The following is a 144,179-nucleotide window of genomic DNA, read 5'->3' as shown; positions in this document are numbered from 1 at the left end:
TGAGAAAGGGAAAAAAAGTGAAAATCAAATTGTAAAAATATAAAAAAAAAAAATTAAAAATAATTCAAAAAAATAAAAATATATTGTACCCATAAATAAAAAAAAAAAAACAATAAAAGTACACATATTTGGTATCGCCAAATCCAGAACAACCTGACCTATAAAACTGTCCCACTAGTTAACACCTTTAGTGAACACGGTAAAAAAAAAGAAATAAAAAAATGGAGCAAAAAAACGGTGCTTTATCATCATACCGCCAAACAAAAAATGGAATAAAACGCGATCAAAAATACAACTGTAAATAAAAATGGTACCATTGAAACTGTCATCTTGTCCCGCAAAAAATCAAGCTGCCATACAGCTCTATCAGCCGAAAAATAAAAAAGTTATAGCTCTCAGAATAAAGCGATGTAAAAAAAATAATTTTTTCTATAAAATAGTTTCTATTGTGTAAAAGCGCAAAAACAAAAAAACTATATTAAATGTAGTATCGCTGTAAATGTACTGACACAAAGAATAAAGCTGCCTTATCAATTTTACCACACGCGGAACGGCATAAAAAAAATAAATAAAAATAAAATCCTGAATTATTGTTTTTTGTTTATTCTGCCTCCTAATATTCTGCCTACTGCCTCCTTATTCTGCCTACTACTAAAAAGGTCAACTTGTCCCGCAAAAAACAAGCCCTTACATGACTATTGGCCAAAATATGGAAAAATGATAGCTATCAAAACATGGCGATGCAAAAATTAGTCTTGCAAAAAAAAGCGTCTTTTAGTGTGTGACAGCTGTCAATCATAAAAACCCGATATGAATCTGGTATCGCTGTAATCGCACCGATCCGAAGAATAAAGTCGTCTACATCACTTATACCGCACAAAGAACGGCGTAAAAAATAAACTCTAGGATTACGGTTAGGGTTAGAGTTGTGTTATGGTTGTGTTGGGGTTGGGATTTTTTCAAAAGTAAAGAAAAAAAAATGATGATGATATGGCGACTAGTGTTGAGTGCAAGTGCTCACTACTTGAGTTTGCATTGGGTGCTCGGGTATGCACCAAGTATCGTGGGTGCTCGAGTGACATGTTCGAGTCTCCGCCTCATATGTTTTGCGGCTGTTATGCAGCCAAAAAAAACACGCGGGGATTGCCTGCCATGCACAAGCCAATCCCCACATGTGTTTTTTTGGGGTGTCTAACAACCATGAAACATGCAGGGCGGGGACTCGAGCATGTCATTCGAACACCCACGATACTTAGTGCATACCCGAGTACCCAATGCAAACAAGCACTTGCGCTCAGGACTAATGGCAACATATTCAATATGATGACCTAAAGTTATCAAATTCTGTGTCGCACCTCTGGGTTCAAAATGTTCACTATACCCCTTGATAAAATCCTTGAGGAGTCTAGTTTCCAAAATAGGGTCACTTGTGGGGTGTTTTCACTGTTTGGGAGCATCAGGGGCTCTCTAAACGCAACATGGCGTCTGCTCTCGCTTCCAGACAATTTTGCATTCAAAAAGTCACACAGTGCTCAATTTTTGGGTCGATTTTCTCCTCTTACCCTTGTGAAAATAAAAAATTTGGGGCTAAAAAATCATTTTTGTGGGAAAAGTTTGATTTTTTTTATTTTCTCTATGTTATAAACTTCTGTGAAGCACCGGGGGGTTCAAGGTGCTCACCACACATCTACGTAAGTTCCCTGAGGGGTCTAGCTTGCAAAATGGTGTCACTTGTGGGGGGTTTCCACTGTTTAGGCACATCAGAGGCTCCCCAAAGGCAACATGGCATCCGCTAATTATTCAAGCAAATTTTACGTTCAAAAAGTCAAATGGTGCTCCTCCCCTTCCGAACCCTCCCGTGCGCCCAAACAGTGGTTTTCCCCCACATATGGGGTATCTGCGTGCTCAGGAGAAATTGTAGAACAAATGCTATGATGCAATTTCTACTGTTACCCTTGGAGAAGTGAAAAAAACTTGGGTCTAAAGTAAAAATGTTCTGAAAAAAAGTTGATGTACAATACAAAGTTATATTCTGGTACCATGTTAGGCAGAAAAATTAATGTAAATTCTTTTATGCCCAAAAATGACAAAAGTATTTGACTCGCCCAGGGGGATATGGGGGAAACTCGGTACCCGGGCCTTTACCTTCTTGGGAGGTCACGGCGGTCGGCTCCCGGGCCCGTACTCTGGGGTCACTCTTTAAAAGAGGCTTGTTGCTTGAAGGGATGAATAACAGTTTTGTCTCGTGACGCCACCTGTGGTTCCCGGTAATGGGTACCGGCGCTGCTGCAGACCTCTGGAGCAGATGTTAGGGAAGCTGGGTTGGTGCGGCTCTCCACAGGCAGAGCACAGCTCCAGGGCAGTGGAAGTGCAGATGGTGATGCTGGGCGTTGTAGTGCAGGAGCGATAGCGTGGTAGAAATAACTGACAGAAACAGTGGGGTGCAGTCATCTGAGTTTACTCACAGTTCTTTAGGTTCCTCAGGTGCACTGTACAGGTGTCAGCCTCCCACGTCATGCTGCGTTTGCCAGGCAGGGGTTCAGCACTCCCTCAAGTATATCAGAAGCACTTCTGAAAGTTCCTTTCTTAGCCGACTTCCCGCGCTGGGTCTCCCCTCCCCCCCCCCCCGCCCTGCGCCCCGCCACACAAAGTCCCGATCGGGTACCTTGAGATCCCTCTGGGCAACTTGAATTTCCCGGACCTTTCTTGGTGCCCTTTTCGGTGGCTTAGGTGCGTTTTGTGGCAACTGAAAGTGCAGAAGCCTCCGGTTTTCCAGCCGAGACTTGAAGTAACACGACTAGTCCAGGGACCGGTTCCCTTCTTGCGCCCTGATCCCTCTGACACCTGGCAGATTAGGCCGTACGGGTGCCGTCCCGCACTCACCGTGCCCCCTGGGATCCCTTCAGTTACTGGAGCCTTCCTCCCTAGCTCCCACTCCTCTTTCCTTCTTGGGCATGACAGGCCGAGACTGCCTGCCGAGCAGAGCTCCTGCAGAGCCCCTGCTCCTCTCACTTACTACTCACTCACCTCTAGAGATGAGCAGTGTTCGACTCGAACTGTTCGCCAATCTCAAATTCGAGCTGTTTTGGGCGGTGTTCGAGCCGTTCGACAAACCCGAACGATTTGCAAAAAATCCGGCTGTTCGAGGTTATGTTCGATAACTGTTCGTGCACCAAAATCGTAACTGGATTTTTTCACAGTAATACTGTTAATCAATGTTAATAGACAGTTTCAGTGTAGAGTGGGTGGGGGGAGGGGCAGGGGATGGATCTCTGCAGAAATAATGCCGATCTCCATTTTTTTTTTCTTTCCCGCATTTACAGTGGGGAGGTACAGTCTGTCAGCCTATCAGCAGCGCACACACGCAGCTAAGTGCTTTTTTTCACACAAGCAAGGGCATGTGTCATTGGCTGTGTTGCCACCATTATCTCACTGCTGCAGCTGAGTGTTAGACGGCACCGCTGCTGCTGTGGGCGCTATACTTTGCAACTGTGTGAATTGCAAGCGAATTTGCTCTTAAATAGACAGATAGGTTTAGGGAGTAGGGAGTAGTAGTTGTAATTGCAGCCCTTTTGAAGGCTAGGTTACAGCAGTTCCTAGCACTTTTTGCCAGGCAGGTCTGTGCCAGTGCTGTGCAAGTGTTTTTCACTGCATTTGGCTAACTCTAGCTAAGCCAATCCTTTTGGGCCTCTAGCAGTGTGTGTTAGTCAGTGGAGTAGCCTATCTGTGTTGCAAGCTACACCACCTGTGTATCTAATACCAATTTTTTACTGCACCTAGCCAAGTAAAACCTTTGGGCATAGTAGCAGAGTCTGTTACTCATTGGAGTAGCCCATCTGTACCAAGCTACACCACCTTTGTATTTAATAACAATTTTTTACTGCATCTAGCCAAGTAAAACCTTTTGGGCATAGTAGCAGTGTCTGTTACTCATTGTAGTAGCCCATGTGTACCAAGCTACACCACCTTTCTATTTAATAACAATTTTTTACTGGATCTAGCCAAGTAAAACCTTTTGGGCATAGTAGCAGTGTCTGTTACTCATTATAGTAGCCCATCTGTACCAAGCTACACCACCTTTGTATTAATAACATTTTTTTACTGCATCTAGCCAAGTAAAACCTTTTGGGTATAGTAGCAGTGTCTGTTACTCATTGTAGTAGCCCATCTGTACCAAGCTACACCACCTTTGTATTTAATAACAATTTATTACTGCATCTAGCCCAGTAAATCCTTTTGGGCCTGTAGCAGTGTCTGTTACTCATTATAGTAGCCCATCTGTACCAAGCTACACCACCTTTGTATTTAATAACAATTTTTTACTGCATCTAGCCGAGTAAATACTTTTGGGCCTGTAGCAGGGACTGTTACTCATTGTGGTAGCCCATCTGTACCAAGCTACACCACCTTTGTATTTAATAACAATTTTTTACTGCATCTAGCCAAGTAAAACCTTTTGGGCATAGCAGCAGTGTCTGGTAGTCAGTGGAGTAGCCCATCTGTACCAAGCTACACCACCTGTGTATTTAATAACAATTTTTTACTGCATCTAGCCAAGTAAAACCTTTGGGCATAGTAGCAGAGTCTGTTACTCATTGTAGTAGCCCATCTGTACCAAGCTACACCACCTTTGTATTTAATAACAATTTTTTACTGGATCTAGCCAAGTAAAACCTTTTGGGCATAGTAGCAGTGTCTGGTAGTCAGTGGAGTAGCCCATCTGTACCAAGCTACACCACCTTTGTATTAATAACATTTTTTACTGCATCTAGCCAAGTAAAACCTTTTGGGTATAGTAGCAGTGTCTGTTACCCATCTGTACCAAGCTACACCACCTTTGTATTTAATAACAATTTTTTACTGCATCTAGCCGAGTAAATCCTTTTGGGCCTGTAGCAGTGTCTGTTACTCATTTTAGTAGCCCATCTGTACCAAGCTACACCACCTTTGTATTTAATAACAATTTTTTACTGCATCTAGCCAAGTAAAACCTTTTGGGCCTGTAGCAGTGTCTGTTACTCATTGGAGTAGCCCATCTGTACGGATATGCAGCGATACTAAATAACCAATGGTGCACAAGCTTATGGCCTCCGTATTGGGCAGAACAAGTGCTGACAAAAAAACAGACACTCCTGGAACTCTTCCCAATAGTGGTAGCAATAGAAATATGGGGCGCACGCCTGGCTAACAAAAATATACGCTTCATAACACAAAACACCAGCCTAGCGCACTGCATTAATAAGATGGCATCATCGTCTCTCCCAGTGCTAGGCCTACTACGCCGGCTAGCATTCCTGTGCCTAAAACACAATGTATGGGTCCGCGCTAGCCACGATGCTGAGGGGTCTAACGCTGCTGCTAACGCTTTATCACAATTCAATTGGCAGATTTTCACAGACCTCCTCCCCAACGCCCACCCATCGGGCAACAGTTGCCCACCCTCCCTATGGGATCTAGTGGCGAATAGTTGATGCCATTAATCAGAGCGTCAGTTGCCCCGTCGACGTGGCAAGCATACGGTAAGGCATGGGAAGAGTGGACATGACTAGTAGCAGGCAGACGGGTTGACCAATGTGAACAAGCCAGATTACAAGTCACCATAGAATTTCTCCACCAGCTAATGATGAGGGACATATCAGGGCATCAGCGCAGCGGTGTCTGACCGGAGTAGCATTTCACTTCCAACTACTGAATTGGGGAGATGTGACAAAGAGATTCATCATCAGACAATCCATAAAAGGGTGGAAAAGGGGTCAGCCAAGTCAGGAGTGTAGACGTCCCGTCCCGTGTCACTAAAACTGATTTCTCACATCATATCCCTAACACCATTAACATGACAATCACATTTTGAAGCAACACTACTGTCTACTGCATTTGCGATTGCCTTCTTCGGGGCGCTATGCATAAGCGAATTAGTCCCTCAATCCAAAATTACCACCAGTGGAGGCTTATTACACCAGGACGTAGTCATAGCCAATAATGCAACACGTCTACGCACACGCAAATCGAAAATGGTTCCTGCGGGCAGGGGCACTTGGGTACTTCTACAACCCACAAACGGTACACTGAGTCGGGTAACAATAGTAAAAACATATATAACCATCAGATCACAAAGTAATTTCTTCCTATCACACATTGATGGAACGCCATTATCAAGATACCAGTTCCAAGCTATATTTAATAAATGCATAACATCGGCAGGGAACCACCCCAAAGATTACAGGACAAACTCATTCCGCATAGGCGCGGCCACGGAAGCAGAAAGAGCAGGACTGTCAGAAACGGAAGTTCAGAGGATCGGGAGATGGTGATCCACGTGTTTGGCGAGATACATAAGACCGGACTTGTTATCCTAACGTGGTTTGTTTCTTTTACAGGTGACGCTAAGCCAACAGGGTGGGTGATAGGCCACTCGTATATATATATTGGGCAGAAAAAAGGGCGAAAGTCCACCCAGGCGGGAGGAAATTAGAGTTTCATAACACATATTTCAACTGGAGAGGTATTAGAGGCCTGCAATGGCCACAGGTACTAATGGAGGTAATCAAGGTAGGGAGAGAGGCAAGAGGTCCGGTAATCTTAGTTATACAGGCCGGGGGAAATGACCTAGGTCATCACAAGAGCGCATAACTAATAGCAATAATGAAACTAGACACTGAACGCTTCAGAGAATTTTTCACAAAACTAACTATAGTATGGTCAGAGATTGTGCCGATAGCGGTATGGCAAGGTGCGCGAGACATCACGGCCATCGAACGGACATGGCGGGTAATAAATATTCGGATGGCAAAATTTAGAAGAGACAGAGGCGGTGTAGTGATGCGACACCGACAACTGGAAGGAGATAAAGCAGGCCTCATACGGCCCGACGGTGTTCACTTAATGGATATTGGACTGGACATATTCCTGTCAGGACTCCAGGACGGAGTGGAACAAGCGTTAAGAGTGATGGATGGGGGTCAGGGTCCTGCATACGAGTACGCAGGATCCTCCGTGGCCTGGAAATAGAAAGGACATGTTGGAGAGTTACACTTGTTGGCCAACTTGCCAGTGTGGAGACACAGGGCATGCTGCAAAAAGCTGAATTATTTTAGAAATAAAATGCCTTTCTAATGGAATGAGTATAAAGGGTTAATAAAGCTGTGACCGATCCTCACCCATCCAGTTGTAAGAGTTACATTATTGTATTGTCAAGGAAAGGGGGGTGGTAGGGGGGCTGAGCGTCTGGGTTTGGTTGGGGGTCCCCACAGTCTGCCTAGGCTAGATGCAGTTAAAAATTCTTATTAGATACACAGGCGGTGTAGCTTGCTTCAGAGCTGGGCTACTACGCTGACTAGCAGACACTGAAGCTTTGGAGCAGACCTCTGAGTAAACAGCTCTTCAGACTCAACCATCTGTGTTACCCCAAGCCATAGTGTATGTAGTTTCTTATGGTTAAAAGGGGGGGGGGGAGCGACCCAACCCACCTGGAATTGACGATGCCAACGTCACGTAAAACACAGCAAGGGGACTCCAAAAAGAGTCTCCATTTTGTCCAAAAATTGTGGCACAGACACCACCTAAGTGGCATCAATTGCCCCAGAGTTGCTTAAAACGGTTGGTGAGGTGATTTTACCAAACCCTCAAGCTTTTAGTCTCCCCAGGATGACACAGGGGTAGAAAAGTCCTTGCGGATCCATGATTTGTTCATCTTTATGAACGTGAGTCTGTCTACATTCTCAGTGGACAGCCGCGTGCGCTTATCTGTCAGCACACCACCAGCAGCGCTGAACACACGTTCAGAGAGAACGCTGGCTGCAGGGCAAGACAAGATCTCCAAGGCATGAGTGGCGAGCTCCGGACATTTTTCCAGATTGGAAGCCCAAAATGAGCAAGGGTCCAGTGACACAGTCAAGGCTTTGATGTTCACTTGGAGATACTCCTGTACCATCACCTATAGGCGTTGACTATGTGTCAGACTTCTTGTCTCCTGTGGCCTTGCAAAGGATGGTCTAAAAAGTGGTGAAACGATTCCACAAAATTGCTGTTACCAGCAGATACTGTGTTACTGTTACGGTTTGAGTGATGAAGACTCGACAATCCCACGGTTGGCAAGTTAGAACTGTGAGATTCACTTCGTGCACCACTGGTGTTTTGTGGAAAAGCACATGTAAGATTCTGCAACAGCCTCTGCTGATACTCCTGCATGCGTGAATCCCTTTCTATGGCAGGAATTATTTCGGCAAATTTACTTTTGTCCCGGGGATCTAAGAGTGTGGCAACCCAGTAGTCGGGATTACTTCGAATTCTGACAATCCGAGGGTCATGTTGCAGGTAGTGCAGCAAGAAGGCACTCATGTGTCTTGCGCATCCAGGAGGACCAAGTCCTTGTTGTGTTGGTAGCGAGGTAAGAATCATGCTTCCTTCCTCTGCCCTCTCCCCCCAACCTCGCACAACAGAAATGTGATCAAGGTCTCCCTCATCTGATGAGTCTTCCATGCCCATCGCCAGTTCGTCCTCCACTTCTTCCTCGGCTCCTGCACCTTCCTCAACAGTTTGGCTGCTACCATGCGCCCTGGTTAATCCCTCTCCCCCACCCTCCCATGCCTGCCGCCTTGGTGCTGCCGACCGTCTGGACCTTGGAGATGTTATCCCTTCCGCATACGACTCCTCCTCTACTTCCTCCACCTCCTCTTGTCCCACCACCTGACTCCGAATTCTGTTTAACGTGTGCTCCAGCATGTAAATCAGCTAAATAGTCATGCTGATAATGGCATCGTCAGCACTAAACATCTTCGTCGCCATTTCAAAACTGTGCAGAAGGGTGCATAGGTCCTTGATCTGAGACCACTCCTGCAGCGTGATTTGCCCCACCTCTGGATCTCGTTGGCCCAGGCTATACGTCAGAACGTATTGCACCAGGGCTTGTCGGTGCTGCCACAATCGCTGCAACATGTGCAGAGTTGACTTCCACCGTGTCGGCACATAGCATTTCAGACGGTGAACTGGCAGGCCCAACGACTTCTGTAGAGATGTAAGTCGTTGAGCTGCAGGATGCGAACTGCGGAAGTGAGCACACAGCGACCGTGCCCTCTGCAGAAGGCCATCTAGTCCGGGATAGTGGGCTAAAAATTGCTGGACAACCAGGTTCAACACGTGAGCCATACAAGGCACGTGTGTGACATTGCCCCGGCGAAGGGCCGCACCCAGGTTTGCAGCATTGTCGCACACGGCCTTCCCTGGTTGCAGGTCCAGTGGAGACAACCATTCATGAAACTGGGTCTCCAGAGCTGACCACAACTCCTCAGCTGTGTGACTCACATTTCCCAGACATTTCAAAGTAAACACCGCCTGATGCCGTTGAGCCCTGCTGCCAGCATAGTAAGGAGGTGTGCAGGATTCCTTCTTTGCAGTTAGAAAGCAGGTGGCATTACCAGACAGGCTTTGGGTGCAGGTGGAGGACCGAGAGGAGGTTGAGGAGGCAGAAGCAGTGGAGGAACTTCTAGATAAAGAGGATTGACGCACAACTCGTGGGGATGGCAAGACTTGGACAGCAGCCCCTTGTCCTGCTGTCACCATAGTTACCCAGTGCCCAGTCAGCGACATGTAACGCCCCTGTCCATGCCTACTCGTCCAAGTGTCTGTGGTGAAATGCACCCTGTCACACAAAGAGTTTCTCAAAGAAGCGGTGATGTTGTGTGCGACCTGCTGGTGTAGCGCAGGCACACCTTTCTTTGAGAAGTAGTGCCGACTGGGCATCTGGTACTGGGGCACTGCGACGGACATAAGGTCTCAAAAATCCTTTGTGTCCACCAGGTGGAAAGGCAGCATTTCTGTAGCCAACAGCTTGCAGATGGTCAAATTCAACCTCTTAGCTTTGTCATGGCTAGGAGGAAATGGTCTTTTACTTGTCCACATCTGAGGGACCGAGGGCTGGCTGTTGTGCTTAGACGGGGTTGAGTAGGGTGTCCCCGGCAAACTGCCGGTCTGTGAGGAAGATGCAGGCAGAAAAGTTAGGTTGCCTTGATCCAAAGGTGGTGCTATCGATGTCGGAGAGCACTCAACACCAGCTGGTGTTTCCACTTCCAAATGAAATGATAACCTGCCAATCACACTGGCTGTTGCGGGTAAAGAGGTGGCAGGTCTGCGTCCAAAAACATGTGTGACTGCTGTCCCTCCAGTCACAGAGGATGAAGAGGCCGCGGATGCACAAGATGGGGCAGACGGTGGTTGGCCCGGCCCGCTAGGCCGTATTGTAGCACAGTGAGCTTCCCACTGCAACTTATGCTTCATATCCATGTGACGGTTCATGCATGAAGTACTCAAACTATGGATTTTTTGGCCTCTACTTAGCTTTTGGTGACAAATATTACAGATAACACGAGTTGGGTCATCCTTATCGATCTGAAAAAATGCCCAGGCTATGCAAGGCTTAGAGCCCATGCGACCTGAAGAGCCACCACGACTTGTGGTCAGAGGCAGAGTTGTAGTTGAGGATGCAGTTGTTGACGTGCTTCCAGTACTCCGTCTCTGTCCAGGAAGGCGCAACCTCACCTCGTCGTCAATAGCATCCTCCTCCACCTCCTCTGCTGACCTCATCGAATGGCTGACTGTGGGTTGACAGTAAGTGGGATCTCCAACCTCGTCATCATCACCCTGTGTGTTCTCACACCCGTCGTCCTCAGAGCCAACCTCTTCCTGCCCTGACCGAAAAGTCAAGTTGTCGCTCCAATCAGGTATTTGAGTCTCATCATCGTCTTCATCATTGTCTTCACCAACAGGAGTTACAGTTTGGGAACGAGGGTCTACATTATGCTCAGAACCTTCTTCATCAGGTCCTGGATCCGACTCATAAAGATTCTGGGCATCAGTGCAGATCATTTCCTCATCTGGATTAACAGAAGCTCTGGAGCAGACCTCCGTTTCCAAGGCTATAGTATGAGTAAACAGCTGTGCAGACTCAACCATCTGTGTTACCCCATACTCAGACGGGCAGCTGGAGACTTGGGAGCTGTGAGGAAGCAAGTGCGATTGGGGTGACACCTCTGAGGACTGGAGTATTTGTGATGTTGAAGTTGAGGTGGAGGAGAGCCTACTTGAAGGAGCACTTGATATCCGTTGAAGCACCTGCTGTTTTTGTGCCTCATCTGGAACTTGTAGCGATGGGCGTGTCCATAAGAAAGGGATCATATCACATTGTCCACGAAAAGAAGTAGACATCTTAGTTTGGCTGGAAGATGGTCTTTCTTCTGCAGATGTTACTCCCCCCCCACCGCGGGGGGGCTCGACCCACCAGCGGACAAGCACCAGTATTGGGAGAGGGGGGCTGACCTTCAAGGTCCACCGCGGCTCTGGCACAAACCCGGCAACACGGAGGTCGCACGGGAAGGAACGGACTGGCCATGTCGGCTTCACACTCCAGCGTAGTCCCTCTGCCCGCTCGCGCCCGTAACCTCAAAGGGATGCGCAAGCGGCTTTTCTTCCCAGGGCTGTTCCCCGCCCAGCAGGAATGTGGGGGAGCTTAGGTCGGCCTTCCACTGTACTCCCTTACCTCCCTTGCCCTCTTTGATTCTTCCATTCTTCATCTAACCCCTCGGCTCTGTGGTGTCCGCTCTCCCTCCAGCTCTCTCCTTCTCACAGGTGGACTACCGCGTATATTCACACTGTGGCGAATCTTTTGGGCCCAGGCATAAGAAGTTGTCGAGGTAATGGATAATATGTGCCCCCTTAGAAACGTCCATTACAACCCATTCGAGGAAGCAACTAAACGCCTCAAATAGTGAGCAGGATCTGGACCACCCCATGGGCAAACAGCGATCTATATAGTATGCTCCTTCCCAGAAGCAGCCCAACAGGTGGACACAATTCGGAGGCACAGGTAGTAAGTAACCGGAACGCCGCATCAATGTCTGTTTTGGCCATTAGGGTGACCCTTCCCAACTTCTTGATCCGCCTGATTGCCTTGTCAAAGGATGTACAGTATATACTACTGTACTTGGTTCCGCGTCGATGTTGTCGTTTACTGACCTGCCCCTTGGATATGACAAAAGGTGGATTAGTCCGAATGTATTGGGTTCCGTTTTTGGCACAACTCACAACGGGGACACCACTACGTCTTGTAAGGAAAGTGTTCTGAATGGAACCGTCATTCTACCTAAAGATATTTCTTTTTTTAATTTTCTTGTTACGACGTCTGGGTGTTGGTAGGCTGATTTTAGATTTTTACTCCAGCCTTTCTTGATTTTAGAAGGGCATGACATGCCTATATCTGTGTCTCCCCCTCCTTTTACTCCTCCACCTCTTTTCTTTTCGCATGACTATATGTACTTGTCACTTTTCCATGTGTTAGTTGTGTCTTCTGAGCAGTTTGTCAGCTTTTGGACACCTTTGAAGGTGTTTTCTATGTGTTTCTATGTGTTTTTGTTTGCCTGCCATTGGTTTTAACGGTGTTCGACGAACAGTTCGGCGAACACACCGGTGTTCGACGAACCGAACCCGAACCCGAACACTACGGGGGTGGCTCAACTCTACTCACCTCCCCTACTTCTCCCTACTCTAAAATGGCTTCCATTTATATATACCTCCTATTCAAGTGCTCCCCTGTACTGCGTCCTCCACCCACACCCACTACTGTTTCCCCCTTACTTTTGGTTCCCCCCCACTCCAGCCAGGGACAGGGCAGCGAAAGAAGTGCATAATGCCCTTCCAGCTGGCCTGGAGTAGTGTAGTTGTAATGCACACGCCCGGGCTGAGCGGCGTGTGCGTGTGATTCCACTGGACCGTGCCGGAGAGTGAATGCCTGGAGGGGCGTAACTAGGTATTCACCCGATCTGACCAGGGTCGCACGACGGCATACGACGCCAGTGCACCAAGGACAAGGGGGGTACAGGCAAGCACGGCTAGAGTGCAGACAGGGAGGCACTAGCAGGTAGGAACACAGGCGGGATAGGACCCAGTACACACTGGGACTCAGGAACAGAACCACAGATGTGGCGGACAAACAGGGCAAGATGAGACCGCCTAGAGCGGTGAGCGACAGTAGAGCAGGACGAGACCGCCTAGAGCGGTGAGCGAGAGTAGAGCAGGACGAAACCGCCTGGAGCGGTGAGCAAGAGTAGAGCAGGACGAGACCGCCTGGAGCGGTGAGAAAGAGTAGAGCAGGACGAGACCGCCTGGAGCGGTGAGCAAGAGTAGAGGAGGACGAGACCGCCTGGAGCAGTGAGCAAGAGTAGAGCAGGACGAGACCGCCTGGAGCGGTGAGCAAGAGTAGAGCAGGACGAGACCGCCAGGAGCGGTGAGCAAGAGTAGAGCAGGACGAGACCGCCTGGAGTGGTGAGCAAGAGTAGAGCAGGACGAGACCGCCTGGAGCGGTGAGCAAGAGTAGAGCAGGACGAGACCGCCTGGAGCGGTGAGCAAGAGTAGAGCAGGACGAGACCGCCTGGAGCGGTGAGCAAGAGTAGAGCAGGACGAGGCCGGCTGGAGCGGTGAGCAAGAGCAGAGCAGGACGAGACCGCCTGGAGCGGTGAGCAAGAGCAGAGCAGGACGAGACCGCCTGGAGCGGTGAGCAAGAGCAGAGCAGGACGAGACTGCCTGGAGCGGTGAGCAAGAGCAGAGCAGGACGAGACTGCCTGGAGCGGTGAGCAAGAGCAGAGCAGGACGAGACCGCCTGGAGCGGTGAGCAAGAGCAGAGCAGGCTAGAACCGTCGGAGCAGTGAGCAAAGGCAGAGCAGGCTAGAACCGCCGGAGCGGTGAGCAAAGGCAGAGCAGGCTAGAACCGCCGGAGCGGTGAGCAAAGGCAGAGCAGGCTAGAACCGCCGGAGCGGTGAGCAAAGGCAGAGCAGGCTAGAACCGCCGGAGCGGTGAGCAAAGGCAGAGCAGGCTAGAACCGCCGGAGCGGTGAGCAAAGGCAGAGCAGGCTAGAACCGCTGGAGCGGTGAGCAAAGGCAGAGCAGGCTAGAACCGCCAGAGCGGTGAGCAAAGGCAGAGCAGGCTAGAACCGCCGGAGCGGTGAGCAAAAGGCAGAACAGGCTAGAACCGCCGGAGCGGTGAGCAAAGGCAGAACAGGCTAGAACCGGATATCCACAGGGTACTTGCAGTGAAGTAGCGAGTGGACCACAAACTCACAAACGGAAGTACAGGGACAACGAGCAGGAGTTAGGTACGAGTTCAGACTCTGCAGAAAAAGGAAAGGTACGGACATAGAGAAACACAGGAAACAGGCTAGAAGAATATACAGACAAGAACAGACACAGTAGCAAGATACAGGAGCGGGTCTAGGTAGCAGCCCCTAGAAGGCGGGAGGAACAGGCTAGGAGCGTGTTCAGACAGGACAGACAAGATACAGGAGCGGGTCTAGGTATGCGGCCCCTAGAAGGCGGAACGAACAGGCAAGGAGCGTGTTCAGACAGGACTGGAAATACAGTCTACAAGAAAGGCAAGCAAACACAGAAAGGGACCTGGCACATTCAGAGTGAAAGAACACACTGAATGAAACACAATGCTCAGGCATGGGTTAATTGGAGCAGCTGGTTTAAATACCAGGTGACAGACAGCAATGGGCTGAGGACGCACAAGGGGTGTGCCTGCAGCAGGTACAAAAAGCAGGAAGTGATCGGGCGCCGTTCTTAAGCAGCAGACACAGAGGCAAACAGAAAGCATGGAGGGAAGCCAGAGAGACATTCTGGATTGGAGATCAAGTGCGTGCTCTTGCACAGTGGGAGATGGACCACTAAGCAAGGACGCCGCCAGGTATGTTACAGTAGTGTTGAGTGCAGGTGTTGGGGTCCCGGGCAGTATACCATCCTTACCTGAGAGAAGCAGATGCCACACCTCTGGGTGAGGTGCAGTACCTCTGTGGCGACTGAACCCTCAGGGGCGCCACATATTCTCGGGGTGATACTTTTATTGGCTAACCATAAAAAAATATATATATGCAAGCTTTCAGAGCACAGAGGCTCCTGCTTCAGGCACTATTACAAAAGCATTTGTAATATTGCCTGAAGAAGCAGCCTCTGTGCTCTGAAAGCTTGCATATACAGGCCAGGCCTATTTCATGAGTCAATTTTTTTTTTAAATTCTGTGGAAGCAGGGTTGAAAAGCAATGACTGACTTTCATTTGTTCATTTTCATAGATTTTTAATTTATTATTACTTTTGCAGATTCAAGTTATTTTTGTGACCATTGTGGGTTTTTCTTTCATTAAACCAGGGGTACCAACAATTTTGACCACGTGTGTATATATATTTTTTTCTGGTTAGCCAATAAAGGTATCACTCCGAGAATACTTTTGTCATTTTTGGGCATAAAAGTATTTACAGTGAAAAAAAGTTAAATGTTTATTGTTTTGTTCCACATTCCAAAAATTCCTGTGAATCATCTGAAGGGTTAATAAACTTCTTGAATTTGGTTTTGAGCAGTTTGAGGGGTGCAGTTTTTAGAATGGTGTCACTTTTAGTCATTTTCTGTCATAAATACCCCTCAAAGTCACTTCAAATGTAATGTGGTCCCTAAAAAAATGGTTTCATAAATTTTGTTGCAAAAATGAGAAATCGTTGGTCAACTTTTAACCCTTATAACTTCCTAACAAAAAAATTTTGGTTCCAAAATTGTGCTGATGTAAAGTAGACATGTGGGAAATGTTATTTATTGACTATTTTGTGTGCCATATCTCTCTTATTTAAGGGCATAAAAATTCAAATTTTAATAATTGCAACATTTTAAAAAATTTTGCCAAATTTCCGATTTTTTTCACAAATAAACGCAAGTCATATCGAAGAAATGTTACCACTCTCATGGAGAACAATATGTCACGAAAAAACAATCTCAGAATCAGGGGGATCCGTTGAAGCGTTCCAGAGTTATTACCTCATAAAGTGACAGTGGTCAGAACTGTAAAAATTGGCCGGGTCATTACCGTGCAAACAGCCTTTGCAGGTAAAGGGGTTAAACATGTACGTGAAAAAATGATACTGGTGGCATCTGTATTTATTTATTTTATATATAGCGCCATTAATTCCACAGTGCTTAACGTACAGACATCAGCATTACTGTCCCTTATTGGAGCTCACAATCGTAAATTACCTATTACTATGTATTTGGAGTGTTGTAGGAAACTGGAGCACCTGGAGGAAACCCACGCAAACACAGGGAGACCATACAAACTCCTTGCAGATGTTGTCCTTGGTGGGATTTGAAACCTGGACCCTAGCGCTGCAAGGCTGCAGTGCTAACACTGAGCCACCGTACTGCCATATTGGTGTCATCAGTGTTTTTCTGGTACAGATAAAGAAAGAATTAAATTACAAATCTTCTCCAATACTTTGCAATGTTAATATACATTTTAAATATAGAGCATCTACCAAACCACTTGAACGAACCCTTCATCCATAATTCCAGGTCATGTTTAATTTGCAGGAGCAAGGGAGAAAGTTTAGCTGGTAGACGCTTGAAAGATTTCTCGATAATAAAATGCCATGATATTTGGTGGAATACCTACACCAGGAGAAAGAGAATAGGGATGACAACCCCGGACAGGAGATTCTAGTAGAGAGAAAAAAGGAGGTCATCTGCATAAGCAGCCACTTTACAAATTAGGGGGGATTTCACTTGTATTTTAGTTGTTCTGTAAGTAACACAAAACAGATTTTAGAGTCAAGATAAAGATAAGGGGAGATATGGGGCAACTTTGGCATGTCATGTTTTTAAGAGGGTAAGTGACCATTGGCCCTAACTGAAGTAGAGAGGAAAGAATATAGAGATTTTATCCAGGATTAAATATTCTCCCTGTATTCCGATAATGTGATTTAGAGATTGTTGAATTATTATAAACTTATCTTTGAAGCTGTAATTATGACGCACCCCCTGGGCCTGTGTTGTGCAGGGGAACCCGGAACCAGGCCTGTTGTAGAATGCTTGGGGTTGTAGTCTCCGTGTATTGCCTCAGGGCAGCTAATGTGAGAGATGATGGGAGTGATGGTGTGAGGGTCCCAGTGCTAATGGTGCTGGTGCGGCAAGGAATCACAGAGACTTGAGGTGCAGTTCAGGGTCTTTACTGATGGTACAAGGCAGACCCTCCCGGGAGTACTGGCTAGTATAAGGGGCCTGGTCAGTCTGCGAGCAAGCAGGAGTTCCCCTGGCCAGGTGGAGTTGTAGGCCTCCCCGTTTATCTGCACTCTTCCTGGCTACCTTGCTGTCAGCGGTTACAAGTAGCCCACGTCCCTGAGTATACCGTGTGGTGCTCACCCGTATGGCTGGTGACTTGGGGCCTTCTGTTAGCCTCTGCTCCTGGATGGCGGCGCTGGTCCCTTCTTTGTGACTGAGCCTCCGGGCTTCTATGGCCAGAGGACCTGGAATCCCCTGCCGGCTGGTTTCTGCTGCTGGGTATATATCAGTCCCCACAGCCTCGGACTCCTATGTCTGGTTTTAGTAACTTCAGCCAGGGCGAGCTATATCTCTGCTCACAGCTCCTGGCCTTCTGCCTCTGCTCCTACAGAGCTCCTGATGTATCTTTTCCTGTGTCTGCAGCTTCACTCTAGGCTCTGACTGCTCTGCTTGTTCTGCAGGCTCTGTCTCTGTCTAACCTAATCCCGCCCCAGACCCAGTTTATAAGGGCAGATTCCTCCCCTCCCAGGTCTGGGTGGGCCGTGTTGCATGCTTAGGGCTCCTGACCAGAGAAACCTCCCACTTGCTCTCAGACATAATATCTCTATTACTGTGGCAACCAGACCCCTGGGGTGTCACATTCCCCCCTAGTAAATTTTAGTACTCCGGGACTAAACACATTTTTAAAACATAATAACAGGGTATAAACAATAATACGATAACATATTTACAAGAAGCTTTAGTTCTTTAAAGGTCACGGCGTGTCCGCAACCGGGTGTCCATATCACCCAAGGTGAAGTTTTAAGGGAAGTAGGGGACCTGTCCAAAGCAAACCCCTTGCGTTGTCCTTGGGCGTGGCTGCAAGGCTGGAGCTAGCTACTTTGGGCCACAAGTAGGCCACGCCAGGCAGGTTTTCTCTTCCGCGGCCGTCTTCGCAAGAGGCACCAAGGTGCAACTATCTACAAAACTGTTCCGGTTATCCAGCGTCCATAACCTGTTAGTCCATAAAAATCTGCAGGGTAACTGAGAAGCATAATTAATAACAGGCAACAAACATAAACCATAAACAGTTAACAGATAAATTCACAGTGCATTAGTTTAGATTCTCCAGCGAGCGGGCATCTGACCTCTAGTGACTCTAGTGGACCTACGGAGCGCACTAACTGGTTCTGCACTGCAGGGTGTAGGAGGTGTTATGGGTAAGCTGGGCAGCTGTCTGCGCACTCTTTGGCTCACTAGGGGCACAGCAGGCTCACTACTAGCAGAGGGTTGATCCTCCTGTACTGCTGGTTTGGACTCTTCTGCCTCTTGGGCCGGCTGCTCTTCCAGCTCTACCGATTCCTCTGTAGGCACTTGCGGGGCTGGCTGGAGAAAGGTGAGGACGGGTACCACGACAGCGCCGTTTACTTGTGTCCAAGACCGTGGGAAGTCTCCGAGTACGGTACTGATCATTTCTTCCCTTTCCTCTGCGGGTTGAGGGTTTCCTTGATCTTCTTCAGGGCTTTGCAGCTGCTCGGGAAACTTCTTCAGGTGGTCTCTGGAGACAATGGCTGTGGTTTCTCCTCCATCCTTACTGATTACGCAGATTTTTGGGTTCTCATGGCTTGATGGCAGTACGGTGTACGGGTTCTTCTCCCACTGGTCGTCCAACTTGTGGAGCCGCCTCTTCCTCTTCAAGACCTGCTCTCCAGGTACCAGGGGAACAGCGGGAGCATACTGGTTATAAGCCTTCTCTTGCCTTTCTCTAGCTTGAGACAGACTTCGCTCGACGCTCTCCTGTACTTTCCGATACTGCTGCTGCCGTTCTGTATACCAGTCTGCCTCTGGCGAGGTGTCCTCAGGCGTCAGGACTCCCATATCCAGGTCAATAGGCAGCTTACCAGGTCTTGCTCTCATTAGGTAAGCCAGGGTACAGTTGGTGGAACCTACAGGGATGTGGTTATACAGGTCCACCAGATCGGGCAGTTTCTCAGGCCACAGACTGCGTTCTTCCAGGGGCAATGTTTTTAGCAGATCTATCACCACCTGGTTCATCTTCTCGCAGAGTCCATTGGTTTGAGGGTGATAGGACGTTGTTCTTATCTTCTTGCAGCCATACAGGTTGCAGAACTCCTGGAAGACCTCCGCTTCGAAGGCTGGTCCTTGGTCTGTCAACACTTGGTCCGGGTACCCGTGTGGATGGCAGAAGTGCTGCTGGAAGGCTCTAGCTGCTGTCTGAGCCATTAAGTCCTTGACCGGGACCACCACCAGGAACCGGGAGTAATGATCTACAATTGTGAGGGCGTAGACATACCCAGATCTGCTTGGAGCCAGTTTCACATGGTCCAGGGCTACCAGTTCCAGTGGCTGTCTGGTGATGATGGGCTGCAGGGGAGTCTTCTGGCTGGCTCGGTCTTTTCTTCTCAGGTGGCACGGGCCACAGTCTCTGCACCACCTCTCGATGGCTCCTCTCATGCCTACCCAGTAGAACCGTTCACGCAACAAGAACTCCAGCTTCTTCCATCCTTAATGCCCTGCTCCGTTGTGGTATGCCTCCAGAACCATAGCCGCGTCTCGTCTTGGGACCACTACCTGCCAGGTCAACTCATGTGTTCGAGAGTTAACCATTCTCCGGCACAGCTTCTCCCTGTAGAGAAACAGCTTACTTTTCTCCTTCCACAGTTGCTTGGTCTCCTCCGGAGCATCTGGGTCAAGACGGGCATCGGCGTGGGTCAGCATTTCCTTCACCAAATGGACTGCGGGATCACTGTCTTGCGTCTCCGCCCAGTTGTAGTGGGGCAAGGGATTGAACGTCACGGAGCACCTGTCCTTCACACGGTGGGAATACAGGGTAATCCCATGACGGTGGAACGCAGGGAGCTCAACTTCTTCCAGATCTTCTGGATCTTCCCCTACGTCCGGTAAGTTCGGCATTCTAGACAGGGCATCCGCGTTGGCATTTGAACGTCCAGCCCGGTATTTGATGGTGAATTCAAAGTTGGACAGGCGGGCCATCCATCTCTGTTCCAGGGCACCGAGCCTTGCAGTGTCCAGGTGTGTCAACGGGTTGTTATCCGTGTACACGGTGAATTTGGAGGAGGCAAGGTAATGCTTGAAACGTTCGGTCACTGCCCACACTACTGCCAGGAACTCCAGCTTGAATGAGCTATAATTCTCAGGGTTCCTCTCCGTGGGCCGTAGCTTTCGGCTGGCGTAAGCGATTACCCGTTCTTTCCCTTGCTGGATCTGGGACAGTACGGCTCCTAGCCCGATGTTGCTTGCGTCCGTGTGGAGGATAAAGGGCTGGCTGTAGTCTGGATATGCCAGGATTTCATCCCCCGTGAGGGCCATCTTCAGCTGGCAGAAGGACTCCTCTTCCAGCTTTTCCCACCTAAAGGGCGGCTTCTGGTTTTTGGCTTTCCGAGATTGACCTATCAGGAGGTCCTGCATAGGGGCTGCCATTTTGGTGAAACCGGGAATGAATCTTCGGTAGTAGCCTACCAACCCGAGGAACTGCCGCACTTCCTTTATGCTGGAGGGTCTTGGCCAGTCCTTAATCACGGTGATCTTATCAGGGTCGGGAGCCACTCCGTCAGCACTCACCACGTGTCCCAGGTACTGCACCTTTGGTTTCAGGAGGTGACACTTAGAGGGTTTCACCTTTAGGCCGTAGTTTGCCAGAGCTTCGAACACTTCTGCCAGGTGTTTCAGGTGGTCCTCGTAGGTCTTGGAATAGACGATGACATCGTCCAGGTATAACAGGACCGTCTCGAAGTTCCGGTGTCCCAGACAGCATTCCATCAACCGTTGGAAGGTTCCTGGTGCGTTGCAGAGCCCGAACGGCATACAGTTAAATTCGCTGAGACCCATCGGGGTGGTGAATGCGGTCTTCTCCCGGTCCGCCTCTGCTACAGGAACCTGCCAGTACCCGCTAGTGAGATCCAAAGTAGAGAAGAAGTTAGCAGATTTTAATGCAGCTAAGGACTCTTCTATCCTTGGTAACGGGTACGCATCTTTGTGTGTGATACGGTTGAACTTCCTGTAGTCTACACACATTCTCATGGTGTTGTCTTTCTTTTTCACTAAGACTAGTGGAGCTGCCCAGGGGCTACAGCTGTCCCTGATTACCCCAGCCTCCTTCATGTCTCTAAGCATCCCCTTGGCGTGTTGGTAGTGTGCCGGGGGTACGGGTCGGTATCTCTCCTTTATGGGAGGATGGTCTCTCGTGGGGATGTGGTGTTCTACCCCCTTTACTCGCCCGAAGTCTAGCGGGTGTTTACTAAACACTCTCTCATACTCTCGAACCACCCGATAGACTCCATGTTTCTGGTGTGAGGGAGTGGAGTCAGTACCCAAATGCAGTTGCTGACACCAGTCCTCCATTAGTTTCTTAGAGCCGTTACCTTCCTCTGGTTGAGATGGAGGCAAGGGTTCCACGGCCTGTACAGAGTTCTGGTTGATGGTGAACAATTTGGCTAGAGTGGCATACCAGGGCAGGTGTACTTCTCTCTCCCCGATATTTATGATGCGGACGGGCACCCTCCCATGGCGTACATCGACCACCCCCCGTGCTGTCAAAATGGTGGGCCTACTGTCTGAGTACACGGGTTCTACCATTGCTTGGTAGTCTCTACCTCTTAGACCAATAGCTGCCCGGCACCAAATCATCATCTCACTTTTTGGGGGCATGGCAATAGGGAACGGGTCACACATTCTCACGCTACCTATCTCACCACTAGATAGTGCCACCTGTTGCTGCTTCATCAGTGCCCGGATCTCTTTTTGGAGCACACGCTGCTGGCCGGAACTGGCGATCTTGGCAACCTGATGTAAAATGAGAATCACCTCTGCAAGACAATTTTCAATCACATTAGTTCCCAAGGTTATTCTAGGGTGACTCTCATGACGGTCTATGTCCACTATAATCAGTCCTTGTGCCGCCTGTTCGACTTTACCGATCTTAATGGTCACCTCTTTGAATCCCACCTGCGGCACGGGCTGACCATTGCTGGCGATGATACTCAGGTCGTCATCTGGGTAGCGGGTTATGTCCGAGTCATTCCAGTACTGTTTAAAGAGCACGTACGGGATGGTGGTCACCTGTGACCCAGTGTCTAGTAGGGCACTCATAGGAATGCCATCCAGTACCACAGGCAAGATTGGATGTCCCCCTACGTATTTATCACGCCAGTTTGATGGGCCTGATAGTCTTATGCCTTGGGGTTGGCCCTCTACCCCAGGTTGTGCCCGTTTAAATGACAGTACCTTGCCACATGTCTGGGTTGATTGCAGCGGCGGCAGATGGGTCGTCCGTACGCGTTGTATCTGTCGCTGGGTCTTCCTCTGGCCGGTGGGGTCCTCCTCAGTCGGCGCCACGGGACGTCCTCCGGTCCGGATGCCAGCTGGATCTTTCCTGGAGAAGAGACCTGTAAAGACTGCACAGTTCTGGTTAGCGCGGCAACGCTCTTAGTCAGCTCTTGGACCTGATGGTGCAGGTCTGTAGCCGGGTCACTATTTAAAGCCTGCGCATCAGCTGGTGGTAAGTGATAGCAGGGCGCCTGTGGGTCACAATGCCACCTGGTGCCGGTTCTCGGAGCACCCGGATGGCTCTGTCCTTGAACTGTGCAAAGTCCAGGTCAGGGTCCTGTAAGGCCATTGCCCGCAACTGGGTTCGGTGGGCATTGCACAGTAGACCCTCAATAAATTGTTCAGTCAACAGCTTATCTTCATTTCCCACGCTGTCAGGGTCTGCCTGCTTAATGGCTCTCAGGGCCTCTTGTAGGTTTAGAGCATAGTCTCTTATATTCTCATGTGCCCGCTGTTTACATCCGTAAAATCTGAGCTTTATTTCGGCTGAGGTGCGGGTATCAAATGTGTCTTTCAGCCGGGCTAGTATTTCTCTGACAGTCCTCTTCCTCCCAGGTGGCCAGGACTTTACCTCCCTTTGGGCTGCCCCGATTAATTGGGCCACCAGGATGCTCACTTTTTGCTCTTCTGTGAGGGGGTACACCTGGAAGAGGCTATCCAGTCTTTCTCTAAAGTCATTTAGAGTATGTGACTCCCCTTAGTACTGGGGTAGCCAGGTTGCCCCCGGGATATAGGGCATGGTGAATGGCATGACTGCTGTGGCAGTGGAGCTCCCCTCGGTATCCGGCATCCTCCTCCCCCCTAGTGGACCGTGGCCTACCTTGCGATGCTCTTCTTCCGTAGGCCGCGGCTCCGCAGTCGATCGTCGGGGTTGAGGACCTGGCGTCGCGCTCCGATGATGTCAGCGTCGCTCTTCCTCCCTTCCAGGACCTTGCGCAGCGTCAGAGCGTGGGTTGCAGCGTGGGGTGGAGCTTCGGATCTCGCGCGCTTTCGGCGTCCACGCCCCTCTTCTTCCCGTGCGGCGTCCTGAAGATGGCGTCCGAAGGCGGGAAGCAGCTGCGGATGGCGGGAAGAAGGCAGAAGACGGCGGGAAACGGTCCAAGATGGCGTCTGATGGCGGGAATCGGCTCCGGACGGCGGGAAACTTCACCACAGGTAAGTATAAAAGTCTCTTTTTCAGGCACGCAGTACCCGGTGGTTGCGGGCACGAAATCCTGCCGACTATGCCAAAGTTGACGCGCCCCCTGGGCCTGTGTTGTGCAGGGGAACCCGGAACCGGGCCTGTTGTAGAATGCTGGGGGTTGTAGTCTCCGTGTGGCGGTGACCCGGTCCGTGCCCAGGGTGGTCAAACCAGTGGCAGTCTTAATGTATAGCAAATGTCCGACTACGCCACCCGTGGATTGCGGTCAGTTTGGACCGCCGCTGCGCTGCCGACCGCTGAGGCTGATGTTGTTTGCGCAGCCGAGTAAGGGATAACTCCCCACGGGAGAAGTATTGCCTCAGGGCAGCTAATGTGAGAGATGATGGGAGTGATGGTGTGAGGGTCCCAGTGCTAATGGTGCTGGTGCGGCAAGGAATCACAGAGACGTGAGGTGCAGTTCAGGGTCTTTACTGATGGTACAAGGCAGACCCTCCCGGGAGTAATGGCTAGTTTAAGGGGCCTGGTCAGTCTGCGAGCAAGCAGGAGTTCCCCTGGCCAGGTGGAGTTGTAGGCCTCCCCGTTTATCTGCACTCTTCCTGGCTACCTTGCTGTCAGCGGTTACAAGTATCCCACGTCCCTGAGTATACCGTGTGGTGCTCACCCGTATGGCTGGTGACTTGGGGCCTTCTGTTAGCCTCCGCTCCTGGATGGCGGCGCTGGTCCCTTCTTTGTGACTGAGCCTCCGGGCTTCTATGGCCAGAGGACCTGGAATCCCCTGCCGGCTGGTTTCTGCTGCTGGGTATATATCAGTCCCCACAGCCTCGGACTCCTGTGTCCGGTTTTAGTAACTTCAGCCAGGGCGAGCTATATCTCTGCTCACAGCCCCTGGCCTTCTGCCTCTGCTCCTACAGAGCTCCTGATGTATCTTTTCCTGTGTCTGCAGCTTCACTCTAGGCTCTGACTGCTCTGCTTGTTCTGCAGGCTCTGTCTCTGTCTAACCTAATCCCGCCCCAGACCCAGTTTATAAGGGCAGATTCCTCCTCTCCCAGGTCTGGGTGGGCCGTGTTGCATGCTTAGGGCTCCTGACCAGAGAAACCTCCCACTTGCTCTCAGACATAATATCTCTATTACTGTGGCAACCAGACCCCTGGGGTGTCACAATTATATGAACATTGACATTTTCTGTCAGTAAATGTGTAGCTCACTGATGAAGCCGGGGATGTACACCCAGCTTCATTGCTCATTCCCAGGGAGGGTAGAAAACATCCCAAGTATGAGCAATATTTACAATGCCCACAGTAGTATGCTTACATTATTAAAGTGAGGATTAGTCTGGGGTAATCAACACCCCCCACGACTAGTCAACCACTAATTTGCATAGCACGAGCACAGCTGCATAGTTAATTTTATATTAATTCACAAATCACTAAGCCACATAAAGGAGCTTGTTAGAATGCAGGGAAAGGTTGGAATTTACATACAAGGTGGTGGAAGCTTGAGCAGCTATCAGGTTCACTTTAATTGCAAAAAATAAACTATTCCGCATTCATAGCAGCACACCCCTTCCCCTGCTAAGCTGGCACTGGATGTCGGAGTCAGACTGACACCTGTGCAGGAGAGGTGCCACTGACACTAAGGCCACGTTCACATGGTCAGTATTAGGTCATTATTTTACAGTATTTGTAAGCCAAAATCAGGAGTGGAACAATCAGAGGAAAAGTATAATAAAAACACGTCACCACTTCTGTATTTTTTACCCACTTCTGAGGAGGGAGGCTTGGCTGTATATGTTATGTGGTGAGGAGGGGGACTTGGCTATATATGCTATGTGTGGAGGAGGGGTTTTGGCTCTATACACTATGCCAAAAAGAAAAGAAAATTGTAATACCACAATTACAATTTTTTGCCCACCACAGTTCCCCCCAACAATTCAATAAAAAGCAATCAAAATGTCAGATGTAACCCAAAATGATATCAATAAAAATGCCAGCAGTCTGCAGCAGTTGATCTGTGGCAATGTCAGTGACAAAATCGTCACCAATGCGACCACTGATTGGCTACAAACCCTGTGAGAGTTGTCCCCTTCCACTCTGGGAACTACACATCCAAAACATTCACTGACATCTGTAGACCTTTAGGACTTTCTGGGAGTTGTATTCCCTCACCGCATACTGCAGTGCTATTAGGACGAAGTGATGGTTTAGTTACAGGACCTGTGCCTGCACTGTCACTTGCTGACGCTTTGCCCTCAGATGCCACAGTCAGTCTTGGCCATGTCACCTTGATATATTAAAAATACGATGTTACATTTTTAGTGCACGTCCATTCACAAGAGTAAATCTTTACATTATATGTTCCACAAAAATGGTGCTAACTTACTATTACATCAAGGTGATGGTGAAGATGTGGCACCCTGCTGCGCACAGGTACCACAGGACCCAGGGTGCATGGACGGACTTCTCCACAAGAGGACCTCATTACATACAAACACCTCCACCCTTCCACCTCACACCACCAGAGGGAGCCCATTAGGGATATATATATGGAGGGTGGAGACAGGCAGCTCAGTTAAGTTTGTAGTTCAGACAGAGTCAGAGAGTCTGAGAGCGTGCTGACGCTGAGAGCAGCGGAGACACAGCACGTCTGCTGCTGAGTTCTGAGGGCCCTGAGTGTGGCCGACAGCAAGGAGGAGAGGAGAGAGGAGTAAAGGGGTCAGAGGAACATCATAGGCTCACCCCAGAATACGAACCGGATACCGGGTCCACGCCTACAGGGTCCTTTATACCCAGTAGGGATCACCGGCATTCCAGGAGGACTACAAGTCCCTGGCAGACCTGAAGCTAGACCCATTACAGGACCAGGAACCACAAAGGCCCCAGCGTTACCAGGGATAGTGGTCACCAGCAGAAGGTCCTACTACCGAGCGACAGGTGAAGGAACAGCACGACACATATGCTAGGCCCAGTTGCAGGCTGGCCAGGAGCATACAGAGAGGCAGACACGGACCAGGAGGCCTTATACCCGCTCACTGGGGAGAAGTCCTGAAGTGCACCCATCCTACTGAGTACCCTGGACTGTACCTGACATCTGCACCAGTAAAGGTATTGAAGCGAATCCCCAGTCTCTGTCAGTTACTCCTGCTTCGCCATCCGCCTGCACTACAAGTCCCAGCATCACCACCATCAAACTCCACACTGCCCCGCGGGCCCGCTCCGCCTGTGGGGAGCAGAAACATTCCAGCGGCCATCCCATCACCCCCCGGAGGTGGGTGGGTAATCCTTACCAGGTACCACAGGTGGCGTCACAAACTATTTATTTTATTTCTATCTCTATCCAAGTTCCAATCCCCTTTTTGGTTGAGCGCCCTGGGCCACGGACTGAGCCAGCCACTGTGACATACCCCCCCCCCCCCCAGCATCCATAGGCCCGGCTGCCGAGTACCCCATTGCCCTCGGGGCGCGTCACAGATACTGCCATTATGTTCACAGAATCAACAGCAGGAGGATGATGGCGGTAATAAACATCTGCACTCCTGCTGCAACTGCCGAGATCGGAGAAAATTCTGATCCAGACACTGGTGGACACACAGAAAAGGGCCCCTGTGCAATAACAGTGTATGGGCCCCTTGCAGTCCAATAGCTCCTCACCTGTTTTGGAGGTGGAAATGAGGCCCCCTTACCTCTTGGGCCCCTCTGCGACTGCATAGGTTGCATCAATGATATGTCCACCCCTGGATCCAGGCAGAACCTCTTGTAGACATGATCACCAGCCTCAGCAACATTACTGGGACTGGCGTCACTATACAAATGGCATGAGACCAAATAAAAGGCTCTGGCCTGTCCCTTGAAAAAGTCTTTTAGAGTAAATCATTAGTACTGGTAGGTGTGGCAGGTGTCCAACGTACATGTGCATGAGGCTGGAGTATGAATAGGTAAAATAATTGTCTATGCATAGTGGCAGTAGGGTGGGCCCTGTGGAACCAACACACTCCAGTCCGACACTGATTGGACACCTTTGGAAACAGAAACATGTTAGTTGTATATATTTAGATTTGAATAGTTTGCCAATGCCTGGAAAGCTATTGGAAATGTAAAATACTAATATAAAAAGGAGAGTACATTTTCAGCTCCTATTAAGCACATTAAACCGTACATGTATATATCATCTACACGACAAAAATGCAAGGATCTTTTTTCTTTCTTCAATTATCGTTTGCAATCATTAATATATGTGCACATTATATAAAGTCAAACCCGTACACGTTAATTTGCACATCTTCAGCACTGTGAAAACTAAAGACGACAATGTAAATGATTCATAATCTGCCAGTAAAATAAACGTGAGGAAATCCGAGGCAGGGGAGGCCATTCTCAGATGTCACCCATTCATGAGTCTTGTTCCTGCCACATGACATTCTCTGCTGAGTCTCCCAGCAACACAGACAGCATGACACAGGAGCCGAGTCTGCTGCCCGAGGTAAGGCTGGGTGTACATGGGTTCCAGATATACTTGATATATTGGATGCAATATGGCTACCTCTTCATGGACTGCCCAGCTGAAGGCTCAGAGTACATGATGTATTGAGAGATAAGGAAGTCACTGTACAAACACCAATATTATGTCTTTCTGTCTCAGACAGCTGAGCAAACAAGCTAGTGAGATGAGGATTTACTTAAGAGCATATGCTGAGAAACCCCAAGGTGTCGGCAGTTTTTGTGAAAATAATTATCACCTAGTAATGTAAATATTACCTTATAATGCATGATGTTATAATAATATATGTGTAGATGTAAACAGCGGACCCAAATTGATTAACCCTTTCAGGACCCGGACACTTTTTTTTTTCCTCGCCCTTTGTTACAAGAGCCATAACTTTTTTTTATCTTTCCATAGCCATATGAGGGCTTGTTTTTAGTGAACGAGGTGTAGTATTGAAGGACACTTTTCATTTTATCTTATAATGTACTGGAAACCGGGGAAAAATCCATGTGGACAATGATGGCGTGATACCAAATCTATAAAAATTTTTAATACATTTTAGTGGTTAAATAAATTCAGAACCTTGTTAAAAAAATAATGTGTCGTCATTGTCTGAGACCCGTCAGAAACTTATAAGGACCTGTGTGAGGGCTTGTTGCATTTTGAGGCACATAATGCAAAATGGTCTATATAACTAATGCAATAATATTAATAACCTGTTGTATTCTGAACATTTTTACAATGACTTATTTCTTTTCAGATTCACAATGTGTGAAACTCAAGTCTCTTTGTCCACAGATGCTCGACTTGATCATCTTGCTTGTCCCAAGGTGAATTGCCTAAAATATCGAGACAGGTCAGTACATTCAAAGTGATTTTCAAAGAATTAAAGAGGACTTTTCACAAAATTTTCAACGTTGAACTTGTCACACAATGTAATAGTGGCTGCAGAGCAAAATAAAACGTTTTTTTTTTTTAATTTTGTCTCTCTATGGCGGAGATATGAGCATTCAATGTATTTGGCACCTAATGAGTCCAAGTGGGTGTTATCATAATATTTTTAACTGTACCTCTCCCTATATAAGCTGCACAATCATCAGCAGGCAGAAAGTGAAGACGCCCGCACCATAGCTTAGGTTTCTTAGTGTTTGGGCGCAGTCAGACGGCCGTAAAAATTAGACTTAGATCGGCCTGCAGTGCACAGACTGGCCGTGGCTCTCTCGAACCAAGCGTGACAGATGCATAGAAATATATGACGCTGTCACGCTTGGGTCAGAAGAGCAGCCGGCCAGTCCGTGCATTGCGATTCGATCTTAGTTCAATTTTTACGGCTGTCTGACTGCGCCCTCTGAGGAATAATGATACTGTCTCTTCTCTGGGCATTGGCTTCACGTGCTACTGCACAGGTGCTGACGAGTCACCGGTACTTCCGCTCACAGCATTCTCCGGCGTGCAGAAACCCTTAATAAAAACCTTTATTTCAAATATTCTAGCATACTTATCAGTAATAAAAGTAGTTCTAAAATCTTGCAGTGTTGATGTTGACCACTGAGCCTCAGTAGAGTAAGTCCCAAAATTACAGGCAGAATTACAATAAAAGCTCAGGCCTCTATGATAAAGTTGGTGGCAGATAACATGGGGTCTACTACCATTAATAGGTGGTGGTTATAGGTCACCTCCTCATTCTTCCTGTCAGTGACTTCTGCACATCAACCATGCCAACAATATTCTTCCATAGAAATCAATGAGTCTTCTCCAGTTTCCTTTATATATTGTTGAAATTATAGGTTTAAGCAAAACCTATCATGTCCCCAAACACTATTAACCTGCATATATGGGGTTAATCTGCAAGTTAAAAGTGTTCCAAAGCTGTGCGGCCACCGTATTGAAAGCCTGGCTAAGGGAGAAAATAAACTTTATTCCTCTCGGAGGTTGCCAGCTTTCAGTCATAGAGGCAGTACATAGAGAGCGGCAGCTGTTTGCACGCCCCTGCACTCTGACTGACAGCCATCTCTGTGATGAATACTAAATACACGGAGTCCCAGTCCACTAAAAGTTCAAAAAGTTTTATTCAACAATCCACAATACAACAAGGCATACATATATATATAACTCAATAATCATGTATCAATACAAAGTCAATTAGAACAGAGACACAGGTACTAAAGCATGTGTATCACACACACATTGCTAGGTCAGGGGGAGTATATAATTCAATCCATAATTATGTAAAGTGCAAATGCATATAGAATTCTCATAATCAATCGTATGATAGGATGCAAAAGGACCATCTATGTTGCCACCAGTTATGCAAATAGTAAGTGTATACTTTGATTATGTATTCCCTGTAATTACCGCACTAATAGCACAAAGAAAAATCCCGCATTCATACACACTAATATAAAACACTCTTACCCATAGTTTCTCCATGTGTGGTAAGATGCTGACAGGCACAACGCGCGTTTTGCATTGGCTTCCTCAGGAGGCTATAGTCTATTGTGTGTCCACGCTAACCTTTATAAAGTCCCCACCACAGGTGTATGTAATTCCGGAATTAGATACGGCGCATGTGTACTGATGTATGAGCCGGAAATTGCATCACTTTCGGCAGCCCCTCTGACGATGCGGGTCATGGGAAATTTCCCAGTGACATCATTGTCATCACATTCAGGATTGCAATGACAGATAACACTGTTATGCACAGTTTATAACACAGGATCTATTATTCCCAATAGGTGATGTCACAGCTCAACCTGCTTACCTTCCATTCACAATGACCTCTGTGTATGCTCATTAAATACTGCAATGCAAAAAATATGGGGACCGATACATCAAGACTGGCGTAGCGCATGCTCGCACAATGCCCGTCTTGTTGGAGTACAAGCCACTTAATGAATTAGCTACTCTTCTGAGTGGCATGCCCTCCATGTGCCATGGCAAAAATGCTACTCCAGTCAGTGACTGGAGTAGCATTTCTAGCGTACAAAACGCCTGCACTTTTGATGAATGTGACAGCTGGGTATGGACATGCCCCTTCCCACCCGGCTTTTACGCTGCCTCGCCTATTTTGATGAAGATGATTCAAACTGGCCAGAAAATGCCAAAAGTTGCAGCATTTTTACACATCTCCCAGTTAAGCAAACATTTTGTGATTTTTCAAAATTTTTATGCCAGTTTTCTGGAGTAAAAGATTTGATGAATCGGCCCCAGGGCCTTTGTCTATTGCGGCTAATGTATATGTGGCTTTTCTAAAAGAACAGCAAGTATGAGTCTAAAATAGCCCAAGTGGCCAATATGAAAATTGCTGAATTTCTAATTTTTTTTTTTTAACACCGGTTATGAAGAAACATTGCAAACATTTTAGTAAAATACATTTAAACAGTAGATAATTTTCTAGTGAAGCTTCCCTTCTACAGACCGAAACTGCAGCTCATTGGCAATAGACTGCCCCATGATCATTTACAGAAAATGGAATCAAATCATCTACAATAAGAAAATAAACCACAGACTAAGAATGACAAATATGCTTCAATATTTGGTTTAAAGGGATCCTGCCAGAAACTGTTAACCACCTACCCCCAAGTTATTTACATGACTGTTTAGCCCTTGAAGATATAAGCCAGTTGATTCCTTTATTATGTCAAAGTGCTGCTCCCCCAGCAAGAAATTGTGTTTTGAAGCTGTGTCTAGAAGTGCATAGGTGCGTGATGATGCACTTTTAGCTTCGTGGTCTCATGCAGTTTTTCCTACCTAGCAGCACACTCTCCTGGCTGATTGACAGGTCAGGGGCCATGTACCAGAGCACATAACCTGTATATCAGTCAGAGGAGGTTGCTGCTAGGTAGGAAATACTGTGTGAGGCAGAGAAGCTACAGTAAAAGTGCATCATCATGCACCTATGCACTTCCAGATACATATATATAGAACTTAAAAAAAGTGATTTCTTGCTGCTGGAGCAGTGCTTTGAGATCATAAAGAAATCTACTAGTTCATCTCTTAAACAGCTGTACAATCATATTAATGGTTTTGGGGGTAAAGGTTTCTGACAAATTCCCTTTATAATAATTTAGTAATATAGGTGATATATTCTCCTTAAACTGTCTGAGACATTTTGTATGTTACTGTAATGTTTATACTCAAATTTATCATTATGATCTTAAATTATTTGGTTCCCTTAGGAAATCCTCTCTATTTTCAACCTCAATTGTTGCAGAATTGTTCCTCGCACCATTCAGCACTAATCACATTTAAGACCTGCGCTGATAAATATAAATACCAGCCACTGGATTGACAATAGCACTTATTTTTTGTTACTGGGTAGTTATTATTTCTTATTATTGTGCATTTAATTACATGCTATTAGTGTCACATCTCTTATAGAGCACAATGAGACTGTAATTACAGGTGACCCTAGCTAACAAGCATTCTAAATGCCAGAATGTTTGGAAATCCATTAATTAGTGTGTTAGTCTCTTATGTCTATGACTACCCTCACGTGACTTGCAACAAACACAGGAAGTCTCAAATTGCTCTCAGCGCTCTCCAGGAATATCTTTTTAATTGATAATGACCTTGCAATAATACAAATACAGCATCAAGTTACTTTTAAGGCGATGAAAGATCTCATTTATGGTTGGTGTATGCAGCCCTGTATTATCCATGGCTCTATACTGTGCTGCGTATGCCTCTAACTTTGCTTTCTACAAATCATTGCAAATCAATCCATCCCTTATTAACACATATACAGCCTGCTGGTCACCCTGAAAGTTCACTATGCTTTTTATTACCATTAGGCTATATTCACACAATCCAAGTGCTGTTAGTCAAAACACTGACAGCACTCTGACCAATGTTATGCAATAGTGATGACCGCTTTTTCACACGTATCAAATGTGTGAATGAAAAAAAAATGGAACATGCACTAGTCACTTCCGTATTTCGGATGAGACTTGACTATTTAAGGCTATGTGCCCACGAAGCAGAAATGCGGCTGATTTTTTCTGCATCTCCCTGGCAGGAAAAATGCATGTGGATTTTACATGCGTTTTTCCTGCCAGGTAGAAGCGTTTGTCAAGCGTTTTTGCATGCATTTCTGCATGCGGGTTATCAAGCGCTTTTCCAAGCGATTTTAACATCACTTGGAAAGTGCTTGACAACTTGGTCACACTATATAAATCCATGCAACTGGCATGGATTTATATACTGTGACCAACTTAGTTAAAAAAAAGAATAAAAATGGTAAAAAATAAAAAAAAAACATTATACTTACCTTCTGATGGCCGCTGGTCTCCTTCTCCGGTCTCCCCAGCGGCTCGCGACGGTCTAAAAGGACCTTCCATGACGTCATTTAGTCATGTGACAGGTCACGCGACCGCCGATGTCAGCGGTCGCGTGACCCGTCACATGACTAAATGACGTCATGGAAGGTCCTTTTAGACCATCGCGAGCCGCCGGGGAGCCAGGACGCATCACTAAGGAGACCGGGGGCCATCAGAAGGTGAGTATAATGTTTTTTTCAATTTTAAATTCTTTTTTTTTACAGGTACTATGGTTCCCCGGTCTGGAGGAGAGTCTCCTCTTCTCCAGACCCGGGTACCATCCGCACATTGAATCGCTTAATATCCGCATGTGCACATGTAGTCATGTGGATATTAAGCGATTCAATGCAAGTCAATGGCGGTAATTACGCTGCGTGTCCGCAAAATTAATGGACATGCTGCGTATTTTTCCGCAATGATAATCCGTAGCGGAAATTTCCGCAGCATGTGCACAGCACATGCGGATTATCATTGGGGACCATGGGGCACGTAATATCAAGCGTTTTTAAGCATTTTCGCTGCGGAAATTCCGCTGCAAAAACGCTTGAAAAATGCATAGTGGGCACGCAGCCTAAGTCTATGGGAGTGCAAAAAAAAAAAATCGGATCCCATACAGATCAACTGCATGGCATTCGTTTTTACAAATACATTGCAATTCTTAGCATAGGAAACTGTATTTACTTTTGTAAATGTTAATAACTGCTGATGTATAAAAGCAAATGGCATATGGATTGCATACAGATGAAAACAGATAAAAATCAGATGATTTTTTTTATACGCTCGTGTGAACTTAGGCTTATGTCCAGAATATTCATGTATACGTGGAATGAATGTTTCTATATAATGTGTTGCAGGCCATCTGTATACTGGCAGGACAAGACAGACATACATTCTACTTGTAGTAAGTTCCTACACAATAACCCTTGTATTCCGAAAATGTATGTTTCAAACAAGATTACAAGGCCTTGACATTTTTGTTTGGGGAATTTCTCAGAATGGTCTTACTAGGAATTCATCTTCATAAATGGGTATTATTAGATAGTGCTTGTAAATACGAGCAATTGCGGAATTTGAAGATTATTAAAATTTTCAGCCGTTCTTGAGAGATTAATTTAACACTTTTTTTATTTAATGCTCGTTGCCTTGGAAACCAACCACTGCTGCTAGACAGCAGAACTGTTAGAACCCTCCTGTTTGTTTTTTCCATCTTGTGTTTTGCGGTCACGTGACCATCTGCCTTTATATTCCAGCTCCACCCTCCTGGCTGTGCTGGACTTCAGTGTTGTTTTGACTGTTTCTCTAGCCAGGTGCTTCGGTGCCTTTCTCTGTCAGTTTGCTTGGTCCTTCTGGGACCTCTAGTACCTTTTTGTCAGTTTGTCTTTTTGTGTTCTGCAACAACTTCTCTGTTTAGGAGGTGTCCCATTTTTGTTCCAGTCCTTAGTTCTTTTAGGGACCCCTCCCCTTAGGCTATAGGTCTTCGTTCAGAGTAGCCGAGGACTAAGGCGGGTCTGTTCGCTAGGAACAGGCAGCCCGCTACATCATAGGGATTCAGCTTAGTCTTACTGTAGGGACAGCTTTCCCCTTCTTTCCTTAGTACATGTTGCAGATCATAACAGTAAGTCCAGCCCAAAAAATTAAAAGGAAAGAAATTCGGGGATCAGTATGGTTTCCGTCCAGGATTTGCCTCAACGCTTGCAGGGATTGTCTCTGGAGGTGGCCGAGCTCCAGCAACACGTGAGTAGCTGTTCTGGAGCGCATTTTGTGGAACCCAAGGTAGGACTGCCTGATGTTTTTTATGGCAAACAGCAAGATTTTTTTTCCTTTAAAAATGCTTGTTTGTTATATTTTCCTTTGAGACCAAGGTCCTCTGGGAATGAATCACAGTGCATTGGTTTTATTATGTCACTTTTGCGCAATGAACCACAGGGGTGGGCCTTTTCTCTCCAATCTAATGATTCATGCTTAAGGTCTGTAGAAGAATTTTTTTCTGCTATGGGGCTATTATATGATAATCCTGATCGAATCTCATCAGCTGAGGCAGAACTCAGGCGTTTGAATCAGGGGTCAGGTGATGTTGAAAATTATTGCACACACTTCAGAAGATGGGCTTCAGAAGTCAAATGGAATGATCCTGCTTTGAAATGTTTATTTCTTGCTGGTCTGAGTGAAAGGGTTAAGGATTTGCTAATTGCATTCCCCGCACCTGAGACTCTGCAGGATGACATGCAATTAGCTGTTCATGTGGACAGGAGGCTGAGGTCCAGGCTTAATGAGGTAAAGACTCCTGTAATGTCAGGTCCTAGTCCCCAGAAAATCTGCTCAGATGTCAGAGAACCGATGGAGGTTGGGGCGATGTCACTTCGCTCTCAGGAAAGAGACCGGAGGTTTACTGAGGGATTGTGTCTTTATTGTGGTAAAGCTGACCATTTGATTAAGTATTGTGAGCTTCGTTTAAGTAAAGAGAAAAAAAAGGTCTGGTACGCCTGTATAGCTTGTTTACGCTCTGCAGGAGTATTTCTTTCAGGGAGTACTACTTTGCAGGAAGATTTGATTGAATTTCAGGTATTTGTGGATTGTGGTTCAACACTTAATGTGATTGATAAAGGGTTTTTGGAAAAACTTAAATTGAAATCCAAACCTTTGTCATCACCTATTTCTGTGATTGCAATTGATAACGCTCCCTTGAAATGTATTACTCACAAGGTTGCTGCATTTCCCCTCACTATCAATGGAGTTCACCAAGAAATTTTGGACTTGGTTGTATTGGATAATTTACCCTCTCCGGTTTTTCTAGGATTGCCTTGGTTAAAACTGCACAATCCTGTATTGGACTGGTGTACTAATGTGATTAAGTCTTGGAGTCCGAAGTGCTATGATAAATGTTGTAATGGTCGCATTGCGGCTGTGGAAAAAGGGGAATTACCGGTACCTATTCAAGATTTTTGGAGGGTTTTTTCGGGTGAAGAGTCGCAAGTTTTACCTCCTCATAGGGATTAGGATTGCACCATTGAGTTTGTTCCGGGAGCTACTCTTCCCAAGAGTCGCTTGTTTAATCTGACTATCCCTGAAAGAAAGGCCTTAGAGGAATACATACTGACTAGCCTGGCTGCTGGTCACATTAGACCTTCTAAGTCGCCTGTGGCAGTTGGATTTTTCTTTGTTAAAAAAAAGGGCGGGGGTTTACGTCCATGTCTGGATTTTCGTGAAATTAATAAGAAAACTGTACGCAATTCCTACCCATTGCCGTTAATTCCTGACTTGTTTAACCAGTTAGTGGGGGCCAAGTGGTTCTCTAAAATTGATCTCCGGGGGGCATACAATTTGTTACGAGTGAAGGAGGGTGATGAATGGAAAACTGCTTTTAACACTCCGGTAGGTCATTTTGAGAATCTGGTGATGCCTTTTGGTCTTACCAATGCACCTGCATTTTTTCAGAACCTTATTAGTGACATCCTGAGACCTTTGATTGGTAAGAAAGTGGTTGTGTATTTGAATGACATTTTGATTTATTCACCAGATTTAGAGTCCCATTGGCAGGGTGTACGTGAAGTTTTGCAGTTATTGAGTGATAATTCACTCTTTGCTAAGCTGGAGAAATGTGAGTTCGCTGTGCAGAAAATTAGTTTTTTGGGCTACATTGTCTCCAGCGAGGGCTTTGAGATGGACCCTGTGAAGGTTCAGGCTGTGCAGGAATGGCCTAGGCCTATTGGTTTGAAATCTATACAGAGATTTTTGGGTTTTGCCAATTATTACAGGAAATTCATTAAGAATTTTTATTTTTCTGTAATTGTTAAGCCTTTAACCAATCTCACCAGGAAAGGTGCGAATACTGTCCAGTGGACTACTGAGGCCATTGAAGCGTTTAAGTATCTCAAAGAGAGGTTCAGTTCTGCCCCTATCCTTATGCAGCCTGATGAGACCAAGCCTTTTTTGGTTGAGGTCGATGCTTCATCGGTGGGGGTCAGAGCAGTTTTGTCTCAGGAGAACAGGGATAGAGTACATCCTTGTGCCTTCTTTTCGGAAAAAAATTCGGAAACCGAACTGAATTATGTTGTTGGAAATCGGGAGTTGCTGGCTATTAAACTCGCATTTGAACATTGGCGTCATTTTTTGGAAGGCGCTAGATTTCCTATTCAGGTTTTCACAGATCATAAGAATTTGATCTATCTGGATGCTGCCAAGCGCTTGAATGCCCGTCAAGCTAGGTGGGCACTTTTTTTTTTCTCGGTTTCATTTTTCTGTTACCGATATCCCTGGTACTAAGAATGTTAAAGCCGATGCTTTATCTCGCAGCTTTTCTCCTACGGTCGGTGCCGAGGAGGAGAGCATTTTACAGAAAGGAGTTGTGGTGGCGGCATTGGACTCCGTTTTGGAGAATGGGATTCTGAAAGCTCAAGGAGATGCCCCATCTAACACTCCCCATTGGAGGTTGTTCGTGCCTAGAACTTTTAGGAGAGATTTGTTTGTGGAGTGTCATGAGTCTCAGTTGGCAGGTCATCCAGGAATTTCGGAGACTAAGAGACTTATCATTCGCAGTTTTTGGTGGCCTGGATGGCAGAAAGAAGTCATCAAGTGTACTGTGTGTGCTAGGTCAAAGGCTTCACATACTCCTGCTGCGGGGTTGCTTTGCCCTCTGGAGGTTCCTATTGCGCCTTGGACGCATCTCACAATGGATTTTATTACTGATCTTCCTGTGTCCGTGGGTTTTACTGTCATCTGGGTGGTCGTGGACCGTTTTAGTAAGATGTGTCATTTGGTTCCATTGATTAAGTTGCCCTGCGCCAAGACACTCGCTAAGGCGTTTGTTAAGGAGATTGTGAAGCTTCATGGCGTTCCCACGGATATTGTTTCTGATAGAGGACCTCAGTTTGTGGCTCGCTTTTGGCGTGATTTTTGTGACAGGTTGGGAGTCCATTTGTCATTTTCGTCTGGGTATCATCCTGAGTCTAGTGGACAGACTGAAAGAAAGAACCAGGATGTTGAACGGTTTTGCGTTGTTTTGTGGCGGACAATCATTAGGTGTGGTGTGAGTTTTTGCCTCTCGCAGAATTTTCTCTTAACAATTACACATCCTCCTCTGCTGGGTGTTCTCCTTTTTTTTGTTGTACTGGGAGACATCCGTCTTTTGGTTCGTTCTCCAAATTGGGATCGGCGGTGCCGGAGGAGGAGAATTTTTCCGGTGATTTGGAGAGAGTTTGAAGTAATGTACGTTGCAACCTTCAAGAGGCTAACAAGAAGTCCAAGAAGTATTTTGACAGGAAACGTAAGGAGGTTTTGTTTACTGTGGGTGACATGGTTTGATTGTCTTCAAAGAACCTGGGGTTGAGGATTCCCTCTAAAAAACTGGGTCCTAAGTTTGTGGGTCCATTTAAAGTGCTTCAGGTTGTTAACCCGTCTGGATGTCCCTACTTCCTGGAAGATTAATCCTGTGTTTCATGTTTCCTTGTTGAAAAAGGCTGATGTATCAGATAGGGATGCCACTGTCACAATTCCTCCTGTGGTGGAAGACGGCGAATATGAAATTTCTCGTATGTTGAATTCTAGATGGCATAGAGGGAGATTACAATATCTTGTCTCCTGGAAGGGTTTCGGTCCCGAAGATAACTCCTGGGTAAAGACGGATGATGTCTCTGCTCCTAGGCTTGTTAAAGCTTTCCACAAGAGGTTTCTGGATAGGCCTGGGCCTGGAGGATCCGGAAGATCCTCATAAAAGAGGGGGTATTGTTAGAACCCTCCTGTTTGTTTTTTTCCATCTTGTGTTTTGCGGTCACATGACCATCTGCCTTTATATTCCAGCTCCGCCCTCCTGGCTGTGCTGGACTTCAGTGTTGTTTTGACTGTTTCTCTAGCCAGGTGCTTCGGTGCCTTTCTCTGTCAGTTCGCTTGGTCCTTCTGGGACCTCTAGTTCCTTTTTGTCAGTTTGTCTTTTTGTGTTCTGCAACAACTTCTCTGTTTAGGAGGTGTCCCATTTTTGTTCCAGTCCTTAGTTCTTTTAGGGACCCCTCCCCTTATGCTATAGGTCTTCGTTCAGATTAGCCGAAGACTAAGGCGGGTCTGTTCGCTAGGAACAGGCAGCCCGCTAAATCATAGGGATTCAGCTTAGTCTTACTGTAGGGACAGCTTTCCCCTTCTTTCCTTAGTTCATGTTTCAGATCATAACAAGAACATGCTCAGCGCTTACAAGCTCTTTTCTATTGAGCATGTAGCACTATTTTAAATCTGGCCAGGATCTCTGGAGTGCACTCTTAGCAGGCAGCTTCAGCGTAGTGCTTACAAGCTAGACAGCATCGGTTGGCTGTCTCCTAGGTAACAAGCTGTAAAGAAAAGTGTTAACCTCTTATTAAAATTTGCTGCTGTTCATGAGATATTGTGACGACACAGCATTTAATCTTAATTATCCAGATGAAAATTCAGAAGGCCAGGAGACAAACGCTATTATCTTTATGTTGACTTTTGAATTTATGTGTTTCTCTTTGGTTGGTCAAGAAACAGACTATTATTTGTATAAGCCTGAATGTTGACACTTGAGTTGCTATTAACTGCAACGTATTGTCTGCTAACTTTGCTAGACAGGGACGCAGGGTCATTGAACAATGGATGCTTGCTAAATATGTCAATTGACCATTGTGTGGGCCCTGTGGCTTGTTGCCCCACAAAACAGAGAAGGACGAACTATGCAGATTGATTAAATGCTCAAATATTGAGAGTTAAACTCATCCCACCTCTCCTCTGTCCTGTGTATCATGACCTGAGCCACAGATGTGGAAATAAAAAGGGATTTCTTTCGTTCTACAAGAAGAATCAGTGTGAATTGCCAGAGCAACAGCTAGGACAACATGGCTCCATCAAGAGAGACACAGATGTGACTCTACAGGATGTCAGCTTAGGGGACTATGGCCCCAGCTGGAAGAATAAAGATCTGCTCCATTGAATATCATTGAACCCATGGATTCGTTTGCGGAAGCTAGGATTGTGACCCTCCGGTCACCTGGTCCCATGGAGGTGTTTGGAGTAGCCAGGTTGGGACCCTCTGGTCACCTGAAACTCATGGATAGGTTTGGGGTAGCCAGGTTCAGACCCTCCTGTCACCTGACCCCATGGATATGTTCAGAGAAGCCAGGTTTGGATCCTCCGGTCACCTGGTCATGTACCTCAATGGACCGTCAGCTTCCTAAGCTTGTCATTTCCTCCTCCCTGTGGGTGCCTGCCAAAAGCGGGGTGCCACTGGTGGGGGTAGTTGGCCCTGGAAGCCCTGGAGTCGCAGCTGCTCTATTTCCAGTGAGTCAGCGGAAGGATGAGACTGTAATTTTGCACCATCTTGGGTATTTGCTGGACTGTTCTATATGTTTTATTGTCTGTTGATAGTTCAATAAAGTATTGCCACACTGTTTTACCCTCACTCTGTGTTGTCTGAGTAGAATTAAACCCACGGAAAAGGAGAACGGGCGTTCAGTGGAATGAGCCTTGGTCCATGCAATCTCGGGCCAAGTGGAAAAACACACTACAGGCTGATCCAACTTTGAGGTAATGTCCTTAAAACAAATCAAATTGAGGCTCAGTATTGTGTGTGGCCTCCACGTGCCTGTATGACCTCCCTACAACGCCTGGGCATGCTCCTGATGAGGTTGCGGATGGTCTCCTGTGGGATCTCCTCCCAGACCTGGACTAAAGCATCCGCCAACTCCTGAACAGTCTGTGGTGCAACGTGACGTTGGTGGATGGAGCGAGACATGATGTCCCAGATGTGCTCAATCGGATTCAGGTCTGGGGAATGAGCGGGCCAGTCCATAGCTTCAATGCCTTCATCTTGCAGGAACTGCTGACACACTCCAGCCACATGAGGTCTGGCATTGTCCTGCATTAGGAGGAACCCAGGGCCAACAGCACCAGCATTTGGTCTCTCAAGGGGTCTGAGGATCTCATCTCGGTACCTAATGGCAGTCAGGCTACGTCTGGCGAGCACATGGAGGGCTGTGCGGCCCTCCAAAGAAATGCCACCCCACACCATTACTGACCCACTGCCAAACCGGTCATGCTGAAGGATGTTGCAGGCAGCAGATTGCTCTCCAAGGCGTCTCCAGACTCTGTCACGTCTGTCACATGTGCTCAGTGTGAACCTGCTTTCATCTGTGAAGAGCACAGGGCGCCAGTGGCGACTTTGCCAATCCTGGTGTTCTGTGACAAATGCCAAGCGTCCTGCACGGTGTTGGGCTGTAAGCACAACCCCCATCTGTGGACATCGGGCCCTCATACCACCCTCATGGAGTCAGTTTCTAACCGTTTGTGCAGACACATGCATATTTGTGGCCTGCTGGAGGTTATTTTGCAGGGCTCTGGCAGTGCTCCTCCTGTTCCTCCTTGCACAAAGGCGGAGGTAGCGGTCCTGCTGCTGGGTTATTGCCCTCCTATGGCCCCCTCCACGTCTCCTGGTGTACTGGCCTGTCTCCTGGTAGCGCCTCCAGCCTCTGGACACTACGCTGACAGACACAGCAAGCCTTCTTGCCACAGCTCACATTGATGTGCCATCCTGGATGAGCTGCACTACCTGAGCAACTTCTGTGGGTTGTAGAGTCCGTCTCATGCTAGCACGAGTGTGAAAGCACAACCAACATTCAAAAGTGACCAAAACATCAGCCAGAAAGCATTGGTACTGAGATATGGTCTGTGGTCCCCACCTGCAGAACCGCTCCTTTATTGAGTGTGTCTTGATAATTGCCAATAATTTCCATCTATTGTCTATTCCATTTGCACAACAGCATGTGAAATTGATTGTCAATCAGTGTTGCTTCCTAAATGGACAGTTTGATTTCACAGAAGTTTGATTTACTTGGCGTTATATTCTGTTGTTTAAGTGTTCCCTTTATTTTTTTGAGCAGTGTATACACTATATACACAGTTGTGCTCAAAAGTTTACATACCCTTGCAGAATTTTTGCTTTCTTGGCCTTGTTTCAGAGAATATGAATGATAACAAAAAAACTTTTTCTCCTCTCATGGTTATTGGTTGGGTGAAGCCATTTATTGTCAAAATACTGTGTGATCTCTTTTTAAATCTTAATGACAACCAAAAACATCCAAATGACACTGATCAAAAGTTCACATAATCCAGTTCTGAATACCGTGTATTGCCCCCTCTAACATAAATGACAGCTTGAAGTCTTTTGTGGTAGTTGTGGATGAGTTCTTTATTTTCTCAGATGGTAAAGCTGCCCATTCTTTTTGGCAAAAAGCCTCCAGTTCCTGTAAATCCCTGGGTTGTCTAGCATGAACTGCGCGCTTGAGATCTCCCCAGAGTGGCTCAATGATATTGAGGTCAGGAGAGTGAGATGGCCACTCAAGAAACTTCACTTTGTTCTGCTGTAGCCTATGACAGGTCGACTTGGCCTTGGGTTTTGGACCGTTGTCATGTTGGAACGTCCAAGTATGTCCCATGCTCAGGTTCCGGGCTGATGAGTGCAAATTTTCCTCCAGTACTTGATGATAACGTGTTGCATTCATCTTTCCTTCAACTTTTACCAAGTTTCCTGTGCCTTTGTAGCTCACACATCCCAAAACATCAGAGATCTACCTTCGTGCTTTACAGTAGGAATGGTGTTCCTTTCATCATAGGCCTTGTTGACCTCTCTCCAAATGTAACATTTATGGTTGTGAACAAAAAAAATTCAATTTTGGTCTCATCACTCCAAATTACCTTGTTCCAGAAGTTTTGAGGCTTGTCTCTGTGCTGTTTGGCGTATTGTAGGCGAGACACTTTGCGGCATTTGTGCAGTAATGGCTTTCTTCTGGCGACTCGACCATGCAGCCCATTTTTCTTCAAGTGCCTCCTTATTGTGCATCTTGAAACAACCACACCATTAGTTTTCAGAGAGTCCTGAATTTCAGCTGGTGTTATATCTGGGTTTTTCTTTGGATCTTGAACAATTTCCCTGGCAGTTGTGGCTGAAATTTTTGTTGGTCTACCTGACCATGGTTTGGTTTTTACAGAGCCCCTGATTTTCCATTCGTTAATCACAATTTAAACGCTGCTGACTGGCATTATCAATTCCTTGGATATCTTTTTGTATCTCTTTCCTGTGCTATACAGTTCAATTACCTTTTCCTGTAGATCCATTGAGAATTCTTTTGCTTTCCCCATGACTCACAATCCAGAAACATCAGTGGCTGGATGAAAGATGCAAGAGTCTGTCTGGATCCCAGAAACTCACTTAGCTTTTATGCACATGCACTGATTACAAGTGAACAGGTCACAGGTGAGGATGTTACCTTTAGTAGAGGTTAAAACCCATTTGTGTCAAAATCTGTGCATGTTATCAGGCCAAAATCACCAGGGTATGTGAACTTTTGATCAGGGTCATTTGGATGTTTTTAGTTGTCATTAAGATTTAAAAAGAGAAAACCCAGTAGTTTGACAATAAATGGCTTCACCCAAACAATAACCACCCAACAAGGCCAAGAAAGCGAAAATTCTACCGGGGTATGTAAACTTTTGAGCACAACTGTGTATATGTATGTATATATATATATATATATATATATATATATATATATATAATATATAAAATTTATATATATTTATATATAATAGTGATTGGTGTTGGAAAAGTACCATATTTTTCAGACCATAAGACACACCTAGGTTTTAGAGGAGGAAAATAGAAAAAAAAATTAAGCAAAAAATGTGGTCATGATGCCCTATTAAGGGGGAGGGGGACTGCTGCTGACACTGTTATAGGAGTAATGCCCCCCAATTCTGTATCTATATCTCCCATCCTGGTATATATGGCCCCCTCCTTCCTGTTATACGTGGCCCCCATCCCCATCCTGGTATGTATGGCACCCTTCATACCTCATCCTCGTATGTATGGCCCCTTTCATCCCTCATCCTGGTATGTACAGCACCCCTCATCCCTCTTCCTGGTATGTATGGCACCCTTCATCCCTTTTCCTGCTATGTATGGCACCATTCATCCCTCATCCTGGTATGCTTGGCACCCCTCATCCTGGTATGCTTAGCACCCCTTATCCTGGTATGCTTGGCACCCTCCGATCCCCATCAGGCTGCACAAAAAAATAAACAATCATACTCACCTCCTCTCTCCTCCACTGCTGCGTCTCGCTCTGCTGCTGACTGGGATCTCACTGTGTGAGCCAAGCATGGCGTAACTGCCATGCACCCTCACACTGTGAGATGCTGTGTCAGAATAGTCATTGCTCCCCACGCCGGGACTGTGTGCATAGGGAGCAGTGACCTTTCACTCACCTTAATAGCATGCACACTGTACCGGCAGCGCGGCTCCTGCTGCCACTCTGCAGTCTGTGTGCCCGCTATTAAAGTCCATGAATATTCACTACAATCCACTCCCATGGGCTGTAGTGAATATTCATGGACTTTAATAGCTGGCACACAGACCGGAGAGCGGCAGCAGGAGCCGAGCTGCCGGAACAGTGTGCGCGCTATTAAGAAGAGTGAATGGTCACTGCTCCCCACGCACACAGTCCCGGCGTGGGGAGCAGTGACTATTCCGGCGCAGTATCTCACAGTGTGAGGGCGCATGGCAGTTACGCCATGCACGGCTCACATAGTGAGTTCCCTGTCGGCAGCAGAGCAGGACGCAGCGCTGGAGGAGAGAGGAGGTGAGTATGATTGTTCATTTTTTTTGTGTGCAGCATGATGGGGATCAGGGGGTGCCAAGCATACCAGGATGAGGGGTGAAAAACATACTAGGAAGAGGGATGAGGGGGGCCATACATATCAGGATGAGGGATGCTATACATACCGGGATGAAAGGTTGCCATACTTACCAGTAGCCACGCTGCAGGTACACTGTGCCCGCTATTAAGGAAAATGAATATTCACTGCTCCCCACGCCCATGTGAATATTCATTTTCTTTAGTAGCGGGCACAGTGTAGGCTGCAGCAGTTGGCTGCTGCCTCCTGCGCCCCGCTCCTCCGCCGCTGCCACTCCCACCACACCCCTCACCACCCACAGCCAAAGTATAAACATATATATCGGACTATAAGACGCACCCCCCGATTTCCTCCAAAATTTTCGAGGAAAAAAATGCGTGTTATAGTCCAAAAAATACGGTAAATATGTGATTTATGAAAAATACAATATGCCAATCTCTGCATTCACTTTCCTCAAACAGGTCTGACTGCAAGGCAAAATGAGTTGGCACAGCACAAAAATGTGAACAAGATGTATAAGGAAGACAGGTGACTACTATTACTACCAATGGAACAGGAAGAGACAGGAGATCACATTTTAGGCAAATACAAAACATATTTTTTTTGTAATTTTATCTAATTATCTGCTTATAGACCCTCTCCAATTTGGCAAGTCAAATCAAGTGCTCTACAGGCAATCCCATCCCCTCGCTTGGAGAAACTCGCACAGGCAAAAAGTATTAGCCAAGAATGGATGGAAGACCGACCTGTATACTCTATGGTACACTGATATTATTCTAACATCTTAGAAAAACAACAGATAATGTTACACAGATGCAAATATTGCATTGTATCTTCAATTCATTGCAGGTGAGTGAAGCAGCCAAAAGTTCATCTGCAAGTCCACGCACTGTGGAGCTAGCCAAACCAAAGGATCGAGCTGACCACTTTATGTCAAGCACAACAAAAAGTCACCAAGAGGAAGGCAATGTGGTAACTCCCACAGCTAGAACTGAGGCTTTAGCAGGTAATGGCAGGTATACACAGTACATAAGAGGTAACAATACTAGCCATGTTACTAAATATCAGACACATTAGCAATCAAATTCTTGGTAAATTTTTAGGAATTCCATAAACCCTGCGAATTATGGGCACTCGCCATTTTACACATTGGAAAATATTGCATCAGCCAGAGTAGTCTCACATGACCTTGGGCAAGGTAGGACAAGTTTCCCAGCAGCCATTTTGTTGTGAATCTGGAAAGTGAGAGAATGTCACAGCTTAATACTTATATGTAGAAGGAAAATGTTGTAGAGCATTTGCGCTTCTGATAAAGGAAGGACAAATCCAAGTGCACACAAGGTTTGCGGTAAATTTGTGTTGTTTGTTGATGTCTACGCGTTTTGAAGACCACTAGCATTGGTTACAACCGTCATTACGAACTTTGACATATCATGTGTCCTTTTTTTGGCTCCATGATCTGAATCCATCTGTATAAATGTGACTGTATCTTGCCAACTTGCATATGTTTTTTGTCCTGAGGAAGTAAGGTACTTGGAAACTCTGTGAAATAAAAGCAATCAATATAAACTGCAAAATCTTGTGTGCATTTGGATTTGTCCTTCCTTTATCAGCAGCGCAGATTCTCCACAACATCTTCCTTCTACGTATATATACATCTGGTCCTAGGACTCGTGGACTTGCAGCAGCTGGAATTACATGCTCTAATATTGTTGTGTGATCACAACATCACCAGGTTAGCATAACTTTTTTACTAATTCATCTTTTATTTGGATCGATGTAAATACTTTTATGCCCAAAAATGGCAAAAGTATTCTCGGAATGATACCTTTATTGGCTAACTAGAAAAAAAAAAAAAAAAAATATATATATATATATATATATATATATTGCATATATATATATATATATATATATATATATTGCATATATATATATATGCAAGCTTTCAGAGCACAGAGGCTCCTTCCTCAGGCAATATTACAAATGAATTGATAAGACAAAAAGGCACAACATTTAAGAGATGTTACAGCAAGACATTTGTTCATGAGGTGTAAGGGGTGATGCCTCCTAATTAGTGTTGAGCGAGCACTAAAATGCTCTAGTGCTCGAAGCTCGGGCCGAGCTCACCGTGATACTCGGGTGCTCGACCCGAGCAACGAGCCCAATGTTAGTCTATGGGAGACCCGAGCATTTTTGCGGCGGCACCCCCGGCAGTCTGTAGAAAGCCTAAAAAGTGCCCAAAACGATAGTGACAGTGCTCAAAAGACATGGGGGCAGCATGGGGATCGCCCCAGGAAGCATTTCTGACCCCCAGGTCACTGCTGTCAACAACGTGGTCAGAGGTATTAAGCCACTTTTACGGGCTCACAGTAAAACGTTCAAAAACTAAACTGAAACGGTTTTCCTGTGAAATATGTTAAGGAATTTCCTTTCCAGGGTAAAGACTTGTGTATAAGGTAAAATAAATAGCCAAAAACAAAAATACTCCTCCACACCTTGGGCTATGTTCACAAGTAGCATTTTTCATGCGTTTTTGCACTTTTGTATTGCTTTCAACCGTGACAAATGCATTCACCGGGAAATGTCATTTTAACATTTTACAACCTTATCTGGCCATGTGCTGTGTGACACATGCATACAGTGCTGGGGAAGACCCCTGGAAGCATCTCTGACTCCCAGGTCACTGCCTAAAAGTGTGCCCATCAGAAGTGATCCTTGCCGCATCAGAAGATGCAGACTTGCAACTATCCCCGTGCAAGTCCTTGTCCCAGGGCAGTGTTCAATTGTACCTCCCCCATTCCTTGCAATGCAAGCGCAAATATGCAGCCAACCACCCACCCACCCGCAGGCTGCAATATCATACTGCTAGCTTTCACTTGAAATGGGGCCTTTTAGTTTGGAGGAGGCCGAAGCTGGCCACTACCTCATGGCTACTTCGGCAGCGAGGTATCCATACTCAGTTCCCAGCCGCCCGGCGACCGGGTGTCCACACTCGGGGTCCCAGCCTCCATGGGGCGGCCGGGTGTCCATACTCGGTCCCCAACCGCCCCATGGCCTGGTGTCCACACACGGTCCCCAGCCGCCTGGAGGCGGCCGGGTGTCCATAAACGGTCCCCAGCCGCCCCTATTTCTCCTGTCATCTTCCCCCACACTTTTCTTAGCCTAGCCTGCTTTAGGGCAGCATTGGACGAGCCCACCAGAGAACCAGACTCCTCCGGTGGGCCCTGGCTTCTCCATCAGGGGAGTTGAGAGTGCCAAGGTGAGGAGCATGATGATGATGATAGAAGTTAGCATCTGCTTTGTTTTCTTGGAATGCAAGCGTAAGTGTGCAGCCTGCCACCCACCCACCCCCAGGCTACAATGCCATACTTCTAGCTTGCACTTGAAATGGGGCCTTTTAGTTTGGAGGAGGAGGAGGCCGAAGCTGGCCACTACCTTATGGCTGCTTCGGCAGCGAGGTATCCATATTCGGTCCCCAGCCGCCCCTATTTGTCCCTGTGCGCCTTATACATAAGATTAAGCGCGCATACCAAAACATTACCTGTGCCCTCCCCAGTGCATTTAGGGCAAAGGACAGCCTATTCCGCTGTAGTGTGTGCATGCAAACCCCCTGTTCATGGCACATGCGAAGATGCCTCCCACCCTGCACCTGTCGTTGCAGACTTGCAACTATCCCCGTTCAAGTCCTTGTCCCAGGGCAGTGTTCAATTGTACCTTTCCCATTCCTTGCAATGCAAGCGCAAGTATGCATCCTGCCACCCACCCACCCCCAGGCTGCAATACCATACTGCTTGCTTGCTTGCTTGCACTTTAAATTGGGCATTTTAGGCATGTGGAGGCGGAATCTGGCCACCACGTCATGGCTGCGTCGGCGGCCTGGTATCCATACTCAGTCCCCAGCCGCCCGGCTGCCAGGTGTCCACACTCGGTCCCCAGCCGCCAGGGGGCGGCCGGGTGTCCATACCCGGTCCCCAGCCGCCCCGCGGCCGGGTGTCCATACACGGTCCCCAGCCGCCTGGGGGGCGGCCGGGTGTCCATAAACGGTCCCCAGCCGCCCCTATTTCTCCTGTCACCTTCCCACACACTTTTCTTAGCCTGGTCTGCTTTAGGGCAGCATTGGACGAGCCCACCAGAGAACCAGACTCCTCCGGTGGGCCCTGGCTTCTCCATCAGGGGAGTTGAGAGTGCCAAGGTGAGGAGCATGATGATGATGATGATAGAAGTTAGCATCTGCTTTGTTTTCTTGGAATGCAAGCGCATGTATGTAGTAGCGTCTAGGCCTGAGGTGGTCAGCGTTTTGGCGCATATCCTACCTCCTCCGAGGATTGCTGGATGTTTTCCTGCTACTATCCCAGTTCTATGACTGCCGTTAAAACAAAGCTTCAGGTGATAAATGATGGATGAGGTGGTGGCAAAGGAGAAAGAGCAGGAGGAACAGGGACCATTCACATCAATATCAGGCCAGTCAACCACACATGTCTTGTAGGATATGTTTCTGTAACAAAAAGAGCGGTTCGGCTACACAGTTATAGGGCATACAGTGAGTGCAATGCCTACCAAAAATTTCGAGGAACTCCAATGCCCCTTGGAAGTGACATGGAGGTCAGAGGGCCTTAACTAAACAGTTTTTTCCATTTATAGCAACTGGGTCTCATGTACACTGTTGGCCTAAGCAGTGAATGGAAGGCTTTCCAAAAATTATGAGGAACTGCAATGCGCCTTGAAACAGACGTGGATTACAGCGTACTAAAAATCTTCTACCCATTATTGGGTAGTGGGTCTCCCTTAGTTTTCGCCTTTGCATTGAAAAGCAAAAGCTGACTAAAATTAGGAGGAAATGCAATGCCCGTTGGAAGAGTCGTGGAGGTTAGAGGTAATTAAAAACAACATTTCAATGCCCCTTGGAAGAGCTGTGGAGTTCAGAGTGGTTTAAGAAGATGCTTTTAATGCCCCTTTGAAGAGACGTGGAGGTCACAGTAGCTTAACAAGATGGTTTTAATGCCCCTTGGAAAAGTGGTGGAGGTCACAGTAGCTTAACAAGATGGTTTGAATGCCCCTTGGAAAAGTGGTGGAGGTCGCAGTAGCTTAACAAGACAGTTTTAATGCCCCTTACAAGAGCCATGCAGTACAGCATATTACAAACATTATTCCCATTATTGGGGAGTGGGTCTCCCTTAGTCTTTGCTTATGCCTTCCAAGCAAAAGCTGCCAAAAATTAGGATGGAGGAACTTTCAATGCCCCTTACAAGAGCCATGCAGTACAGCATATTACAAACATTATTCCCATTATTGGGGAGTGGGTCTCCCATAGTCTTTGCTTATGCCTTCCAAGCAAAATCTGCCAAAAATTAGGACGGAGGAACTTGCAATGCCCCTTACAAGAGCCATGCAGTACAGCATATTACAAACATTATTCCCATTATTGGGGAGTGGGTCTCCCATAGTCTTTGCTTATGCTTTCCAAGTAAAAGCTGCCAAAAATTAGGAGGAAATGCAATGCCCGTTCGAAGAGTGGTGGAGGTTAGAGTTAATTAAAAACAACATTTCAATGCCCCTTGGAAGAGCTGTGGAGTTCAGAGTGGTTTAAGAAAACGCTTTTAATGCCCCTTTGAAGAAACGTGGAGGTCACAGTAGCTTAACAAGATGGTTTTAATGCCCCTCGGAAGAGACGTGGAGGTCACAGTAGCTTAACAAGACGGTTTTAATGCCCCTTGAAAAAGTGGTGGAGGTCGCAGTAGCTTAACAAGATGGTTATAATGCCCCTCGGAAGAGACGTGGAGGTCGCAGTAGCTTAACAAGACGGTTTTAATGCCCCTTGGAAAAGTGGTGGAGGTCACAGTAGCTCAACAAGACGGTTTTAATGCCCCTCGGAAGAGACGTGGAGGTCGCAGTAGCTTAACAAGACGGTTTTAATGCCCCTTGGAAAAGTGGTGGAGGTCGCAGTATCTTAATAAGATGGTTTTAATGCCCCTTGGAAGAGACGTGGAGGTCTCAGTAGCTTAACAAGACGCTTTTAATGCCCCTCGGAAGAGACGTGGAGGTCGCAGTAGCTTAAGATGGTTTTAATGCCCCTCGGAAGAGTCGTGGAGGTCGCAGTAGCTTAACAAGATGGTTTTAATGCCCCTTGGAAAAGTGGTAGAGGTCGCAGTAGCTTAACAAGACGGTTTTAATGCACCTTGGAAGAGACGTGGAGGTCCCAGTAGCTTAACAAGACGGTTTTAATGCCCCCCGGAAGAGACGTGGAGGTCGCAGTAGCTTAACAAGACGGTTTTAATGCCCCTTGGAAAAGTGGTGGAGGTCACAGTAGCTTAGCAAGACGGTTTTAATGCCCCTCGGAAGAGACGTGGAGGTCGCAGTAGCTTAACAAGATGCTTTTAATGCCCCTCGGAAGAGACGTGGAGGTCGCAGTAGCTTAACAAGATGCTTTTAATGCCCCTCGGAAGAGACATGGAGGTCGCAGTAGCTTAACAAGACGGTTTTAATGCCCCTCGGAAGAGACGTGGAGGTCGCAGTAGCTTAACAAGACGGCTTTAATGCCCCTTGGAAAAGTGGTGGAAGTCGCAGTAGCTTAACAAGACGGTTTTAATGCCCCTTGGAAAAGTGGTGGAGGTCGCAGTAGTTTAACAAGACGGTTTTAATTCCCCTTGGAAAAGTGGTGGAGGTCGGAGTAGCTTAACAAGACCGTTTTAATGCCCCTCGGAAGAGACGTGGAGGTCGCAGTAGCTTAACAAGACGGTTTTAATGCCCCTTGGAAAAGTGGTGGAGGTCGCAGTAGCTTAACAAGACGGTTTTAATGCCCCTTGGAAAAGTGGTGGAGGTTGCAGTAGCTTAGCAAGACGGTTTTAATGCCCCTCGGAAGAGACGTGGAGGTCGCAGTAGCTTAACAAGATGCTTTTAATGCTCCTCGGAAGAGACATGGAGGTCGCAGTAGCTTAACAAGACGGTTTTAATTCCCCTTGGAAAAGTGGTGGAGGTCGGAGTAGCTTAACAAGACAGTTTTAATGCCCCTCGGAAGAGACGTGGAGGTCGCAGTAGCTTAACAAGACGGTTTTAATGCCCCTTGGAAAAGTGGTGGAGGTCGCAGTAGCTTAACAAGACGGTTTTAATGCCCCTTGGAAAAGTGGTGGAGGTTGCAGTAGCTTAACAAGACTGTTTTAATGCCCCTTGGAAGAGACGTGGAGGTCCGAGTAGCATAACAAGATGGTTTTAATGCCCCTTGGAAGAGACGTGGAGGTCGCAGTAACTTACCAAGACTGTTTTAATGCCCCTTGGAAAAGTGGTGGAGGTTGCAGTAGCTTAACAAGACGGTTTTAATGCCCCTTACAAGAGCCATACAGTGCAGCATCTTAAAAATATTATTCCCATTATTGGGGAGTGGGTCTCCCACAGTCTTTGCTTTTGCCTTCCAAGCAAAAGCTGCCAAAAATAAGGACGGAGGAACTTTCAATAATGGCTACACGGACCACGGTCACCCTGGTGGTATAGTGGTGTTGGAGGCTGAGGATAAGGAGAAGAACATAAAACAGCCTAAATGAGGAAGGGTATACCCATGTGTGAGTGTTAAGCGGTGCATGTGAATTTACCTCCCGAAATAACACAGTGGATTTGACTTTATGTTACTTTGCTGTCATTTGGTGGTGATGAGAAGTCTGGCCCAATCTAGCCCTTGTTCATTTTGATAAGGGTCAGCTTGTCAGCATTGTCAGTTGATAGGCTAGTGTGCTTATCAGTTATAATTCCCCCAGCGGCACTAAAAACACGCTCCAATAACACGCTAGCGGCAGGGCAGGCCAGGACCTCCAAGGCGTGCAGAGTGAGTTCATTCCAAGTGTCCAGCTTGGATACCCAATAATTAAAAGGCACAGAGGAATCACGGAGGACGCTGGTACGGTCGGCAAGGTACTCCCTCACCATCTTTTGAAACTTTCCACTCCTTGTGAGAGTACCCCGCACCTCAGGGTCTGTCCGAAGGGAGGGTCTGAGAAAACTGTCCCAGAACGTTGACAGTGTTCCCCTGCCTCTGCTGGATTGGAGTTGCGTCTCTCTCGCATGTACGCCTTGGCTGGGCAATGAACTGTGACCTCTGCCGCTAGCGTGTTCAGATGGGAATTTTTTAACAGTTCTGCAGCAAGGGCCTTCTGGTACTGCCCCAGTTTTGTAGACCTCTCCACCTCAGGAATAAGAGAGTGAAAGTTCTCCTTGTAGCGGGGGTCTAAAAGTGTCACCAACCAGTAATGACTGTCACCCAACATTTTGACAACACGAGGGTCACGGTTAAGGCAGCGTTACATAGAGTCAGCCATGCGTGCCAGACTGGTAACGGGCAAGACTTCCGTGTCCTCACCAAGATGACGACTGACCATGCTCTCCTCCTCCTCCTCCCCCCGTCCTCAGGCCACCCACGCTGAACCGACGGTATGACAGTTGTACAGGTACTACCGTCTACAGCGCATGATACCAGCTCCTGTTCTTCCTCCTCCTCCTCCTCTCCCTCATTGTGCCCCAATGCACGTTGGGATGAGATGAGGCTGGGCTGTGTGTAATCGACCGCTATGGCTTCTTGATCCATCTCATCATACTCTTGCTGCAATGCCTCCTCTTTAATTCTCTGCAGAGAGCGTTGCAAAAGACAGACAAGTGGAATGCTGACGTTAATGATGGCGTCATCGCCACTCACCATCTTGGTGAACTCCTCAAAGTTTGTCAAGATGGTACATATGTCAGACATCCAGGTCCACTCCTGAGGTCTTATGTGTGGAGTCTGACCTGAATATCGACAGCCTTGTTGCAGCTGGTACTCCACAACTGCTCTCTTCTGCTCACAAATCCTTTGCAACATGTGGAGGGTAGAGTTCCAACGTGTGGGGACATCACACACCAGTCGGTGTGACGGAAGCTGAAAACGCTGCTGCAACACAGCAAGGGCGGCGGAAGCTGTAGCCGACTTGTGAAAATGAGCTGACAGGCGGCGTACTTTGACAAGCAGATCTGGCAACTCGGGGTACGATTTAAGAAACCGCTGAACCACGAGGTTAAGCACATGAGCCAGGCATGGTACGTGTGTGATCTCACTTCGCCTCAGAGCCGCCACCAGGTTACGGCCATTGTCACACACGACCATGCCTGGATGTAGGTTCAGCGGTCTCAGCCACAGATCTGCCTGCTCTTTCACAGCTGTCCACAACTCACAAGCAGTGTGAGGTTTCTCACCTAAGCTTATGAGTTTCAGCACAGCCTGTTGCCGCTTGGCAGAGGCAGTACTGCAGTGCTTCCAGCTTGTAACTGATGTGGTGATTTCTGAGATGGAGGCTGAACATGAGGAGGAGGAGGAGGATGATGCGCAGGAGCTGTACACTGTGGGGGCAACTCTGACTGACATAGGGCCCGCAATTCTCAGTGCGGGGAGGATGTGTTCCGTCCCAAGATCCGACTGGGTCCCGGCTTCCACTAGGTTTACCCAGTGTGCCGTCAGGGAGATGTACCGTCCCTGGCCACAAGCACTTGTCCACGTGTCCGTTGTCAGGTGGACTCTCCCAGTAACTGCATTGTTGAGGGCACGGCAGATGTTTTGGGACACGTGCTTGTGCAGTGCGGGGATGGCACACCGGGCAAAATAGTGTCGACTGGGGACCGAGTACCGAGGGACGGCCTCCGCCATAAGGTTGCGGAAGGACTCCGTCTCTCCAGCCTAAAAGGCAGCATTTCCAACGCAAGCAGTCGTGAAATGTGCGAATTTAGGACTGTGGCCTGTGGGGCGTTGGCTGCGAATTACCGCTTTCGTTCAAAGGTCTGGGATATGGACAATTGAACACTGCGGTGGGACGTGGACGTGGACGTTGATGCTGTTTCTTGAGAAACTGCCATAACAAGTGAAGACTGAGAGGAGGGGGCATCTTTGCATGCAGTTTGGACTGGGGATTGCCTTGCACTCACAACAGCGGAAGAAGCAGTGGTGACACCCGCTGACACTGGTCGTGGACCCTGGGGTTCACCCCACAAAGTCGGGTGCTTTGCTGCCATGTGCCTGATCATGCTGGTGGTGGTCAGGCTGGTAGTTTTGTCACCCCTGCTGATGCTGGCATGGCAGGTGGTACAAATGGCCTTTTTGGGGTTATCAGCAGAGTCTTTAAAAAAATTCCAGACTCTAGAAGACCTACAGGTTGTACTGGCAACGTCCCTCATGTTGGTGTTACGGGGAACTGTTGCCTGCCTTCTGTGTGCGGCCACCACACTGCTTCTTCCTGCCTGTTGGGGTGCTCTGCCTCCCTCACCCTGTGTGCTGCTGGCCTCGCTCTGCATGTCCTCCTGCCACTTTGGGTCAGTTACTAGATCATCCACCACTTCCTCCTCTTCCACTTGCGCACCACGATCCTCCTCCTCACTTCCTGGCAATTGTGTCTCGTCATCGTCCACCTCTTGTGACAAATTGCCATCGTCGACTTCCTGCGGCCGTGGCTGTTCAAATATTTGGACATCGCTACATGGGATCTCCTCTTCCACCACTTCAAGCAGAGCAGGCGAGGGGCACAAATCTGGAAATGGACCAGTGAACAGCTCTTCAGAGTGTCCAACTGTGGGATCAGTTGCTGTCCGACGACACTCGGCATGGTGGGAGGAAGGAGAATCAGGGTGAGGAGGAGTATGCGGTCGAGACTCACGGCTACTAAGATTTGACCGTGAGGAAGACAGACCGGAGGTGGTGTTGCCCAGGTAACTGGAAGTATTATCTGCTCTCCAATTAATAACCTGTTCACACTGATCAGGTCGCAATACTGGTGTTGTACTGTGCTTCCCTAGTAATTCGGTGAAGAACTGGGAGTGAGAAGATGTGGCTGTTGGTTGTGGCACATTTTCACCTTGGCCACGGCCCCATCCTCTGCACGCACCATCACCAGAACGTCCACTTCCACGTCCCTTGCCTCACGCCTTGCCCATTGTAAATGAAGTAAAATAGCTTACACTCGCACTATCAATGGAAAAAGGGTAATAAAAAGGAGATTAGAACCGTGGAAGAGGAAAACCAAAGTTCTATTTCTCTGACCTACACCCGACTCTTTTAAACAATCTGAACAATCAGGGAGAAACTATTACTGTTTTTCTTTACGGAAAAAATACCAAAAGCTGGATAATAGAGATTTTTTACCGTGGAATGGCAAAACCACATATAATTTACTGGTGTATGCCAGACTTTTTTAAATAGATATATTTGCGGCTGAACAGTGAGCGACACACTCAAACTGTTTTTTTTAGGTAAAAATGGCCCAAAAGTGGATAATACAGAGGTTTGAACCGTGGAACTGCAAAACCACACTTCTTTTTCTCTGGCCTACACCAGACTATTTTAAACAGATATATTTGTGTCTGAACAATCAGGAGACACTATTACTGTTTTTCTTTACGGAAAAAAATGCCAAAAGCAGGATAATAGAGATTTTTTTACCGTGGAACGGCAAAACCACAGTTATAATTTACTGGTGTATACCAGACTTTTTTAAATAGATATACCGTATTTTTCGGACTATAAGACACACCAGACCATAAGACGCACCTAGGTTTTAGAGAAGGAAAATAAAAAAATAAAAATTTAAGCAAAAAATGTGGTCATGATGCACTTTTAAGAGGGAGGGGGTCTTCTGCTGACACTGGTATAGGGTATTGTCCCCCAATTCTGACAATATCCCCCATCCTGGTATATATGCCGCCCCCCTTGCTTTTATATGTGGTCCCCATCCCCATCCTGGTATGCCTGGCATCACTCCATCCTGGTATGCATGGCACCCCTCATCCTTATCCTGGTATGCATGGCACCCCTCATACCTATCCTGATATGCATGGCACCCATCATCCCTGTCCTGGTATGCATGGCACCCCTCATCCCTGTCCTGGTATGCATGGCACCCCTCATCCTTATCCTGGTATGCATGGCACCCCTCATACCTATCCTGATATGCATGGCACCCATCATCCCTGTCCTGGTATGCATGGCACCCCTCATCCCCATCCTGGTATGCATGGCACCCCTCATCCCCATCCTGGTATGCATGGCACCCCTCATACCTATCCTGATATGCATGGCACCCCTAATCCCTGTCCTGGTATGCATGGCACCCCTCATCCCTGTCCTGGCATGCATGGCACCCCACATCCCTGTCCTGGTATGCGTGGCACCCCTCATCCCTGTCCTGGTATGCATGGCAGCCCTAATCCATATCCTGGTATGCATGGCACCCTTAATCCCTGTCCTGGTATGCATGGCACCCCTCATCCCAGTCCTGGTATGCAGGCACCCCTAATCCCTATCCTGGTATGCATGGCACCCATCATCCCTATCCTGGTATGCATGGCACCCCTCATCCCTGCCCTGGCATGCATGGCACCCCTCATCCCTGTCCTGGTATGCTTGGCAGCCCTAATCCCTGTCCTGGTATGCATGGCACCCCTAATCCCTGTCCTGGTATTCATGGCACCCCTAATCCCTGTCCTGGTATACATGGCACCCCTAATCCCTGTCCTGGTATGCATGGCACCCCTAATCCCTGTCCTGGTATTCATGGCACCCCTAATCCCTGTCCTGGTATTCAAGGCACCCCTAATCCCTGTCCTGGTATGCATGGCACCCCTAATCCCCATCAGGCTGCACATTAAAAAAAAATAAACACTCATACTCGCCTTTCTTCTCTCCTCCAGCGCTGCGTCCTGTCTGCCCGCACTGATCTCACCATGTGAGCCGCGCATGACGTCACTGCCATGCACGGCTCACAAGGAGAGATCAGCTGCAGGAAGTCACTGCTCCCCACGCCGGGTCTGTGTGCGCGGGGAGCAGTGACTTCACTCTCCTTCATAGCCGGCACACAGCGGAGCCGCGCTGCGGCTGCTGCCGGCTATCTCCTGTGCCCGCTCATTAAAGGGCATGAATATTCACCCCCTCCTCACGCCCATGGGTGTGGAGAGAGGTTGAATATTCATGCCCTTTAACAGCGGGCACAGGAGATAGCCGGCAGCCGCAGCGCGGCTACACTGTATAGCGCTATTAAGGAGCATGAATATTCAGTGCTCCCCACACCCCATGGGCATGGGGAGCAGTGAATATTAATTTTCTTTAGCAGCGGGGACAGTGTAGGCTGCAGCAGGCGGCTGCTGCCTCCTGTGCCCCGCTCCTGCACCGATACCGCTCCCCCCACACCACACATAAATATACACCCCCCCCCAACATTCGGACCATAAGACGCACAGCCTATTTTCCTCCAAAATTTTGGAGGAAAAAAGTGCGTTTTATGGTCCGAAAAATACGGTATTTGCGGCTGAACAGTGAGCGACACACTCAAACTGTTTTTTTTTAGGTAAAAATGGCCCAAAAGTGGATAATACAGAGATTTGACCCGTGGAACTGCGAAACCACACTTCTATTTCTCGAGCCTACACCAGACTCTTTTAAACAGATATATTTGTGTCTGAACTGTCACAGACATACTTTTTTTTTTTTTGGGGGGGGACACCAAAAGGTTAATAAGATGGGTATTTGTACAGTGTGAAGGAGGAAAAAAAAAAAGAGGATTTAGATGAAAAAAAAGGATTTTTCCTGGCCCCCCAGGACCTGGAGCTAAGTCCAGAAATTTCAGCAACAGGAGCACACAGGACTGTAATGTAGTGTTTGCTGGTATAACCACTGCGTCTCCTATACAGCCTGCCTGCCTGCCTGATATCTGGGATGGATATTAGTCCTGAGAAGGACTGTTTGTTTGATCTGGCAGCCTTTACAGACCCTACACTAACTATTTTGCAGTATATATCTCTCCCTAAATCAGCAGCGCTGTCCCTACACAGTCTGATCCCGGCCGTCTGTGTCCAAGATGGCGGCGCCCGGTTTTAAATACTCGAGGTGACGCTGTGCGGCCAGCCAATCAATGTAATGCCCACAACCAACATGGCTGCGGCATTACAGTGACTGGCTGGCAATCCATGCATGATAATTGGCTCTGTAAAGAGCGCCAAACATGCAGGGCGGAGACCCGAGCTCCCACCCGAGTAACCCGGAAATGCTTGGTGCTCGCCGAACATACCAAGTAGCGTAATGCCCGGGCGAGTACCGAGCAGTGTCGAGCATGCTCGCTCAACACTACTCCTAATGATAAGTCAAGGAGATCAAATTAGGGTTTTTAATTGCAAATGTAGAGGCTGTGGGAATGTTTAATTATCTAGAGACCATCTGGTGGAGGTGTGAATTGAATCTATGTAGTGAGTCATAAATCCAGGTGTTAGATTGAGTCCTGTTGTCAAGGAATTGAACATTCTTATCAATTTGAATTCCCAAATTTTCCTCTCTGTCATCCTTAAAATTACCTTTTAGTATTAAGACTTTTAGATCTGTCATACAGTGTCCCGGGTCAGAGAAATGTTTTTCCACAGGCGTGTCCAGTTCATTCCTGATTGTGTATCTGTGTAAATTCATTCTAGTTTGCAGTTTTTGTATAGTTTCTCAAATATAAACACCTTCTGGGCACCTTGTACATTGTGTCATGTACACCACATTGGAGGATGTACATGAAAAGACATCTATGATTTTGTAGTCCTGACTTGTGTTTGGTATGCAGACTGTATTTGATGGTAATATGTGGGTACAAGTTATTCATTTTTTTAGCTGGGAATGTGGCAGTCACTGATGGTGATGAGAGGACACTTCTGACAAGGAGATTCCTTGAGTTAGAGGGCTGCTTGTAGGAGAGAAGTGGTAGTTCTGGGAATATTCCTTTCAGTCTGTGGTCTCTGTGAAATATGGGTTGGAGATCAGCACCAATTTTTCTTAGGATGATCAGGTGGGGGTTGTATGTGACCACAAGAGGCACCCTGTTGTTGTCCTCCCTCTGTCTGTAATCCAGGAGGCTGCTTCTTGGGATTCTTGTAGCTCTGTAGAACTGTTCATCTTTTACCAGTGGATGGTATCCTCGTTGTAGGAATGTATTCCTCAGTGATTGTAGCTGCAGTTTTCTGTCCTTACTGTCTGAACAGATTTGAATGCACCTCAGAGCTGGACTGTAGATGATGGATGATGAAAGCTGTTCCATCTAAGATGTGCCAGATGTCCTGTGGGTTTATGGTAAATTGAGGTTTGTATGGTGAGCATAAAAATGCCTTGAAACATTATAGATAGCGAATGCCCTGTTGCATTTGCAGAGCTCCTGAGGTGCCTAAACAGTGGATACCTCGCACAAGTGACCCCCCCACACACATTTTAGAAACTATACCCCTCAAGGAATTTATTTAGAGCTGTTGTAAGTAGTGATTCGTTGCTCGGGTCGAGCTCATTGGAATACTCGGGTGCTCGACCCGAGCAACGAGCCCAATGTAAGTGTAAGTCTATGGGAAACTCGAGCATTTTTCAGGCTTCTCCCCCTGGCGGTCTGCAGAGGGCCAAAAAATTGCCAAAATCGATGGGAACAGTGCTCAAATTACATGGGAACAGCATGGGGAAGACCCCTGGAAGCATCTCTGACTCCCAGATCACTGCTGTCAACAGCGTTGTCAGAGTATTACGCCACTTTTACGGACTCACAATAAAACATACAAAAAAGAAAACAAAATGGATTTTCCTGGGAAATATGTTAAGGGTAATGACTTGTATATAAGGCAAAATAAATAAACAAAAACAAAAATACTCCTCCACACCTTGGGCTATGTTCACACGTAGCGTTTTTGATGCGTTTTTGCACTTTTGTATTGCTTTCAACCAAGACAAATGAATTCACCAGGAAATGTCATTTTAACATTTTACAACCTTATCTGGCCATGTGGTGTGTGACACATCATCAGACACATGCATACAGTGCTGAAAAGACATGGGAACAGCATGGGGAAGACCTCAGCATCTCTGACTCCCAGGTCACTGCCTAAAAGTGTGCCCATCATAAGTGATCCTTGGCGCATGCGAAGATGCCTCCCGCCATGCAGACTTGCAACAATCACCGTCTATGTCCTTGTCCCAGTGCAGCGTTCAGTTGTCCCTACCCCATTCCTTGGAATGCAAACGCAAGTATGCAGCCAGCAAATTTTTGACAGCTGCTTGCACTTGAAATGTGGCCTTTTAGGCTCGTGGAGGCAGAAGCTTTTCATAATCTCATGCCGGCGGCGGCCGGGTGTCCATACTCGGTCCCCAGCCGCCACTGTTTCTCCCGGTGTCGTCTCCGCCTTCCACAAGCACAGGTGCCACAACATTACCCGTGCCCTCCCCAGTGCACTTACTGGGAAGGACCGCCTAACCACAAACACGTGGATAGGTGAATGTGGCCAGGGACAGTACGGAGCCAGTCCACAGCATTTTTTGCTGAGTTGTATTTCACCACAGCCATATTTTTTAGCTTGGTGAAAAGACTTGGGAAACCCTATCTACCCAGCTGTCATTTCTCCCAGGAAGTCCTCTAAAGCTGCTTTCACTTGAAATGTGGCCTTTTAGGCTCGTGGAGGCGGAAGCTTTTCATAACCTCATGCCGGCGGCGGCGGGGTGTCTATACTCGGTCCCCAGCCGCCACTATTTCTCCCGGTGTCGTCTCCGCCTTCCACAAGCACGGGTCCCACAACATTACCCGTGCCCTCCCCAGTGCACTTACTGGGAAGGACCGCCTAACCACAAACACGTGGACAGGTGAATGTGGCCAGGGACAGTACGGAGCCAGTCCACAGCTTTTCTTGCTGAGTTGTATTTCACCACAGCCATATTCTTTAGCTTGGTGAAAGGACTTGGGAAACCATATCTACCCAGCTGTCATTTCTCCCAGGAAGTCCTATAAAGCTGCTTTCACTTGAAATGTGGCCTTTTAGGCTCGTGGAGGCGGAAGCTTTTCATAACCTCATGCTGGCGGCGGCCGGGTGTCCATACTCGGTCCCCAGCCGCCACTATTTCTCCCGGTGTCGTCTCTGCCTTCCACAAGCACGGGTCCCACAACATTACCTGTGCCCTCCCCAGTGCACTTACTGGGAAGGACCGCCTAACCACAAACACGTGGACAGGTGAATGTGGCCAGGGACGGTATGGAGCCAGTCCACAGCTTTTTTTGCTGAGTTGTATTTCACCACAGCCATATTCTTTAGCTCGGTGAAAGGACTGACATAGAGGGAAACTGTATCTACTCTGGGTGTCATTTCTTCCAGGAAGTCCTCTAAAGCAGCTTTTGCAGAAGCAATGGCAGCCCGTCCAACATCAACTCGCACTTCTCGGTGGTGCTTTGACACACAAACCTTTTTCTTTCCGCATTTAATTTCATGACTACAGAGTTGGGCAATGGCCTGATCTGCAATCCGGTTTGAGAAATAACATGCATAAGCAGGTCCGATCCACATTTAAAAAAACAGCCATAGAGTGTCCGGGAACCTTCCCCCACACTTTTCTTAGCCAGGGTTGCTTCTCGGCAGGGTTGGACGGACCCACCAGAAAACCGGAGACTCCTCCGGTGGGCCCTGGCTTCTCCTTTAGGAGAGTTCATAGTACCGAGGTGAGGCCATGATGATGATAGAGGCCACCATCTGCTTAGTTTTCTGTTACTTGGAATGCAAGCACAAGTATGCAGCCAGCCACCCACCCACCCATAGGCTGCAATACTAAACTGCCAGATTTCTGGGCAGGTGCTTGCACTTGAAATGGGGCCTTTTAGGCTCGTGGAGGTGGAAGCTTTTCACAGCCTCATGCCGGCGGCGGCCGGGTGTCAATACTCAATCCCCAGCCGCCACAATTTCTCAAGGTATCGTCTCCGCCTTCCACAAGCACGGGTTCCACAACATTACCCATGCCCTCCCCAGTGAACTTACTGGGAAGGACCGCCTACCCACAAACACGTGGTCAAGTGAATGTGGCCAGGGACGGTACGGAGCCACTCCACAGCTTTTTTTGCTGAGTTGTATTTCACCACAGCCATATCCTTTAGCTTGGTGAAAGGACTTGGAAAACCATATCTACTCCAGCTGTAATTTCTCCCAGGAAGTCCTCAAAAGCTGCTTTCACTTGAAATGTGGCCTTTTAGGCTCGTGGAGGCGGAAGCTTTTCACAACCTCATGCCTCGTGTCCATACTCGGTCCCCAGCCGCCACTATTTCTCCCGGTGTTGTCTCCGCCTTCTACAAGCGCGGGTCCCTGAACATTACTGCTGGTACTTTTCTGTGGGAATCTGCTTGCCTCCTACCAGCCTGGAATATTTCCAGTAAACTATGGTACGACACCATGGTATTAGCACTTCCCCCAGTACCAGTAGCAAAGCCTTCCCCAATTTCCTTCTCAGGAATTTTATTTGGTAGACTGAGTGGCTGCCCAAATACATTAGTTTCTCATAAAGGAGCTGAAGATAGAGTGGCAGTAGGTGCAAGTTTCTCCAGCCTGTTAGATATCAGAGGGTGAACAGCAGCACATTGGATCAGTAGTTAGCACTGAAGCCTTGCAGTGCTGGGATCCTGGGTTCAAATCCTAGCAAGGACAACTTCTGAAAGGATTTTGTATGTTCTCCCCATGTTTGCGTGGGTTTCCACCTCAGTAAAAAAGGAGCCATAGAGTGTCGGGGAACCTTCCCACACACTTTTCTTAGCCAGGACTGCTTCTCAGCAGGGTTGGACAGTCCCACAAGAGAATCCTCTGGTGTGCCCTGGCTTCTACATCAGGAGAGTTCATGATAGCGCTAACTTTGCAGCTGCTATGGGGCTCTTGAGTGGGGGAGAATGGTGAGCCCTCAGAATCAAATCCTCTGGTGGGCCCAATGTTTTTAAATCTGAAACAGCTTCTCAGTGGGAGTTGTATTTCACCACAGCCATATTCTTTAGCTCAGTGAAAGGACTGGCATAGAGGGAAACCGTATCTACTCTGACTGTCATTTCTCCGTCACCAGGTTCCACCCATTGTCACACACGACCATGCCTGGCTGTATGTTCAGCGGTGAGAGCCACAGATCAAGTTGCTGTGTTACAGCTTTCAACAACTCTGCAGCGCTGGGCAGTTTGTCACCTAAGCATTAGGCATGTTATCTTCAGCACAGCCTGTTGCCGCTTGGCCAAGGCAGTGCTGCAGTGCTTTCAGCTTGTGACTGATGTGGTCGTTTCGGAGATGGAGGAGGAGGTGCAGGAGCTGAACAATGTGATTACATTGAGGTTACATTGGCGACTCTGTTTTTATACTAAAGAAAGGTCCTATTGTTTTTTTTTTTACTGTATTTTTTAAGTCAAATGCATTCACCGGGAAATGTCATTTTAACATTTTACAACTGTTATGATCTGCTACAAGAACTAAAGAAAGAAAGGAAATCTGTCCCTACAATAAGACTAAGCTGATACCCTACATTGCAGCGGGCGACCTGTTCCTTGTGAACAGACCCGCCTTCATCCTCAGCTAGTCTGAACGCAGACCTATAGAATAAAGGGAGGGGTCCCTAAAAGAACTAAGGACCTGGACAAAATTGGACACCTCCTAGCAGATGTTGTAGCGGAGCAAAAAGACAAACAGACAAAAAGTACTTTGAGGTCCAAAGGACCAAACAAACTAGAGAGATAGGTACAAAAGCACCTGGCTAGATATAGAGTCAAATAACACTGAAGTCCAGCAAAGCCAGAAGGGCAGAGCTGGAATAAATAGGCAGCAAGTCACATGACCACAAAATAGAAAAAAACTAACAGGAGAGTTCTAACAACAACCTTATCTGGCAATGTGGTGTGTGACACATCATCAGACACATCCTGTTTTATTGATGATGGAGGGACTCTGAAAGACACATAGAGCAGGGTCACAGTAACGAGTACGACATGTTCCCATTAGAAAGGAGAGAGTCTGCTATACAGTTATAGGGTATGCAGTGAGTCCAACGGCTGACCAAATTTAGGAAAAACCCCACTAAGAAATTAAAGACACATAGAGCAGGGCCACAGTAACGACAAATTCCCATTAGAAAGGAGAGAGTCTCCCATAGTGTTGGCCTATGCAGTGAATGCAAGGGCTGCCAAAAATTTGGAGGCACTTCAATGCCCCTTGGAAGAGACGTGGAGGAGGGCCTCATAAAAAAATGTTCCCATTAGAGAGGAGCGGGCCTCCTATACTTGTAATGCCCATGCACTAAGTGTATGGGCTGACAAACATTTACCCATGGGGGGTATGCATGAACATACTGTATAAAAAAAATTTTTTACGGGCATCATAAACACCCTTTAAAAAAATTATGTGGGTGTTGCATCACGGACCACGGTCACGCTGGTGATATGGTGGTAGAGGATGAGGAGAAGGAGGAGATCAAGAGCATATAGCCAAAGTCAGGAAGCGTATACCCATGTCTGGGTGTGAAAAGGTGCATGGGAATACACCTCCCAAGAAAAGACACTGGATTTGAGTTTATGTTACGCTGCTATCATTCAGTGGTGTTGAGAAGTCTGGCCCAATCCAGCCCTTGTTCATTTTTATAAGAATCAGCCTGTCAGCATTTTCAGTTGACAGGCGGATGCGCTTATCAGTTATAATTCCACCAGCGGCACTAAAAACCCGCTCTGATAAAACGCTGGCGGCAGGGCAGGCCAGGACCTCCAAGGCATAGAGAGCCAGTTCATTCCACGAATCCAGCTTGGATACCCAATAATTATAAGGCACAGAGGAATCACGGAGGACGTTGGTACGGTCGGCAAGGTACTCTATCAGCATCTTCCCAAACTTTGCACTCCTTGTGAGAGTACCCTGCACCTCAGGTCCTGTGCCATGGGAGGGTCTGAGAAAACTGTCCCAGAACTTTGACAGTGTTTCCCTGCCTCTGCTGGATTGTATTTGTGTCTCTCTCGCCTGTACTCCTTGGTTGTCCAATGAAGTGTGCCCTCTGTCGCCAGCGTTTTCAGATGGGAATTTTTTTAATAGTTCCGCAACAAGGGCCTTCTGGTACAGCCCCATTTTTGTAGACCTGTCCGCCTCAGGAATAAGAGATATAAAGTTCTCCTTGTAGCGTGGGTCTAGAAGTGTCACCAACCAGTAATGACTGTCACCCAAAATTTTGAGAACGTGAGGGTCATGTGAAAGGCAGCGTAACATAAACTCAGCCATGCGTGCCAGACTACTAACAGGCAAGGCTTCCATGTCCTCACCAAGAGGATGACTGACTATGCTCTCCTCCTCCTCCTCTCTGTCCTCTGGCCATCCACGCTGAACAGACGGTATGACAGCTGTGCAGGTAGTACCGTCTATAGTGCATTAAACTAGCTCCTGTCCTTCCTCCTCCTCCTCCTCCTCTTCCTCATTTTTCACCCAATCCACATTGGGATGAGATGAGGCTGGGCTGTGTGTAATCACCCTGTATGGTTCCTTGCTCCATCTCATCGTCCTCCGCCTGCAATGCATCCTCTTTTATTGTAAGCAGAGAGCGTTTCAGAAGACAGAGAAGCGGGATGGTGACGCTAATTATGGCGTCATCGCCGCTCACCATCTTGGTGGAGTCCTCAAAGTTTTGGAGGATGGTACATATGTCTGACATCCATGTCCACTCCTGAGGTCTTATGTGTGGAGTCTGAACTGAATACCGACGGACTTGTTGATGCTGGTACTCAACAACTGTCCTCTTCTGCTCACAAATCCTTCCCAACATTTGCAGTGTAGAGTTCCAACGCGTGGGGACATCACACACCAGTCTGTGAGCCGGAAGCTGCAAACGCTGCTGAAACACGGCAAGGGCGGCGGAAGCTGTAGCTGACTTTCTAAAATGGACACACAGGCGGTGTACTTTAACAAGCAGATCTGGCAGCTCCGGGTAGGATTTGAGAAACCGCTGAACCACGAGGTTAAGCACATGGGCCAGGCATGGTACGTGTGTGTTCTTGCCTCACCGCAGAGCCGCCACCAGGTTCCGACCATTGTCACATATGACCATGCCTGGCTGTAGGTTCAGCGGTGTGAGCCACAGATCTGCCTGCTCTTTCAGAGCTTTTCACAACTCTTCAGCATTGTGCGTTTTTTTCACCTAAGCATATTAGCTTCAGCACAGCCTGTTGCCGCTTGGCCGAGGCAACATTTCGAGCGCAATCAGTCGTGAAATGTGAGAATTTAGTAGTGTGGCCTGTGGGGCGTTGGCTGCATATTTGCGCTTGCGTTCCAAGGACTGGGGTATGGACAACTGAACACTGCGCTGGGACAAGGACATGGACGTGCTTCCTGATGCTGCTACTTGAGAGTGCGCAACGACAGGTGCAGGGCAGGAGGCATCTTTGCATGCACCATGGATAGGGGATTTGCTTGCATGCACAACAGCGGAAGAAACAATGGTGCCACCTGCAGATACTGTTCCTGGACCCTGGGGTTCGGCCCACAAAGTCGGGTGCTTTGCTGCCATGTGCCTGATCATGCTGGTGGTGGTCAGGCTGGTCATTTTGCCACCCCTGCTGATGCTGGCCAGGCAGGTGGTGCAAATTGCCTTTTTGGGGTTATCGGCAGAGTCTTTAAAAACAACCAGACTCTGGAAGACCTAACAATTGTACAGGCAACTTCCTTTGTGTTGGTGTTACGGGGAACGGTTGCCTGCCTTCTGTCTGCGGCCACCACACTGCTTCTTCCTGCCTGTTGGGGTGCTCTGCCTCCCTCCCCCATTGTGCTGCTGTCCTCGCTCTGCATGTCCTCCTGCCAGGTTGAGTCAGTTACTATATCATCCACCACCTCGTCTTCCACTTCCGCACCCTGGTCCTCCTCCTGACTTTCTGGCAATTGTGTCTCATCATCGTCCACCTCTTATGACACTTTCCCACCGTCACCTTCGTGTGACCGTGGCTGCTCAAAAATTTGGGCATCGCTACACGCGATCTCCTCTTGCCCCGCTTCAAGTGGACTGGGCGAGAGGCCTGAATCTATAAATGGAAAAGTGAACAGCTCTTCAGAGTGTCCAAGTGTGGGATCAGTTGTCTCCGGGCACTCGGCATGGTGGGAGGAAGGAGGATCAGGGTGAGGAATATGCGGTCCAGACTCACGGCTACTGAGACTTGACCGTGTGGAAGACAGGGTGGTGGTGGTGGCTAAGTGACTGGAAGCATTATCCGCTATCCAACCAACAACCTTTAGACACTGCTCTGGGTTCAATAGTGGTGTGCTGCGGTCCCCTAGGAATTGAGACAGGAATGTCAGGCAAGAAGATGTGGTTGTTAGCTGTGGCATCATTTCAGCTTGCCCACGGCCTTGTCCTCGGCCTCTGCATGCACCATCACCATCACGTCCAGTTCCTCGTCCCTTGCCACGTGCCATTTTAAATGGAGGACAGTATCTTCCACACTCACTGCAAATGACTGAGCTTGGAGCGAACTTATATGTGAGAAAACAGAGTTTTAAATACCTGGCCTGTAGGTGAGTAGTTTGAACAGCAAACTGGTGTGTATTGCTTCACTGACACACTAAAGGAAATTTTTAATGAAGGCCAGAAATGGCAGTATTTTCTGACAACGTATATGTGATCCGTATGACGGAGAAAACATGGTTTTAAATAGCTGGATTTCTAGCGCTGTAATATGGAAAGGACCTGGCTGTATTCTGCAGTGCCAACAAGTAAATGGCGCAGAAAAACGGTGTTCTCTGGATTACTTTTTAAGCAAATAATGAGGATTAAGATCCAAAAAAAAGTATTCCTGGCCCCTGAGACCTGGGCCTTTGTATAGAAATATCTAACAGCAGCAGAAGGCTGAATTGGAATGGAGACTCTTGTGCTATATGCACTGCAGTCTGCTATATACACTGCCTGCCTGCCTATATACCCTGCCTGCCTGATATCTCTGCAGATGGATTAGTTAGTCCTCAAAAGGACAGTTTGTTAAGATGGATATGTCTAATATACGGTTTTCTTCCTACACTACCTAATACACAAGCAAATCTCTCCCTGACGCAGCAGCACCTCTCCCTACTCTGCCTGATTCCGGAGTGACTGTGACGAGCTCAGCGGCGCCAGGTCTGATATAGACCTGATGACTCTGTGCGGCCATCCAATCACTGTAATGCCACAACCACCATGGCTGCGGCATTACAATGAGTGGCAGGCAATCCCTGCTCTAAAGAGCGCCAAACATGCAGGGAGGAGGCAGAGCTCCCGCTCAGCAACCCTGGAAATACTCGGCGAGCGCCGAGCATCTCGAGCAGTGAGATGCTCGGGCGAGCACCGAGCAGTAGCGAGCATGCTCGCTCATCACTAATGGTAAGCACTAGTGATGAGCGAGTATGTTTTGTTAACCCTTTCGCCGAGTATGCTCGGGCCGAGCAGCGAGTAGTTGCAGCTGCTCGGTGATATGTTTGAATCACTCCCGTGTGCATGATTTGCGACGGTTTGACAGCTTTAGTACATGTGAGGAATGTGTAAGAAGCAGACATTCCTCACATGTATCAAAGCTGTCAAAAAGTCACAAATCATTGGCAAAACATACTCGCTCATCACTAGTAAGCACCTTGAACCCACAACAAGGAGCCTTTAAAATGAAACAATACATTTTTCCCACAAAAATGTTGTTTTTTACCCCACATTTTTCAATGTCACAAGAATAACAGGAAAAAATAGACAGTACAATTTGTTGTGCAATTTCTCCTGATTACACTGGTACCCCATATGTAATGGAAAACTGTTTGGGTGCATGGAAGGGTTCGGAAGGGAAGGAACACCATTTGAATTTTGGAGCACCTTTTTGGCTGCAAAAGATTGTGAACACCATGTCACATTTGAAAAGCCTTTGACATGCTAAAACAGCAGAAACCCCCACAAAGTGACCCCATTTTGGAAACTACACCTCTTGAAAAATTAATCTAGGGTGTAGTGAGTATTTTTAAACCTCAAGCAATTCACAGAATTGTATAACATTGGGCTGAGTAAATGGAAAATTAAATTTTTTTCCACTAAAATGTTGCTTTGACCTCAAGTTTTTAATTTTCAGAAGGGGTAATAGGAGAAAAATGAACTTTATAATTTGTTACACAAAATATACCATATGTGGTTGAAAACTACTTTTGAGGTACAGTGCAAAGGTCAGAAGGGAAGGAGCGTCAAATTGGAGTGCAGGTTTTACTGGAATGGTTTGAGGGTTCCATGTCACATTGAGAAAGCCTCTGAGGTGGCAAAAAAAAGCAGACCCCAACATAAGTGACCCCTACTTTACAAACTACACACCTCAATGAATTAATTTAGGGGTGCATATTGACACCACATGTACATCACAGAATTTTATACCATTGGGTGGTGAAGAAAGAATAATTACATTTTTACCTCTAAAATGTTGTTTTCTCAATACGCCTTCCACGACAGCATTGGAGGATGTTGTCCACGCCCTATCGGGGGACAGGAACACAGAGAGATTAAAAGCCCCTCCCCACCATCAATCCCCAGTGTTTTCCTGTCCCCCTTGGGGGCATGGAGAGGTCCTGCAGTGCTGTCGGGCCGGCAGGCAGCATTGTATCAGGCTATACTTGCCGGGCAGTGGTCAGTCGGGACGCTCCCTCCTCCCTCCATGCTGCTCCCATTGGGACCGTTCCGGGCTTCCTGCGCCCCATAGAGGGTAAAGCAAGCGGGGTCGTTTTCATGCCAGGGGCCTGCTCCAGCTCCCCGGCATCTCCTCCTTCCGCCGGAAGTGACATCAGAGCAGGTCCTGTCTCTTCCGGCCTGTGTGTTCCACGCTGGGACGCACTGTGTGGGCGCTCCCAGAGCCGACAGGCGCGGTCTGAGCGCGCGCACACTTGGGTGACGTCACCGCAGGTCCTGCTTCCGGCCTGTGTGCTCCATGCCAGGACGCTGAGATTGAGCGCGTCCCAGGGCCGGCAAGGCCCATATCGAATCGGAGTGGCCCTCAAAGTGACCGGAAGGGGGAGGGGACTAAGGTTCGTTGCTGGGAGGCACGGTTTTTCCCTATAAAAACCCGCCTGAAGACGCCAAAGGTAAGGCTATCTCCACCATGGAAGGTGACAGATCTAGTATCCCTGCATCTGCAGAGCCCAGCACGCCCTTGGCTACAGTGAGTAGTACCTGGGTGGTCACTAAGGGGTTATCTTAGCCTCTCCTTTCGATGACACTAGATCTCCCCTCCTTCTAGTTACATGGGTCCCCTTCTCTTCCCCTTTCTTAGGAAGACAAGGCCCCCGCTTCTAAGAAGGATAAAGACCAGCCCCGTAGATGTGGCATCTGCGCTAAAAAGTTGTCCTCATCTTATAAGAAGAAATTGTGCCGGCCCTGTACAGATAGACAGGAGGTCCAAGCCTCTTTTGCTGCGCTGCCTGTCTACTCCTCCTCCAGGCCATCTCCCCCTAAGAAGAGGAAGATCCAAGAGTTAGACTCAGATGTAGTCTCTATTGATGTTAGTAGCTCTGCCTCTGACGATTTGGATGAAATAGCATCCTTAGGGCCTGCCAAAAAAGTTGAAACCGGAAGATACTGTTATTCCTCGGACAACTTAGAAGAATTGCTGGACGCAGTTAGAGGCACTATGGGGCTGGAGGAAGTCAAGGTCCCCTGTTCCGTTCAAGATTAAATGTTTAGGGGCCTTAGATCAAAAAAGCAGGCTGGGTTTCCTGTTCATGAGTTCATTAGAGATCTCATCCGTAAGGAATGGGAATCCCCAGAAAATCGTCTCACCACCCCTTCAGAATTAAAGCATAGATTTCCGTTGGAAGGTGAGGAATTTGATTGGGACGCCCCTAAGGTGGACATCCAGGTGGCAAGGGTAGTGAGGAAAACCTAACTTCCCTTTGAGGATTCATCCCAATTGAAGGATCCATTAGACCGAAAAATGGAAAGTGTCCTTAAAAAATCATGGGAAACCTCTTCTGCCTCTCTCAAGACGAATATTTCATCGACTTGTGTGGCCAGATCCCTCTTCAAGTGGCTGGCCCAACTAGAGGAACATCTGTCTCAGGGCACCTCCAGGGCAGACTTGCTAGACTCCATCCCTCTCCTTCAAAAAGCCACGGGCTTCTTAGCGGACGCCTCGGCTGAGTCAGTCCAGATCGCGGCTAGAGCAGCTGTCCTATCCAATACTGCCCGCCGTGCGCTATGGTTCAAAACATGGAGTGGGGATGTCACCTCTAAGATTAAACTCTGTTCCATTCCATTTCAAGGGAAATATGTATTCGGGCCAGCACTGGGTGATATCCTGGAGAAGGCCTCTGATAGGAAGAAAACCCTTCCTGAACAGAAACAACCTAAAAAATGTCCCTTTCGACCTTCCCAGAGTCACCCCTCACAATATAGGGGAAATGAAAAGTCTGGGTGCTGGAACTATCCTAAGGGCGGCAGGGGTCGTAACATCCTTGTTCCCCAGCAACAACACCAGCAGCAGGACAAGCAATGACCTGGGCCGTGTAGGGGGGCGTCTCTCGGATTTCTTTCCCCAGTGGCAGGCAATTTCTTCCTGCCAGTGGATCCTCAATACTATCAAGGGGGGTCTTCTATTGGAATTCGAGATTCGCCCCCCTCGGGTCCTGAGGGTCACGTCCCTTCCCTCTTGGGGGGTTTGGGAATTGCTCTCAGTCGGTTTACAAAACCTGCTAAAGTCCGGAGCAGTGTCTCTGGTCCCCCCTGGCCAGGAGGGTATAGGTCACTACTCAAAAATTTTCCTAATAAAGAAACAGTCAGGCATCCCACGCATCATAATCAACTTGAAATCCCTAAACCATCACATCAAATACAGGCGATTCAAGATGGAGTCCATAAGGTCAACTATTCCCCTAATAGGGAAGGATTATGTCATGGCAACCATAGACCTAAAAGATGCATACTTCCACGTGCCGATTCATCCGACCCACAGGAAGTTCCTGCGCTTTGCGATTTCCAGGGACAACATAACCGAACACTACCAGTACAACGTACTGCCCTTCGTCATCTCTTCAGCACCTCGGGTGTTTACAAAGATTATGGCGGAAGTCATTGCACTCATCCGAAAACAAGGGGTCTGCATAATTTCATACCTGGACGACATGCTGATCGTCGCCCCTTCAGTGGGGATTCTCAATCTTCATGTCTACATAACCCTAAAATCCCTCCGCTCATTAGGTTGGGTTTCGAACCTGGGAAAGTCGGAACTCCTTCCTTCGTCGAGGAGGAAGTTCCTTGGTGTCTTACTGGACTCCAACAGACAAATGTCCTTTCTTCCATTGGAGCATCAAACAGCTCTCAGAAACAAGATCTCAAATTTCAGACACCAGAAGAATCCAACATTGAGAACGGCAATGTCTGTATTGGGGTCAATGACGGCCTGTATCCAGTCAGTATCATGGGCTCAGGCCCACTCAAGGTCTCTCCAGGATTATATCCTAAAATCATGGAACAGACAAAGGGACTCATTAAACAAACGGACCAGGACTGTCAATGTCTGTATTGGGGTCAATGACGGCCTGAATCCAGTCAGTATCATGGGCTCAGGCCCACTCAAGGTCTCTCCAGGATCATATCCTAAAATCATGGAACAGACAAAGGGACTCATTAAACAAACGGACCAGGACTCCTGACTGGGTAAAAGCTTCCCTTTCTTGGTGGTTAAGCACCCAAAATCTTCGGAGGGGGATTTCTTGCACCCAGGACCCTCTAATCACAGTGACTACCAATGCCAGCATTAGTGTTGAGCGATACCTTCCGATATCAGGAAATATCGTATCGGATTGGATCGGGCCGATACCCAAAAAGTATCGGATATCGCCGATTCCGATACCGGAAACCAATGCAAGTCAATGGGACACAAATATCGGAATGAAAATAAACCCTTTCTTTCCTTGTAGGTTAATTCTACATGAAGTAAAACAACTAAGAATAATGTAGAATGACATGAAAAGCCGGCAATTCATCAGCGGCATACACCAGTACCCGACAATTTACAACAGAAAGAATAGAGCTTCACACATAGATTAGATAGATAGAAACATGTCAGTCACATATATATGAAGTACTGTGACAGTGTTGCTTACTGTACTTGTCATTTAGTGTAAAGGATTTATTAAAAAAAATATTAGTGTTTTCGTGCACCGTCTCTTTAAAAAAGCCGGCCGGCAATTCAGCAGCGGTACCCGACAATTTATAACAGACAGAATAGAGCTTCACACATAGATTAGATAGATAGAAACATGTCAGCCACATATATAAGAAGTACAGTGACAGTGTTGCTTACTGTACTTGTCATTTAGTGTAAAGGATTTATTTAAAAAAATAATAGTGTTTTCATGCACCGTCTCTTTAAGAAAGCCGGCCGGCAATTCAGCATCTGTACCCGACAATTTAGAATAGAAAGAATAGAGAATCACACATAGATTAGATAGATAGAAACATGTCAGTCACATATATATGAAGTACAGTGACAGTGTTGCTTACTGTACTTGTCATTTAGTGTTAAAATAAAGGATTTATTTAAAAAAAAATTGGCGTGGGGTTCCCCTTAATTTTAGGCTCTAGCGGAGGTTAAGCAGACAGCTGGGGCAAATGTTTGAAGCCTGGGAAGGGGGTAATACCCACGGAGCTTCCCAGGCTACTAATATCAGCCCCCAGCTGAATACCTAGCCTTTACTAGCTATTAAAATGGGGGAACCCCCCCAAAAAAATGACGTGGGGTCCCCCCTAATTTAATAGCTAGCAAAGGCTAGGCAGACAGCTGGGGGCTGATATTAATAGCCCAGGAAGGGAGCCATGAATATTGGCCCCCTCCCAGGCTAGAAACACCAGCCGTCAGCCGCCCCAGAAATGGCGCATCCATAGGATGCGCCAATTCTGGCACTTAGCCTCGCTCTTCCACGCTGCCCTGGTGCGGTGGCAGGGGGTAATAGGGTTGGGGTTGATGTCAGCTTATAATGCCAGCTGACATCAAGCCCAGGTTAGTAATGGAGAGGCGTCTATAAGACACCCCCATTACTAACCCCATAGTCAAAGTTAAAAGAAAACACAAACACCCAGAATAAAGTCCTTTAATTGAAATAAAGACACAATTCTTTATTGTTCTAAATTAAACCATACTTACCATCACGCCCATTCCAGCTGAAGCCAACGATCTCCTGCAATAAAAGTAAAATAATAAAGCAACCTCATCCTTACCTTTCCATGGTTCCCACGACAGCTTCAGCTCTGCTACATCGAGATGACAGGCTGGACCGCAGCAGAACGCTGCCATCCAGCCTGTCATCCCGCAGACACTGAGAAGCGCAGGCATGCTTGCGCTCCTCAGTGTCTCTCTGTGACGTCATCCAGATGAGCCGAGTTCATGTCCAATGAACTCAGCTCACCTCATGCACGTCACTGACAGCGTGGGAAAATTCTCCTGCACTGAGCGCTTCAGCGTGAGAATTCTCCCACGCTGTCAGTGACATACATGAGGTGAGGTCATGTCCAATGAACTCAGCTCACCTCATGCACGTCACTGACAGCGTGGGAAAATTCTCACGCTGAAGTGCTGAGTGCAGGAGAATTTTCCCACGCTGTCAGTGACGTACATGAGGTGAGCTGAGTTCATTGGACATGACCTCGGCTCATCTGGATGCCGTCACAGCCAGACACTGAGGAGTGGAAGTATGCCTGCGCTTCTCAGTGTCTGCGGGATGACAGGATGGATGGCAGCGTTCTGCTGCGGTCCAGCCTGTCATCTCGATGTAGCAGAGCTGAAGCTGTCGTGGGAGCCATGGAAAGGTAAGGATGATGTTGCTTTATTATTTTTCTTTTATTGCAGGAGATCGTTGGCTTCAGCTGGAATGGGCGTGATGGTAAGTATGGTTTAATTTAGAACAATAAAGAATTGTGTGTTTATTTCAATTAAAGGACTTTTTTCTGGGTGTTGTGCTTTTTTAAATACTTTACTAGAAATTCATGGTGGTCATGTCTAATATTGGCGTGACCCCATGAATTTCGGGCTTAGGGCCAGCTGATAATGCCAAGCTGGCCTTAACCCCTTTATTACCCAGTGAGCCACCGCACCAGGGCCCTGGATGAGTTGGGTACAGCGCCAGAAGATGGCGCTTCTATGAACGCGCCATTTTCTGGGGCGGCTGCGGACTGCAATTTGCAGCGGGGGTGGCCCAGAAAGCTTGGGTCTCCCTGCGCTGCGGATTCCAGCCCCCAGTTGCCTAGTTGTATCTGGCTGGGCACAAAAATAGGGCGAAGCCCCACGCATTTTTTTTTAAAATTATTTCATGAAATTCATGGAATAATTAAGAAAAAAAGGGCTTCCCTATATTGTTGTGTCCAACCAGGTACAAATAGGCAGCTGGTGGTTGGGGGCAGCCCATTCCTGCCTGCTGTACCTGGCTGGACACAAATATAGGACGAAGCCCCACGTCAATTTTTTTTAAAATAAATCCTTTATTTTAACACTAAATGACATTTGAGGAGTTAATAAAGATGCAGTCCCTAAATTATTATTTATTTTTTAATTAATTTTTCCCAAAACTTTTGACGTGGGCTTCGCCATATTTTTGTATGCCAGCCAGGTACAGCATCCAGCTTCTATGAACGCGCCATTTTCCGGGGTGGCTGAGGACTGCAATTTTCAGCGGGGGGGGGGGGGGGGCAGAAAGCTTGGGCCTCCCTGCGCTGCAGATTCCATCCCCCAGCTGCCTAGTTGTACCTGGCTGGACACAAAAATAGGGAGAAGCTTCACGTATTTTTTTTTTTTAATTATTTCATGAAATTCATGGAATAATTAAGAAAAAAAGGGCTTCCCTATATTGTTGTGTCCGGCCAGGTACAAATAGGCAGCTGGTGGTTGGGGGCAGCCCGTTCCTGCCTGCTGTACCTGGCTGGACCCAAATATAGTGCAAAGCCCCACGTCAATTTTTTTTAAATTATTTCAGGAAATTCATGAAATAATTAAAAAAAAATTATGTGGGGCTTCGCCCTATATTTGTGTCCAGTCAGGTACAGCAGGCAGGAACGGGCTGCCCCCAACCACCAGCTGCCTATTTGTACCTAGCCGGACACAACAATATAGGGAAGCCCTTTTTTTCTTAATTATTCCATGAATTTCATGAATTTAAAAAAAAAAAAACGTGGAGCTTCGCCCTATTTTTGTGTCCAGCCAGGTACAACAAGGCAGCTGGGGGCTGGAATCCGCAGCGCAGGGAGGCCCAAGCTTTCTGGGCCCCACCCGCTGCAAATTGCAGTCCGCAGCCGCCCCGGAAAATGGCGCGTTCATAGAAGCGCCATCTTCTGGCGCTGTACCCAACTCATCCAGGGCCCTGGTGCGGTGGCTCACTGGGTAATAAAGGGGTTAAGGCCAGCTTGGCATTATCAGCTGGCCCTAAGCCCGAAATTCATGGGGTCACGCCAATATTAGACATGACCACCATGAATTTCTAGTAAAGTATTTAAAAAAAACACAAACACCCAGAAAAAAGTCCTTTAATTGAAATAAACACACAATTCTTTATTGTTCTAAATTAAACCATACTTACCATCACGCCCATTCCAGCTGAAGCCAACGATCTCCTGCAATAAAAGAAAAATAATAAAGCAACCTCATCCTTACCTTTCCATGGCTCCCACGACGGCTCCAGCTCTGCTACATCGAGATGACAGGCTGGACCGCAGCAGAACGCTGCCATCCAGCCTGTCATCCCGCAGACACTGAGAAGCGCAGGCATACTTCCACTCCTCAGTGTCTGGCATAATTTTAGTCTCTAGCGGAGGTTAAGCAGACGGCTGGGGCAGATGTTTGAAGCCTGGGAAGGGGGTAAAACCCACGGAGCTTCCCAGGCTACTAATATCAGCCCCCAGCTGAATACCTAGCCTTTACTAGCTATTAAAATGGGGGACCCCCCCAAAAAAAATGACGTGGGGTCCCCCCTATTTTAATAGCTAGCAAAGGCTAGGCAGACAGCTGGGGGCTGATATTAATAGCCCAGGAAGGGTGCCATGAATATTGGCCCCCTCCCAGGCTAGAAACACCAGTCGTCAGCCGCCCCAGAAATGGCGCATCCATAGGATGCGCCAACTCTGGCACTTAGCCTCGCTCTTCCACGCTGCCCTGGTGCGGTGGCAGGGGGTAATAGTGGTGGGGTTCATGTCAGCGCCAGCTGCCATGAAGCCCAGGTTAGTAATGATGGGCGTCTATAAGACACCCCCATTCCTAACCTACAAAGTGTTAAAAAGAAAAAACACACTACACCCAGAAAAAAATAATTTATTTGAAATAAAACACACAATTTTATTTAATTCTTAGTTTACTAAAAACAATAGTTACCTGTCCACGTTCCTGCGCTGATCTCCCATGCACAGCTGTCACATCTGGAGATGGTGACAGCTGTGCATGGCTGCTGTAAGCTCACGCTGCCGGGAACACGTCCGCTCCCGGCAGCGGGAGCCACTGACTGAGGTCACCGGAGTGAATTCAGGCAGCGCAGCTCCGGAGACCTCGTTTACGGCAGTGCTGTACCGTGGGAATTTCTCACGATACAGCAGGGCCGTAAAGCAGCTAACCGGAGCAGCGCTGCCTGAACTCCGGTGAACCCTTACGGCCCCGTCATTCTAGCGGCGGCAGCGGTTCAGAGCGGTCACATTCTATGTGGCTGCTCTGAACTGGAGATCTTCGTGGGACACTCGTGGACTGCTACGGAGGGGTAAGGATAAGGTTGTGGTTTATTATTTTATATTTTATTACAGGAGATCGATGGCTTCGGGGAATTAGGTGTCTAGGTGAGTATAGGTGTAGTTTTTTATTTTTTACTTTATTTTAGGTGGCGATCGGCGGGGACAGGTAATGTATGAACTAATTTCTTTTAGGTAACCACTGGCCACCAATGACATGTATTTAACATTTATTGGGGACACAGTAGGGCAATTTAAATAGCAGGATCAGTCTGATGGGAACTACTGCTCCCATCGAGCTGATCCTGCTGGCAGGAGTGGACGGGGGACAGACATAGGCCGATGGGAGTAGTAGTGTCACATCGGCCTATGTCTGCCTGCACGCACACACCCGCACACACACCGCACACACCCGCACACATCGCACAGACACCGCGCACACCCGCACACACACCCCGCACACACACCCCGCACACACACTAATCATGACCGGTCTGGGAGGTGAGGCTGACCTGTGCGGTCGTGGGAAAGTTCATGTGAGTTCATGCAGTCAAGCATGAACTCACATGAACCCTCTGAGGGCACCGCGGCTAATTCAAATGAACAGCTGATCGGCATCACCTGATACCTCAGCTGTTCATTTGAAATAACCGGCGGGAAAGCGCAGCACAGAACGGGAAAGCCGGCGGTGAAGTCTTTTCCCCGCTCCTTGGAGCTGTGCTCCCCGCCCGGTCCTAACTTACTATCGGGATGGGAGGTGGCGAGGGGAGCGGAGGATCGGGGTGGGAGGCTGCGGGGAAGCAGTATGGGGCTGTGTGATTGTTTAAAAGCCGGCGGCTTTATACCGCCCGCCGGCTTTTAAACAATCAGGAGAATTCTCCCCCGCTGGGATGGCATTCTGATGACAGGCTGGATCGCGCTGCCATCCAACTTGTCATCCTTCACAGACACTGCAGAGCGCAGGCATTATGGGAACTTACGATTCCGGTATCCGATATTGTAAAAGTATCGGAATTAAGTATCGGAATTCCGATACCGCGAATATCGGCCGATACCCGATATTACAGTATCGGAATGCTCAACACTAGCCAGCATATGAGGATGGGGTGCCATGGTGGCCCAGACTCCTTTTCAAGGCAGATAGAGTCCCGAGATCAGTGCCAGATCCTCCAACTTCAGGGAGCTGAAGGCAGTAGAAAAAACGCTCAGAGCAGCAATCAACCTAATCCAGGGTTCTCACATCAAGATACTCTCAGACAATGTGACTACAGTCGCCTTCCTTCGTCATCAGGGAGGTACGAGGGAAGACAGCCTGAAACAAATCGCAAGTCGAATATTTTCCTGGGCAGAACAACATCTCCTGTCAATTTCAGCAATTCACCTGAAAGGCTCAAACAACATTCAAGCAGACTTTCTAAGCAGGGAAGACATTCAGCCAGGAGAGTGGAGCTTGAATCCTCAAATATTCCAGTCACTGGTAGCAAAATGGGGTCTCCCCAAAGTAGATATCTTTGCCAGTCGCCTAAACACAAAACTTCCCTTCTTCTTTTCATTGGACAGAAGAGACAATGCCATGAATCTAGATGCAATAGCCCATCCCTGGCATTTCAAACTGGTCTATGCGTTTCCTCCAATTCCACTGATGGCAAGAACTATCCAGAAAGTCAGGTTAGAGAGGGTGGCAACAATTCTAGTGGCCCCTCTGTGGCGCAAAAGACCTTGGTTCGGCGCCATCATGGAACTTTGCCTGGACGGTCCCGTGATACTTCCACCGGTCAACAACCTTCTCTCACAAGGTCCCCTATTTTACCCAAATCCTCAGTGGCTAAACCTTGCAGCCTGGTTACTGAAGCCGAGATCTTAAAATCCAAAGGTCTCTCGGAAAAGGTTATAGGAACTCTCCAACAAAGTAGGAAACCAGTAACCAATGCTATATACGGCAAAATATGGAAAAAATTCCTATCATGGTATGCCCCGGATATTCCTCACACCTCACACCCCAACATTGCTTGGATCCTTGATTTTTTACAGAACGAATTGGAGTTGGGTCTCAAACCTAGTACACTCAAGGTGCAGATTTCAGCCCTAAGTTCCATATTCGAACAAGATTTGGCCTCTCACAGATGGATCAAAAGATTCACAACTTCGGCACTCAGACTTCACCCAAAAAATCGATCCCATGTCCCATCCTGGGATCTTAATGTGGTGCTCCGGGGTCTAACCCTCTCTCCCTTCGAGCCTCTATCCTCCAGCACAATACAGACTCTCTCTCATAAGACTGCCTTTTTAGTAGCCATCACTTCAGCACGAAGAGTAGGAGAACTGCAAGCTCTCTCCATCAGAGAACCTTACATGACTGTGACTGAAGATAGAATTACTCTTCGTTTGGACCCTTCCTTTCTCCCAAAGGTTGCTACAGATTTCCATCGTTCCCAGGAGGTCATCCTTCCCTCCTTCTGCCAGAAGCCTTCTAATTCAAAGGAAGCAGAGTTCCATCTCTTAGATGTCCGCAGAGTTGTTCTTTATTATCTGCAACAGACTGAGTCTTGGAGATTGGATGAAAATCTATTCATACAACACTCAGGGCATAACAGGGGAAGGAAGGCAGCTAAATCCACTATAGCAAACTGGATTAAAAAAGCGATTGAGGAAGCCTACGTCAATCAACAGTTGGATCCACCGATCGCCTTAAAAGCTCACTCTACCAGATCCACATCAACTTCTTGGGATGAAAGAGCGGGCGCTTCTACGGAACAGATTTGCAGGGCAGCTACATGGTCTTCCCTTCACACATTTTCTAAACATTATAGATTAGACTTATCGTCCATTAGGGATTTAGCCTTTGGTAGGAAAGTCCTACAAGCTATTGTCCCTCCCTAATAAAATATCGTTGGTATTCCTCCAATGCTGTCGTGGAAGGCGTATTGAGAAAATAGAATTAGTCCTTTCCGGTAATTCGGTTTCTAGAAGCCTTCCACGACAGCACAAATTTCCCTCCCTATGGATTCCATATAACTGTCAGGTAACCATTTTTTGCAGGTGATCTTGGTAAACACTGGGGATTGATGGTGGGGAGGGGCTTTTAACATCTCTGTGTTCCTGTCCCCCGATAGGGCGTGGACAACATCCTCCAATGCTGTCGTGGAAGGCTTCTAGAAACCGAATTACCGGTAACGACTAATTCTATTTTATCCCCAAGTTTTTAATATTTATAAGGGATAATGGGTAAAAAGGGAATTAGACCTACCAGTAATTCTGTTTCCAGGTAGTCCCTCAGGACAGCACAGTAGGAGGTAGTCCTTCCATGACCTATAACGGGACAGGATCAGATAGGTTAAAAGGCCCCTTCCACCTCCACCCTCCAGTGTTTTTCCAATTACCACCTGTGACAGAGTCACTGGTATGATATATGAGGGGAGGTATGTGTCGCACAGGTTGCTAGCCTGTGTGAACTGAAACCAATGGACTTTCTGCCAGCATGTTATATGCTGGTGGGTTAACTCACTTAAAGGGCGTGGTTTCAGGGGAATGACAGTGATGGGAGGGACGTCATTCCCCATACCTCCACCTCAGGGTGTGGCTGAGCATCGTTTAAATGTTCAGTCCTTTCTTTTTTTTTCTCTCTGAGTTGTGTTTGGAGAGGCAAGGTCTCCAGACTGGACAGCCATAGCTCAGGAGGGAGCTAAGGGCTGGACATAACCTGTGTGAGCGACCCGCACACACATATATGGACTGTGATATAGTTTATCTTTTGTTTTATTGTTTAGCCAAGTAAGGCTGTATTTATTTTGCTGGAGTGCAGAGCTTTATGCTGTTAATAAAGCCTGCAAAGAAAACCCGGGTTCCTGAGTCTACTTCCAGAAGTGGCCGAGAGGGTCGTCCTACCACACACCGAAGGATGGATGCAAATGGTCTATACGAGCCACTAGAAACTCATATGTAAGAACCACTTTAACAGCTTCAGCTCGGCCTCGAGCAAGAACTACCCGGTGGCCAGAGTGACAGTCGGAACAGACTGTGGCGCCCAATCCCAAGAGGTCGGGGTAGTCAGGGACCTGATACATCCCATCATTTTGGGGCGCGATTTTCACTTGTTCTGGGACTTGTGGGGGAAGGGATCCAGACCGAGTCCCGTGAAAAAAAGCCAGGACCCTAGAGAAATACCCCGGTCGACATCGGAAGTGGATGAGTTCCCACTATGTGTCCTTGTCGGCGACGAGGACGAGACTGTGTCTGAGGTGGTCGACCTCCCTGAATTAGAGGTGCCTGGAGAGAACTTTGGGTCAGCTCAGGTTCGGGACTTGACCTTGAAAGGGGTGTGGGATAATGTTACTGTTTGTAATGGTGTTGCTCAAGAGCTGGGGGCGGACGCCAGGTACCCACACTTTGCAGTTCAGGGGAGCTATTATACCGGGTGACCAAACTAAAAAGTGAAGAGGTAGTGGAACAGCTGTTAGTTCCAGGTTCATACCGTCAGAAGATATTAAACATGGCACACTCACATATTTTGGGGGGACACCTAGGGGTTGAGAAAACCCAGGAGAGAATAATAAGGAGGTTTTATTGGCCAGGATGTTATCGGGAAATCTTAAACTATTGTAGGTCCTGCCCCACCTGCCAGATAACCGCGCCCACCTCCCACTTTCATAGTCCCTAAAGCCCCCGTCTCACATAGCGATATCGCTAGCGAGATCGCTGCTGAGTCAAGGTTTTGGTGACGCAACAGCGACCTCACCAGCGATGTCGCTATGTGTGACACTTTGCAACGATCAGGCCCCTGCTGTGAGGTTGCTGATCGCTGCAAAGTGTCCTGGACCATTTTTTGGTCGTTGGCCTCCTGCTGGCCGGCACACATCGCTGTGTGTGACCAGCGGGACCAACGTTCAGGCTGGTATCCATGGTAAACATCGGGTTACTAGGGGCACGCGCGCACTTAGTAACCCGCTGTTTACCATGGATACCACTCTGCTACGGTGCGCGGGAGGTTACCGCTCACCTTAGCAGAGTCATATCCATAATAAACATCGGGTTACTAAGTGCGCGTATGCCCCTAGTAACCCGATGTTTATCATGGATACGACTCTGCTAAGGTGAACGGTAACCTCCCGCGCACGGTAGCAGAGTGGTATCCATGGTAAACAGCGGGTTACTAGGGGCACACGCGCACTTAGTAACCCAATGTTTATCATGGTTACGAGCCTGCTCCTGCTTCTGCAGCAGGCTGGTAACCGGGAGCAGGACATCGTGGAACGGTTCTTTCCACGATATCGCTGCTCCCCTGATCGCTGGTGAGCCTGCCTGTTTGACAGCTCACCAGCGATGTATTAGCGACGCAGCAACGATCCCTGACAGGTCATATCGTTGTCGGGATCGCTGCTGAATCGCTTAGTGTGACGGGGCCTTTAGTTCCACTACCTGTCATAGAGGTTCCCTTTGAGAGGATTGCCATGGACCTCGTGGGTCCCTTAGTTAAATCGGCCCGGGGCCACCAATACATCCTGGTGGTCATGGACTATGTAACCCGGTACCTCGAAGCGGTACCCCTAAGGAACTCATCCAGTAAAAGTATAGCCCGAGAGCTAGTTCATAATTTTGCTCGGACAGGTCTGCCAAAAGAGATTTTGACAGACCAAGGAACCCCCTTCATGAGCAAGGTGATGAAGGAGCTATGCAAAGTCCTTCAGATTGCCCAGATTCGGACCTCAGTTTATCTTCCGCAGACAGACGGCTTAGTGGAACGCTTCAATAAAACCTTAAAGGCGATGCTCAGGAAGGTCATTGAAAAGGATGGGCGAGACTGGGACTACCTGCTCCCATTTCTGATTTTCTCCGTCAGAGAAGTTCCTCAAGCCTCCACTTGCTTCTCTTCATTTGAGCTCCTGTATGGACGGGCGTGGTTTCAGGGGAATGACAGTGATGGGAGGGACGTCATTCCCCATACTTCCACCTCCGGGTGTGGCTGAGCATCGTTTAAATGTTCAGTCCCTTTTTTTTTTTATCTCCGAGTTGTGTTTGGAGAGGCAAGGTCTCCAGACTGGACAGCCATAGCTCAGGAGGGAGCTGAAGGCTGGACATAACCTGTGTGAGCGACCCGCACACACATATATGGACTGTGCTATAGTTTATCTTTTATTTTATTGTTTAGCCAAGTAATGCTGTATTTATTTTGCTGGAGTGCAGAGCTTTATGCTGTTAATAAAGCCTGCAAAGAAAACCCGGGTTCCTGAGTCTACTTCCAGAAGTGGCCGAGAGGGTCGTCCTACCACACACCGAAGGATGGATGCAAATGGTCTATACGAGCCACTAGAAACTCATATGTAAGAACCACTTTAACAGCTTCAGCTCGGCCTCGAGCAATGGTGACCAGACGAACGAACGACCCGCGGAAAGACCGATCCCATGCAAGCCCAAAGATAAAAATAAGGGAGGGAAGTAATGGTGCTGTCCTGAGGGACTACCTGGAAACAAAATTACTGGTAGGTCTAATTTCCTTTTTCCAGTATGTCCCTCAGGACAGCACGATAGGAGAAATACCAAATAAATAGCACCAGGGTGGGTACAGAAGCCTCAAGGGACCAAAGTCCTGGGCAGGAACCAGGCTAGATATAGAAAAGATCTGTGGCGACCAACTCTGACTCGCCCCCAGGGCCGTGGGGTACTCGGCAGCCGGGCCTTATGGCTGCTTTTTGGGGGGAGATCACGGTGGCTGGCCCGGTCCGTGACCCAGTGCGGTCAGTGCAAAAAGGGGAATATTTATAGGGGGATTTGTCGTGACGCCACCTGTGGTGTCTGGTGAGGATCACCAGCGCTGCGACAGTCCTCTGAGGCAGGTGTTAGGGCAGCTTGAGATGGAGCGGCTCCCCACAGGTGGAGCAGGCCTCAGGGCAGTGTAAATAAATGGAGGTGCGCTGGGCGTTGTAGTGCGGGGAGGGAAATGGCACCGGCGAAAGAAAGGAACGGAGGCAGCTCAGTGCAGTCATCCAAGATTTACTCACAGTTCTTAGACAGTCCACAGGTGCACTGTACAGGTGCAGGCCTCCCGCGTCGCACTGCGTTCACCGGGCAGGGGTTCAGTCCTTCCTCAGGCAGCTCGGGTGTACCTGGCAGAACCCCACTTTCTTATGTACCTCTCTAGACCGACTTCACGCTGGGTCTTACTCCCTCCTGTCCTGCGCTTCCCACTGTGAATCCTGTTCGGGTGCTGCGAGGTCCCCCCTGTCCGTCGGAGTTGCACAGACCTGCTTGACCTTACTAGGATTGGAGCGGGAGTTTGGCTTCTGGCTATAGAAGTCAGAAGCCTCCGGTTTTTCCAGCCGAGGCTTGAAGCTGCACGACTGGGCCAGGGGCCGGTCCCCTTCTTGCGGCCTAGATCCTCCTGACACTTGGCAGGTTAAGGTGTACGGGTGCCGCCTGCACTCGCCGTACTCCCCTAGGATCCCTTCTGTAGAACGGAGCTTACTCCCTGCTCCCCTCCTGGGCCTCAGTCCTGGGCCCTTGCAGTGGAGCAGAGCTCCTTCAGAGACTCTGCTCCCAGACTGTTCCTCTGAACTACACTCTCCTCTCCTTAAGATGTCTACCTTTTATATATCTACTGTATGAGTGCTCCCATTAACTACTTCCTCCACCCACACCCACTACTGGTTCCCCCTACCTTTGGGTTCCCCCCACCCCAGCCAGGGACAGGGCTCAGCAGAAAACTACATTGCGTCTTGCCCCTCCTGCTGGCCTGGGGTAGTGTAGTGTTGGATGTAGGTGTTGGGGTCCCGAGCAGCACTCCCTCCTTACCTGAGAGAAGGGAGACACCACACCTCTGGGTGAGGTGCAGTACCTCTGTGGCGACCGAACCCTCAGGGGCGCCACAGATCTCTATGATCAGAAGAAATATAGACAACTAAAGAGATCTGCAAAGATAAATCACTATAATGAATGTCTGATATATTCAGTATAAATGTGACAAATTATGCAGCAGAAACAGAACAAAGAAACAGAGGACCAGGCTATAAGCCGCTTCCACTCAGATGCATTGAGGATCCAGAGGTATACATGGATTTGAGATTTTTAATTTTCAAAACCTAACAAAAGGTTTCTAGATTTAATATGACAAATTTATAAAAACGTAATAAAACATAACACGAGTTTCGGCTGACTAGCCTTCATCAGGCGATACACCTCTGTCCCCTGTTTCTTTGTTCTACCTCCCACATTGAAACTATTCCCAGGAATCATCCACGGCAACCACGCTGGCAGCAAACCACCATCAGGGATCCATATTGAAGACTGGTTCTTTTTAGAGTTGTGCTTGTGACGCACCCCCTGGGCCATGTTCAGGGGATACCCGGAGCCGGATCTGAATAGGAGTAGTAGTCCTCGTGGCGGTGACCCGGTCCGTGCCCAGGGTGTCAAACTAGGAGGCAGTGTTTGGCAGATGATACTGTATTGTTCGACTACGCCACCCGTTGAATGCAGCTATGGAGCTGCCGCTGCAGGGCAGACCGCTGAGGCCGGTGGTAGGATTGTGCAGCGTGGATGGTATAACCCCCAACGGGAGGGGTATGGCCTCAGGGCAGCTATTGTGAGTTGGATGAGGGGAGTGATGGTGCGGGTGTCCCAGTACTGAAGGTGCAGGTGTGACCACGAAACACGGAGGCTTGAAGTGCAGTTTCAAAAGCTTTACTCACTGTTCTTTACCCGGTCGCTTGTGCACAGTAAGGACCACCCGAGTCATGCTGCGTCCACCAGGTCAGGGACTCGGCCAACTCCCAGGTAGTTCCAGAGCGTGGTCCAGAGCTCCCCTCTCTTCCTTCCTACTGGCCGTTCTCACCAGGGACCCACCTATGTCCAGCTCCCTCGGGCCTCTTGGTGGTGAAACCTTTCCTGGCTTCCCTGGCCCTATGCGTGGTGTGCCTTCCTGGTGGATGTGGTGAGGGTCGTGCCAAAGCTTGACCACGACCTCCGGTTCCTGGCTGAGGATGTTAGCCTCTACCAGTTTGGGATCCGGTACCCTTCTCTGCCAACCCTTCACCCTTTTCGTTCTCCTGTGGGATCTCAGGGTTCCCTCTCTCCTTGCGTCTCTGGGCCTTTCTGCCTCCTTCTCTCTGCTTCAGGCCTGGCCCTGGAGCTGGGCCCAGCCGGAGCCACAGCTCCCTGTCAGCCCTCTCTGGCTGAACTCCTCTCTGCACCGAACAGACCCTGTCTCCAGATGGTGCCCACCTTATATACTCCCTCTATGTGTGAGCCCAGGTGACTAGCACCCAATGGGCTCCTAGCTATACTCAGAGTACCTCCCCTATCTGCTACTACACTACAGGGATATTCCTCCCCCCCTCCCCACTCCAGCCGGGGACAGACGCTGTCGTACCTGCACATCTTCCTAGTGGGAGTACCGTTGTTCTGTCCCCCGGAAATGGGGTGAGTGTAGTGCATGCAGTTGTCTGAGCTCTGTTCCACACTCCATCCTTACCCGGGAGTGGAATACCACACCTCTGGTTCGAGGTGCAATACCCCTGTAGCAGCCGAGTCCTCGGGGTGCTACATTCCCCCCCGGTAAACCACAGCACGTCCTCGGGCTGGAAAAGAGTAAAAAAAAAAAAAAAAAAGAAACATACAAACATTTTAAAGTGCACTTACTTATAAAATATAAACTGTAAACTCATCCCTTTATGGGAGGTTCTTTTCTTCTTTTTACACTACATGTATTAAACACTAATAAACATTACAATATTTTCTCTACATACATATAAAACACTATAAACTCTGTTAGCAGCATATATAACTTTTCATTATAAAACACTCTTAACCAACACACTATTGATTCCTGGCCACCGTGCCACTTGTGACCAGGTTAAGTGAACCGTCTCTAAAAGCAGTTCCTTTTAAAACCAGTAGGGGGCGCTTTAGGAAGCGCAACTATTTACAGGGATTTGGCCGCTCTCAGTCCTCGGCCAGTGGGGATTAGGAATGGCTGCTCACAGTCCTCAGCCTGGTTAGGGATAGGGACACACAGGTAACAGTTCACTAGTCCCAACGGGGACCATACTCTTAATTCACAACAGTTCTCATACCCCGACGGGTAACTTTGTACAGTCCTGTTCACCTCTTATTGGTGACGATGCCCTCCTGCTCCTTCCTGAGGGTAGTCTTCAAACCCATCCGGGTCCTCTTGATCTCCCTCATACCGCAGCTCTTCCTCCGTCAACCGGTGCACGTGAAGGGCGTACGGTCCTTTGGCGCACTGATGCCGGGTGAAGGTGACCTCGTCACCCGGGTAAAGGTCACGTCCGCGGTGTCCCTCCGGCAGATGGCTCTCGACATCCCTGCGGGTGACAAAGACGTCGCCGGGGGTTCTGTGATCCCGGATAAAGCCCCAACCGTGCTCCAGTTGAAACTTTATTACGGTCCCGGTGGCGCGGGGACCGTGGGCCGCACGGGGGTTTCGTCGGGTCCGGCGTTTCTGCTCCGCGCTTTGAACCTGCGGCCGCTCCTCGCGGACCCGCCTCTCTCGCCGTTCTCTGTTGAAGACCTCCAGTTGTTGTCGGCAGCACTCCGCACGCTGGGCTGCGGCCGCCCGGGTCTCCTGGGTGAACCCCATGAGATTTTCACCGGTGGGGTCCCATGCGAACTGAGCCTCCTCCAACGGGAGCGGAACGATTTTGGCGGGTGCCGGAGCCGGGATCAGGGGCTCACACAGGGGCCGTTCCCTCCGGAGTCGGGGGTTAATGTACTCCGGGGGCCACACAAAGGGCTGCCCATCCGGGCAGGTATGCTGCGCAAACAGATCTTCACCCAGGGGCAGCACTGTGGAGGTCGAGGGCGCGGTGGGGGCATCGGCGCCCGGATTCACCAGGCTTTGCGACCAGACCGGTGGCACTCTGAAGGTGAAGGGCACTTTAGAGATGGCGGCGCCCGGGGGTACTCGGCCCTGCGACCAGGCCGGTGGTATCTCCTGCTTCGCCGCACTCAGAGTCAAGGAGCGTGGCGCGGAAGGGGGCGTGGCTGCGGCTCCTGCCGCTTGAGGCCTAGCTGGGAGCAGTGGCGGTGCAGCAACGGGCGCGGTGAGTAGAACTTCAGGCTCTGCGACGGGGAGCTGGGACAGGCTTACGGCCACGGGGCACGGGGTGGTGACGTCCCCTTTACCTGCTTCCATCTCTGTGGCTCCCTCCACGGCGTCGTCTCCGGCCTTCGTCCCTCCTGCACCATCTTCAGGGGCAGGCATGCTCCTCGTTGCGGGTGGCGTCCTCTGCTGGCGGGTTCCAGCCTGTTGGGCCATCTCCCTGCTCCACTCGGCCAGTGCTTCTTGCTGCACCCGGGCCATCCTCCGGGCCAAGGCCTCCAGCGCGGTCTGTGCATGCTCCCTTTCTCTGGGGAGCTGTGCCAGGATCTCCACCAGGCCTTCTGGGGTGGCAGCCTGCAACAGGCTCCTGACCACGGGGTCGGTGCTGCCTGACTCTCCCTCCATCTCCGGGTGCGATCTCTCCAGACTCCTCCAGGCTGCACCCATCCTCTCTCTTTTGTTCTTGATCCGCCCATACTGAGGGTGGTCCCGGGGCAACTTGGTGATTGTGAGTTCCAGGGGCAGTCCCCCCACGCTGATGGACATTTCTATCATTGCAGTCTCTGCTGGTGGGGGCGGTCTTTGCTTTTGGCGCTCTTCTGGGGCCAGGCCCACGATGGGAGGTCGTCTCTTGCCACCCTCTGGCACGCCCATAATGGCGTCCGCTCTGCCAGGGCGGGAAATCGTCTCAGATGGTGGGAATCGTCTCCTAATGGCGGGAAACTCTGCGGATGGCGGGAAAAGGCTGCAGATGGCGGGCAAACGGCGGGAAACGACCCGAGATGGCGTCCGATGGCGGGGACCCTCTGGAATTGGCGGGAGACTTCTTCTTACGGTACATGTAAACTTTTCTTCAGGCACGCAGTACCCGGTAGTTGCGGGCACGAGATCCTGCCGACTACGCCAAAGTTGACGCACCCCCTGGGCCATGTTCAGGGGATACCCGGAGCCGGATCTGAATAGGAGTAGTAGTCCTCGTGGCGGTGACCCGGTCCGTGCCCAGGGTGTCAAACTAGGAGGCAGTGTTTGGCAGATGATACTGTATTGTTCGACTACGCCACCCGTTGAATGCAGCTATGGAGCTGCCGCTGCAGGGCAGACCGCTGAGGCCGGTGGTAGGATTGTGCAGCGTGGATGGTATAACCCCCAACGGGAGGGGTATGGCCTCAGGGCAGCTATTGTGAGTTGGATGAGGGGAGTGATGGTGCGGGTGTCCCAGTACTGAAGGTGCAGGTGTGACCACGAAACACGGAGGCTTGAAGTGCAGTTTCAAAAGCTTTACTCACTGTTCTTTACCCGGTCGCTTGTGCACAGTAAGGACCACCCGAGTCATGCTGCGTCCACCAGGTCAGGGACTCGGCCAACTCCCAGGTAGTTCCAGAGCGTGGTCCAGAGCTCCCCTCTCTTCCTTCCTACTGGCTGTTCTCACCAGGGACCCACCTATGTCCGGCTCCCTCGGGCCTCTTGGTGGTGAAACCTTTCCTGGCTTCCCTGGCCCTATGCGTGGTGTGCCTTCCTGGTGGATGTGGTGAGGGTCGTGCCAAAGCTTGACCACGACCTCCGGTTCCTGGCTGAGGATGATTAGCCTCTACCAGTTTGGGATCCGGTACCCTTCTCTGCCAACCCTTCACCCTTTTCGTTCTCCTGTGGGATCTCAGGGTTCCCTCTCTCCTTGCGTCTCTGGGCCTTTCTGCCTCCTTCTCTCTGCTTCAGGCCTGGCCCTGGAGCTGGGCCCAGCCGGAGCCACAGCTCCCTGTCAGCCCTCTCTGGCTGAACTCCTCTCTGCACCGAACAGACCCTGTCTCCAGATGGTGCCCACCTTATATACTCCCTCTATGTGTGAGCCCAGGTGACTAGCACCCAATGGGCTCCTAGCTATACCCAGAGTACCTCCCCTATCTGCTCCTACACTACAGGGATATTCCTCCCCCCCTCCCCACTCCAGCCGGGGACAGACGCTGTCGTACCTGCACATCTTCCTAGTGGGAGTACCGTTGTTCTGTCCCCCGGAAATGGGGTGAGTGTAGTGCATGCAGTTGTCTGAGCTCTGTTCCACACTCCATCCTTACCCGGGAGTGGAATACCACACCTCCACCTCTGGTTCGAGGTGCAATACCCCTGTAGCAGCCGAGTCCTCGGGGTGCTACACTTGCTTGCACAACTCCATGAGGTGAGTTTAATCACTCACATTACACTTTGATGTTACACTTTTAATACTACGCTTAGATAGCGCTCCCATTTTTCCCCCCTTTCTCCCCAGGCATTTTTTTAGCAGCAGAAACAGAGGGGGAGAGAGACTCCCATGTTGTACCCCAACACCAATAATGAACCGCTGTGATTGTTAGAAAGATTGTACTTATAACACCGCAGCCATAGAACAGACCTTAAACACCTCTTATTGCCCAGCAAAAGTATGGTGATGGCCTCTGCCACAAACCCAATGAGAACTGTTGTAGACCAACAATAAACTTGCATGTGCTTAATAACACAGGGCTGTTCCTTCACTGATCCTCCTGGGCTCAGACACAACCTTAGTTACAGACCAGCTTACCATAGTATGATGAGTCCTGCATGACAGAGGCCCTGGATTGCTGGAAGATCAAACCAGTAATATTTAGTATATGGATAAATGGGCAGAGCATTGGTATGCCTATACATTACTCATCCAGGAGCCGACGGGCGTCTATTCTGACTCTCTAGATCTCTAGGCTTCAAGTAAGGGACTGGATATTGTTGGAACTAAGGAAATATGCAGGCTGGCAGGTAACATCCCCTGCCATTAACAATGCTGGGTTCATCATCAGACTCCCTGATAGGGAAGGGAAGCATGGATCATCACCCCTGTGGTGCCCATGTTAACACCACAGGGAGTCTCGGCTCTGAAATTAATAAAAATGGCCTAAATAAATGCCCTTACCATTGGTTGTGCCATATATATATATATATATATATATATATATATATATATATATATATATATATATATATATATATGAAAAAAATCAAGAACTAATTTGTCATATTCACAGCTAGCTCATAATACAGGACCTTGGTAAAACTCTGGGGACTGGTAAGAACCCCTTCCCACAATCCTTTAGAAACTGCCTCTATACAAGTAACTAGTCCAGACATCTCATGTAAATGTTTATTTTATATATATCTTATTTATTTTAAATATATCCAGGGCCAGTTATCAAACTTGGGCTCGGCCTGGAGAAAATAAAGGCCTAAAAGGCGATTCCACTACCATGTGCAAAATAAATGAGGGAACACCAGGAGATCTTCTCAGTGATATTTGTCCACCTGGACTGCAACCGTGTGTAGCGTCGGCGTCCCTGCCTCCTGCTAGGCAGAGACGCCGTTCCCCTCACGTCTCTGCTCCGTCCTCGGCGCCCTCTTCCCGCGCTCGCCGCTTCCCGGGCACTGTGCTTAGGGCGCGCGCGCTCCCTCTCTCTTAAAGGGGCAGCGCGCGTCGTCCTAAGGAGTCCCCGGCCAATTGCCGGTGGAGCTCCCATATATAAGGCACCTCCTCCAAAATGGAGGTGCCCGAGCAAAGTTGTTGCAAAGCCTTTCACCTCTGCTTCAGCCCTCAGGTCCCGTTGCCAGTCTGTTTTCCAGCTCTGTCTACCTGCTTGCATTCCCTGCGGTCCGACAGTCTGTCTACCAGCATCCGCCAGTCTGTCTATGGACCAGTCCGCCTGCGGATCAGAAAGCACCTGCCTGATACCTGCCTGATACCTGCCTGAGACCACCTGCCAGCCAGCCGAGAGACTCTTACCCGATCACCTGGGAGCGCTCACCTGCTACCCGCCTGCTAGCCTACCTGGAGGCTCTGCCGTCACTTGCCGTGACCACCTGCCAGCCAGCCGAGAGACTCTTACCCGATCACCTGGGAGCGCTCACCTGCTACCCGCCTGCTAGCCTACCTGGAGGCTTTGCCGTCACTTGCCGTGACCACCTGCCTGTCTAGAGACTCTTACCCTGCTGTCACTTGCCGTGACCACCCGCCTGTCAAGAGACTTTCCCCGTCACTTGCCGTGACCACCTGCCCTTCTACCCAGAGACTGTTCCTGTCACTTGCCGTGTCTACCTGCCCGCCTCCCCTGGGAGCCACCCGCTTCCTTACAAGGACTGCCCCTTTGTATAGTAGCTCAGAGGTTCCACCTCCCAGACCTGTTACACCGTGACAGGGATCCTCCTCTATAGCTAGAGGAAAGAAAGTTTCTTCCCATCACTGAGGGAGATTATCTACTGTGAGGCAGTGGGACTATGGGTTCTTAATGGTAAAAAACCCAGATACAGATTCTTTATTGTAGGTGCCCTGACTGCTGTAAGAGTAGTGAGAGTACGGGGTCCTCTGCCATATGATTCTGTACTGTTGATTCACGACAAAATTACAAAGAAGGTCAAGATACCCTCCTTGATAAATATATTACAAACTTTTGGACTAGAATCCTTTACAGGAGGATGATCAAGGAAACTAGACCGATCGCCGTATGTGGAGTCAGGAAGGATTCTTTCCCCCAACATGATTAGCATCTATCTCATGTTTTTTTTTACTCCCAGAACAGTAGTATGTCATGTTATAGAATGAACTCAATAGACATATGCCTCCCTTCAACCATAAATCTAGTACTTAAAGGCAGTAGCTGAACTTAGACTCCTGTTCCAAAAAGAATACTAGGCCAATCCGAGCATAGTTGTTCCTCTGGCTAAGCCCAGATGCAAAGACTGAGCCAAGGGAAGCTGGATCTGGGTCCAGAAACACGAGAATTCTATAACCAGAATCGAGGCCTGAGATTAAGTGTGAAGAGGTAGGCTGGAGACACAAGGTCCGAGGCACGATGCCAGTGTCCCGAGGCACAGAGCCATAGGCACAAGGCACAGAGCCATAGCCACAAGGCACAGAGCCATAGTGACAGAGCCGAAGGCACAAGGCACAGAGTCATAGCCACAGAGCCATAGGCACAAGGCACAGAGCCACAGGCACCCAGCCATGTGCCTATGGCTGTGTGCCATGTGCCTATGGCTGTGTGCCATGTGCCTAAGCCACACAGCCATAGGTACAAGGCACACAGCCATAGGTACAAGGCCTAGGCACAATGCACAAAGCCATAGGCACAAAGCCAGAAGCACAAGTGGCACATAGGCAACATGAGGCACTATGAAGTACAATGAGGTACTTTAGGTACTAAGGCACTATACGAGTAGTACACCTCAATTGTCAGACTAGCCCTACCTGAAGGAGCCAATTTAATGAGGCACAGCTGGAGGGCAGACTTCATGGAGACAATGTGCTGAATTAACACCATGTGTCCTATGGATAGAGTAGTTAGACTGATACTGGTCTGCAGACAACAGTGAAGCATGTGTTTATTCAACCATACAGAGAGACCAACATGCTTGGCATAAGTTAAACTGTGAAGCCCAATCATGAGGCCCCGTGCAGCCATGGCATGCAACTAACTGAAGTCAAACTTCAGCACACGAGGCCTAGGCCCAGCTTTGGCATAAGGCATGAGGCTAGTAACCGCCCAAAGGCCTAGCGCATCAACACCTGTGCACTTACCTGTGCTGGCTCCACACCCATTAGAACAGGGGGAGCTGGTAATGGCGAGAGCCCATCATGGAGGGAAGCGGCGTCACACCGGGAATGCTGCATTATTGCAGAGGGTGCACAGGCTGGCTGTTGGCTGAGGGAGAGGTGTCAGCCCTGGACTGCTTGACAGAGGGAAGGGAAGGCCGAGACCCCTCCGATCCCCCTGAGTCTGTAGAATGAAGCTCCACCTTGGAACGCATGCGTCACTGGATGTGCATCCAGGCAATGCAGCTTGATGTTGAGAGCCCTCCACCGAGGGAAGCGGCAAGGCCAGGAGCCACTTCCTCTTCACAGAGGGAAGGGAAGAGATCGATCCCCCTGAGCTCCCAGGTAATCTTCGCGCTGATGTGCATTCCTCTCCTGCATCTGTCCTGCAAGGGACAGGAAAAACACTGGAGGGTGGAGGTGGGAGGGGCCTTTTAACCTCTCTGATCCTGTCCCGTTATAGGTCAAGGAAGGACTGCCTCCTATTGTGCTGTCCTGACGGACGTACTGGAAAAATGAATCTCAGTTTGTTGTGCAATTTTTTCCTGAGTGCTCCGATACTAAGAGAGCACGTAGTAAAGTAAAGGGGAAAGACAAAGGCAAACTCAGGTCATGGTCCGAGATCAGAATACCAGGAAGATAGCAGATCAGAGCAAAGGGGCTAAGCAAATGGATGGTCAGAAAAATGTCCAAGGACAGGCAGCAACAGATCAATAAACAGAGCACCGAAATACAAAGTAAACAAGTGAGCAGGGACTGGTAGAGATCTGGACCTGACAGTTCAGCTAAGTAGCTGGTAATCACCTGCAACAGGGAACACCTGTAAGAAGCTCAGCACATCTTAAGGCCCCATCACACATAACGAGATCGCTAGCGAGATCGTTGATGCGTCACGGTTTTTGAGACGCAATAGCGATCTCGCTAGCGATCTCGTTATGTCTGACAGTTAGCAACGATCAGGCCCCTGCTGTGAGATCGCTGATCGTTACAAAGCTTCCTGGACCATTCCTGGGTCGTTGCGCTCCCGCTGGGCAGTGTGCATCGCTGTATTTGACACCTTATCAACGACCTCGTTAGTGATTCAGAACTGAGACACGTAGGCGTGCATAAATTGGACTTTTCCGCACCCCTCGTCCCCGATTGGTGGTCGCTACAGCGTTCTCATTTTCCGCCGTTCATAAAGAAGGCAACAGAATAGCGATTCCATCCTCTTTTTCTGACCTGGTGCTGGATTTCAAATCCTAGCAGAATTCTCCGGGCTGTTGATATTCGACTGAGTCCTGATTTTGCGGAGATGAGGGGGCGCGGAAAAGTAATTTTATACACGCCTTTGTGACACAGTACAGTCCCTATCAAGGTGTGGATCGTTGAAATAGCTGCTGTGTGAAAGCGTCCCAACGACCGCCGAGATCGTTAGTTAGATCGCTGGGGCGGCCGAAATCATTGGGACGTTCTGCATGTTTGACAGCTCCCCAGCGATCACGAAACGACTCTCCAGCGATCCCAAAACCGTGACGTAATAACGATTTCACTAGCGATCTCGTTATGTGTGACGGGGCCTTTAGACTCAGATTTGATGGTTGAGCTGTCAATCAAAACACTGACAGCTCAGCACGCCCCTGCATCAGATTGGATGACTGAACTGTCAATCACCGAGTCCAAGACACACTGAGCGGAGGAATCGTGACTCCTTTGTAGTTTTGCTGCCTGAAGTCTGAGTCTACAATGTGCACATTCCAGTAAGAACAAGGAAAACCATTTCATGAATAGGTGTGTCCAAATTTTTCACTGTTACTGAATATAGCATATTCTGGTTAGGCATACAAGTTTTTGGTGAATCTTTGAAGCTGCGTATTTTCACTGCTCAGAAAATGCAACTTCTTACAATTCTAGCAAAGTGTACCGTATTTGTAGAAATTTCATGACCACTATGCTGTATGGGTTTTTTTTGCTGTATAAACTGACAAGCGGGGCATTTTTGAAATCTGCAGCATGTTGATTTATCCTGTGAATACACTGAGTTTTATATGAGTAGAATTGCATTGGTATGAAAAATCGACATATGCGGTTTTAGTGCGTTTCCGCTGCAGAAATGCACTAACAGTGCATGTAATCAACACATACAGGTGCTTCTCACTAAATTAGAATATCATCAAAAAGTTAATTTATTTCAGTTGTTCAATTCAAAAAGTGAAACTCATATATTATATAGAGTCATTACAAACAGAGTGATCTATTGCAATTGTTTATTTCTGTTAATGTTGATGATTATGGCTTACAGCCAATGAAAACACAAAAGTCATTATCTCAGCAAATTAGAATAATTAACAAAAAACATCTGCAAAAGGCTTCCGATGCATTTAAAAATGTCCTTTAGTCTGTTTCAGTAGGCTCCACAATCATGGGGAAGACTGCTGACTTGACAGATGTCCAGAAGGCAGTCATTGACACACTCCAAAAGGAGAGTAAGCCACAAAAGGTCATTGTAAAAGAAGCTGGCTGTTCACAGAGTGCTGTATCCAAGCATATTAATGGAAAGTTGAGTCGAAAGAAAAAGTGTGGTAGATAAAGGTGCACAAGCAACCGGGATAACCGCAGCCTTGAAAGGATTGTTAACCCCTTTACCCCCGAGGGTGGTTTGCACGTTAATGACCAGGCCAATTTTTACAATTCTGACCACTGTCACCTTATGAGGTAATTACTCTGGAACGCTTCAATGGATCCCCCTGATTCTGAGACTGTTTTTTCGTGACATATTGTACTTCATTATAGTGATAAAATTTCTTCGATATCACTTGCGTTTATTTGTGAAAAAATCAGAAATTTGGCGAAAATTTTGAAAATTTTGCAATTTTCAAAATTTACATTTTTATGCCCTTAAATCAAAGAGATATGTCACACAAAATAGTTAATAAATAACATTTCCCACATGTCTACTTTACATCAGCACAATTTTTGTAACAAAAATTTTTTTTTAGTAGGGAGCTATAAGGGTTAAAAGTTGACCAGCGATTTCTCATTTTAACAACAAAATTTACAAAACCATTTTTTAGAGACCACATCACATTTGACGTGACTTTGAGGGGCCTTTATGACAGAAATACCCAAAAGTGTAACCATTCTAAAAACTGCACCCCTCAAGGTGCTCAAAACCACATTCAAGAAGTTTATTAACCCTTCAGGTGCTTCACAGGAATTTTTGGAACGTGGAAAAAAAAAAAGAACATTTAACTTTTTTCACAAAAATGTTACTTTAGACCCCAATTTTTTTATTTTCGCAGGGGTAACAGGAAAAAATGGACCCCAAAATTTCTTGAGCAATTTCCCCTGAGCACGCAGATACCCCATATGTGAGGAAAAACTACTGTTTGGGCGCACGGCAGGGTTTGGAAGGGAAGGAGCGCCATTTGACTTTTTGAATGTAAAATTTGCTTGAATAATTAGCAAACACCATGCTGCGTTTGGGGAGCCCCTGATGTGCCTAAAGAGTGGAAACCCCCCACAAGTGACACCATTTTGGAAACTAGACCCCTTAGGGTACTTATCTAGATGCATGATGTGCACCTTGAACCCCCAGGTGCTTCACAGAAGTTTATAACATTGAGCCGTAAAAATAAAATTTTCACATTTTTCCAACAAAAATGTTTTTCAGCCCCCAATTTTGCATTTTTATAAGGGTAACAGGAGAAATTGCACCATGCAATTTGTTGTGCAATTTCTCCTGAGTAAGCCGATACCCCATATGTGGGGGAAAACCACTGTTTGGGCGCACGGCAGGGTTCGGAAGGGAAGGTGCGCCATTTGACTTTTTGAATGTAAAATTTGCTTGAATAATTAGCGGATGTGCCCCTGATGTGCCTAAACAGTGGAAACCCCCCACAAGTGACATCATTTTGGAGACTAGACCCCTTAGGGAACTTATCTAGATGTGTGGTGAGCACCCTGAACCCCCAGGTGCTTCACAGAAGTTTATAACATTGAACCGTAAAAATAAAATTTTCACATTTTTTCAACAAAAAAGTTTTTCAGCCCCCAATTTTGCATTTTCACATGGGTAACAGGTTGCGTTTGGGGAGTCCCTGATGTGCCTGGAAACCACCCCACCCTCCCCCCAGTGACTCCATTTTGGAAGCTACACCCCTCCAGGATTTTATCAAGGGGTATAGTGAACATTTTGAACCCAGAGGTACGACACAGAATTTGATAACATTAGGTCATTATATTGAATAAGTTGTCATTAGTCTTGAGTGCAAGTGCTCGCTATTTGAGTTTGCATCAGGTACTAGGGTATGCACCAAGTATCGCGGATGCTCAAGTGACATGCTCGAGTCCCTGCCCCGCATGTTTTTTTTATTAGACACCCCAAAAAAAACATGCGGGGATCGCTCGTGCATGGCAGGCAATCCCCGCAAGGTTTTTTTGGCTGTATAACAGCTGTAAAACATTTGGGGAGGAGATTCGAGCATGTCACTCGAGCACCCGCCATACTCGGTGCATACCCAAGCACCCGATGCAAACTCAAGTAGCGAGTACTTGCTCTCACTAGTTGCCATATTGTCGTCAGTTTTTTTTTCTTTACTTCTGAAAAACTCCCAACCCCAACCCGAATCTTAGCCCAACCCTAACCCTAGCCTAGCCCTAACCTTAACCTAACCCTAACCTTAGCCTAACCCTAGCCCAACCCTAACCCTAGCCCAACCCTAACCCCAACCCTAGCCCAACCCTAACCCCAACCCTAACCCCAACCCTAGCCCAACCCTAACCCTAGCCCAACCCTAACCCTAGCCCAACGTTAACCCAAACCCTAGCACAACCCTAGCACAACCCTAACACAACCCTAACCCTAAAGTTTATTTTTTACGCCGTTCCTCATGTGGTATAAGTGATTAGACGACGTTATTCTTCGGGTTGGTGCAATTACAGCGATGCCAGATTCATATCGGGTTTTTATGATTGACAGCTGTCACACACTAAAAGACGCATTTTTTCGCAAAGACTAGTTTTTGCATCGCCATATTTTGAGAGCTATAATTTTTCCATATTTCGGCCGACAGAGTCATGTGATGGCTTGTTTTTTGCGGGACAAGTTGACATTTTTATCGGTATCATTTTCGGGCAAATGACATTTTTTGATCGCTTTCTATTCAGAATAAACAAAAGCCAACAATTCAGGAATTGTTTTTTGGGGGTTTTTTTTATGCCGTTCTGCGTGTGGTAAAATTGATAAGGTAGCTTTATTCTTCGGGTCAGTACATTTACAGCGGTACTGCATTTTTTTATTTTTTTTACATTTTGGCGCTTTTACACAATAAAAACTATTTTATAGAAAAAAAATTGTTTTTGCATCGCTTTATTCTGAGAGCTATAACTTTTTTATTTTTTTGTTGTTACAGCTGTATTGTGGCTTGTTTTTTGTGGGACAAGATGACATTTTCAGCGGTACCATTTTTATTTACATTTGTCTTTTTGATCGCGTTTTATTCCATTTTTTGTTTGGCGGTAAGATGATAAAACATCGTTTTATGTTTCGTTTTTTTTTTTTTTTTTTTTACCGTGTTCACTGAAGGGGTTAAATAGTGGGACAGTTTTATAGGTCAGGTCGTTCCGGACGCGGCGATACCAAATATGTGTACTTTTATTGGTTTATTTTTTTTTTTTCATAAGATTATTTATTTATGGGTACAATATATATATTTTTATTATTAATATTTTTTTCTAAATATTTTTACAATTTTTTTTTTTTTTTTCACTTTCTTACATTTTTATTTCTTTTACACATTGTCCCACTATGGTACTTTCACTTTTTGCAGCCTGATCGCCTGCATGGCATAGAGAGCAGCAGCTCCCTATGCCATACAGCCTGTCAGCGCTGCACAGGGAGAAGTTACTTTGGTCGTGCACTGCCCATGACCAAAGCAACTTCCTGCCTCCTGGTGACCCGGATGTTGTCATGATGACGTCGGGTCACCATGGCAACATCCGGGACCGGATTCAGACGCCGCTGGACGCCGGCAGAAAAGGTAAGTATAGAGCTTACCCCCTCTTGCCACCGGAATGCTGCGATCGATTTCGATCGTAGCATTTCAGGGATTAATGTGCCGGGAGCGGTGCGGGACCGCTCCCTGCAAATAGCACCGGGTGTCAGCTGTAACAATCAGCTGACACCCGGCGGCGATCTCGCCCGCACCGCTTGTGTGCGGGCGAAATCGCCAGGGCGTATTAATACGTATCAGGCCCATAAGGCCCAGGGCACAGATACGTACTAATATGCCCATGATCAGAAAGGGGTTAAGAAAAGGCCATTCAAAAATTTGGGGGAGATTCACAAGGAGTGGACTGCTGCTGGAGTCATTGCTTCAAGAGCCACCACACTCAGACGTATCCAGGACATGGGTTACAAGTGTTGCATTCCTTGTGTCAAGCCACTCATGACCAATAGACAACGTCAGAAGCGTCTTACCTGGGCCAAGGAGAAAAAGACCTGGACTGTTGCTCAGTGGTCCGAAGTGTTTTTTTCAGATGAAAGTATATTTTACATTTCATTTGGAAATCAAGGTCCCAGAGTCTGGAGGAAGAGTGGAGAGGCACACAATCCAAGCTGCTTGAGGTCTAGTGTGAAGTTTCCACAATCAGTGATGGTTTGGGGAGCCATGTCATCTGCTGGTGTAGGTCCACTGTGTTTTATCAAGACCAAAGTCAGCACAGCCGTCTACCAGGAAATTTTAGAGCACTTCATGCTTCCCTCTGCCGACAAGCTTTTTGGAGATGGAAATTTCATTCTCCAGCAGGACTTGGCACCTGTCCACACTGCCAAAAGTACCAATACCTGGTTTAAAAACAACAGTATTACTGTGCTTGATTGGCCAGCAAACTCGCCTGACCTTAACCCCTTAGAGAATCTATGGGGTACTGTCAAGAGGAAGATGAGAGACACCAGACCCAACAATGCAGACGAGCTGAAGGCTGCTATCAAAGCAACCTGGGCTTCCATAACACCTCAGCAGTGCCACAGGCTGATCGCCTCCATGCCACGCCGCATTGATGCAGTAATTGATGCAAAAGGAGCCCGACCAAGTATTGAGTGCATTTACTGAACATACATTTCAGTAGGCCAACATTTCAGATTTTAAAAACATTTTTCAAGCTGTTGTTATAAAGTATTCTAATTTACTGAGATAATGACTTTTGTGTTTTCATTGGCTGTAAGCCATAATCATCAACATTAACAGAAATAAACACTTGAAATAGATCACTCTGTTTGTAATGACTCTATATAATATATGAGTTTCACTTTTTGTATTGAAGAACTGAAATAAATTAACTTTTTCATGATATTCTAATTTTGTGAGAAATACCTGTATGTATCAAATAAATAAAGTTTTGTCAAAGCTCAATACTAGGATGTATCAAAAGAAAGCAGCTTAATTTAAAACATGAAATACAAACAAGAGGCAAAAACAAGAGCAACAAAAGCTTGATAAAAACGCATGTAAAAAAAATTCACTCAAAGGCTGCGTGCCCACGTAGCGTTTTTCAAGCGTATATGCTGCGGAATTTCCGCAGCGTAAACGCTTGAAAAACGCATGTATATCCGCACCCCATGGTCCCCAATGGCATTCCGCAATGTCAATGCCCATGCTGCGGATTTTTCCGCAGCGTATATGCTGCGGTCAAAAATCCGCAGCATGTTTATTAATTTTGCGGAAGCGCAGCGGAATCAATGTGCGGATGGTACCCAGGTCTGGAGGAGAGGAGACTCTCATCCAGACCTGGGTACCAAAGAAAAAGGAAAAAAAAGAATAAAATAAAGTTTATACTTATCTTCTGATGTTTTCCCTCCGTCGCGCTGTTGTCTGAAGGACCTGCCACGTCATTGAGTCATGTGACCCACCACATGACTCAATGACGTCACCGCAGGTCCTGCACACAACAGCGTGAGCCGCTCAAGACTCCGGACGGGGCAGAGAATGCATCGGAAGGTGAGTATAAAGTTTATTTTTTAAATTTTTACCATTCTGAACAAGTTGTCAAGCACTTTTCCAAGTGATGCTTGGAGAAGTGCTTGAAAACCCGCATGCGGAAATGCATGCAAAGACGCCTCACAAACGCTTCTACCTGGCGGGAAAACCGCATGTAATATCCGCATGCGATTTTCCCGCCAGGGAGAAGCGTAAAAAATATGCTTCAGGTCCGCAACGTGGGCACATAGCCAAAAACTCAATGAGAAAAGTGCAAGCAATCTATTTTAGGTTTTCGGTGCAGAAATGCTGCAGAAAATCTCATTGTGGTAATGTAGCCTTAGACTCCTGTATATGGCAAAGTTTTTCTTGCAATTAAGTATTATAATGTGTCTATAATCTCTATATAAAACTTGGTTTAGGAATAATATTTTGCCAAACTTTTAAAACAAAAAAAAACATCTATTTCTTAAACTAATAGATACAAAAATATTTGTTTTAGTACCTAAAATGGAGCACCACCAGTACCATCATGACCTGGAAGTTCCGCGGCATGTTCCTGCATCTGCTCTCCACACCGAAGCCTCAGACAGAGTCTGCCAGCTGGCAAAGCCTAAAGCCCGAAAGGCTATTTTTGAAGGATTTGACCCATTCCGGATCTCCCCTGCCGCTAAGCATGCAAATGCATCTTCCCGTATTATAGAGCTGTGTACACCACCTGCTCGCAGGCAGCGCTATAAAAAAATCTAGGATGTATCTTTTATGATTGCAACAAACAACTTTGTCTAAATTCAATAAAATATATAATTTTTTTCTTTTGGATCAAATCTGGTTTGTAACCACCAGAACATATACATACCTTTTGCTATTTTCGAAGCATACAGTAGAAAGCTTATTGAAGCACAGCTCATAAAAATTGACTATCATTCACACTAGTATTTCTGGTGTTTCTTAGAAGATATTTTAATTTGATATCAACAGCTAGCCTCTCCACAGACTGATACAGCAACTGTCAGACATCAGATTACATTCAACTGCACAGCAAATAAGTGTAAGTTAGGTTTATGTTCCCTTTAAATCTTATGAACACTCAAGGAGGTTGCACCCATTATTAACACAGTATCTGTATAAAATGAAATAGAATTGATGTATACTATTTCCTTCCATGATGTAACCAAAAGGTTCAGTAATTCTCCATTAGGCCACGTTCAGATGTTCAGTATTTGGTCAGTATTTTACATCAGTATTTGTGTTTCAATAATTTTTATTGAATTTTTAACTATTTACAAATATAGATAGAGGGGAGGAAAATATAGCATGGAGAGAAAAAAAATTGTAGATTAGATGGAAAAAGATGGGGTAAGGGAAGGAGGAAAAGGAGAACTTAAAGTGTAGCTTTTACATATAGTTACATCAAAATTTACATATATAATAAGATGTATTACAATCATGTTATATATAATGCAAAAAGAACACACAACAACATTTTCAGGAATTTTCACGGTCAAGCAAGTGCTAAACTTACAATACTTGCTAATACAGGTATATTTTCCAATACAGTCTTTAAGGAAAGTTGCAATCCACACTTTCCATTTTTTGTGATGTCTTTTGAGTATATTGTTTGCTCTAGCATGTGTATTTTCATAGGTTTTGTGTAGCATAATTTTTTGAATAATGTCTGAAACCGTAGGGACATTAGTTTTTTTCCAAAAAGCAGCGATGGAATTTTTGACCACCATGAAAAGGTGAGTTAAAATATGTTTATGAGTGGGGTTTCCATTTAAATCTCCAAGTGACGTAATTCAGATGAAACCCCCGAGGGATCCATTCACTATAATGAGGCAGCAGGATTACTCTGGACTTCGTCTGGCCTCTGTTTAGTGGTGTCCTTTTTTTCAGAACTTCATAAAACTGTGGCCGCCGGCACTTTCATGCACACCTAGTAAAACGATGGACACCGTGGCAGCACAAGCCAGATGGCATCCACGGTGCCTCCATCTGCCTCATTACAGGGAATCTTCCACCAGATGTTCCGTCTGAATCTCGTATTTCAGAGATTTACATGGAAATCTCAGTGTAAGCGATCAGCGGAGAGCACAGGATAAATGTGAGCCGAGCCTTACTGCAAATTTGGGGAAGCAGAATGAACAAATCAGCAGAAGGTGAAGAAATGGTTTTATTTTTATTTTTTTTATTTATATTACTTATTTTTATCTATTTTTTACTCCATCACGGTATAAGTGATTAATCGGGAAGGAAGGATCCAGCTTTGGAAGTCCATAAAATAACAAGGTTTGTTGAAAAAAATTGATTAAAAAGATAACATAGAACATATGAATCACAGCCCCCAAGGAAAGGGGGAGACTAGGCAGACGCATTTCAGACCCTCCATTGTGTTGACTTGTAAATGTATGTGTATTTCTGTGGCTGGTCAAGAAGGTATACCATTTGTATAACACTGATTGTTGTCTTCTCTTGGTTGTGAACAATGATGTTTGTTACTATGCTAATTGCATATTATACTAAAGCCAGCTGAATGTTGATTTAAAGAGCCCCCTGCTATACTAAACTATGTACATTGATTAGCTCAAACAATGACACCTGAGTGAGCCCTGCACCTTTACCTCTGACCTGTGACTGATGACCTTAGCCACATATGTAAATGTGAAAAAAAGGGGTTTTCTATCCTGCTGTAAAGAGAATTGAAACAGACTTTACAAGGTGAAGCAAAAAACAGACTCTCTCAGGCCATCAGCTTAGAAGCATGGCTTTAACCAGAGACATAGATTTGGATTCTATATGATTCCAGCCTAAGGGTATATGGCCCTGACTGGAAAGATCTGCTCCATCTCTCTATCCTGGCCCCATAATATGTCTCTCTATCCTGGCCCCCATGTTGTGGCTTTTCAGAAAAAAAAAAGTTTCTCCTTACCTGGCAGCAGTTCAGCGGTGTCCTCTTCCTTCTTCATATGCGGCGTGCGACATGCGCACCGATGGCAGCTGCCAGCCTCTGATTGGCTGGCGGCTATTAAGTATTGCAGTGCAGAAAGCCGGTGGCTTTCTGTACCGTAATAGATTGTAACTGAATGTGCATCCGAGGACGCACATTCAGTTGAAAACTGCGGGTCAGGAAATCGGATCGGGGCGCCGCATCGTGCCGATTAGGGGAACCGCCTGCTATTTTAACAACGGTTCCACCAAACTGGGAAGGATCGACTGAATCCCACCTCTGCAATTCAGTTTTAAGGCTTTGTCCTTAGAATTTCAGTTGCTGCTCTACTCATACACATGAATTAGGTAGGGCACCACCATCTAACATGGTTTAAAGCATGGTTTCACTCCCAAGATCCAAATTAAAACTTATAATGGTATTATTTTCTGAGACATTTCTGGCATATAAAATTATATGCCATAAATGCATGATAGGCCATAAAGAGGAACCTGCACGTAAGGGAATAATGGAAGTCCCCTTTACACATAGATAGCACTTAGTAAAAGGGAAGGCAATGCGTAAATGTGGCTCTAATCATGATAAACTTTAATGCCAAAATATGGACATCTGTATCAATCAGGTACATCATTTGAGAGTAAGGGTCCAGTCAGACGGCCGTATAACACGGATGACGATGGCATCACATCACAGTGCTCGGACTGTCCGGCGGCTCTCCTAACCCGAGCGTGACAGCATGCATTTCTTTTCTTATGCAGCTGTCACAATCTGGTCAGGAGAGCTGCCAGCCAGTCCATGTACTGTGATGAGATCGTCATCTGTGTTATACTGCCATCTTTCTGCACCCTAACAAAGAGGGGTCCAGGGATACCATTATTTTTAAATTTAAGGGAGAAACAAATGAATGTGTTCCACCCATTCTGACTGGCAAGTGTCAATGGAGATATTGAAATCACCCATGATGATTGTGAGAATGTCATCAGAGAGTCAGTAAAGAAGCCAGGTGGAGAATTGGTCAATAAAAGTAGTGACCGGGCCTGGAGGTCGGTATATACAAACATGGTCAAAATTGTTGGTACCCCTTAAAATGATGTGACAAAAGGGACATGTTAAATCAAGTTGTGTCCACTAATTAGCATCACAGGTGTCTACAATCTTGTAATCAGTCAGTGGGCCTGTATATAGGGCTACAGATACTCACTGTGTTGTTTGGTGACATGGTGTGTACCACACTCAACATGGACCAGAGGAAGCAAAGGAAAGAGTTGTCTCAGGAGATTAGAAAGAAAATTATAGACAAGCATGTTAAAGGTAAAGGTTATAAGACCATCTCCAAGCAGCTTGATGTTCCTGTGACTACAGTTGCACATATTATTCAGAAATTTAAGATCCATGGGACTGTAGACAACCTCCCTGGTCATGGCTGCAGGAGGGAAATTGATGACAAATCAAAGAGATGGATAATATGAATGGTAACAAAAGAGCTCAGGATAACTTTTAAAGAGATTAAAGGTGAACTTCAAGCTCAAGGAACATCAGTGTCAGATCGCACCATCCATTGTTGTTTGATCCAAAGTGGACTTCATGGGAGACGACCAAGGAGAACACCATTGTTGAAAAAAAATCATAAAAAAGCCAGACAGGAATTTGCCAAACTACATGTTGACAAGCCACAAATCTTCTGGGAGAATGTCCTATGGACAGATGAGACAAAAATGGAAGTTTTTGGCAAGGGACATCAGCTCTATGTTCACAGATGGAAAAATGAAGCATATCAAGAAAAGAACACTGTCCCTACTGTGAAACATGGAGGAGTCTCTGTTATGTTCTTGGGCTGCTTTGCTGCATCTGGCACAGGGTGTCTTGAATCTGTGCAGGGTACAATGAAATCTCAAGACTATCAAGGGATTCTAGAGAGAAATGTGCTGCCCAGTGTCAGAAAGCTTGGTCTCAGTCGCAGGTCATGGGTCTTGCAACAGGATAATGACCCAAAACACACAGCTAAAAACACCCAAGAATGTTTAAGAGGAAAACATTGGACTATTCTTAAGTGGCCTTCTAAGAGCCCTGACCTAAATCCTATTGCGAATCTTTGGAAAGAGCTGAAACATGCCGTCTGGAAAAAGCAACCTTCAAATGCGAGACACCTGGAGCAGTTTGCTCATGAGGAGTGGGCCAAAATACCTGTCGAGAGGTGCAGAAGTCTCATTGACAGTTACAGGAATCGTTTGATTGCAGTGATTGCCTCAAAAGGTTGTTCAACAAAATATTAAGTGAAGAGTACCATCATTTCTGTCCAGGCCTATTTCATGAGTGTAATTTTTTTTAAAATTCTGTGGAAGCAGAGTTGAAAAGCAAAGTCTGACTTTCATTTGTTCATTTTCATAGATTTTTAATTTATTATTACTTTTGTCAGATTCAAGTTATTTCTGTGACCATTGTGGGTTTTTCTTTCATTAAACGAGGGGTACCAACAATTTTGACCATGTGTGTAACAGCCACTTGGAGGTTGGAGGGCGAGTAGATGTGGACAGAGTGGACTTCAAAAGAAGGGAGAATAGGGGAGGGTAGAGGTGGGATAGGGCTAAAGGTGCTGTTGGTAGAAAGGAGAAGACCCACTCCTCCACCATGTCTGTTACCAGGGCGAGGAGTGTGGGAGAAGTGGAGGCCACCGTAACACAGAGCAGCAGGGGAGGCAGTGTCGGAGGGTGTCAACCATGTCTCTGTGATGCCCAGGAAGGAGGGATTACGAGAAGTAAAGAGGTTGTGAATAACATGGAGCTTGTTGCAATCTAACAGGAATGTTTGTAACTTTTTTTTATCTGTCTTTTTCTGAGCTCCGCTGATTTATGGCCACAGAGTATATTAACCCCTTTCTGACGTGAGGTGTAATAATACGTATATGCGCCCTGGGCCTATTGGACCAGATACGTGTTACTATGCCCTGGCGATCACGCCCGCACAGAGGCTGTGCTGGCGCAGTCGCCGCCGGGTGTCAGCTGATTGTCACAGCCGCACCACTCTCTGCACATTAACCCCCGAAATGCTGCGATCTAAGTCCCGCTCTGTCTGTGCCATGACGACATTCGGATCACCAGGCATCAGCCAGCTAGCTAGATCGTGCTCAGTGCAGGGTCTAACTAACTTGTGTGTGCAGGGGCTGCAGCCTGCATAGCATAGAGATGCTACTGCAGCATTTCTATGCTAATCAAGTGATCTGCCTTCAAAAAGTGAAAGTCCAATAGTGGGACAAAGTGTAAAATTAAAAAAAGTGTCAAAAAGTGAAAAAAAAAAAAATTGTAAAAATATAATAAAAAAATAATCCAAAAAAATAAAAATATACTGTACCCATGAATAAATATTATGAAAAAAAAAATCTGGAATTGTTGGTTTTTGTTTATTTTGCCTCCCAAAAATCAGAATAGAAAGTGATCATAAAATGTAATTTGCCTGAAAATGGCATCAATAAAAAACGTCAACTTGTCCCGCAAAAAGCAAGCCCTTACATGACTCTGTCGGCTGAAATATGGAAAAATTATAGCTTTCAAAATACGGCAATGCAAAAACTATTCTTTGCAAAAAAAAGGGTTTTTGAGTGTGTGACAGTTGTCAATCTTAAAAACCCGATATGACTCTGGTATCGCTGTAATCGCACCGACTCGAAAAATAAAGTCATCTAATCACTTAGACCGCACGAGGAAAAGTGTAAAAAATAAACTCTAGGGATAGGGTTGTGCTAGGGTTAGGGTTGTGCTATGTTTAGGGTTGTGCTAGGGTCAGGGTTAGGATTGTGCTAGGGTTGGGGTTAGAGTTGTGTTGGGGTTGGGATTTTTTCAAAAGTAAAGAAAAAATAAATATGGTGACAAGTGTTGAGTACAAGTGCTCGCTACTTGAGGTTGCATTGGGTGCTTGGGTATGCAGGTGCTGGAGTGACATGCTCGAGTCTCCGCCACATATGTTTCGCGGCTGTTGTCCTGTCCAAAAAAGCCTCGCGAGGATTGTCTGCCATGCTTGAGCGATCCCAGCATGTTTTTTTTTTTTTTTGGAGTGTCTTAAAATTGTGAAACATGCGGGGCGGGGACTCGAACATCCGCGATACATGTTGCATACCCGAGTATCCGATGCAAATTCAAATAGCGAGCACTTGCACTCAAGACTAATGACAACTTATTCAATATGATGACCTAATGTTACCAAATTCTCTCTCGTACCTCTGCGTTCAAAATGTTCACTATACCCCTTGATAAAATCCTTGAGGAGTGTAGTTTCCAAAATGGGGTCACTTGTGGGGGGTTTCCACTGTTTAGGCACATCAGAGGCTCTCCAAATGTGACATGGCGTCCGCTCTCGATTCTAGCCAATTTTACATTCAAAAAGTCACACAGTGCTCCTTCCCTTCTGAACCCTGCCGAGTGCCCAAACAGTGTATTTTCCCCACATATGAGGTATCGACGTACTCAGGAGAAATTGCAAAACAGTTTTTGGGGTCCATTTTCTCCTCTTATCCTTGTGAAAATAAAAAAATTGGGGCTAAAAGATCATTTTTGAGGAAAAAGATTGATTTTGTTATTTTCACGGCTCTATGTTATAAACTTCTGTGAAGCACCTGGGGGTTCAGGGTGCTCACCACACATCTAGAGAAGTTCCCTGAGGGGTCTAGTTTCCAAAATGGGGTCAGGTTTGGGCGGTTTCCACTGTTTAGGTGCATCAGGAGCTCTTCAAATGCGACATGGCATCTGCTAATTATTCAAGAAAATTTTACATTCAAAAAGTCAAATGGCGCTCCTTCCCTTCTGAACCCTGTTGTGCACCAAAAGAGTGGTTTTCTCCCACATATGGGGGTATCGACGTACTCAGAAGAAATTGAACAACAAGTTGCATGGTGCAATTTGTCCTGTTAACCTTATGAAAATGCAAAATTGGGGGCTGCAAAACATTTTTGCGGGAAAAGTGTGAAAATTTTATTTTTACGGCTCAATGTTATAAACTTCTGTGAAGCACCTTGGGGTTCAAGGTTCTCACCACACATCTAGATAAGTTCCCTGAGGGGTCTAGTTTCCAAAATGGTGTCACTTGTTGGGGGTTTGCCCTGTTTAGGCACATCAGGGGCTCCACAAATGTGACATGGCGTCTGCTAATTATTCAAGCAAATTTTACATTCAAAAAGTCAAATGGCGCTCCTTCCCTTCTGAGCCCTGCCGTGTGCCCAAACAGTGTTTTTTCCCCACATATAGGGTATCTGCATGCTCAGGAGAAATTGCACAATAAATTTTGGGGTCCATTTTTTCCTGTTACCATGGCGAAAATAAAAAAAATTTTCTTCCACATTCCAAAAATTCCTGTGAAGCACCTGAAGGGTTAATAAACTTCTTAAATGTGGTTTTGAGCACCTTGAGGGGTGCAGTTTTTAGAATGGTGTCACTTTTGGGTATTTTCTGTCATAAAGGGCCAAAAGACACTTCAAATGTGATGTGGTCCCTAAAAAAATGGTTTTGTAAATTTTGTTGGAAAAATGAGAAATCGCTGGTCAACTTTTAACTCTTACAACTTCCCAACAAAAAAAAATTTTGGTTGCAATATTATGCTGATGTAAAGTAGACATGTGGGAAATGTTATTTATTAACTATATTGTGTGACATATGTCTCTGATTTAGGGGCATGAAAATTAAAATTTTTCAAATTGTGAAATTTTCAAAATTTTCGCCAAATTTCTAATTTTTTCACAAATAAACGCAAGTGATATTGAATAAATTTTTACCACTAGCCTGAAGTACAATATCTGACTAAAAAATAATCTCAGAATCAGTGGGATCCGTTGAAGCGTTCCAGAGGTATTACCTTATAAAGTGAAAGTGGTCAGAATTGTAAAAATTGGCCTGGTCATTAATGTGCAAACCATCTTCGGGGCTAAAGGGGTTAAAGGTGAATGTGCAGGAAAACAAAGAGCCCGTAAAAGCCAAACAGTGCCAGTGTTTGTAAAAGCAGAACATGCTTAATGCTGAATTTGCAAATAACATATAAAAAAAATGTAGTTACCTAGGGTGTCAAGAACTTGTTCCACAGCTGGAATATAATACCTCATATTAATGTTTAAAAAGGTAAGCCCAGGATAGAGCTCCTCAAGCAATCACACAAATGTCAGAATTCTCATGCGGTAAAAGTAGTGCCCATGCTAAAAGCAGCAGATAAAAGGTGTAACATGTAGTGGAATGGGTCCAATGGGTTGCCATGGCATATGTTCCCCAGCTAAGAATACCGGCAGCTGTTCTGGGCTATGAGTGGGGCCAATCAGTTCCCTATTTAAACTCCTGTCCTCTGCCATCTATTGAATATTCTTTTACATACCATCTTGTTATTTTGATGGATTGCTAATTCTGTGTTGTGATCTTGCTTTCTTCTTGACCATTCTCTGGATTAACTCCTGGATACCCCCACTGGTTAAATCCTTACCCTTAACTAAGGCTATCTCGTCACGAGTATTTGAAACCGATTCTGTCCTTGATTTTGTGGTTCTTCTGACCCAGGATGACAGGTTAGCAAGTAATCCCTAGATGTAAACTGGGGATTCCTGCAGCAAATCAGACACTTTGAACCCTTTGATTCCCTAGATTATGCTAAGCAGATTGACTAGCGCCAAGTCTGACTATGAAAGGCTTGATATACATACACATTAAATAATGAAAGATTGGGCCAATCTCTGGACACAACTGGTAGTTGCTTATCTCCTGTGAGAGCAAGGGTTTGGCTGTGTTCAAATCTGACATGGCCGATTCATCTAGTCCACGACACCTGCAACAGAGAGGAGTCAAAATATTTCCATTCACATTAAACGGTCATCCATTATGGACGAAATTGGACGGTTTAGTTCAGGGGTCTCAAACTCGGCTGGGTATATGGTCCGCACATGGAAAAAAATTTAATTTGGAGGGCCACATTCTTTGCAGGTCAAAGTGACATTTTTAGTGATACCATTTTTTTGTATACACTGTCTGAACATTTTTGCTGTGTTTATTTTTTTATAGCTTGGGTCGTTACGGATGTGGCGATAATAAACGTGCACTTTTTTGTGTTTACTTTAGTTTATATATAAAACAGCATTTTTAGTGGCAAAATATTTTTTCATGCTTTAATTTGAATTATTTATTTTTTAAAATTTTTACAATTTTGTTTCCTCCAATTGGCCACATACAGTAATATTGTTTTACAATTAGCACCATACAGTAATTCTGGCAAACATCTAGTAATGTGCCCCATCCTGGTGGTCCCCATCATGTAGTAATGTGCCCCATCCTGGTGGTCCCCATCTTGTTGTAATATGCCCCATCCTGATGGTTCCCATCTTGTAGTAATGTGCCCCATCTTGATGGTACCCATCTTGTAGTAATGTTCCCCATCCTGGTGGTCCCCATCTTGTAGTAATATACCCCATCCTGGTGGTCCCCATCTTGCAGTAATGTGCCCCATCCTGGTCCTCATCTTGGAGTAATGTGCCCCATCCTGGTGGTCCCTATCTTGTAGTAATATACCCCATCCTGGTGGTCCCCATCTTGCAGCAATGTGCCCCAATCCTGGTGGTCCCCATCTTGCAGTAATGTGCCCCATCCTGGTGGTCCCCATCTTGCAGTAATGTGCCCCATCCTAGTGATGCCCACCTTGTAGTAATGTGCCCCATTCTGGTGGTCCCCATCTTGCAGTAATGTGCCCCATCCTGGTCCTCGTCTTGGAGTAATGTGCCCCATCCTGGTGGTCCCCATCTTTCAGCAATGTGCCCCATCCTGGTGATCCCCATCTTGCAGTAATGTGCCCCATCCTGGTCCTCGTCTTGTAGTAATGTGCCCCATCCTGGTGGTCCCCATCTTGCAGTAATGTGTCCCATCCTGGTGATCCCCATCTTGCAGTAATGTGCCCCTTCCTGGTCCTCGTCTTGTAGTAATGTGCCCCATCCTGGTGGTCCCCATCTTGCAGTAATATGCCCCATCCTGGTGGTTCTCATCTTGCAGTAATGTGCCCCATCCTGGTTTTCGTCTTGGAGTAATGTTCCCCATCCGATAGTAATGCCCCATCCAGGTCCCCATCTTGTAGAATTGTCCCCTGCGCTGTTCTTCATACACACATAAAAGAGAAAAAAAAAAGATCCTTCTCACCTGTCCTCCGTTCCCTCTGCGTCCTTGCAGCCCACAGGCACAGACCCCTTGACGATCCCGACCTGGTCCAGCAGGAGCCGCCGACAGCAGCACTTCATTGCTGCGCAGAGACCGTCTCCCAGCAAAGCATTTCCAATGCCAGCCGCTGGCCAATCAGAGGCCAGCAGTTGACATCTGCGCAGGGCAGTGACATCATACGCCACTGCGCTGGGAAGCAGATATTAGTTGCTGGCTTCTGATTGGCCGGCGGCTGGCATTGGAAATGCTGTGCAGAGAGCCGGTCTCTGCGCAGCAATGCAGCGCTGCTGTCGGCGGCTCCTACTGGACTAGGTCGGGATCGTCAAGGGGTCTGTGCCTGCGACCCGCAAAAAGAAGCCTCAGGGGCCGCATGTTTGAGCCTCTGGTTTAGTTAGTTATACCATGCATATGTTGTGAAACAAAAAAAAGCCATTTAGTAAAAAACATGTTTTTGCAATGTTATTTAGATAATCAGATTGTACTTGTACAGTGTATCCATTTAGTAACTATTGTTCTCAATGATTTTAGCTGACTGGATGTTTTCAGCATGTTATTCTGATTTAACCTATGATGTTTAACTTAGATGTAGTTTTAGAACTGGAACAGCTCTGTAATACATTATCCCTACGTACATAGGGATTTTTTTCTTTGTCTTTCCTTTTCCTCTCTTCCATCGTTGTGAAAATAGGTTTGTTTTAACCCCTTAAGCCCCGGAGCATTTTTCGTTTTTGCATTTTCGTTTTTGCTCCCCTTGTTCCCAGAGCCATAGCGTTTTTACTTTTTGGTCAATATGGCCATGTGAGGGCTTATTTTTTGCGGGACGAGTTGTACTTTTCAACGCCATTACTAGTTTTATCATATCCTGTACGGGAAAACGGGAAAAAAATTCCAAGTGCGGTAAAATTGCAAAAAAAGTGCAATACCACAGTTGTTTTTTATTTATTTTTTTTACCATGTTCACTGAATGCTAAAACTGACCTGCCCTTCTTATTCTACAGGTCATTACGAGTTCATAGACACCAAACATGTATAGGTTCTTTTATATTTAAGTGGTGAAAAAAAATTCCAAAATTTGGTAAAAAAAAAAATAAAAAAATAGCGCCATTTTCTAAGACCCGTAGCGTCTCCATTTTTCGTGATCTGGGGCTGGTTGATGGCTTATTTTTTGCGTGCCAGGCTGACGTTTTTATTGATAACATTTGGGGTAGATCCGATGTTTTGATCGCCCGTTATTGCATTTTATTGCAATTTTGCAGCGACCAAAAAACGTAATTCTGGCGTTTAGAATTTTTTTCTCGCTACGCCGTTTACCGATCGGAATAATTCTTTTTTTATATTGATAGAACGGGCGATTCTGAACGCAGCGATACCAAATATGTGTATGTGGGGCTTTTTTTTATATATTTTATTTTGAATGGGGCGAAAGGGGGGTGATTTAAACTTTTATATTTTTTTATTTTTTTTTATATTTTTAAAAACTTTTTTTTTTTACTTTTTGCATGCTTCTATAGTCTCCATAGGAGACTAGAAGCAGCAACTATCCGATCGCCTCTGCTACATACAGGGGACGAGCAGGTCCCCTGCATGCAGCAGAAATGGTCCTGTGCTATGAGCGCTGACCACTAGGTGGCGATCATAGCGACAAGATCATGACAACCACAGGCGTCTGCTGCAGACCCTGGGTTGTCATGCACGCCCATCGGCGACCCGCGATCACGTGACGGGGTCGCCGGTGGGCGGGGCTTATGACGCGCTACCCGGAAGCGCGCGTTAAATGCTGCTGTCGGAGATTGACAGCAGAATTTAACTGGTTAACAGCCACGGGTGGATTGCGATTCCACCCGCGGCTGTTGCGGGCACATGTCAGCTGTAAGAATCAGCTGACATGTGCTCCGTTCAGTGAGGGCTCAGCGCAGCAGCCCTCACTGAACGGGGGGTACGCAAATATGCGTACTAATACGTCCCCGGTAAGTAAGGGGTTAAAAACATTGAACATGACATTAAAAGAAATCTGTCACCAGGTTTTTGCTACTCCATCTGAGAGTAGCATGATGTAGTGGCAGATACCCTGATTCCAGTGATGTGTAACTTACTGTACTGCTTGCTGAAGTTTAAATAAAACCCAGTTTTACTCATGCAGATCTGCCAGTTCTCTGACTATTGACCTCTGTATATCGCCATCCACACCACTGATTGGTAGCTGTGTATGACGCGCCCCCTGGGCTATGGGGTACCCGGTGCCGGGCCAATGGATGCTGGGGAATGTCACAGTGGCGTTGACCCGGTCCGTGACCCAGGGCGGTCAATAAAAGGAAGGGGTTATGTATAGGGGATTTATAGAGTTTTTAGGCTATGTGCCCACGATGCAGAAATGAAGCAGAAAATTTCTGCAGCATTTCTGCATCTCCCTGGCAGAAAAAACGCATGCAGATTGTGCATGCGTTTTTCCTGCAGAATACATGCGGATTCACATGCGTTGACACATGTGTTTCCGCATGCGGACTGACAAGCACTTTCCAAGCGATAGCATCACTTGGAAAGTGCATGACAACTAGGTCACACTGTATAAATCCATGCAAAAGGCATGGATTTATATAGTGTGACCGTAAAAATAAAAAAATAAAGCTATACTTACCTCCGATGCCGCCGCGTGAGCTGTCGCGCTCCTTCCTGGTTCCTTCTTGGCTTGCCGGCATCTCGCGAGACAGCCTGCGGTCACATGACCGCGACGTCATCTCAGGTCCTGGAAGGAGAAGCGCTGCTGTGGCCGCCGGACAGGTGAATATAAACTTTATTTATTATTTTATTCTTTTTTTTACAGGTACAATGGTACCCAGGTCTGGATGAGAGTCTTCTCTCCTCCAGACTTGGGTACCATCCGCACATTGAAACGCATATTATCCGCTTGTACAAATGTACAGACACGGATTCTATGCGTCTCAATGCAAGTCAATGGCGGCGCTTCCGCTGCGCTTCCGCAAAATTAATGAACATGTTGCGGATTTATGAGCGCTGCAGAAACGCTGCGGAAAAATCCGCAGCATGTGCATTGACATTGTGGAATGCCATTGGGGACCATGGGGTGCAGATTACCATGCGTTTTTGATCCATTTCCGCTGGGGAAATTCCGCAGCATAAACGCATGAAAAACGCATCGTGTGCACGCAGCCTTAGAGTTCGTGACGCCACCTGTGGAATGCGGCTAAAGGGAGCCGCCGCTGCGGAGCAGTCCTCTGAAGCTGATGTTACTGCAGCAGGGATGGTGTGGCTCTCCACAGGTAGAGCTAGCTCCAGGGCAGTGTAGATGATGTTGCAGGTTGTGCTAGGCGTTGTAGTGCAGGGGTTGATGGCGCAGCAAAAAACACAGAGACAAGATAGTGCAGTCCCAGGGTCTTTACTCACAGTTGTTGCAGTCCAGATTACAGGGATCCATGTAACTGCCCTCGTCGTCCTGTGTTTACTCAGGGAGGGGTTCGGTCTACCCCCAGGTAACTCCGGAGTACTTAGCAGGACCCCCTTCTGTGTCCTCTCTCTGGCCGTTTCCCTGCACCTAACACCTAGTGTCTCCAATCCGGCACCCGCGGGCCTTGGCGGGCGACGTCTGTTCCGTCCCCTGGGTCCTATATGGCTACCTTCTCGGTGAGACTGGCGTGGACTTGTGGCTACAGGACATAAAGTACTGCAGCCTCCGGTTTCTAGCTGAGACTTGCAATCTTCTACTAGTTGAGGGAACGGTTCCCCTTAGATGGCCTGACCCCTCCACCACCGTGCAGATGCGGGCGTACGGGTGGCCTTCTGCACGGCCCGTACCCCTTAGGGTCCTTTCTTCTTTTCCTGGAGCCTTTCTCCTGCTCCCTCTCCTCTCTTCTCTCCTTCCTCTCAGACTTGGGCCTCACTGGCTAGGTCCGCCTCTGGAGTGCTCCTTTTCACTTTCCTCCTCTGACTAATCTGCCACCCTAAGATGGCTTCCCATTTTATACCTCCTTCTCCTGTGCTCCCCTGAGCTACTTCCTCCACCCAGACCCACTACATGGTTCCCCCGCTCTCTGGGTTCCCCCCACTCCAGCCAGGAAAGGGGCTCAGCAAGTACGTGGGAGGTATTTTGCCCCTCCTGCTGGCCTGGAGTGGTGTGTGTTGGATGCAGGTGTTAGGGTCCTGAGCTGTACTCCTTCCTTACCTGAGAGTGAGATGCCACATCCCTGGCTGAGATGCAACACCTCTGTGGCGACCGAACCCTCAGGGGCGCCACATGTATACTGTGCATATGAAGAAAACTGTGAATCAGTGCGGGGGGGGGGGGGAGTTATAAAGAGCTCATGAATATCAAAGACTCCTTTACTGCAGATTTACAAACCCTCTCAGTTTTCTCTCAGTATTCTGCTGACAAAACACTGCAAAACTACAGCAATCAGCCCATAAAAGGTTAATTTATGCTACATAATAATTGTGCAGCCTAAACACACTGTCAATCACCTGACGAATAAGCTAAATGCTTGTGAAATGACGTACAGTTAGGTCCATATATATTTGGACAGAGACAACATTTTTCTAATTTTGGTTCTAGACATTACCACAATGAATTTTAAACAAAACAATTCAGATGCAGTTGAAGTTCAGACTTTCAGTTTTCATTTGAGGGTATCCACATTAAAATTGGATGAAGGGTTTAGGAGTTTCAGCTCCTTAACATGTGCCACCCTGTTTTTAAAGGGACCAAAAGTAATTGGACAATTGACTCCAAGGCTATTTCATGGACAGGTGTGGGCAATCCCTTCATTATGTCATTCTCAATTAAGCAGATAAAAGGCCTGGAGTTGATTTGAGGTGTGGTGCTTGCATTTGGAAGGTTTTGCTGTGAAGTAAACATGAGGTCAAAGGAGCTCTCCATGCAGGTGAAACAAGCCATTCTTAAGCTGCAAAAACAGAAAAAACCCATCCGAGAAATTGCTACAATATTAGGAGTGGCAAAATCTACAGTTTGGTACTTCCTGAGAAAGAAAGAAAGCACTGGTGAACTCATCAATGCAAAAAGACCTGGGCGCCCACGGAAGACCACAGTGGTGGATGATCGCAGAATAATCTCCATGGTGAAGAGAAACCCCTTCACAACAGCCAACCAAGTGAACAACACTCTCCAGGAGGTAGGCGTATCAATATCCAAATCTACCATAAAGAGAAGACTGCATCAAAGTAAATACAGAGGGTTCACTGCACGGTGCAAGCCACTCATAAGCATCAAGAATAAAAAGGCTAGACTGGACTTTGCTAAAAAACATCTAAAAAAGCCAGCACAGTTCTGGAAGAACATTCTTTGGACAGAAGAAACCAAGATCAACCTCTACCAGAATGATGGAAAGAGAAAAGTATGGCGAAGGCGTGGTACAGCTCATGATCCAAAGCATACCACATCATCTGTAAAACACGGCGGAGGCAGTGTGATGGCTTGGGCATGCATGGCTGCCAGTGGCACTGGGTCACTAGTGTTTATTGATGATGTGACACAGGACAGAAGCAGCCGAATGAATTCTGATGTATTCAGAGCCATACTGTGTGCTTAGATCCAGCCAAATGCAGCCAAACTGATTGGTCGTCGTTTCATACTACAGATGGACAATGACCCAAAACATAAAGCCAAAGCAACCCAGGAGTTTATTAAAGCAAAGAAGTGGAATATTCTTGAATGGCCAAGTCAGTCACCTGATCTCAACCCAATTGAGCATGCATTTCACTTGTTAAAGACTAAACTTCAGACAGAAAGACCCACAAGCAAACAGCAACTGAAAACCACCGCAGTGAAGGCCTGGCAGAGCATCAAAAAGGAGGAAACACAGCGTCTGATGATGTCCATGAGTTCAAGACTTCAGGCAGTCATTGCCAACAAAGGGTTTTCAACCAAGTACTAGAAATGAACATTTTATTTACAATTATTTCATCTGTCCAATTACTTTTGGTCCCTTTAAAAACAGGGTGGCACATGTTAAGGAGCTGAAACTCCTAAACCCTTCATCCAATTTTAATGTGGATACCCTCAAATGAAAGCTGAAAGTCTGAACTTCAACTGCATCTGAATTGTTTTGTTTAAAATTCATTGTGGTAATGTCTAGAACCAAAATTAGAAAAATGTTGTCTCTGTCCATGGACCTAACTGTACACTGCCAAAAACAATGGCAGGTTATGTGCAATGAAGGAAGCATCTGAAGCGCGGTCTGCCTGTGTAAAAAGGCTATTAAACGACCGCCAATCAACAAATAATTAACTGATCTTCAATTGTTTAGTGATGCACATTGTGTAATGTAAACAGACCATTGGAATCAAGGTCTCTGCCCTACATTATGCTGCTCTCAGATAAGCTAGCACATATCTGATTACAGAGTCTATTTACAGTAAGTGCCAAAAGCCACTATGCTATGTAGTTGGTGGTCACAGTGGGTGACATGTCTGTACAATATACACTGCTCAAAAAAATAAAGGGAACACTTAAACAACAGAATATTGTTAGAACCCTCCTGTTTCTTTTTCCATCTTGTGTTTTGCGGTCACGTGACCATCTGCCTTTATATTCCAGCTCCGCCCTTTTGGCTGTGCTGGACTTCAGTGTTGTTTGACTGTTTTGCTAGCCAGGTGCTTCGGTGCCTAAACTTGGAATAATTCCAAATACCACTTGCAAATATATAATAACATTCTTTATTGAAAAATAATAATTAAAAATTCATTATTAGATGATCACAAAGTTTAAAAAAAGATTTTTAAGAGGAAAAAGGATGAAGTAAAAAAATCGTCAAGCACATATAGACAATAATGAATTCCAAGTGGACTCTAATTCCTATGGGTAAGTATTTATGGAAAAAGGACTAGGTAGAATAATAATCGTAACATCTCCCATACCAGCTGGTAATATACTAGAGAATGTGGCCATACAGATGAAGTCATAGGTCATGTGCCATATTAATGAAGGCCCTAAAGTTGAATACAATAGTATGGCTCACAAAAAAGATCTATATGGAGAGAATAGCAGAATGATGCTTGCCCTAAGGGCAGCACCAACCCAGGCCATTTAACTTACCCATCAGGAATATCGCTGATGTGATCATCTAATAATGAATTTTAATTATTATTTTTCAATAAAGAATGCTATTATATATTTGCAAGTGGTATTTGGAATTATTCCAAGTTTAGGTGCTATGATTGGGGACCCACTGCATAGCTTTGCCTATGTTGATTAAATGGGGAGATATGATATACTTATCTCTAGCTAATATGTACTATATATGCTTTTGGAGTAGTGTTCTGTCCAGGTGCTTCGGTGCCTATATCTCTGTCAGTTCGCTTGGTCCTTCTGGGACCTCTAGTACCTTTTTGTCAGTTTATCTTTTTGTGTTCTGCAACAACTTTCTCTGTTCAGGAGGTGTCCCATTTTTGTTCCAGTCCTTAGTTCTTTTAGGGACTCCTTCCTTTACTCTATAGGTCTTCGTTTAGACTAGCTGAGGACTAAGGTGGGTCCGTTCGCAAGGAACAGGCAGCCCGCTACATTGTGGGATTCATCTTAGTCTTACTGTAGGGACAGCTTTCCCCTTCTTTCCTTAGTACATGTTGCAGATCATAACAGTAAGTCCAGCCAAAAAAACTAAAAGGAAAGAAATTCGGGGATCAGTATGGTTTCCATCCAGGATTTGGCTCAACGCTTGCAGGGATTGTTTCTGGAGGTGGCCGAGCTCCAGCAACACGTGAGCACATTTTGTGGAACCCAAGGTAGGACTACCTGATGTTTTTTATGGTAAAAAGCAAGATTTATTTTCCTTTAAAAATGCTTGTTTGTTATATTTTCGTTTGAGACCAAGGTCCTCTGGGAATGAATCACAGAGCATTGGTTTTAATATGTCACTTTTGCGGAATGAACTACAGGGGTGGGCCTTTTCTCTCCAACCTAATGATTCATGCTTAAGGTCGGTAGAAGAATTTTTTTCTGCTATGGGGCTATTATATGACGATCCTGATCGAATCTCATCTGCTGAGGCAGAACTCAGGCGTTTGAATCACGGGTCAAGTGATGTTGAAAATTATTGCACACACTTTAGAAGATGGGCTTCTGAAGTTAAATGGAATGATCCTGCTCTGAAATGTCTATTTCTTGCTGGTCTGAGTGAAAGGGTTAAGGCTTTGCTAATTGCTTTTCCCGTACCTGAGACTCTGCAGGATGCCATGCAATTAGCTGTTCATGTGGATAGGACTCTGAGGTCCAGGCAGAATGCGGTAAAGACTCCTGTAATGCCAGGTCCTAGTCCCCAGAAAATCTACTTAGATGGCGGAGAACCGATGGAGGTTGGGACGATGTCACTCCACTCTCAGGAAAGAGACCGGAGGTTCGCCGAGGGATTGTGTCTTTATTGTGGTAAAGCTGACCAGGTACGCTCGTATAGCTTGTTTACGCTCTGCAGGAGTATTTCTTTCAGGGAGTACTACTTTGCAGGAAAATTTGATTGAATTTCAGGCATTTGTGGATTGTGGTTCAACACTTAATGTGATTGATAAAGGGTTTTTGGAAAAACTTAAATTGAAATCCAAACCTTTGTCATCACCTATTTCTGTGATTGCAATTGATAACACTCCCTTGAAATGTATTACAAGGTTGCTGAATTTCCACTCACTATCAATGGACTTTAACCAAGAAATTTTGGACTTGGTTGTATTAAATAATTTACCCTCTCCGGTCGTTCTAGGTTTGCCTTGGTTAAAACTGCACAATCCATTACTGGACAGGTCTACTAATGTGATTAAGTCTTGGAGTCCGAAGTGCTATGATAAATGTTGTAATGGTCGCATTGCGGCTGTGGAAAAAGGGGAATTACCTGTACCTATTCAAGATTTTTGGAGGTTTTTTTCAGAGGAGCAGTCGCAAGTTTTACCTCCTCATAGGGAATATGATTGCGCCATTAAGTTTGTTCCGGGAGCTACTCTTCCCAAGAATCGCTTGTTTAATCTGACTATCCCTGAAATAAAGGCCTTGGAGGAGTACATACAGACTAGCCTGGCTGCTGGTCACATTAGACCTTCTAAGTTGCCTGTGGCAGCTGGATTTTTCTTTGTTAAAAAAAAGGACCGGGGGTTTAGGTCCATGTCTGGATTTTCGTGAAATTAATAAGATTACTGTACGCAATTCCTACCCATTGTCGTTAATTCCTGACTTGTTTAACCAGTTAGTGGGGGCCAAGTGGTTCTCTAAAATTGATCTCCGGGGGGCTTACAATTTGTTCCGAGTGAAGGAGGGTGATGAATGGAAAACTGCTTTTAACACTCCGGTAGGTCATTTTGAGAATCTGGTGATGCCTTTTGGTCTTACCAATGCACCTGCATTTTTTCAGAACTTTATTAATGACATCCTGAGACCTTTGATTGGTAAGAATGTGGTTGTGTATTTGGATGACATTTTGATTTATTCGCCAGATCTAGAGTCCCATTGGCAGAGTGTACATGAAGTTTTGCAGTTATTGAGTGATAATTCACTCTTTGCTAAGCTGGAGAAATGTGAGTTCGTTGTGCAGAAAATTAGTTTTTTGGGCTGCATTGTCTCCAGCGAGGATTTTGAGATGGACCCGGTGAAGGTTCAGGCTGTGCAGGAATGGCCTAGGCCTATTGGTTTGAAATCTATACAGAGATTTTTGGGTTTTGCCAATTATTACAGGAAATTCATTAAGAATTTTTCTGTAATTGTTAAGCCTTTAACCAATCTCACCAGGAAAGGTGCGAATACTGTCCAGTGGACTACTGAGGCCATTGAAGCGTTTAAGTATCTCAAAGAGAGGTTCAGTTCTGCCCCTATTCTTATGCAGCCTGATGAGACCAAGCCTTTTTTGGTCGAGGTCGATGCTTCATCGGTGGGGTCGGAGCAGTTTTGTCTCAGGAGAACAGGGATAGAGTACATCCTTGTGCCTTCTTTTCGAAAAAAAATTCGGAAACCAAATTGAATTCTGATGTTGGAAATCGGGAGTTGCTGGATATTAAACTCGCGTTTGAACATTGGCGTCATTTTTTGGAAGGTGCTAGATTTCCTATATTCAGGTTTTCACAGATCATAAGAATTTGATCTATCTGGATGCTGCCAAGCGCTTGAATGCCCGTCAAGCTAGGTGGGCACTTTTTTTTTCTCGGTTTCATTTTTCTGTGACCTATATCCCTGGTACTAAGAATGTTAAAGCCGATGCTTTATCTCGCAGCTTCTCTCCTGCGGTCGGTGCCGAGGAGGAGGAGAGCATTTTAAAGAAAGGATTTGTGGTGGCGGCATTGGACTCCGTTTTGGAGAATGGGATTCTGAAAGCTCAAGATGATGCTCCATCTAACACTCCCCATGGGAGGTTGTTCGTGCCTAGAACCTTTAGGAGAGATTTGTTTGTGGAGTGTCATGAGTCTTAGTTGGCAGGTCATCCAGGAATTTCTGAGACTAAGAGACTTATAGTTTTTGGTGGCCTGGATGGCAGAAAGAAGTCTTCAAGTGGGTGCGTCAATGTACGGTATGTGCTAGTGTAACACGGGTACTTTAGATGCAGCGACACAGAAACACAGAGCAGCCAATGCAGGGTTAATAAACAAGGGAATTTTATGATAACAGGGTCAATCTCCACGCAGGGAGTAACAGGGGATCATATGGGGGAAAACAAGGGAAGTAGCAAGTAAAAATCTTTAACTGACAGTTCACAGTTTAACTAGATATAGCAGAGTCGAACCGGTTGTAAACGACAGTTTTTACACTTAGCTGACTCTCTTCCTCCACAAGGCAGTTGCCAGCTGATGCCGGTGTTGATTTCTTCATGGTTCCCTGCCCAAACAATACTTCATCTTCTGGCGGCAGCGGGCGGTCTCCGGTTTTACCCGCTGAGCCCCTAGTCCATAACACGACACCTCACGTGCTCGGCTCCACAGACCCTGCGTCTCTTCTCCCTCTAGTCGGCTTGACTCCTCCGGTCTACTGCACTTGCTCTCCTGAGCGGGACTCTGCTCTCCCTTTCCCGCGCAAAAGTCCTCGTCTCTCCCTCTCTCTAGCCACGCCACCAGTTTTCCGGTCACCTGACCTCCCAGCTCTCACTCTGGACATGCCCCCAGCTTCCCAGTCACCTGACTCCTGTGCTGGAAGTCTGTCTTTCCCCTGCAACCAGAGGTACGGCCCCGGCAGTTCCGGATTCCTTGTTCTGAAAGTACTTACATCCCGGTCTTCCCTCTTACACCCCCGCTCTCCTTTAACTCGCCATTCCACGGGCGAGAGTTCCTTCACCAAACGTTCACATTCTTGGACTTCCTGAACGATACAGTACCATATGAATTGATCTTGTTCGTAACGGTGAGGAGGCACTCCTGCTGTTGTTCGTTCTGACTGGCGTAACTCAGTTTGACCGATGGGTGGTGCAGAGTCACTCAGATTCCCAATCTCCACCTGCCCGGTGGCTTCAACCGAGGTTGTTCCCTTGCCGCCTCCACTGGGGACTGCAGGTAATCGAGTGCTGGGGCTCGGAGATAGAACCAACAATTCTTCTTCGTCCACATCGTGGCTTGGGGCAACTGTGACAGGACCCTCTCTAGAAGCAGGTGATTCTTCTTCATCCTCGTCATCTTTAGACAGACAGGGTCGCAGCATACTACGATGAACCACTCTGGTAGGGGCTCCTTCCGCCCCCTCGGGTTCAACTTCATCCACAGGTCCTTCAGCGCCAATCCTGCGCTTCACTCGGTGCGGGGTCTATTCCCACCGCCTACTCAATTTGCCCCACGGCCGCCTGTCCCGAACCAACACCCGCTCCCCGGGCCTTAGAGCTGTCCCTCGAAGAGGCAATGTCTCATGATGTTTGAGCTCCTGAAACTTTTGTTGTACCAACCGTCGGAAGGTCTGCAGTTGATGCCGATGTTTCCGGACCCAGGAAGACATCCCAGTCAGTGGGTAGTCCTCCTCGGGGTCCAGCTCTAACTCGATAATCTCTCGCCCCTTTCACTCAAACAGTAAGGCATAAAGGTATAAGGAGTGAACCCCGTCGTACTATTCACTCGGTTGTTGTAGACCCACACCAGCTTGGCCACAAACTCAGACCATCATACTTCCGATCTTCCTCCAACGTGTGGAGAATTTGGATCAGTGTCCGATTAAAGCGTTCACAGACCCCATTTCTTGAGGGTGGTAAGGAGTAGTCCGTGACTTCTCAATCTTGTACAACCGGTGCAGCTCTTCCATCACCTGGTCTTGGAAGCAGGCGCCTTTATCGGAATGGATCCGCTTTGGGCAGCCGTACACCCGAATGAAGTCTCGGCAGATGGTCTGCGCAGCTGACACGGCGGTCTGGTCTCTGGTCGGGGTCACTACCGCAAACTTTGTGAAGTGGTCTGTCATTACCAGGCAATGTTCATACCCGAGATGCGCCGGTCCAACATCAAATAGTTGATCATCAGCACCTCCAAGGGGGCAGAAGTCACAATGGTTTGTGTAACATTCCTGGCGGCGTGCTTGCATGGTGCACCACCTCCCACCATGCAAGACTGCAATCTTACCGGTCAGTCCATGCTGCACTCTTTGTTTCAGTTCCTGCTGTGTCCATGTCTCTTGTCTGATTGCTTAGGGCGTCGTCGCGGCTTTCTGCTTGTTTCTTATAGCTACTGTGTGCACAGTCCTAATGCGTCCCCAGCCTATTGCTGTGAGTCACAGGATACTTAAACCCCCTCCACCCAGTAGGAGGTGCCTGAGCAACACTTTATCTCAGTTTGTCTTTTGCAACTCAATTGCCAGGTCGTGTCCTGTATCTAGTCTGTTCTGCCACCCTGGGGGCTGAGTACCCAGGCCTGCTACCTGTTCCTGTGACTAGAGATGAGCGGTGTTCGACTTGAACTGTTCGCCAATCTCAAATTCGAGCTGTTTTGGGCGTGTTCGAGCCGTTCGGCGAACACGAACAATTTGAAAAAAATTTGGCTGTTCGAGGTTATGTTCGATAACTGTTCGTGCACCAAAATCATAACTGGATTTTTTCTCAGTAATGTTGAAAATTAATGTTAATACGCAGTTTGAGTGTACAGCGGGGCGGGGGAAGGGGCAGGGGATGGATCTCTGCAGGAATAATAAAGATCTCCATTTTTTTTTCTCTTTCCCGCATTTACAGTGGGGAGGTGCAATCTGTCAGCTTATCAGCAGCGCACACAGGGAGCGAAGTGCTTTTTTTCACACAAGCAAGGGCATGTGTCATTGGCAGTGTATGTCACATGTCCTTGCCCTATAAGACCCAGCCATTTTCCCCGTCGCCACCATTTTCTCACTGCTGCAGCTGCGTGCGCTATACCTTGTTAATTTCAAGCCAATTTTCGCACAAATCTACAGATAGCTTGGGAGTAGGGAAGAGTTGTGATTGCAGTCCTTTTAAGGACTAGGTTACAGCATTTCCTACGACTTTTATCAGGCAGGTCTGTGCTCTTAAATAGATAGGTTGGGAGTAAAGACTAATTGTATTTGCAGTCCTCTTCAGAACTAAGTTAGATCAGTTCCTATCAGTTTTTGCCAGGCAGGTCTGTGCCAGTGCTGTGCAAGTTTTTTTCACAGCATTTGGCTAAATCTAGCAAAGCTAATCCTTTTTGGCCTATTGCAGAGTGTGTTAGTCAGTGGAGTAGCCTATCTGTGTTGCAAGCTACACCACCTGTGTATAGAATACCAATTTTTTTACTGCACCTAGTGAAGTAAAACCTTTTGGGCATAGCATCATTCTATTAGTCCATCTATACTGACCTCCATAAGGTTGCAAATTGAATATAATTTTTTTCTGCATCTACCTCTTAAAAAATATTTGGCCTTCTAGCTGTGTGTGGGACTTGTTCTATTAGTCCATCTATACTGACCTCCATCATGTTGCAAATTGAATATAATTTTTTTCTGCATCTAGCTCTGAAAAAATATTTGGGCTTCTAGCTGTGTGTGGGACTTGTTCTATTAGTCCATCTATACTGACCTCCATCAGGTTGCAAATTGAATATAATATTTCTCTGCATCTAGCTCTGAAAAAATATTTGGCCTTCTAGCAGTGTGTGGGACTTGTTCTATTAGTCCATCTATACTGACCTCCATCAGGTTGCAAATTGAATATAATATTTTTCTGCATCTAGCTCTGAAAAAATATTTGGCCTTCTAGCAGTGTGTGGGACTTGTTCTATTAGTCCATCTATACTGACCTCCATCAGGTTGCAAATTGAATATAATATTTTTCTGCATCTAGCTCTGAAAAAATATTTGGCCTTCTAGCAGTGTGTGGGACTTGTTCTATTAGTCCATCTATACTGACCTCCATCAGGTTGCAAATTGAATATAATTTTTTTCTGCATCTACCTCTAAAAAAATATTTGGCCTTCTAGCAGTGTGTGGGACTTGTTCTATTAGTCCATCTATACTGACCTCCATCAGGTTGCAAATTGAATATAATTTTTTTCTGCATCTAGCTCTGAAAAAATATTTGGCCTTCTAGCAGTGTGTGGGACTTGTTCTATTAGTCCATCTATACTGACCTCCATCAGGTTGCAAATTGAATATAATATTTTTCTGCATCTAGCTCTGAAAAAATATTTGGCCTTCTAGCAGTGTGTGGGACTTGTTCTATTAGTCCATCTATACTGACCTCCATCAGGTTGCAAATTGAATATAATATTTTTCTGCATCTAGCTCTGAAAAAATATTTGGCCTTCTAGCAGTGTGTGGGACTTGTTCTATTAGTCCATCTATACTGACCTCCATCAGGTTGCAAATTGAATATAATATTTTTCTGCATCTAGCTCTGAAAAAATATTTGGCCTTCTAGCTGTGTGTGGGACTTGTTCTATTAGTCCATCTATACTGACCTCCATCAGGTTGCAAACTGAATATAATTTTTTTCTGCATCTAACCCAGACAATAGTTTTGGCCTAAAACCACAGTTTGGCCACTCAGCTCTGCTCAGTTCCCATCCATTGTTTTTTTGTGCAAACAACTCCAGAGTTGTGAATTAGTTAACCACCAAAATGAGTGGAAAAAGGCCTACTGCTGGTGGAAAGGGGAATAGGCCTGTTGGGAAAGGGAAAAAAGGTTGTGTCCGTGGAGTAGGTGTTATAGCAACAGTAACATCTGCAGAAGAAAGACCATCTTCCAGCAAAATTAAAATGTCTACTTCTTTTAGCGGACAATGTGATAAGATCCCTTTCTTACAGCCACGCCAATCGCTACAAATTCCAGATGAGGCACAAAAACAGCAGGTGTTTCAACGGATATCAAGTGCTCCTTTAAGTTGGCTCTCCTCCACATCAACTTCAACATCACAAATACTCCAGTCCTCAGAGGTGTCACCCCAATCGCACTTGCTTCCTCACAGCTCCCAAATCTCCAGCTGCCCGTCTGAGTATGAGGTAGAACAGATGGTTGAGTCTGCAGAGCTGTTTACTCATACTATAGCCTGGGAATCAGAGGTCGGCTCCAGCACTTCTGTGAATCCAGACGAGGAAATGATCTGCACTGATGCCCAGAATCTTTATGAGTCGGATCCAGGACCAGACGCAGAAGGTTCTGACCATAATGTAGACCCTCATTCCCAAACTGTAACTCCTGTTGGTGGAGACAATGAGGAAGACGATGATGAGACTCAAATACCTGATTGGAGCGACAACTTTAGTTTTTTGTCAGGGCAGGAACAGGTTGGCTCTGAGGACGACGGGTGTGATAACACACAGGGTGATGATGATGAGGTTGGAGATCCCACTTACTGTCAACCCACAGTCAGTCAAGAGATGAGGTCAGCAGAGGAGGTGGAGGAGGATGCTAGTGACGACGAGGTCAGGTTGCGCCTTCCTGGACAGAGACGTAGTACTGGAAGCACGTCAACAACTGCATCCTCAAACACAACTCTGCCTCTGACCACAAGTCGTGGTGGCTCTTCAGGTTGCATGGGTGCTAAGCCTTGCATAGCCTGGGCATTTTTTCAGATCGATAAAGATGACCCAACTCGTGTTATCTGTAACATTTGTCAACAAAAGCTAAGTAGAGGCCAAAAAATACATAGTTTGAGTACTTCATGCATGAACCGGCACATGGACATGAAGCATAAGTTGCAGTGGGAAGCTCACTGTGCTACAATGCGGCCTAGCCGGCCGGGCCAACCACCGTCTGCCCCATCTTGTGCATCTGCGGCCTCTTCATCCTCTGTGACTGGGGGGACAGCAGTCACACCTGTTTTGGGACGCAGACCTGCCACCTCTTTACCCGCAACTGCCAGCGTGATTGGCAGGTCATCATTTTCTTTGGAGGTGGTAACACCAGCTGGTGTTGAGCGCTGTCCGACATCGATAGCACCACCTTTGGATCAAGGCAACCTAACATGTCCGCCTGCATCTTCCTCACAGACCGGCAGTTTGCCGGGGACACACTTATCAACCCCGTCTAAGCACAACAGCCAGCCCTCAGTCCCTCAGATGTGGACAAGTAAAAGACCATTTCCTCCTAGCCATGAGAAAGCTAAGAGGTTGAATTTCACCATCTGCAAGCTCTTGGCTACAGAAATGCTGCCTTTCCGCCTGGTGGACACAGAGGATTTTCGAGACCTTATGTCCGTCGCAGTGCCCCAGTACCAGATGCCCAGTCGGCACTACTTCTCAAAGAAAGGTGTGCCTGCGCTCCACCAGCATGTCGCACACAACATCACCGCTTCTTTGAGAAACTCTGTGTGTGACAGGGTGCATTTCACTACAGACACTTGGACGAGTAGGCATGGACAGGGGCGTTACATGTCGCTGACTGGGCACTGGGTAACTATGGTGACAGCAGGACAAGGGGCTGCTGTCCAAGTCTTGCCGTCCCCACGAGTTGTGCGTCAATCCTCTTTATGTCAAAGTTCCTCCACTGCTTCTGCCTCCTCAACCTCCTCTCGGTCCTCCACCTGCACCCAAAGCCTGTCTGGTCATACCACAAGCTTTCTAACTGCGCAGAAGGGATCCTGCACACCTCCTTACTATGCTGGCAGTAGGGCTCAACGTCATCAGGCGGTTTTTACTTTGAAATGTCTGGGAAATGTGAGTCACACAGCTGAGGAGTTGTGGTCAGCTCTGGAGAACCAATTTCATGAATGGTTGTCTCCACTGGACCTGAAACCAGGGAAGGCCGTGTGCGACAATGCTGCAAACCTGGGTGCGGCCCTTCGCCGGGGCAATGTCACACACGTGCCTTGTATAGCTCACGTGTTGAACCTGGTTGTCCAGCAATTTTTAGCCCACTATCCCGGACTAGATGGCCTTCTGCAAAGGGCACGGTCGCTGTGTGCTCACTTCCGCCGTTCGCATCCCACAGCTCAGCGACTTACATCTCTACAGAAGTCATTGGGCCTGCCACTTCACCGGCTAAAATGCGATGTGCCTACCCGGTGGAATTCAACTCTGCACATGTTGCAGCGACTGTGGCAGCACCGACAAGCCCTGGTGCAATACGTTCTGACGTATAGCCTGGGCCAACGGGATCTAGAGGTGGGGCAAATCACACTGGAGGAGTGGTCTCAGATCAGGGACCTATGCACCCTTCTGCTCAGTTTTGAAATGGCGACGAAGATTTTTAGTGGTGACGATGCCATTATCAGCATGACTATTCCGGTGATTTACATGCTGAAGCACATGTTAAACAGAATTCGGAGTCAGGTGGTGGCACAAGAGGAGGTGGAGGAAGTAGAGGAGGAGGAGTTGTATGCGGAAGGGCTAACATCTGCAAGGTCCAGACGGTCGGCAGCACCAAGGCGGCAGGCATGTGAGGGTGGGGGAGATGGTTTTACCAGGGCGCATGGTAGCAGCCAAACTAGTGAGGAAGGTGCAGGAGCCCAGGAAGAAGTGGAGGACGAACTGATGGAAGACTCATCAGATGAGGGAGACCTTGATCACATTTCTGTTGTGCGAGGTTGGGGGGAGAGGACAGAGGAAGGAAGCATGATTGTTACCTCGCCACCAACACAACAGGGACTTGGTGCTCCTGGATGCGCAAGACACATGAGTGCCTTCTTGCTGCACTACCTGCAACATGACCCTCGAATTGGGAGAATTAGAAATAATCCTGACTACTGGGTTGCCACACTGTTAGATCCCCGGTACAAAAGTAAATTTGCAGAAATAATTCCTGCCATAGAAAGGGATGCACGCATGCAGGAGTATCAGCAGAGACTGTTGCAGAATCTTACATGTGCTTTTCCACAAAAAAACAGTGGTGCACGTAGTGAATCTCACAGTTCCAACTTGCCAACCGTGGGACCGTCGAGTGTTCAGCACTCAAACCGTAACAGAAACACAGTATCTGCTGGTAACATCAATTTTGCGGAATCATTTCACCACTTTTTTAGCTCATCCTTTGCAAGGCCACAGGAGACAAGAAGTCTGACACATAGTCAACGCCTAGAGACGATGGTACAGGAGTATCTCCAAGTAAACATTGAAGCCATGACTGAGTCACTGGACCCTTGCTCTTTTTGGGCTTCCAATCTGGATAAATGGCCGGAGCTCGCCACTTACGCCTTGGAGATCTTGTCATGCCCCGCAGCCAGCGTTCTGTCTGAACGTGTGTTCAGCGCTGCTGGTGGTGTGCTGACAGATAAGAGCACGCGGCTCTCCACTGATAATGTAGACAGACTCACGTTCATAAAGATAAACAAATCATGGATCCGAAACGACTTTTCTACCCCTGTGTCATCCTGGGGAGAGTAAAAGCTTGAAGATCGGTTAAAATCACCTCACCAACCGTTTTAAGCTTTCAAATTACTAATCATGTTAATCTGTATCTTGGCTGGAAAATAATTTGGGCTTTGTAGCAGTGTGCAGTACTGATTCTATTAGGCCATCTATACTAAGCTCCACCAGATTTAAAATTAATAATAATTTTTAGCTGCATCTAGCCCGGAAAATAATTTTGGGGCTCCGAGATGCGCAAGACACATAAGTGCCTTCTTGCTGCACTACCTGCAACATGACCCTCAGATTGTCAGAATTCGAAGTAATCCTGACTACTGGGTTACCACACTCTTAGATCCCCCACACTCTTCGATCAACCTTTTCATTTTAATAAAGACCAAAAAAATGGTCATTTTTTAAATTATAAGCATTAGCAGGTTATTAGAAACTGAAATCAAACAGTTTTCAACTCAAAACTTTATTCTAGGTGATGTTACATTTGCACATAGGACCCCTTGTTCGAAAGGAGCTTCTGAACTCTCTCGTCCATTGAATTTGTCAGGTTTTGGATGGTTTCTGCTTCAGTTGTTTTGCATGAGGACAGAATACCCTCCCAGAGCTGTTGCTTAGATGTGAACTGCCTCCCGCCATCATAGACACTCCTTTTGATGATGCTCCAGAGGTTCTGAATGGGGTAGAGGTCAGGGGAGCATGGGGGTTTACACCATAAGTTTGTCCCCTTTTATGCCCATATCAGCCAGAGATGCAGATGTGTTATGTGCAGCATGAGACGGTGCATTATCATGCATGAAAATGATCTTGCTGCGGAATACACGGTTCTTCTTCTTGAACCATGGCAGGAAGTGCTTGTATGAGAAACTCCACATACATTATGGAGTTCATCTTTACCCCTTCAGGGATCCTAAAGGGGCTGACAATCTCTCTCCCCATGATTCCAGCCCAAAACATTACTCCACCTCCTCCTTGTTGGCGCTGTAGCCGTGTTTGCGTGGGGTGTCCATCAACCAGCCATCCTCCACTCCATCCATCTGGACCATCGAGCGTTGCACGGCACTCATCCGTGAACAAAACAGTTTTGAAATCAGTCTTCATGTAATGTTTGGCCCACTGGAGCCGTTTCTGCTTGTGTGCAGTGGATAGAGGAGGTCGACAGGATGGCGTACGCACAGCTGCAAACCTCTGAAGGACCCTGCATCTTGTTGTTCGGGGGACGTTGGAAGCTCCAGCAGCTTCAAAAACTTGTCTGCTGCTATTACAAGGCTTTTTTGCCGCTGCTCTTTTAACCTGACGTAATTGCCTGTAGGAAAGAGTCCTCAATTTGCCCTTATCAGCACGCACACGTGTGTACTGTGAATCAGCTACATACTTCTTGATTGCCAAGACACTTCATCCTGATCATCGCACAATGTTGATTGTAGTCATGCCTTGACCTAAACACTCCACAATTTGTTGCTTCTCAGCAGCCGACACATCCTTTTTCTTTCCCATTTTGGCAGAAAATGTAGGCTGCTTAATAATGTGGGACAGCCTTCTTAAGTAGTCTTGCCGTTCATTGGACACACCTGCCAAACTAATTAGCACAGGTGTCTGCAATTGCTTACAGTGATATAAAGAGCCCTGACACACGTCACCATCAATGAGTTTAACTGACAAACAAACAAATTCTTCCCTTATCACTCCTAAACACTTTTTGCATAATAATTTGGAACACAGTGTACATTTGCTTTTACACAAAACACCAGTGGTTCACGTAGTGAATCTTACAGTTCTAACTTGCCAACCGTGGTCTGTATGGAGTTGTTCAATAAAGGGCCCAAAATTAAGATAACATAGACGGGAGAGGTCTCTATGAATAGGAATTCCTAAGAATTTGATACCCTGTGAGGGCCAGGCAAAGGGAAAGTTGGACTGGATGGAATCCTGTATGGATTTGGGGAGGGAGACATCGAGGGCCTCAGACTTCGCTGTATTGATTTTAAAGTTTGACCATGTAACAAAGTGATCTATTTCAGCCATAATAGCAGGGATGGATATATGTGATTGAGTGATATATACTAGGACATCATCAGCAAATAGAGAGCACTTGTACTCGGTGCCTCCCACCTCAATCCACCTAATATTGGGGTTATGGCGAATTGATGAGAGCAGGTGCTCCGTCACTAGGATGTATAAGAGAGGGGACAGAGGACATCCCTGCCTTGTCCCATTGGTGATTATGAAAGGTGATGAAAATGTTCTGACGCGCCCCCTGGGCCTTGGGACATCCGGAGCCAGACCCTTTTTGGTGGATGCTGGTGGTTGTAGTCTCCGTGGCGGCGACCCGGTTCCGTGGCTCAGGGCGGTCAAACCAGTGGCGGAACTATTTATGTGGTTTTGATGTTTAAATGTCCGACTACGCCACCAGTGGATTGCGGTCCGAGTGAACCGCCGCTGCAGGGCAGACCGCTGAGGCTGGTGTTGTGGGTGCAGCAAAGCGTAGCATAACTCGCCACGGGAGGCGTATAGCCTCAGGGCAGTGTATGCGGAGGATGGGGGTGATGGTGCAGGGCAGCAGGAGTAATGACACGGAGTCAGTGATGCAGTCCAGGGCCTTTACTCACAGTTCTTATTATCCAGACCACTTCTGCAGGTAACGGCTGCCCACGTCATACTGTGCTCACCAGGTGAGGGGCTCAGACAACTCCCAGATAACTTTGGAGTGCTTCACAGGATCCCCTTTGTGTGTCCTTTGTCTGGCCTTTCTTACCAACCCTTCTGTCCGGCTGCCTCGGGCCTCCTCTTGGTAAACTTGGCGCCAGTTTCCCTGACCCTATGTGCTGCCCTCCTAGCGGGTGTAGCGAAGGGCTGCGCCACATAAAATGTCACAGCCTCCGGTTTCTAGCTGAGGGTCGTTTCCCGCCTCCACTAGTTTCGGGGACCGGTCTCCCCCTTTGGCCTGACCCCTCCACGCAGGTGGATTTGGGCGTGCGGTGGCGACTCGCCCGTCCACACCCCTGGGATCCCTTCGTTCCTCGTTCCTGGAGCCTTCTCCGCTCCTCTTCCTTCCTTCTCCCTCTTCCAGGCCTGGGCCTCTGTTACTAGGCCCGCCTCTGGAGCAGAGCTCATGCAGAGCCCCTGCTCCCTGTCACTTCTGCTCAGACTTCTCTGCACTGAACTAAGATGGTCCCCACCTTTTATACTCCCTTCTCAATGCACCCAGGAACTGCTTCCTCCCTGCTCCTGCACTACAGGGTTCCCCTTCCTCAGTGTTCCCTCCCCCCACTCCAGCCAGGGACAGGGACTGTCGTGCCCATCTCAGGGGCATATTGGTCGCCCTGCCCCACGGCAATGTGGTGTAATGCATGCAGGTGTCGGGGTCCTGATCCACACTCCATCCTTACCTGAGAGTGAGATATCACACCTCTGGGTGAGGTGCAATACCTCTGCAGCAACCGAGCCCTCGGGGTGCTACAGTTCCATTTATCTTCAGCCTAGGTGACACATTGCGATACAGGGCCGTGATTTGGGCTATAAAAGGGTCCCCTACCCCAAGCTTTTTAAGAGAATAATATATGGTGTGCCAGGAGACTCTATGGAATGCTTTCTCAGCATCCAGCGAGAGTATCTAATTACAAATTTTTAACTGCATCTAGCCCAGGAAATACTTTGTGCCTAGTAGCAGTGTCTGCTAGTCAGCGGATTATCCCGGCTGTTAAGCAAGCTACACCACCTGTAGTTTGGACACTTAATTTTTTCAAAGGAAATGCTTCGGGACCACGGGATACTCAGTGAAGAGCATCAGGAGGCACCCCAAGGCATAGGGGCTGGGACTGGCGGTAGGACGCCTTGCGGTGGACAGCCGAGCTCGATCCTTATAAAAGCTTTTTAACTGCAGCAGCTTTAGTGGACGCTACTGGAGCTGGAATTACGCAGCTGCTGGCATGAGACTTGCCCTTCAATAGATCCTTGTAAAAGGATTTAAAGTGTATTCATTCAAATTAGAGAGACAATTTAAATTAAAAAGCTTAGAGCTGCCTCCACCACAGGGGGGCTCGCTTGACCCACCAGCGGACAGGCACCAGTATTGGGAGACGGGGGCTGGCCGTCAGGGTCCTCCACGGCTCTGGCACAAACGGAGGTGGCACGGGCAGGAACGGACTGGCCGTGTCGGCTTCTCACTTTTTGGATTTTAGAAGGGCATGACATGCCTATATCTGTGTCTCCCCCTCCTTTTACTCCTCCACCTCTTTTCTTTTCGCATGACTATATGTACTTGTCACTTTTCCATGTGTTAGTTATGTCTTCTGAGCAGTTTGTCAGCTTTTGGACACCTTTGAAGGTGTTTTCTATGTGTTTCTATGTGTTTTTGTTTGCCTGCTGAGAGGATGATGGGAGTTGTACTTCACGCAAGACTACGATGTAAGACACAGATGAAGTTATTCTTCCCTTATCTGGACATTTGGACTGACGCCCAGAAACTAGATTGTAACTTGTTTTTAGCTGTCTCAGAAACCTTCTACTAATTATCACTTTTTGTTTATGAAACTTTCTTATCAACATTCCACTGTTATGAATCATCATTTCGCTGCCTGTGAAACAAAGGCATTTTACTGCGCATGTCTGACAAAAAAAAAAAAAAAATGATTATTATTATAAATAAAGGGACAGCACCCATAGAGGGAGGCGCGCTCAGGGGCTTCCCAGTACTTGATTATACACTACGTGTCTGTGTATTTCTTGTTACGGGGATACCCCGACTCCAACAAGGACCCTCCATGGCTGAATGATCCTAACAATTCCTGGCGCCCGAAACAGGGACCCGAGGTCTGCGTATTCCTTCAAGTTCATCGACCGGCACGAGTAACCGCTGAGATTGGGACATCGGAACAGCAGATGACAAACCTGGCCAGGTAAGAGACACTGTTAGTTCTCTTACATCTGCTCTGCGATAGTCCGTAAATTTCATGCATATCTTGTGTTGGGATTGAGGAACTAGTAGAGAAGGATACCTATAGCTCGGGTCATTCATGTATATACTGTAGGATCTGCCGAAGGAGAGGTCAGAGAAGGTTATGAAACGGATGGTATGAAAGAGATGTGGATGTCGGGAATAGCCTCATAAGCCGCACTAAGGTAGATGACATAAGTATTACGGAGATTGCCTAACTGAGTCATAAGGTTGTGTCCTTTCGGGGAAACCTTCGCTCACGCTTAACTCCCGAACCTTTGTCCTCCTTTTTGACGGATAAGAGATTGACAGAATGAGCCCATGGAAGTAATGATAATACTCCAGGGACACGATATATAATGGAGACTGTATGGTTCATTTTATGTATTGTTGGTCTTGCCCTTGTTGCCATATATATGTGTGTTAGAATTACTCTACACTTCAGACAAAACGGTCCAGAGAAACCGTTTCAGATACTGGCTCCTTAGGACAGAATAGGTAACGAGGAAAGGTAGAATATAGAATATATTTTATCTAACCCAAAAAGCCTCCTAAGGTAGGAATAGTCAGGAAAAATGGGCAACAAGATACTGGCTCCTTAGGACAGAATAGGTAACGAGGAAAGGTAAAATATAGAATATATTTTATCTAACCCAAAAAGCCTCCTAAGGTAAGAATAGTCAGGAAAAATGGGCAACAAACAGACTAAGACCACAAATGATGAACAAGATGTCTATACAATCGTGAAAGAAAGGTGTGGTGTAGAAGCAACTAAGAATTTAGGGAAAGTTTGTAAAACTTTTCAGGTAGCAAGGCATGACAGGTTTAACAGGAAACTATGGGAGGACATTCGGGTTAGAAAAGCAGGAGTGATAAGAGACAAAGGATGGTAGAGTCCAAATTTTGGTGCCTGATGACCAAGAGTCTCTAGAAAACATTGTAAAAGTCCAAGCCTTAGAGGATGAGAAAGATCCTGCCCCTACCCAAATTATTTTAGATCTTTCTGAGGTACCAGAAAAATTATGGGCACAACATGACACCGATGTAGGACTAATGCCAATAGCTCCAGTAAAAGTCACTCCTGTTCCAGGTGTGACACTACCCCAATTGAGACAGTATCCTATTAGTGCCCAACAAGAACACGCCATAGGAGAACAGATAAAAGATTATCTAAAAACTGGAGTACTGATAGAAGTAAAGTCACCAGCCAATACACCGTTGTACCCCGTAAAAAAGAAATCTACTGAGGGGTCAGCTGCTAGGTACCGGATGGTACATGATCTAAGAGAGATAAATAAAATTTTGGAACCTATTACTCCTGTTGTGCCAAATCCACACACGTTGCTATCACAGATCCCAGCAACAGCACGAGTATTTTCTGTCATAGACTTATCAAATGCATTTTTTTCAGTACCATTACACCCAGACTGTTACAAACTGTTTGCATTTACATTTAAGAATAGACAATTAGCATGGACAAGATTACCACAGGGTATGATACATTCACCTACCTTGTACTCAGAAGCTATGAGATCAGTTCTTCAAAATTTCAAACCTACGGATGAGGTTGTAATTCTCCAATATGTTGATGACCTATTGTTATGTGCCCCTGCTCAAGAGTCCGCAAACAGCAACACAATAAGGTTGTTAATATTTCTAGCAGACATGGGCTGTAAAGTTAACAAGAAAAAAGTACAACTTTGTATGACTACGGTAGTATTTCTAGGACACTGCATTTCACAAGGTATTCGGCACCTCACCGCCGACAGACTAAAAATCATTAGAGATCTTGTTCCTCCCAAGAACTACAAAACATTAAGAGCATTTTTGGGAATAGTATCACACTGCAGACAATGGGTTATACATGCTAGTCAGCTTATGCAACCTCTATATGATTGTTTAAAAATCGAGCCTTTCCAGTTAACTGAATCAGCGCTCATAGCCTTTCAAGACCTCAAGAAAGGTCTCATGTCAGCCCCGGCCTTGGGAATCCCAGACTACGCCAAACCATTCCAATTAATGGCTGCGGAAATGTCTAATCATGCTACAGGAGTACTAACACAGAAACATGAAAATAAACAAAGACCTGTCGCATGCTATTCTGCTCAATTAGATAATGTTACCAAAGCTGCACCATCATGTGTCAGAGTAGTAGCAGCTGTCTCTCTTTTGGTAGAAAAAGCCTCAGAAATAGTACTAGACCATGCCTTAATAGTACAAACTACACATGATGTACATGGCATACTGAATCAGGTATTGCCAAAACACATTTCAATGGCTAGACATCTTAGATTACAATGCTCCTTACTAATGCCACCAAACCTCACTTTTCGCCGCATATTGTCTCTAAATTTAGCCACTCTGTTACCACTAGAGACAAAGGGGGGAGTGGAAGGAGGTCAGGAAGACGAAGATGAAAATTTTTTACAATACCACGAACAAGACAATATAATACATGATTGCTTACAGTGTATAGAACAAGAAACACAAGGGCTACCTAATGTACAGGACACCCCTCTTGACAATCCAGACCTACATATGTATATAGATGGTAGTAGGTATGCAGATGAAACTGGTAACTTTCACACAGGTTATGCCATTGTATCAGATCATGATGTTATTGAAGCTGAGCCAATGCAGGCCAGCTGTTCAGCCCAGGAAGCTGAACTATTAGCTCTAATACGAGCATTACAGTTAGCAAAAGAAAAAACCGCTAATATTTTTACTGATATGCATATGGTATTGTACATGATTTTGGATGTATATGGAGAGCTAGAGGTTACATGACAGCTTCAGGTCAACCAGTAAAACATGGACAAATGATTAGACAAATCCTAGAATCAGCTGCCTCAACCAAACAAGTAGCAGTAATAAAAGTACCTGCACATGTAAGACTCAACACCGAGATAGCTAGGGGTAATGACCGAGCCGACAAGGCTGCTAAGCGAGCTGCAGTAAAACCTCTGACAACTGACCACACTATTAGTGCAGTATCAGAATTTGACTTAATTACACGGCTCAAAGAAGCCCACCAGCAGGTGAGTAGAGAAGAAAAAGAAGAGTGGCAGAAACAGGGGGCAGAAGAAAAAGAAGGACTATGGAGAAAAGGAGATGAGCTTTGTCTCCCCCGAGCATGGTACCCTGTTGTGGTCAGTGAAGCCCACGGACCTACACATGTGTCTGCAAACGGTATGATACAGAGGGTCAGACAGAAGTGGTTAGCCCCAGGGTTCGGCCAGGTAGCTCGAGCAAAATGTGGTTCTTGTGAAATCTGTTTAGCCCACAATCCAGGACAGACTGTTAAGACCCCCCAGAAGCACCATGTAAGACCACTATATCCGTTCCAGAGACTTCAGATCGATTACATCCAGATGCCTAAGCATGGACACTATGAGTATGTACTGGTATGTGTGGACATGTTTTCGGGGTGGCCAGAGGCTTATCCAGTTCATACAGCCACGGCTAAAGTCACTGCAGTAAAAATAGCACATGAACTGGTACCCCGTTATGGTATCCCAGAAGTGATCGAGTCAGATAGAGGTACACATTTTACTGGAGAGATCTTTCAGAATGTAATGAAAATGTTGTGTATAAAAAGTGAACTACACACCCCTTACCACCCACAGAGTTCTGGTAAGGTTGAGAGAATGAATGGAACACTTAAGTTAAAAATACAGAAAGCCATGGCAGAAACACAGAAACCATGGACTGAGTGTCTCCCAATAGCATTGTATTCAGTCAGAAACACCCCCCAGGGAAAGAGCAAACTCACCCCCCATGAAATATTGTTTGGTAGAGTTGCCAATACAGGATTGTATTTCCCACAGACTTTAATGTTAGAAACTGAAAGCTTAACTGCTTATGTACAAAATTTATGTAAGCATGTGTCTAAAATACACTCTTTAGTGTTCTCTTCCATTCCAGATCCAGATTCCATTGAGGGAACGCACAAGCTGCAACCAGGAGACGAAGTCTACGTAAAAAGACATAACAGAAGAACGCTAGAACCCAGATTTGAGGGTCCATATCAGGTGTTATTGACAACTCCAACTGCAGTAAAATTGGAAGGAAAATCAGCATGGGTACATGCAAGCCATTGCAAAAAGAAATAGTGGTGATTGTACTTGTGTTAGCTATAACGATAGATCAGGGAGACCTGTGGGATAAACTAAGTTCCCCAAAACCTACAGATAATAAATTTATAAAACATCATGAGACATTGGTAAACGGGCTGCTCGATGGCGGACAGAAAATAGCAGACTGTTGGATTTGTACGCATTCTCCAATATCAGCCACGAGCATACCCTTCCTGGCCGTACCCATGACCCCTGAGGAAGTGTTTACATGGACTAATTGCTCAGACAAATTAGCAAATAACCAAACCGTTAATTCTAGATTATGGAACACCACTGTTGCCATCCCAGTTGTGGGGTGGGTGGGATTTCCCTGGTGGCAAGGTAATATGACCGGAAAAATAAACAACTTACAATATTTAGCGTTTAAAGGAGGTGTATGGGTTCCTAGAAATAAGACGGGACTAACAGACTTAGGGTTAATTCCTACAGAAAATATACAACTCAGTTTTAGTAGCACAGTATCTTCTTCTCAACCTTTTAAACCTGATATAGTAGAAAAATACATACACAATAATGGTTGGAAATATTCACAATTATTCCCCGATGGAAACAATGATACATGTTCAAAGATACCAGGTAATATATTATGTAATGAGTCAAGTGCATATGACCCAGGTACACCGACTTGTGAAAATCCAGATGCAGGATACTGTAGTCCATTAGGTCAAAAACCCCCTTGGTGTATACTTCAGAATGTATCTAAATTTTTAGATTTGGTACATAGGTTGGTGCTCCAACACTCTGCAATATGGGATCTGCCTGAAGGAACCTTCTGGATTTGTGGAAATGGAGCATATAAATGGCTCCCAGTAGGAATAAAAGGTGCATGTACTCTAGGACGCTTAACACCGGCCACATTTATAGTTCAGAATCAGCAGGTAGATATGCAAGCAGTACCTAAACACACACTATACAAAAGAGCAGCCGACAACTCGCCTAGACCTTCAGGTAGGCCACATGTGGTCCAAATGGGAATTCCTAATAAAATATTCAGCACTTTCTTTGTGTATCCAATGTTGATGCAGATGTGGGATAAATTAGTTCAGGCCACCGACTATCTAGATGATCAGATATGGGATATTATGGATATACTTAATACTAGTATAGCTGTACAAAATCAACTTATAATTGTTACTAATCAACATACTGTAGTGTTAGACTACCTAACTGCGGCCCAGGGAGGAATGTGTCAAATTATTGGTCCAACCTGTTGTCATTACATAGATCCAAACAGTACAATGAGTATGAGGTTCAAGCTGGCAGATATACAACGATTACGGGATGAATATGACAGACACAATGACCAAAATAAAGATAGCTGGTGGTCAGACACCTTCTCCTTTCTCAACCCAAAGAACTGGTTTAAGGGTATTGGAGGTTGGGTGGCTGGAATTCTGCAAGGTATATTACAGATTGTGCTAATTATAGTAGTCATATATGTAGTGTTTAAAATAGGATTAAAAATTATTTTAATATGCATAAATAAGCTTTGTAACACGGACTCAAGAATATGAAAGAAAAGAACTCCCGGACCAGGTTTTCTACCAAAAGTCCATAAGGAAGAATCAAAGGGGGGACTGAGAGGATGATGGGAGTTGTACTTCACGCAAGACTACGATGTAAGACACAGATGAAGTTATTCTTCCCTTATCTGGACATTTGGACTGACGCCCAGAAACTAGATTGTAACTTGTTTTTAGCTGTCTCAGAAACCTTCTACTAATTATCACTTTTTGTTTATGAAACTTTCTTATCAACATTCCACTGTTATGAATCATCATTTCGCTGCCTGTGAAACAAAGGCATTTTACTGCGCATGTCTGACAAAAAAAAAAAAAAAATGATTATTATTATAAATAAAGGGACAGCACCCATAGAGGGAGGCGCGCTCAGGGGCTTCCCAGTACTTGATTATACACTACGTGTCTGTGTATTTCTTGTTACGGGGATACCCCGACTCCAACAAGGACCCTCCATGGCTGAATGATCCTAACACTGCCATTGGTTTTAACGGTGTTCGAAGGTGTTCGACGAACAGTTCGACGAACAGTTCGGCGTACACAAGGGTGTTCGATGAACCAAACCGAACTCGAAGACTACGGGGGTGGCTCAACACTACCTGTGACTTCTAGTCAGTTTCTGCCATCCTGGGGGCTGAATTCCCAGGCTCGTTCCTGTATC

At 46.9% G+C, this 144,179-nt stretch overlaps 1 protein-coding gene across 2 annotated transcripts; it reads left to right on the top strand.

The window, feature by feature from the left end:
• Window positions 1-27,907: 27,907 nt before the first annotated feature.
• SPMAP2 (sperm microtubule associated protein 2) lies at window positions 27,908-143,612 on the top strand. Of its 2 annotated transcripts, none has more exons than XM_073660651.1 (7): window positions 27,908-28,042; window positions 28,806-28,901; window positions 34,218-34,264; window positions 45,513-45,579; window positions 45,685-45,811; window positions 45,901-46,057; window positions 141,787-143,612. In XM_073660651.1, exons 2-7 carry the CDS (start codon window positions 28,813-28,815, stop codon window positions 141,972-141,974), a joined length of 675 nt encoding a protein of 224 aa, XP_073516752.1. In that variant the 5' UTR covers window positions 27,908-28,042; window positions 28,806-28,812; the 3' UTR covers window positions 141,975-143,612. The 2 variants fall into 2 exon arrangements, with proteins under 2 accessions (XP_073516752.1, XP_073516751.1); XM_073660650.1 differs by lacking the exon at window positions 141,787-143,612 and adding an exon at window positions 103,636-103,947.
• The last annotated feature ends 567 nt before the right edge of the window (window positions 143,613-144,179 follow it).

This window comes from Phyllobates terribilis, unplaced genomic scaffold, assembly GCF_046119375.1.
Source record: "Phyllobates terribilis strain yellow unplaced genomic scaffold, ASM4611937v1 Scaffold_1__5_contigs__length_1240528914, whole genome shotgun sequence".
NCBI classification, from domain to species: domain Eukaryota; kingdom Metazoa; phylum Chordata; class Amphibia; order Anura; family Dendrobatidae; genus Phyllobates; species Phyllobates terribilis.
Note: the sequence above shows the minus strand (reverse complement) of the source record. Positions and strands in the feature narration are given on the sequence as shown.

Excerpts from the sequence above, each read along its gene's own strand:
- SPMAP2 (XM_073660650.1), top strand. The coding sequence starts at position 28,813 with ATGTGTGAAACTCAAGTCTCTTTGTCCACAGATGCTCGACTTGATCAT. Across the intron at positions 28,902-34,217 it reads TGCCTAAAATATCGAGACAG|GCCATCTGTATACTGGCAGG; the intron begins GTCAGTACATTC and ends AATGTGTTGCAG. Across the intron at positions 34,265-45,512 it reads AGACATACATTCTACTTGTA|GTCTGACTGCAAGGCAAAAT; the intron begins GTAAGTTCCTAC and ends TTCCTCAAACAG.